This window comes from Equus quagga, chromosome 13 (assembly GCF_021613505.1).
Source record: "Equus quagga isolate Etosha38 chromosome 13, UCLA_HA_Equagga_1.0, whole genome shotgun sequence".
NCBI classification, from domain to species: domain Eukaryota; kingdom Metazoa; phylum Chordata; class Mammalia; order Perissodactyla; family Equidae; genus Equus; species Equus quagga.
Window position 1 is genome coordinate 16,826,652 of NC_060279.1, and position 144,179 is coordinate 16,970,830.

General features: G+C 43.0%; 4 protein-coding genes across 5 annotated transcripts; 2 read left to right on the forward strand and 2 right to left on the reverse strand.

The window, feature by feature from the left end:
• The first annotated feature begins 2,544 nt into the window (after positions 1 to 2,544).
• Positions 2,545 to 3,318, forward strand: LOC124251418 (transmembrane epididymal protein 1-like). Its single transcript, XM_046684188.1, has one exon. The coding sequence runs from the start codon at positions 2,545 to 2,547 to the stop codon at positions 3,316 to 3,318; it is 774 nt and encodes a 257-aa protein (XP_046540144.1).
• Positions 3,319 to 13,618: 10,300 nt separating this feature from the next.
• RGSL1 (regulator of G protein signaling like 1) lies at positions 13,619 to 76,573 on the forward strand. The gene is made up of 21 exons (XM_046684187.1): positions 13,619 to 13,631; positions 16,713 to 16,795; positions 20,018 to 20,092; positions 21,327 to 21,456; positions 24,035 to 24,196; positions 25,526 to 26,493; positions 40,166 to 40,228; positions 40,648 to 40,870; positions 43,642 to 43,749; positions 54,041 to 54,146; positions 58,695 to 58,888; positions 60,279 to 60,396; positions 60,818 to 60,932; positions 62,800 to 62,929; positions 66,307 to 66,481; positions 69,483 to 69,621; positions 69,866 to 69,990; positions 72,220 to 72,329; positions 74,376 to 74,468; positions 75,540 to 75,606; positions 76,537 to 76,573. Exons 1-21 carry the CDS (start codon positions 13,619 to 13,621, stop codon positions 76,571 to 76,573), a joined length of 3,234 nt encoding a protein of 1,077 aa, XP_046540143.1.
• A 20,477-nt stretch (positions 76,574 to 97,050) lies between these two features.
• RNASEL (ribonuclease L) lies at positions 97,051 to 113,737 on the reverse strand. 2 transcript variants are annotated; one of them, XM_046680303.1, is made up of 7 exons: positions 113,659 to 113,737; positions 109,991 to 111,628; positions 105,657 to 105,742; positions 104,265 to 104,470; positions 103,367 to 103,499; positions 100,029 to 100,162; positions 97,051 to 99,086 (listed from the first exon to the last, which is right to left on the reverse strand). In XM_046680303.1, the coding sequence occupies exons 2-7, from the start codon at positions 111,471 to 111,473 to the stop codon at positions 98,957 to 98,959; spliced, it is 2,172 nt and encodes a 723-aa protein (XP_046536259.1). In that variant the 5' UTR covers positions 111,474 to 111,628; positions 113,659 to 113,737; the 3' UTR covers positions 97,051 to 98,956. The 2 variants fall into 2 exon arrangements, with proteins under 2 accessions (XP_046536259.1, XP_046536258.1); XM_046680302.1 differs by lacking the exon at positions 113,659 to 113,737 and adding an exon at positions 113,258 to 113,344.
• An 11,029-nt stretch (positions 113,738 to 124,766) lies between these two features.
• RGS16 (regulator of G protein signaling 16) lies at positions 124,767 to 130,549 on the reverse strand. The gene is made up of 5 exons (XM_046680225.1): positions 130,358 to 130,549; positions 129,343 to 129,453; positions 128,522 to 128,586; positions 128,071 to 128,237; positions 124,767 to 126,620 (listed from the first exon to the last, which is right to left on the reverse strand). The coding sequence occupies exons 1-5, from the start codon at positions 130,399 to 130,401 to the stop codon at positions 126,399 to 126,401; spliced, it is 609 nt and encodes a 202-aa protein (XP_046536181.1). The 5' UTR covers positions 130,402 to 130,549; the 3' UTR covers positions 124,767 to 126,398.
• Positions 130,550 to 144,179: the final 13,630 nt, after the last annotated feature.

Here is a 144,179-nt window from a genome sequence, read left to right on the forward strand (position 1 = left end):
TGCTAAATCCTCTGATTCAAATGCTAATCTCACAGTTGAGCCCAGAAATAATGTTTAATCTGGGTCCCGTGTGGCCCAGTCAAGTTGACACATAAAATTAACCATCACGATGTTGTTGAATGTAGCTGTAATTTTCATTTTTGCTTCTCTATAGTATTTCATTTTATGAGAATTTTACGAATTTATCTATACATTTAATAATTTAATTAATTTAAAAATTTAAAAATAATTTAAAAATTTAATTAATGAAGGACATTTTGAACATTCCTCTTTCTCTCTACCAAAACAGTGTTGCTACAGACATTCCTGAGAGTTACTATACAGTGCATACAAGGAAGGATGTGTATCTCCAACTTTACTATATAACGCCATATAATGACAAATTCTTTTCCAGATGGTTGTATCAATTTACATTCCCTCAGCAATGTATTAATTATTCTGTTTCTTTCCCATTGTCAGTCTATTGTCAGGCTCATTTTTATCAATCTGGTAGGAGTGAAGTGATATCTAGTAAGCAAATGGGGATCTCAGTCCTGTACCCACAAGGAAACAAATTCTGCCACAACCATGTCAGCTTGAAAGAGGACCATGAGCTCCAGAATGAAACGCAGCCTGCCTAACACCATGACTGTACCTTGTGAGACTCTGAGCAGAGGACCCAGGAAAGCCATGCCTGCATCCTGACCCCCCAGAAATGGAGATAATAAATGTATATTGTTTTAAGCCACTAAATTTGTGTTAATTAGTTGTGTAGCAACAGATAACTAATACAATATTGGATCCATGGAGAAGGAAATATAATCCCAAAACACTTCTTGGTTCTGCAATGAGCAGTATTTATATACCCTATGAAAGGGCTGAGAGCTGTTTTCTTTGGTTAAAAAAAATTCTGGAGAGGGGCTGGCCCCTTGGCCGAGTGGTTAAGTTCGCGCACTCCGCTGCAGGTGGCCCAGTGTTTCGTTGGTTCGAAGCCTGGGTGCGGACATGGCACTGCTCATCAGACCACGCTGAGGTGGCGTCCCACATGCCACAACTAGAAGGACCCACAACGAAGAATATACAGTGATGTACCGGGGGGCTTTGGGGAGAAAAAGGAAAAAAATAAAATCTTTAAAAAAAACCCAAAAAATTCTGGAGAAGGGCTTAGATTGGCCTAGCTGGCTCAGGTACCCAGCCCTTGACTGTTCTGTGACTAGGAAAGTAGGATTTATTAGAAGATGACAGCTCCCATTTAACCCGAGTGGTTTGGGGGGGCACTTCCCAGAAGAGGGGAGCTTTCATAGTCGAAACAACAGTAAATTTCTACCATGCCAATGTAATTAGAAAGTCAGAAGTATATCTAAAAGGAGATCATTTTTTCATTATTTGCAAATGATTATATAAAATCATTTGAAAATTAGTAAGAACAGTATGTAAATGCAACAAGATGATTAATATGAAGATAAATATACAATTACAGTTTCTTATATCAGTAAAAATTATAAAATGAAGTGGAAGGTCCATTCATAGTAGCAACAAAAGACAATTTACCAAGAAATAAATCAAAATGGAAAATCTGTTGGCTCAAAATGAACAAATTTAATTTGAGACATTTCCTATACTTGATTGACTGTCAAGAAGGATAATATGAGGGAATTACATTCTAAATAAATGCTTATTTCATGAGGGAAAATATTTGATGGCTAATTCTCACTAAGGTTACTAGTTTAAGAGGATCTTCTTTCTTCCAGGTACCTACATTTTACTTAGTGATTCTCAAAACTTAGTGTGCGTAAGAATTGCCTGGGAATGTTTATTGAAATGCTTATTGTAAGACACCACCCCAGGAAATTCAAAATCAGTACCTCTGAGTAGAACGTATTCACCTGCATTTTAAGTTGAAAAAACACTGCTTCGACCCAAAGGAAGGAATCTTAGATGGTGGCATCTCAGTTCCATCTGGAGATCAACAGGAGAGAGATTCCCGGGAGTAAACATTTTTCTGGCAATCCTCAAACAACATCAGAGTAATTGGGCACTGTGTATGTTTATTTGTGGCTCATAAGACTATGTACGCCAGGGGAATGCATTTGTGCCTAGTGTTTCTCTGACGTTGTATGTGAGGACTCTTAAGGGATGTGCCCTACATTGTCTGTTTCTCTATGCTTTCTCTGAGTTCCCCCTCGTGTTCTGTGAATTTGAGAGGGAAGTAAGAAGATAGCAATGGCATCAAGGACACTTGGGAGGAGAGCCAAGTGGGGGCCTAAAGCACAGTCTCTGAGAATGGCAGATGCCCAGGCATTGTGCTGGAGAATGTGCTCATTCCATTGTTTGGCAATGGTTGGTTAGGCGTCAACGAACCAGAGCTGAAGAACGGAAACCATGACACCCACCCCACCATAAGTTTGGCTTGCCTCCAGAGCCATTTCCCTTCTGTATGTGGATGCAGTGAGCTGGCTAGAGGATAAAAGTGGGCTTCAGGAAGCTCCATCCACACTCTAGAGCCTGAAGTGGCCATTCCTGAGCCTCTGGCTTCTGCCTCTGGTCAGACCTACCTTCAGTTCCATGGGGGGCTTCGAGGGTCATCTGTTCCCAGGGCTGTCTCTCTTCTTCTATGGACTTTATCACACACGACTCGTCTCCAAGGCTTTGATATGCAACTACCCTATCCAGTATCCGCCAAGCCGTCCCTGGAGCAAAGGAAGATGGGCGAGGCTGCGGCAAATATACTATGTTGGGTTGGTGAAGATATTGAGCGCCGGCATTTTAGTAGCCCAAGAGCTGCATAGCGTTCATGGACAGTTTGTACTTATCAGCAAGATATATCATCAGAGAAACTTTTTGTACCGCAAACAGTGGCAGCACCTCACTCTATATATGACCTTCTTCCTGAGTGGCTGTGTAGATGTGGTGAGCCAGAACCTGCTGCCCCAGAGGTGTGCTGCTCTGGAGCAAGCCGCCCAAGCCCTGGGCATATTTCTATTTGTGCCCCTGATGGTGTCTCATGTGCAGGACTCAGAAGGAGTGGAGCTACAGTCTCACATCCTGCTCACGCAGGCCATGTTCCTGCTGTCACTGGTGGTGATCGCAGAGCTGTGGGCTCCCAATATGCCGCAGCTGTGGGTGATGAAGGCCTTTTTTTATTTGATGACAGGCTCTTGGCTGATGCAGATAGGGTTTATGCTGTTCAAACCAATCTCTGGCTATAAATGGATGGACGATGACAAAAACGACATTATGTTTGTCACCACCTTCTTCTGCTGGCATGTGGCTTTCACTGCTATTTTGATGATCTGGATCTACGGCTTCTCCTTTTGGTGGTATTGTTACATTTGTTGATGTCTGGACCTGCTGAGCCCAGACTGGATCCTGTCACCTGTGCATTCTGGGACACCTGGATGAGACGTTGTGGGAAGTGGCGTTGTCAGAGAGGAGGACCAGGTGTCCTTCCTTCAGAGGTCCCGCCAGAGGCAGCAGACTCTGCTGAGGTGGGCATCCTCCTTTCTCCCCTTCCGGCTTTGCTCCGTCTCATGTGCTGAGCGGTGTACAGAGGAAAGGCAAATGAAACATGAGGGGCGTGTGACTGTGACCTTCCCTCTCCACTCCGCAAGTTTTTCCCTGCCTCCTCTGAGTCGCCTCAGCTCCAGCCAAGCCCATCTTCTCACCCTTCTCCTCTCTACTCCTCACTCCCCTCCCAGGAGAATGTGAAATAAATGTACTGTATCCTGCCTTTGGGTCTTTATAAATGTCCCTCACCCACCACGTGGAATAGCGACACTAGCCGCATTTCGTACAGCATAATAATTTACATTCTTTAGGACATCGTAATAACTTACCCATCATAAGAACCACCTCCTCATTCTTTCTCTTTCTGGATTGCTTCAGTACTCATAGTAAACCCAAACTGTTATTTTATTTATTTATTTATTTTAAAGATTGGCACTTGAGCTAACATCTGTTGCCAATCTTCTTTTCTTCTCCTTCTTCTTCTTCTTCTTCTCCCCAAAGCCCCCTAGTGCTTAGTTGTATATTCTAGTTGCAGGTCCTCCTGGTTGTGCTATGTGGGATGCCACCTCAGCATGGCTTGATGAGTGGTGCCGTGTCCGTGCCCAGGATCTGAACCGGTGAAACCCCAGGCTGTCGAAGCGGAGTGTAGGAACTTAACCACTTGGCCACAGGGCCAGCCCCTGAACTGTTATTTTGACTATATAGAACTCACAGAAGTGTTATTGAGTTCTTTCTTTTGATTACTCTAGGATTTATGGAAGAGAAAGTCAGATCCTTTTTTTTCAGCTTTATTGAGGTATACATTAAGTATATTATTGAGGTACACATTAAGTATATCAAATACAAAAAATTGCACATATTTAATATATACATTTTGATGAGTTCGGACATACGTATACCGTGATCCTATCACCACAGTCCTTAAAGTCAATTTCTCTCCAGGCTCTAGTAGGACAGAGCAACACCCTAATGTAGGACTCAAAAGGGGTCGTCTGCTTCCAGAATTTCTCCGTTTCTGTCTCTCCAAGCGTAGAGTCTGTCGGATTCTTCTACCTGGATAGAGCAGCCCATCGCTCTCTATAGACCGCAATCCATTTCCAAGTGGTAGACTCACCTGGACCCACTTCTTTCTGGTTCTCACATATAATAAAGTCCAAAGGCTTGTTTATTCTGTGTACTTTTCTTTTTAATCCTCACAACTATCTTAACGGGAAGGTTTAGAGATGATCATCTAAAACTCTAAAGGGTTGGGAAACTGGCGTAAGGTAGTTAGAGACAACTATGTCACAGAAGGCTATAGCTGGGTGTCAAGGGGCGGGGAGGAATTCTGAGGATAGAGTTAACTTATTGGGGACTTGCCAAAGAATGTCTTTCTGCCACCCATTCTGCTCCTCTCCCTGCTGCCCCCAGGATGTGGAGAACCCGTCACACTTCGCTTACTCCTGGTCATGCTTAAAATACTGAGGCTTAGGGTAGAGTGAGGCTGGCAGGGATTCTAGAGGGTCATCAGCCTTCTAGTTTCCCTTTGGCTTCTAGTTCCCAGGAGAACTGGACGCATCCCTCTTCCTTCAGTTCTGGCCTCACTCTTCCTTGTTAATTTTCTTGTTCAAAAGTTAAGGTGTAGCACGCATGAATTGTTGTCTGGTTGTGGAGGGCCTCTACCCTCTGGTTTTGGGGGCTTGTGAGCATTCTTGTTAGCGAACCTGAAGTGAGTTTGCTCACCCGTGGCGCAGCAAGCCAATCTCTGACACCGGGTGTGGTGGAAGAAAGCAGGAATTTTATTTTTGCACAGTGCTGAGCAAGGAGAGAGGGCAGCTAATGCTGAAATCCCAAACTCCCCGAAAAGCTAAAAGGAAGGGTTTTTATTTGGAGTTTTAGATAGGGGAGGGGGAGCATATGGCCTTGCTGGTCGGAGCTTTCCCACCAGCCTGTCTTTGGCCTTGAGAGACTTGCAGAGAGGAGGAAGCCTGTGACCTTGCTGGTCAGCAGCTTTCCCACCAGCCCGTATCTCTTTGCGGGAGGAGATAGTCCAGGTGCTTGTCCTTGACAGTGTCTCTCTCCATGGAGGATAGCGGATTCTGGAGCCAGGAAGCCAGAGAGTAAGCAGGGAATGAGTGTTTTGGTTTTAACCCCATATATGCTGGGTTTAATGTGGGGAAACTGATATCAGGGTCGATATCCTTCTGAATTATTGCAAAGCAGGGAGGTGCTTCCCAGCATCATTTAGGTGGGGCTCAGCAATGTCTCAGAATGCAGGATGGCATGCGTGTGCAGGACATCCAGTGTGTGACCAGCAGACAGCTCTTAGGGAAAGCTTACACTTACCCCAGTGGGACGATCAGGTGACAATGCTGCTCTCCACTAGAGATGAGCAGTGGTCCCTGGTGTGGAGATAAAATATTCCTCAGGCATTAATTCAGATTCTGTGCTTCTCCGTGGTCCTGGTGACCAACGGGGCTCCACAGCTTCCCCGGTAGGTTCTGCCCCGTTCCTGGTTGTCACCCCTAGGTCCCAACCCCTTGTTCCTCCCCCACAACCTTGGGGGTCTTTTCAGGCCTTGCCCAGCCTGCCAGTTCCCTCTCTCCAAGCCTGGCTGAACCCCCTCTAGTGTCCTGAGGTTGGGGTGGTGTGGACTCTATTGTTCCTGTAGATTCTTTTCTAATGACATGGCAAAACTCTATCTTCTACTTCACTCAGGCTTCCCCTCTTTGATATTAAGAGCATATTTGGGATTTTTTTAACCTAAAAATTTACCCTTTTTTGCTATTAAAACCTGACCTCATCTTGAGGCAATATCTTTCACTAAATCAGGGAAAAGCATATAGGGTGGAAGAACAGAGCCAAGGTATTAGCATTTCAAGATATTACTTGTCTACAAAGGTAAAAGTTGAAGAGCTACCAAAGACACTTGTTGACAAGTCTGTCCCGTTTCTGAGTACTTCTGAGGTCCTGTTAGATACCGATGGACTCATCTCTAGTTGTGAATTAATGCCTCCAGATATTATTATGTCTCATAACAGGTATCCTCGAAGTAAAATAATAAATACTAGCAGGGACCTACTAAGCCACAAAGAATTATTACTGAGCCTGATTTAATGGTGGCATGGATGAGCCTACCGTTTGGATAGGGCCTTCTCATATTCCTCACACCACGGTGGGTACGAGCACTCTGACGGTAATCCTGATCACTTTGGATTGTAAAACCAATTGAAGCTAAATTTGAGGAAAAACAGAAACCACCTGAATAGTTTTGGAAAGAAAGGTGTAATCTTTACCACCATCCACCAGAGGGCACCATCTTCACATGAGCAGGAAAAGGGCACTTGCTCTCCTTGTGCTATCAATTTAAAAGTGAAGGAGAGATGAGGAGGAGGGCAGAAAAATACGTAAGCAAGTGTTGTCCAGGCATCCAGGAAACATGATGAAGATCCGTCTGTTTCCTGTCAAACTAGATGTGCAGGCATGAATAAGCACAGAATTCAATTGATAGATATAGATTATATAGATTATTTGGATCTCCATCCATACACAGATAGATATAGATATCTATATATCAATATGTGTGTGTATCTCCAGAACACATTCGTGTCAAAACGTCCTTCGAGCTAAAATGACTGATTTTTAGCAACTCTATAAAAATCATCAAAATGCCCTTGTTTAGCCCATCACATAATAAGCATGCAACAAATAATTGGTGAATGAGTAAATGAAGTGTGTATCTAGTACAAGTGTAGCACAGATGAATGTCGGTTTAATTCTGATGTGGGTTTTGAGGCATAAGTAGGAGTCTGTTAGACGAAGGAATTCAGGACAGGCATCCTGAGGTCTTAGCTGTTCCTGCACTCAGACACTGAAGCTTGGCAACCACATGCCCTGGCAGTGCAGTCCTAGTGATGGAATTTCATGGCCCAGTTGTAAAAGAGAAAACTGTTGAGTTCCTGCCCCCTACGAAGGGTGGCTAAGGAAAAGCCACACAAAATTGTTTTATGGAAAGATTGATAATTTGCTTTTCAATTTGAAAGCAGAAAATTATTAATGGGCTCTTACTAATTGAGGGGGAATGTTGTGCCAGCAAAAGCAAGGCTTGCAATTGCCTGTATTGTAACAAATATTCAATTTATTATGGTACATATTTAATAAACTAATTGTTAAGCTTTTACACTTGACATATAGAATTATTTATAAATTTAGTAATTTTATTTAAAAATTGTTTTTACTTTTTCATTTTTCAATAAAACCCTACATGTTGTAAATCAAATTCTCCTAAACAGATACCACTTCCATATTTAATTAATAATAGTTTCTTAGATGTTTCAATTCATGAATTTAAAAGATCTGATTCTTTGAAATAGCTAACAAGGCAGATTTATAAATCTAACAAAGAAAATCCTCCAAAGAACTTAAGAGGTTCTTATAAATTTAGTAAGTGAAATTTTCAAATAAAAGTAAAACAAATTTTAAGCATGCTATTTTATAAAAAACAGCATACACAAAATAGCATCCAGTTTTAAAAGTACACTTCCAGGAATAAAACTTAAACCAAAGGAAACATTTTTTCTACATTAAAGGGTTTAAATATACCCACTCAACCCAAAGAAAATTAGCATCTTGAATCACTTGAGGCTTCTCTGTCCAAAACTCAGAATTCTAACACATATTTTTGGTCAAAGAATATCTGGCCAACAGGAACCTCCCAAGATGAAACCTATAGCTATTGAGTCGACTCCTTTGTATGGTCATATCCATGATGAGTTTTTGGTTTTGTTTTTGTTTTTTTGAGGGTTTTTTTGGTGTGGAAGATTCATGCTGCACTAACATCCATTGCCAATCATCCTCTTTTTTTTTTTTTTTTTGCTTGAGGAAGATTGGCCCTGAGCTAACATCTGTGCCAGTCCTCCTCTACTTTGTATGTGGCTTCATGAGTGGAGTAGGTCTGTGCCAGGGATCTGAACTCAAGAAGCCCAGGCCAGCCCCCGTTTAATTTTTTTTAAATCTTTGGCCAAGACTTAATCAATTGCCAATCACAAAAGATTCTACTACTTTTAACTCAGTATCTTTCCCTGAAATGAACCGTTAATTGGATAGGCTATTTTAGTGGAAGACTTTCTGGTTTTCCTTCTCTTTCTGTACTACTATAGTAGTATAATTGCACCAAGATGTAATATGTACCAAAAGCATTTTGAACTCTTTATTCGGGCTGAAATTGTACCTTCCTTGACTTTTAGAAATAGTATGTATTGCATTGACCATCGTTATGAAGTCTTTGTTTTTTGTTTTTGTTTTTTATTTTGGTGAGGAAGATTGGCCCTGAGCTAACATCTATTGCCACTCTTCCTCTATCTTTTGTATGTGGGATGCCGCTGCAACATGGCTTGATGAGCCATAAGTAGGTCTGTGCCCGGTATCTGAACCTGCAAACCCCAGGCCGCTGAAATGGAGCACGGAAACTAACCACTATGCTACTGGGCCGGCCCTGTATTCTGAAGTCTTTGTATTGAAATCTATTATATTGGCAAAGGTGACAGCAATTAGCAGCAAGGTAGAAATTCTATCTGCCGTGTCTTTCCTTACGTAACTCACCACAGGTGAGAGCAAACATGAAGTTCTGAATCAGGAGACACAGTTCTGCCCCGGAGGAGTCTGTGGACTGTCAATGTTATATTTAGAGCTTTTGTAAGTTAACGCTGGGACAGTCATTCTGTTATTTGCTCTGTGTCCCTCACCCTCTTTCAATGTCCCAAGCCCTCCATCAGACAATTTTTAGACCTGTATATTTGTGCAGGACTTAAAGCTTTCCCTATCGCCTTCACCTCCTTTCTCGGCTGAATTAACAAGCATTCTTGCATACGGACTTTGTGCCAGGCACTAGAGGCACAAAGATGAGTTAGACATGCACTCCCACCGCCTTCCTGCCGTTTCCTTTCAGCTGAGCTCATTCAGTTACTGATTATTGTGGTTCATGTTTCTACTGTTAAAATAGGACACCAGTTTGAGGGAACAGATCGGGGAAGTAGCAGCGACTTTAGTTTTTTGCCATCCAACCTTCTATTTGTTTAATAACCTCTGAGTCCCTCTCCGTACTGCTCCATCCTCTCCAACCCTGGGTGACTTTCGCGTTGCTAAACTCATTGCTAACTCCCAAGGGTTTTATAAACTATTACATTTGTTGTTAATTTAACAAGCGATAACTCCCAGATGTCCTGTCCACTTAAAACACCAACTTCTAAGAGGCTGGAGTTTCCTTTCTCTGAAGGGCTGTCAGGCCCTTGGTTTTCTCATTAAACAATGCTTCCATTTCTATTGTCCTCTTCTCACAGGAAGCGACTATTAAGAGCAAGACCATCAGCCCTTAAACCTTAAGACTTTAGGGCCAGCCGTGTGTGTGGTTAAGTGCACTCGTTCTGCTTCAGTGGCCCGGGTTTCGCTGGTTCATATCCCGGGTGCGGACATGGCACCTCTTGGCAAGCCATGCTGTGGCAGGCATCCCACATATAAAGTAGAGGAAGATGGTCATGGATGTTAGCTCAGGGCCAGTCTTCCTCGACGAAAAAGAAGAGGATTGGCAGCAGTTAGCTCAGGGCTAATCTTCCTCAAAAAAAAAAAAAAAAAAAAACCGAGAAAAAACCTTAATACTTTAGCCAAAAATTACTGAGAAGAGAGTTGTTCCTTGTCACACCTAAGAGAGGGTTAAAAGGGTTTAAAAGCCCTAGGATTGTTGGGAAGCTTTCTTATACCGAAAAAACCTTGTCCCATGAAAGAATGTTAGAAGCTGGAAGGAATGTGGTTAGTAGTGAATTGCCAATAAAATATCACTTACATTTGAAAAAGTGTTATACTTTCTTTAGTATGTGTAAAGACCAAATGCTGTTTTTTAAAGCGATTTTGATGAGAAGAGATTCTTTACTTCTTGATGTTTTGTTTGTGCCAAGATGAGTTTGTAGCCTAAAATATTTCTTCAATCAATTATCAGTTCCCTCATTCATTAGTCGGTGTAACACACACACACACACACACACACACCTCTTAAGAGAGTTCAGGGTAAAGCTCTGGATAGTTTAATAATCTCATTTTATTCCTTGGATTATCACCTTCTTTGGAAAGAACGATCACAACCTGGGCAAAAGAAATTCTTCCAGGTCTCTTCCTAAAAGAATGGCATAGAGAGCACTGACGTAGAGCCACATTCCTCACGATAGTGTGCCTTCAGACCTATCTGCGTGACAATCTGTGTGAAGCCCCTCGCTGCTCCTAATCACTGCCCCGCCATCTCCCCTACAGCTGGAGAGCCTGACTATGGGAGCCAACAACAACCAAATGGAGTGTTGTCACTCCATTGATGACAAGAACTAAAAGCCAGTACCCCTGGCTAGAGGCTTGAATTGCATGATGGTTGGATCCCTGACCCTTTCCAGACCTTTTAGTTTCCAAGGAAAGGGAAGCAGGTGTCTCACAAACTCCTGTGATAATAAGAATCACCGGTGGTACTTGTTAAACGCATGTTACCGGATCCTTCTTCTGACAATTCTGGCTTAGAAGGACTGTGGGGGGGCTCAGGAATCCGTATATCTTGCAAGTGCCCCAGATGATTAGCATCATCAGGCACATAGAGGAAATACTGGTTTTTGTAGTTAGATAGACCTGAGTTCACATGTCAACTCTGATACTTAACCAGCTGTGTGTTGGGTCAGATCCAGCGTGCAAAGCTCTGGGTGTCTCCTTTACCCCGGTGCACAGTTACCCTGGAAATGGCAGCTTTGGCAAAGGATTAGGAAAACAGATTCACAGTAAGTTCTTGCAAAAATATTGCAAGGTTCTAAAGGGCAAAATGCTTTCTTTTTATTTAAGAGCTTCTAGTTCTGGCTCAGGACTGAAAATTGGATGAGGGACCTGATATTCTGCCAGGTTGGCTCATTTTAGGCTCCTATTTATATTAATTCATTGACTCAACAAATATTTACTGAGCACTTCATGTGACAGAAACTGCTCTAGATATTTGGGATGCGTCATTGCATGAGACAGTCAAAATCTCGGCCATCATGGAGCTCATATTCTCAAGTAGAATCTTAGTGGCTGCCCACACATTTTTTTCAAGGGACTCTCTGAGTAACACCAACTATGTGCCACTACAAAGAATTTGTGGGTTGGATCATTCTGATAGCAACACTGGCATAGCTGCTATTATGATATCCACAGACGCTTTGTCTTCGGTGGTCAGCATCACCTCCCCTTGAAATCAAAGCTCATTTTCAACTCTGGCATCTTCTTTCAGCATTTGTGGTTCTCCCCACTGTGACACTATTGTTGGTGCCACCACCATCGAGTATTTGTGGTCATAGGCACCACCATGCCTAATCTCTCCTTGCCCCTGAATTTGGAGCCACCTCTTCAAGGTGAAAAGTTCTGAGCGGCAGGTCTGACTCTGAGCCTAGGCCGGGTGTCCATGTCCTCGCTGCCGGGGCAGGGAGAGCGACTGTCTGGCCCCCTCTGGCATCCAAAGTGGCAGACAGTCCCTCCAAGACTCACACAATGATTTTAATCAAACCCAAAGCCTGGACTACCCAAAAATCATTTACCTATCCTTGAAGTGAGCAAGAGCCTAGTCTTCAAACCCATTTAAGGCAATAAAAAATGAGTAACAAAAGTTAATTTCCATATTAAAGTATTCTGAATGTTTGTCTTACCACTGGTTGTTCCCTGTGAGTAAACTGACGCTGAGTCCCAAACTTCCAACTTGGAACAAACATCTTAGACCTTGGTAAGTTGGAAATATTCTAGAAAGTTCTTCTGTTTCCTTCATTGTCACTTATGATTGTTCTTCATTTCTAGGATTGCCTCCATGAGGATTAAAAGTTTTCTGCTCTTTTCTTTGAGATGGGCTTGATTGTCCATAAGTGGACCTGGCCCAGTTTACAGCTGAGAAAAACATTATACCATCTTGAGAAAAATTAAAACGAAAGACAATTATAACTTATTTCCCATATTGTCTCTTGCTTGCTTCTACCTTTTCCGGAGTGATGGGTCCAGATGAATGGGAAGTGATCAGGATTAGAGAATTTTTGTTCAAAATTGGTTAGAGAAAATCTCCAATTCTTATGTACACCACAATTTGATGAAAATATTAAATGGCTTTGTTTCAATCTTCTGGTAAAATTCTTCGATATATGGGATACCTTTTTCCAAGTAGCTTCTTTCCATATAGATATTGTTTACTTCTTCTTTTATAACATCTGTGGGAAAGAAAGTGTAATTAAACACAGAATAATACACACGAGAAGTGGGAGGAATTATACAGAAAAATAGATCATTGTGAGGAATTCCAAGAGGCTTACTTTTAAGTCCATTAAAATGCATTTTTCATGTAAAAAGGAGGTTTGATTTACTGGCATATTTAAGATAACATTGGCTCTTGAATGAAATAGGCAGAGTTAAATCTCAGTGTTGTACTTACTATCTTTCAATGAAAAGGGGGTGATAATAATCTCTGTTTTGCAAAGCTGAGAACTGAATGAGAATAAAGTATAAATACTTAGTCTAGCTTCTTCTTCATGGAAGGCATTCAGCTAATATTTATTCTATTCCTTTTCAAACCCAATGGATAATGAAGTAACCCACAGCCAACCAGAGGAAATTATCTGAGAAGGAGGAGAAGGGGTAGAAAACAAAACATAGATATTAGGTTGAATTTTCCACCTTATCGGAGGGACAAGTCAAGTCCTTAAACATTCATTGAGTGCCTATTAAATTTCTGGAAGAATATTAGATCCAAAAGATGCATTAGAAATAAATGATCTCCGATCCCTGCTCCCCTGAAGCATAAAGTCAAGTTAAAGAGACAGAACTTAAACTCAGGATCTTTAATTGGTCGATTATGAAGAATCTGTCAGTGCACAGAAAACAGTATAGCCTAAAGGCCTTAAGTATTGGAAGAGTCTGGTAATTCAAGGGGATCCAGGAGATCAGATGATAAAGACTTATCCTCAGGTTGAGGTCTACACTACAGATTTAGGCCGCTTCCCGATGGAATCTGGAACCCCTTAGAGGAGGTATCACTGTGTGTTCACAGGGGGCAGAGTTCTGTTGACTGCGAGCTGATCCTCCTAATCAATCACGGTGGCAAGAAGAGCATGGCAACATGAGCAACGCTGGTGAGTCTCTGAGAGGGGTGCGTCTGAGGCTCTAAGCCCCTCAAATAAGGCAGACCACTCACCTTCCCAATCCATGGCAGATCTGAGACATTCAGGGACAACACACGCAGCTTTTATGTTGTTCATGCCCTTTGATTTCCTTGTCACTTCTTTTTCTCCCCCACCCTCCACCTTATGCCACAGATCTTTCAGGAAATGACAGGGCCTCACTCATAAGACAACTAAGGGAACTAAGAGGAAGGAAGTAAAATGCAGATGGGGCCGTCACGTGCCATACCTCCTCCAGGGAGAAGACTAGCATGAAGTTTGGGATTATCCAATGATTTCTTTTGTTCCAAAGTCAATTTTATTATTGTGTTGAATTAGTGTTGAAAGCCTTCCCAGATTATTATGAAGTTTGAAGGCAGAACAGGTGAGAATGGAAAAACAAGAATGAAGAAATAGGATGGGAAGGGGAGGATGTGGGGAGCCTTGCTCCTATACCCCATAAAGACTGTGTTGTTAATGCCAAGCCCTGTCATAGTCAAGCACCCTGTCACCAGCAGTGTGTGCACCCATGGAAAACAACCGAGTGGGAAACTTCTGCCAAAGTCCACTTTCCTACAGTCGGATCATCTCAATAATCTTATTCAACAAATCCATGCCAGGCTCTGTGAATGACAAGCAAGGAAACGAACAAAAGCCCAAAAGATGGAAGATCGTCTCTCGAAAGAACAACCCATTCAACGTTTTTAGAACTTAAACACGGTGCAAACACTTTTAGTGCCTAGAGGAAGAAAGGCGAAAAGACATAGAGCTCAGTCTGGTGAGGAAGACAGAGCGATCAAGGGATGAAAACAGTGACTTGTTAAACGTAATGACGGAAGATATACACGACGTGCAGGGGCTAGTGATCAATTTTACCACTGTAGTAGATTCTACCATTCTTGGTTCACCAAGAAGATGATATGTAAATCAGTTTTTGATGGATGACTAGTAATTTGTGAAGCAGACTGGGATTGAGAGGACATTTCAGGTGATGGGAATATGGGAACACAGACATGGAGATTGGGAGTGAGAGTGCATAGCATGTGCAGGAAAGAGCAACGTCTTGGCTGGCAAACAGGAGGCAGCCTGATGGAGAGTGGCAGGAGATAAGGCTGGGAGGGAACCCAAAAGCCAGATCGAGTGAAGCCTCAGACACTGAGTTTGGACTTTACCTGGTAGGACACTGAGGAGTCTTTGAAGGGTTTTAACAACAATGGCATCAGAAGATTATGGTGGCTGTGTGTTGAGAGTGTTTGGAATGGAAAGAGACTGGAGCTAGACCATTTTAAGAAACCGATGCAGGAGTCTAGGGAGAGATGATAGGGGCCTGAAAGAAAAGAGTGACTTTATGGATGGAGAGGAGAGGACAGATTCCACAGATATGTAGACGAGGAAAAGACATAGCATGGTCCTCCACTGCATATGGGAGTAGCGAGAGAGAGACAGAGAAACAGAGAGCGAGAGGGGAATCAAAGATGATTTTCAAGTTTCTGCTTTAGACAATTGGCTAAGTGGCGTTCCCAGTAACTGACCTGGGAATACAGGGAAAGTAGCAGGTTGGGAAGCAAAAGGATCAGCTCAGCTTTGAAAATGTTGAGATGAAAATGCTGGTGGATGTCCACGTAGAGATGTCCCAAAACTCAATGCACATTTAGAACTGGAGCCAAGGAAAGAAGTCTGGACTGAAAACATAGACTTTGGAATAATCCATGTGGAATAGATTAAATAAATCAGGGAATGCTCATAAAAAGAAGAGCAGAGGGCTGAGGAGGGAGACAGAAAGAAAACATAAAAATTTACAACACTAGATAGCAAAAACAAAGATATCTGTAGAAGAGAGGGCAAGAATGACGTCAGCTCTGTTACGATAGTGTTTGATTATCTGGGATTCTATTTCTATTTCTGTTACATGAAAACAATAACCACCAAGTATCATCAGAAAAAGTGATGGAGGGCATTGTTTAGTTTTCTTCTATGATCATAACTGCACTCTAGCGATTGCGAGTAGCATGTACTATTCTCACCAGACCTTTAAGTAGACTGAGAGAATGGACTAGTGTATGATATTTAGGTTGCTCATTTTACGTCTTTCATTGTAAGCTTTGGGTAGGATGGAAAAATGTTGGGCCATTGATAAAACAATTAGCTTATTATTAACTGGTTGAACATTGTCCTCTAAAGAGCATCGACAATGAATTAGAGTAAACTTAGAGGGGCCACCTAGTCCACCTGTGGTCTCTGTGTTCGGCTTTGTGACATTCAACATTTATCTCCTCAGATTAACTTGGGAAGCACAATGTTCAAGCCTGAGAGGGATAATAAGTACGTTGCATGACCAAATCAATAATTTTAAAACTGTTGGGTGCAAACCAATAGGGTGAAATTTGACTGAGGTAAATGTAAATTCCTGCCCTTGGTTTCTGAAAAGTGGCTGCATAAATAAAGGATGGTGGAGTTAAAAGTGTCCCATGAAAGCCCCCGAAGCTAACCCCATTTCCAGCCACACTAATATAACATAGGATATGGGCAATAGTTGTCACATGCCCTTCCCTAGGAAGCATGTGGAGTGTTTGAGTTGTGGGTACCAGTCCACCAATGGGAAAGGACCAGATGGAAAGGAGGCCGTGCGAAGAATGTTTGAAAAATTGCTTATTGACTAGTCAGAGGGGTTGGAGGTAAGCAGAAGGTTGTGATGTCTTCATAAAAATTGGGAGCATTGTCCCAGTTAAGAGGACTTAGGTGAATTCCATCAGATTTCAGAGGGCAGAAATTTCTACAATTGGGAGGAAATAAAAGAAGACAGTCCACAGTAGGAAAAGTCTTTCTAACCATTTCATGGCAGCCCTGTTAGTTAGTGAGCTCCCCATAGCTAGGAGTGTTTAAGCGGAGAGATCCTGCAGAGGAGAGTCCTGGAGAAGGGGAGAAATTGAATTAAACAACCTTAAAGGCTGTCATCATTTGAGATTTGGCCATGTGAAACGATTCACTCAATTGCTTTTTTTTCTCATCCTGAATGCAATCCTGGTTCATGAGGGTTTTTTCCTCCCCATACAGAGATAATTGGTTCTACGAATCTTATAATTCTGCTAGAGGATGAAATCTTTGCTGATTTTTTCAACACATTTCTTTCTCTCCCGGTAAGTATTCTCAGACTTGAACCCAAATGTTTCATCAACAGCTGAATAGTGAATGTAACTGAGCTGAGTACCATTTTTTTTCTTTCAACTTCTTACCAAATCAAAACTATCTCAAGTTGAGCAAATAAATATGAACCAGAACTTTCTCTAAAATCTCCAGGAGCTTCCTATTATTGATATAATAAATCCCCAACCCCCAGCTACTGGAAGGCCTTTGCCTATCTACGGTTATTTCCCATCACAGCCTCTGCCCTCACTGAGTACACCTGGCGTTCTCCCACCGTGGCGCCTCTCCTTGGCTGTGTTCTTAGTTTCCATAGTTTCACCAACCAAAGTCTCAACCATTTTTCAAATCTCTGCCTAAATCCTGCTCTCCTTAAGGAATTCCTAGGTCCTTCCAATCAAAACTTATTTCTCCCTGCCTCTGTGCTCCTGAGCATGTTGCAAATCTTTTGGTTTATTTGTGTGTGTCTCCCCCACTGGATTGTGAGATTGTGAATTCCTGCAGGACAAGGACCACTGATTATCCATTCTGCTCTACTCCCCTCACCAAGTGTTTAGCACATAACAATTGTTGAGTTGTTAACCAGAACCAAACCTATATATTTTTTTCAATCTATGCAACTAAAACAAACCTCAAACATCAAAATATTCTTAAATCCAAACCTACACTACTCCCACATCTGTTTTGGTTTAAATCTTTGGTTACATCTGACACGGGTGCCTTATTAATGGTGGCTCATCTCAGTGAACCTTTTTCCATGGAATGCCACCTGTTGAAAGGCGAAATTTCATACAACTGGGAAAACACTCTGTATTACCCCATCAACACTTACATGGGGGTGGTCACTTTGTGCCGGCCACTGGGATTAATCTGGGGCCTTGGATATCAATGATATCATCCCTCTCCTCAAGGAATTCCCAGTCTAATGTGAGAGACTGACATTTAAGGTGAGTGCAAAGAGGGTTGTGGGTGACATGACAGAAGTGTCTCGGAGGCAGCGGGGTTCAAGTGCCTTGGAGGAAGAGGCCACTCCTATGCTCCTACCTGGAAGAGTTGGGAAATGCTTCAGTGAAGAGGTGACATAAGCCTTGAAAGAGGGGACACAAGTCTTGAAAAAAGACTAGGTATTTGACATTTGGTTGGGGAAGAAGATGGGGAGGCAAGGAGAAAATCCCGGGGGTTGAGTAGCAATAAAGCAAGGGCCTTACAGAGAGACAGAACAGAGTAAGTAAATGTACCAAGGAGTACAATCCTATGGCATTTTGGGGGAAACTCTAAGTAATCCAGTAAGGTTGAAGAAAAAGTTGTGAGAGGCAGACATAGCAAGAGATAAGGCTGCACAGCCAGGCTAAGCCAGGTTGCTGAGAGCAGGCAGGCCGTGCTTGGGAGTTTGGACGTCATTCTGAAGGTGACAGAGAACCGTTGAAGGGTTTTAGGTAAAGGAGTAACATGACCAGACTTTCATTTGAGGAAATGATTTCTGCAGAAGTCCGGCCATAGGTTGCGCTGTCAGGGGACCTGGTGGAGGCAGGAGACCAGTTAGGTGATTGTTTCAATAGTCTAGGTGGGAGGTGATGAGAGTCTAAAGGCAAAAGGATGAAGAGGATGGGAGAAACGGGAGAGCGTTTTTACAAAGCAAAACGCAGGACCTTGTCACTGAACATCTGGGATATGTGGTAACAAGAAGGGAGGAGTGCCTTGGGTGCTTGGGCGGATGGTGGCGCCAGGGACGTGGTCAAAGGAAGGACGAGGAGGCCTCTGACAGACGGTCTTTTGCGTGGTCCTCACTCATGCTATTGCCTCTGCCACTGCCTTAATGAAAGGTTTCAGAAGTAATTGTAAGGCATGTTAGTTAGTCAGTTCATCAACAGCCCACAATAATTTTCTAGAAATGGAGAGAGTGATGTGGAATCCCAGCCAAGCATTTAAGAAAGTCCTGGCCATTAAGAAAGTCCTACCAGTCCTAGGTAGCTGTGGTCTCTGTAGAGAGACAGTGGTAGTTCATGTTGAATACTGCTGTCAATTTACAAATTTCTACCATTTAATTTCCACGATCACCCTGTGAGGTTGACATCGTTCCCTTCTTACAGATGGATCTCAGAAGTTAAATGACTTGCCTGAGATCACGTGGCAAATCTGGGACAGTTCTGGGAGCTGACCCGGTCTCCCAGCTCCAGGCCTTGCGTGTTTTCCACATCAGCCTCGTGCCCTCTATGGGGCAAATGTCAGTGGTGAAACTGCTTCCACGCCCTCCTCCCACATAATCTCATGACTTCACAGTCCCACTGCACACGCCATAAAGGTATTTCCACACCCCAGGCAGGGTGTGTCATGTCAAACATTGAGTGCAGAGCAGGGAGGGGTCACTAAGGACTGAGTGTCCTTTCTAGACTGGCATTTGTAAAGTGCAGGCAGCACCATCCCCTTCCTTTGATCCCTCACAGTCAAGGCCAAAGGGGAGAGAGAGAAGGAGGGAGCCACAGACTGACAAAAGTTTGGGGTTGCTAGTCTCGGGAGATGGTCAGACTGACGTGCTGTGCTGACAGCTCAGCCAGGAGTTGGGGTTTCAGCCCCTCTAGTTTGTCGCAAACACTTTGGGGACACTTTGAGACATTTGGTGCCTCTAGTGAGACTGCCAAGCTTAGAAACCTATAAACATAGAAACCCTTTCCCATCAGTCTCGAAGCTGGTTGCCTAGGTAACAGTCCCTTCTCCATGACAAAAGAGAACAGGAGCCGAGAATTATCTATCCATTTTGGACACTTTTACTGCCCCCATGAGGAATTTGTACCCCTAATGCTCACATCCTCAGTCCTCTCTACTTTCTCCAGTTCAAGAGTTTAGGCAAATCCAGAGCTGTTTCTCTTGATGAAAAGGCTTGAAGCCTTTGCTTGCTCTCTAAGTCCATGGAGAAATGAACAATGCAATACACAAAGTACATACCTTTGCATATCGTGGGCTCTGGCTTCAGTACACAGGCAAGATAACTCCCAGGTTGGGGCAGGGTGGAGCCAAAATATAAACAAATCTTGCAATTTAGTCTATTTTGGATGTTTTTGTGCAAGGCAAGTTGACCGAGTGGAATAAATTTAAGAATTAATGTCCCTTAAAATAGGAAAGCAGTAGAAGCTCTCTTCCCTTGTGGCTGCAGATGGCCCATGACGTGTTCACGAAGAGAAGCTCTGCTCCTTTGGCTGTTTCCTAGCTTTCTTTTGCAGGTCTTTGGTCAGACACCATTTTATACTGTTGAAAATTCGCAGTGGAGTTTGTGGCCTGAAATACCTTATGACTTGGTGAGTAAGGTTCTTGAAGGGCAGAGCGTCTGGGGTGAGGGAAGGGGGAGCTAAATTTGAAGTGTAGATTGGAGAGGGAGAGGAAGAGGAGGCCCAAAAGCTGACTATGGAAAAAACTACAAAGCAGGTGAGTAGAGAGCCAACATCAAGCGAGGGAGACATTTCTCCTTTTTGCATTTTTTCCACTTGGGCAAGCAATTGCTGCTGAATTCTTTCCCTTATCTAGTCCATGGGTAGCAAATGGGATTCATCTCTCATATCTTCTGTGATTCTTGGGTAGTAGACGCTTGGAGCACTGTGTTAAGAACTCTGAGGCCACACCTGAGCAAGAAAGAGTCTGGAATTGATTGGCAATGGCTGCCACGGGTGTGGGATAGGAAGTGTCAGCGCCTGGGCCACACAGTGATTATTTGATTACAAGCTGTAGCGCAAAAGAAGTTGCCACTTTCTCGTTCCTAATGACTACCCCACCCTTCTCCTCCAGAGGCTTGTCTTTCTCTATCTTTTTTCCTTATTGATTGTCTTTCTCTTCTTTTCCCACTCCCTGTCCTCCTTTTCCACTATGTAGACCTTAGACTTACCAGTGGCTTCCACATGCCCTACCAGTGGTGAGTGGGATCAGAAAGATCACCGTAAGCCCTGCTAACAAGAGTTTGTTTTTCTCTGGTTCTGCAGAGCTGAGCAAGCCACTCCACTCTGATTCTTATATTTGGTTTTCCTAGGAGAACACTGAAACTTAACATTTTTATTTTTTTCTTCCTTCTCTGTTGGCTCAGTCTCTCGGGGAATCCATCCCGTACTCTAAATGATGTTATGTCTGAGTCTGTGTGTGTTTTTGTACATGTTGTACAGTTAATATGAGTTGGGAGCTTGTGAGAAATTATATGTGCTTACAAAGAAGTAAGTTGAATAGAGTTATGACTCAACACCACAGACCAAAATCTCTTCTGCTTACCTTCTATCAAGCAAGGCTAGATCTTTTCTTAGACAACTTCACCCAGGAATAAAGAAGATTTTTTGGTGGAAGACCAAGCCTTTTCTTTCCTACCAATCCATTTACTCCTCTGGCAGCCTTAGCCTGAGTCCTCCCTCCCCCTAGATACTGTTTTTAATCGACACATCTCTCCTCTGAGCCAGATACTGTAGGTGTGAGATTATTGCCCCTTGCTAAGCTGCATTTCTTAGCAGTTCAGTTCCATTTCTCTTTTCTGTTCCTATTTTGTTTGGACTCTAGATTGCAAAGTACAAAGGATTATTGACCTGGTTGGAAAAATATCGGTTACCTTTCTTCTGTAAAACCAACTTGTGTTTCCATTACATTCTCTGTCAGGAGCTCATCAGTTTTATTAACTCCCCAGAAGGAGGTAAGCATGGGGAGTGGGCTGTGTGGAGAAATATGGGAAGCCGGGCTACATAACGATCCTGTGCCTATCAGTCCTACAGTAAGGTACAAATACTGGTTGTCTTTGTCTCAGCCCATGTTGCATCAGTAGGTGAAATCTTAGGCTGAAAAATTGGTACCCAGAGCAATAAGGAGGAGTCAGATAGGCTGGGCTATTTGTCTCACTGCAGCCGGAAACAAGAGAGTTAATGGTGGTCACCCAACATGGCCAAATTACCTAAAATATATCCAGAAGCAAACATATCTCATCACCTTTCATTGCTACCACCTGTCTAAGCCACCATCATTTCTCACCTGGCTGCTGAAATCATCTCTTAATTAGTCTCCTTGTTTCTGCTTTTGTTTTCCTGCTTATAGCAGCCAAAGTGAGACTTTTAAAACTTAATTCAGATTATGTCATTCCTTTGCTCACCACCTGTGCCCTCCCCACCACCAGGAATGGTTCCTGTCTCAGTGTGAAACCCAACGCCCCTACAATGGCTTTCAATGTCCTAGAGATCTGGCTCCATTTCCTTTCTGACATCGTCTCCTCCTACCCATCCCTCCCCCCCGACACCATTCCAGACACATTGGCATCCTTGCAGTTCTTCAAACATGCTGGACTCATTCCTACTTCAGGGCTTTGCACTGGCTGTTCACTCGGCCTGGAATGCTCTTCCTTCAGATATCCACATGGCTCCTTCTCTCACTTCCTCAAATCTCCGTGCAAATCTCACCTCCTCAATGAAGGCTACCTTGATGACCATAATGCCCACTCATCCAGCCCACCCCCAGCACTCCCAACACCCTTTATCTTGCTCAACTTTTTTCATTTTTTCCTGCAGTGCTTATAGCCTTTAACCTTCCTAGATAATGTACTTATTGTGCTCATTGCTGATTTTCTATGTCCTTCACTAGAATATAAGCTCCTTGAGGGCAGGGATTTTTCTTCTGTTTGCTGATGTATCCCAAACACCTAAACCAGTACTTGGCACTTAGTAGGCACGTAATAATTATTTGCTGAAAGGATGATTGAATAAAATTTCCATTTAGAGTTTAATTGGTAACTTGACTCTTTGTTCAACTGGCCAAAGGAAACTATTTTCCACCCCAGGGAAAGTTAAGATTCAGGAGTAAAATGTTGTAAGAAATCACCCACTATACTCATCTCCCTCCTTCAATATACGTACTGGGAAAATTGGACTGGCAAAATCACTGTCAGTTGGGGACCGTATAAGGTGAGGGGCCTTGGTTGAGGGGTGTTTTTGATCTGTGCACTGTAGGTGTGCTTGTGGGTCCCTTGCATGTCACTAGAGGTTCTGGTGCCTTGCTTCAAAAGCACCACATAATCAGGACCCAACTCATTTCACTGGCCACCATTTTTCTTCACTCATACTGAGCGCATGGGGTCTGGTTCTGTGCAAGGCTGAGAGAGGGGCTGGGGAAGAGCTCATTCTCTCTCTCTCACCATGAACTTTTCCTGGCAGCGAAAATGATGAGATGGCAAAAGGCAGACCAATGGCTACTCCAGAAATGCATTGGCGGGGTCAGAGGGATGTGGCGCTTCTATACCTACCTCAAGGGCAGTGCCGGTGGGTCCTTACAGTTGTTTCTGGGGCCTTTGCAAGTTCTTAACAGCTTGAGAGTTACATGTGTCTACGGTGACTGTAAAAAATGTTCTATAATGTATAGGGTAAAAGTCTTTGAAAACTGGGGTCCATAGTGCAGGTTAGGGAAAAAGCAATCAGAGTTCCTTTCATTCATTCATTCATTCATTTAAAAATGTTTATGGAGCACCACTGTACGGCAGCCACTGTGCTAGTAGGTGGGGATACGAAGATGAACAAGAGCCATAAGTCCCCGCTTCTTAAGGCTGCCATGACAGTGGGGAGACAGACAAGCAACAAGTAAACAAATAAATCCCTGTGGCAGAAGGGTTGGCATGCACCGCTTCCTGTTCTATCGGGTCCAGTAGTTGATAGTGATGAGAGGCTGGCAGCCAGCACTGGCTGACACACCAATTCAGCAATGTTAAGTTTCACCTGGGGACAAACCCTAGTTTAAGGGTGAAATCCTGCATCTCCAGGGAGCAGGCAGGGAAGAACTAGACAGACTATCCTTTGGTTTGTCACCCAGACTTCAGCTCTGGCGAAGTTATAAAACAAGGAATGTAGTCTTTGGCACCCTTTGGCTCCACGTCCTTCTGTAGGCTCTTCTAGATCCATGATCTAGAAAATGTTCTTTTTGCTCTGCTCTTTATTTTTTGGATAAAACTCAAATGTCTCACGACCTATCCTCAGAGTCTTGCAGTTTCACCTAAAGCGACAGTTTTTCTAACAATAAAAAAGTCACAAAAGATCCCTATCCATTAAGTCCCTTCTCCCTGTGCCTCCCATCCACCCCCACATTAGGAGATGATGCCTTAACCCAGAGGGGTGACTAATGGTGGTGTTTGAGGCAGTAAAGAAGGCTGGTGGGGGGGAGGTATGAGCTGCTACACCCAGATGCAACCACTGAAGGGGCGAGATTGGGGTGCAGCTCTGTGCCTGTCTGATCTGTAGGTGAAGAGCTGGTGGATTTCTGGATCCTTGCTGAGAAGATCCTGAGCATAGATGAGATGGACCTGGAAGTGAGAGACCACTACTTGTCCCTCCTCCATGTGCTGAAGGCCACCCATCTGCAGGAGGGCTCAAGGGTGCTGACTCTCTGCAACATGAACATCAGTAAGAATCATAAAGCATGTCTGAAGTGAAATCCCTGGGTGATGTAACGAAAAAAATCAAGCCAGTGTCTGATGATCCTCAGACTGCCACCCTCTCCATCTTCTCTGTATCAGGGATGCCAGAGGGAACCCTAACCCTTTACAGGGAAGGGTTGAGAGAGACCAGTTGTCTTTAGGCTGGTATGCTCCTCTTCCTTACTTGCCGATTAAGGTTGGCTGGAAGGAGTAAAGAGGAATTGGGACAGGGTAATTGAACACCTCTTGCATCTTCTGAGACTTCATTACTTGTCATTTTTTAAATTGGAATTCTCTAGAACAAATGACAGCCTGCAGGCCAAATGCAATACAGGTCGCCTATGAGCTAAGAATGTTGTTATGTTTTTAAAGAGTTAAAGAAGAAGAAGGAGCCAGCTCAGTGGTATAGTGGTTAAGTTTGCATGCTCCACTTTGGTGGCCCAGGGTTTACAGGTTTGGATCCCAGGTCCGGACCTAGCACCACTCGTTAAGCCACACTGTGGTGGTGTCCCACATAAAATAGAGGAAGATTGGCACAGATGTTAGCTCAGTGACAGTCTTCCTCAAGGAAAAAAGGAGGAAGACTGGCCACAGATGTTACCTCAGAGTCAATCTTCCTCACAAAAAAAAAAAAAGAGGACTGTGTAACAGAGACTGTGTATGACTCACAAAGCCTAAAATATTTACTTTCTGACCCTTTACAGAAAAAAATTTGTCAATACCTCCTCTAGAACATCAGATTCATCCAAATTTATTTGTTTATTTGTTTGTTTGTTTGTTTGTTTATAAGTGAGGAGGCATTCCTAACCCAAATAAAATGTGGTTCCAAAAATTTGCTGTTTGGGATTAATCACATTCCTCTCTATTCATATAGATAATTGAGAATTTACAACATTAAAGTCAGGGCTGGTAAAGACTCCTTCAAATTATTTAGTCCAAATGCCTTCCTCCAGTCAGATCTGGCCCTAAGAAATTCCATTCAGAGGTACATGTCTCCTGTACTTAAGCATGTTTTCTTGTGCCTTTTGCTTTTCTTTACAATAACATTCAACAGTCTAGAAAATAGCTCAAAGAATCCCATAAAAATGTTTATTTCTATTGGGAAGAAGGAAGGTAATCAGAGAAAGGGGCCACTGTGCACTGAGCAAACTCTAAAAATGTGGGCTCCCTGTTCGACCTGTCCACACCCCAGGATTGTATGAGAAACAAATGAAATGCTTTACACAACATTTGGAAAAATTCAGATCTCTCCAACATCAGCATCAGCACCATTACCACATCATTTTTATCCTTCATCTCTCTGTATTCTTTCCAGAGTCCCTCCTGAACCTCTCCATCTGGCATCCCAACCAGTCAACCACCAGAAGGGAGATCCTGAGCCACATGCAGAAAGTGGCTCTGTTTAAACTCCAGAGCTATTGGCTCCCCAACTTTTACACCCACGCCAAGACGATCATGGCCAAGGAAGAATCATGCCAAGGTCTGATGCAGGAATATGAGACTCGCCAGTGCAGTATTTGCTATACCCACGGAGGAGGGCTCCCTCTGAACATGAGCATCAAGAAGCACCATCAGCCCCAGAAGCGGTACTCAAGCAGGAAAACCAAGAGGAAGATGTGGCAGTTGATAGACCATGGCTGTTGGTCTCTGGAAATGGATACCAAGCCCGACACTAACACTATGTTCCCCCAAGAGATGTGTCCCCAGGAGAAGGTGGTTATACAAATGCCTTCCCTGGAAGTGACCTCTTCAAAGGAGAGAATAATCAGTTCCCTGGAAAAGGATATTTTCTGTGCCAGGAAGTCCAACGCGAAGAATAAAGCCAAGAGCCAACTCCACATGGAGGGCCTCTTTGAAACGAAGTTCTCTGCCCACCTGAGGACTGTCACCCCCATCATCAGTCACTCTCCCCAGATGATAATCAAGAAGGCCATCAAGCAAAGCCTCCCCTTGGGGTATACCCACTGGGCCTTGCGAGCTGATGCCTGTGCAGGGAGTCCCTTCCGGGACCACCTGAAGAAGTTGAATTTGAAAGTGGAGACCCAACTCCTGGACCTCTGGCAGGACCTGCACCATTTCCTCAATGTCCTGATGAGTAACAGGAAGACTGGGAATGCTGTCTTTCGGCACACGCTGGGCAACCGAATCTGTGAGCTCCACCTGAATAAGCAGATTAGCCCATGCCTACCACTCAAATCCAAAATCATTGACGGCCTGAAGGAGCTCCTCCCTTCTGGAGATGTGAGCCCCTGGATTCCCATAGCCCAGAAGGAGATCTGCAAGGTAGGTCTCGCCTCATAGAAATGGGTTAGTATCTGTAAGATTAGGTCAAGACTGACCAAAAATCTTATCTGGTCGTCTATACTGGCTAAGTTAATGACATGATTATCCACATAACCTTTCACATACTGAAGAGTTGGTTGATCTCATAGGAGAAACCATACAAATTCCCAAGAACCAGCCAATACTCCAAAGCAAAATGGAGCTGAGGCAGTGGTCAATATCCATCTTTTATTTCTTCTTCAATTCCCCCTTATATGGAGTCTCCCAAAACCATGAACCTTGGAGTGTTCCATTGAGGGAAGTTTTAAGAACTCCGTTCAAAACACTGTGTATTGAAATGCAAGGTCTCTCCTTCCTAGACTGGCCAGAAAGGAAATGGGGAATTGGGAGGGGCTTACTCTTACCCTAAAATATTAGATAGAAGCATGGGCCTATCCTGAAAACTCACAGGAAGTAAGGCCCATAGCTTGACTATTGTATCATCGAGATCTTGGCAGAAAACAAATGGCAGAGTTAAGTTGGGTAACAGATGAGATCCCAGTAAAAGGGACTACTTACAAAGGAATGGGCATAAGGGTAGGGAAACCATAGAGGATAGTGCAATACCCCAGAGCAAGTAAGGGGGAATCACTTTTATGACTCCTAGGCCTAGAGATTTGAGGAAAGGGAGCAGTTATCAGAACCAGGAGAGAAACAGCTGTATGAAGTGAAACATTGGCAGGAGCTGTAATGGTCAGTAGAGAGGTATAACCAGTCCACAGTGATCTGGCCAAGAGGGATCGGGGAATAGATACACCAAGCTCACTCACCTCCTGTTTTCCCATCTCCTGCCTGGACTCCTGACTGGAGAAACCCAACCAGAGCTCAAGGGAGCTGGTTGATATGGTCCATACAGCTTAAATTCCCAAGGTACAGACAGGGTAAAGAAGGGTAGAGAGTAGATCTGGAAGGGTAAGTGGATATAAACAGCAAAATTATTTAGTGCCTTATAATGTATCTACCTTATAAAGTATATTCATGCATATTACCTCCTTCAGGCTTCTTAGCACCTCCTAGAGGCAGACAGGGTGCTATTGTTACCACTGTTGTATAATTGTGGCAAATGGACTCAGAGAGGGTAAGTGGATTAACCCAAAGGCACACAGCAGGCTGGTGGAGGAACCAGGGTCAGAACCCAGGAGTTTTTGGTTCTAAGTCCAACACAATTTCCAATACACCATAATTTTCCAGGCTTGCACATCTGGGTAGTGTAGGACCAGATCAGTCTGGTAGATCCACAGGCAGAGCTCTCCTTTGCACAATTCTTGAGTAGTGGAAGCCCAGAGGCCCCCTTGCCCTTTGTGGAGGCATTTGGGGCTAGAGGCTTAGGCTAGGGCTGTGCTTCCTGGATCAGCAGATATCCACAGAGCAAAGCCCCCTGCCTGGGCCTTGGTCTTCAGTTTCTCAGATTAAAAATCTTGATATCCTCCATGACTCACTTCTTTGTCTCACACTCATGTCTAGTCTGTTGGTGAATCCTGTTGGTTCTACCTTAAAAATATATCCAGAATCCAAAAGTTCCATGCACCCCTATGTTCATCACAGCATTGTTCACGATAGCCAAGTCATGGAACCAACCTAAGTGCCCAGCAACTGAGGATTGGATAAAGATGATGTGGTATATATATACAATGGAATACTACTCAGCCATAAAAAAGGACAAAGTCGTCCCATTCACAACAACATGGATAGACCTTGAGGGTATTGTGCTGAGTGAAATAAGCCAGACAGAGAAAGACGAACTCTGTATGACTCCACCCATAGGTAGTAGTTAGCATATGGACAAAGAGAACTGATCAGTGGTTGCCAGGGGAAAGAGGGGTGGGGGGAGGGCACTAGGGGTGAAGTGGTGCACCTACAACATGACTAATAATGATGTACAACTGTAATTTCACAAGGATGTTAATTTTCATAACCTTAATTAAAAAAAATTTCAGAAAAAAAAAATATATATATATCCAGAATTGGCATTTCTCCCCTCCTCTGTCACAGTCATTCTCATCCAGTCTTGCCTGGGTTACTACAATGGCCTGCTGGCTGATGCCTCTGCATCTACCCTAGGCCCTCAGTAGGCTCATTTCCACACTTGCCACAGTGATTCCACCAAAACATAAGTTGTGTAATTGAACTGAAAATAAGCAAAAGGAAGTCAGTGAGGACTTTGAAAACAGATGGCTTTCTGTCTCCAGTAAAATCCAAAGCCCTTGCTAAAACTAACAAGGCAGACATGATCTGTCCTCCACCTCCCCTCTCTGGCTCCATCTTCCTCCGCCCCTGTGCTCATCACTCTGGCCATGCCAGGTACACTGCCAGCTCATCCGTGCTGCTCCTGCTGTGTGTAACATGCAGGTCCTGCATGGCTGAGTCCCCACTCCCTCAGGTCTTTACTCAAGTCATCTCAGTGAGGCCTTCTTTGCCCATTCATATCAAATTTCAACTCTATCCCCATTTTACTTTTCTCCTTAGCTCCTATCATTATCTAGATCCATCCATCTATCTTTCCATATATAAGTACCTACCTATACTATGTGTGTGGGGGGGTATACAAAATACAGGTATAATCCTTACAGTGTACATGTATACATACGTATATACAACATACATCTATTATGTACACATACAATATACTTGTATTATATTTTAAATAGATACCTAATATGTATATATGTTATATATTTTAAACTTATTTTGTTTATTTTCTTTCTCCCTATGAGGGCAGGGATGTTCATCTGTTTTGTCACTACTGTCTCCTCAGCATCTAGAACATTACCTGACAGTGTAGTGTTCAGTGTTCAATAGGGCTGATAGACATCCATACTCAAGAGACACTTGTTGAACCAATCAATCCCAGTTGGAAATGACCACTCTTTTGACCTTGCCCAGGACTATCGTTTCTAGTTTGAGACAAGTGACTCTGTAGGAACTCTGATTTTCATCCATCTGCTCAACCATCCTCCAATTATCCAACTAACTTCTGTTGAATGCTGAAAGCATGCCGGCCAATTTCTCTATTTCCTGACTTCTCGCTCACTGACGTGGAAACATGGAGTAGAGGAAACAGTTACTTTAAGTCCTGGCTCTGTCACCGTTTGGCTATGTGGTTTTAGACAAACTCGAAGTCTAAATTTTTAAATTTCCCTAGGTCTCTTTGTCCTCATACAGAAAATGAGAATTGGGACAAAATCCTATTGTATAATTATATTTGTGAATTTAATAAGTTTATAGATATATTGAGGATACTATACTATAAAGGGCAAACAGGTAGAGAGAAGAGGGTGTGAACCTGGAAGACAGAGCATTGGCCTAAAAATCTGATCTTGGTTCTAACCAACGAGGGAAGGACTGAGAGAAAGTGGTAGCAGTAAAGAGACCCACAGACACTGGCAAGAGACCAACTAGAATGACAAGAAATTAAACTAAAATTCTTTAATTGAATAAAGAGAAGATCTAATAGAAAGTAGATTCAAGGTTACCAGGGGCTCAGGGAAGTAAAATGGGAGTTATTGCCTAATGGGTACAGAGTTTCCATTTGAGGTGATGAAAAAATTTTGGAATAAACAGTAGTGATAGTTGTGTACCATTATGCGTATGATTAATGTCGCTGAACTACATACTTAAACATGGTTGAAATGGCAAATTTCCTGTTATATGTATTTGACCACATTAAAAAGTTTTTTTTTTTAAGAGAGAAAAACTTTTAGAGAGAAAGACACAAAGGATATTGAGTTTTAGTGAGGAGAGTAGACAGCAGGGAATTTGAATTCCAGTTTCCCCACTTTCAAATCATTTGATCTTAGGTAGAAGGTTGCTGGGTCCTTCTAACCCTTATCTCCACATTGGTACAATGGGGATCATAATAGCTCCTTCAGAAAAAGACACTGTGTGTATGATATCTGGCAAGTAGTAAGTACACAAATGTCATCCTCTTCCAACCCTTTATCAGACCCATGGAATCTTAGAATAGGACGAGGACTTTGAGGTTCCCTCAGCCTCTCCTCTTGTTGTACAGATGATCAGCCAAGGTCTAAGCTCTCACTACTGTGAGCTCAGAGCCTACGTCGGATTTCTGCTCAGTCTATTGCCGGGTCAGCAAACTACAGTCCAGGAGCCAAATCTGGCTTACCACCTGTATTTGCATGGCCAGAAAACTAAGAATGGTTTTACGTTTTTTTTTTTTATTAGGATTATGATATTTAACAACCTTGTGAAATTTCAGTCGTACATTATTGTTAGTCATGTTGTAGGTACACCACTTCACACTTTGTGCCCTCCCCCTACCCCCCTTTCCCCTGGTAACCACCTATCAGTTCTCTTTGTCTATATGTTAACTTCCACCTATGAGTGGAGTCATACAGAGTTCGTCTTTCTCTGTCTGGCTTATTTCACTCAACATAATACCCTCAAGGTCCATCCACATTGTTATGAATGGGGCGACTTTGTCCTTTTTTATGGCTGAGTAGTATTCCATTGTATATATATACCATATCTTCTTTATCCAATCATCAGTTGCTGGGCACTTAGGTTGGTTCCACGTCTTGGCTATTGTGAATAATGCTACGATGAACATAGGGGTGCATGGGACTTTTGGAATTGCTGATTTCAGGTTCTTTGGATAGATACCCAGTAGTGGGATGGCTGGGTTGTAAGGTATTTCTATTTTTAACTTTTTGAGAAATCTCCATACTGTTCTCCATAGTGGCTGCACCAGTTTGCATTCCCACCAACAGTGTACGAGGGTTCCTTTTTCTCCACAGCCTCTCCAACATTTGTCACTATTGGTTTTGGATATTTTTGCCATTCTAACAGGTGTAAGGCGATATCTTAGTGTAGTTTTGATTTGCATTTCCCTGATGATTAGTGATGATGAGCATCTTTTCATGTGTCTATTGGCCATCCGTATATCTTCTTTGGAGAAATGTCTGTGGTTTTACATTTTTTTAATGGTAAGAAAAATATCAGAAGAAGAATGTATCATGACACATGGATATTATATGAAATTCAAATTTCAGTGTCCATAAGTAAAGTTTTATTGCAACATAGCTATGCCCATTTGTTTATGTGTTGTCATGTGCTAACTGCACAGTGGAATAGTTCCAACAGAGACCATAAGGCCCACACAACCTCAAATATTTATTATCTGACCCTTTACCCAATACTCTGAGGAGTGGCCAGGAGGGTTTACTGAGTGATGAACAAACTCAATTCTGAAGAAAACCCTAATACATTCTAACAAAAAACAATTATAGGAAAAAAGAGACAATATAAAAAATAAAAATAGTATGTCAAGTTAAAAAAAGCAATTATAGGGTTTTTAGATATTGTTTTATTATATTTATTTATTACTATTATTTTGATGCATATCTGATTATTTCTTTGAATGGAAAATGCTCTATTAAACATTATTTCTTAAGAGCCCAGTTTGGAGGGAGTGACATCAGCATCATGGTGGAGTGAGTTGTTCCTTTTGTCTCTCTCCTCTAAGTTACAACCAGTAGGACATCCATAGACCAACAGAGGACTCTCTGCACAGCACATCAGAACGCCTGAATGATACATACATCTATACATCTGAAGGTGGGTGGACTGGACATCCTGGAGGCAGTAGAGCTAGGGGTGCAGTGGCGGCAGCTCCCAAGACTGGACGTCCCAAGGACTGCAGCTGTGCCTGTCACCAGAAACCCCAGGAACTGAGGTAACACTCATGAATGGAGGCCCCAGGAATCCAGGCAACCCATGTTCCCAGAGGCACCAGGAATCACTACAAGCTCACGACCAGAGGCTCCTGAAACCACGACAATATGTGTGACCCAGCTACCCTTCTCTCCCAGCTGCACCTCTGAAACTGGCCCTTCCAGCAGTGGGGGCTGCATCTAAGACCCTGATACCCCTGGCAGCAGCACTGGTGCCAACATGAGGTTCTAAGAAGCTCACCAGCACCAGAGACCAGGGGCTGCAAGAGTCACAGCAGCACTTGCAGCTCAGCCCCTACACCACTCCCAGCAGTGGCAGGTGGCACCCAGGATCTGAGACTTCAGGAAAAGTAGTGGTGCCTGCAACCCAAGCCTTAGTAGCAGCACTCCCAACACTCCCTGCCAGCAGTGGGGGCTGCATACAAGACCCTAGGCACCCAGCAGAAGCAGCAATACCCATGACCTGAGGTTCCAGGAACCACGCAGATGCTGGAGGCCAGATGCTTTGGGAACCCCAGCAGGACTCATGACTGAGGTACACCTCCCCTCATGGTGCTGGCAGTGTCACCCACAACCCCAGCCCACCCAGCAGCTGGGTGACACCTGTGAACCCAGAGCTCTGACAGCAGCATTGCCAATACCCTCAGATAACCTGGGAATGGTAGCACAGTCTCCTGTGCCTGAGCCTGAGGAGAGGCTGTGGAGAGATGGCTAACAGCAACAGTGGAGCCCACAACCCCAGTCCTCCCCAGCTGCAGAGATGCCTGCAGCTTTGGCCCCCCACCCATAGCAGCAGCACCTGCAGACCCAAAACCTGGATGTGGCAGAGGCACCCATAACTCTGACTCATCCCTACCGTCCTCCTTCCCCCACTGCAGTGGGGGAACACATGACCCAGGCAACCCTGGAAGCAACAGAAGTGCTTGCAGCCTGGAGACCCTGGTGGTGACATCCATGGCTGTAACTTTGTAAGCAGTGAGGCACCAGCAACCTCAGAGGCACAAGCAGCACAGAAAGGCACTGACAACACCTCTGGCAAAAGCAGTGGAGGCTGGAAAGCACAGTTCTCAAATACAACCAGAAACAGCTCAGAATCAAAGTAAATAAAGCCCTGCCTAAATAAGAACGATGTTTGCTACCACAGATGCGCCAGCAGAGGAACAACTTATTAAGCATCGTGAAGAACTACAGTAACATGGTAGAACAGAAACAAAATGAGAGCTCTCCAGAAACCAAACTTGAAGTCATGGAAGATTGTGATCTAACTGAGAGAAAATTCAAAATAACTGTCACAAAGAAACTCAATGAGTTATAAGAAAATTCAGATGGACAGTTCAATGGGCTTAGGAATAAAATTAATGGACAAGCACAGTACTTCATGAAAGAGAGTCAAACTCCAAAAAAAAAAAAAAAAAACCCCAAATCAGAAGTTCTGGAACTGAAGAAAACAATAAATGAGATGAAGAATATAAAGTAGAAAGCCCCAGAAATAGAGCAGACCATATGGAAGAGAGCATCAGCAAGCTTGAAGACAGAAATCTAGAAGTGTTCAGGTGGAAGAGGAGACAGAACTAAGATTTTTTTTAAATAGAGAAAATCTATGAAAAATATCTGACTCAATTAGGAAAAGCAACGTAAGGATAATGGGTATCCCAGAAAGAGAAGAGAAGGAGAAAGGAGGAGAGATCTTATTTAATGAAATAATAGCTGAGAACTTCCCAAACTTGGGGAATAAACCAGATATGCAAGTACATGAAGCTGATAGAAAACCTAATTATCTCAACACAAAAAGACCTTCTCCAATGCATATGATATTGAAACTGTCAAAAGTTAATGACAAAGAATATTAAGGGCAGCCAGAGAGAAGAAAATAACTAACAAAGGAATGCCCATTAGGCTATCAGCAGATTTCTCAGCAGAAGCTCTTCAGGCTAGGAAAGAGAGGAATGATATATTCAAAATATTGAAAGATAAAAATTGTCAGCCAAGAACACTCTATCCAGCAAAGTTATCCTTCAGATGTGAAGGAAAAAGAAAGACTTTCCCAGACTAACAAAATCTAAGGGAGTTCATTGCCACTAGATCTGACTTACAAGAAATGTTGAAAGGAACACTCCTACCTGAAACAAAAAGGCAAAGATTTGTAAAACTTTGAGCAAGATAAATAGATAAATAGACAGAATCAGAAAATTGCAACTCTATATCAGAATAGATAAGTAAACATTTAATTATAACATAAAAGCTAAAGGGAAAGAAAGCATTAAAAATAACTATAACAACTCCACCTTGATAACAAACTCATGATAAAGGGATAATTTGTGACAATAGAAACAGAAGGGAGAGAGGAAAGGACAGAACATGCATGGGCAAATGAACATAAGATGCCACCAGAAGAAAATGACTATCTCATTCGTGAGATCTTTTATACAAACTTCACAGTAACCACAAAAAAAAAAAAAAAAATTCAGAGCAGAGTCACAAAACATAAAAAACAGAGGAAACTGAGAAACACATCATAGAAAACTGCCAAATTGAAATGGCAGACAGAAACACAAGGAAAAAGAAACAATGGAAATATAGTACAACCAGAACAAAAGATAAAATGGCAATATTAAGCCCTCATATATCAATAATCACCTTAAATGTAAATGGATTGAATTCAGCAATCAAAAGACACATAGTGGCTGGATGGATTAAGAAATAAGACCCAACAATATTCTGCCTCCAGAAGACCCATCTCAGCCCTAAAGACAAACACAGAATCAGAATAAAGAGATGGAAGATGATACTCCAAGCAAATGGCAACAAAAAGAAAGTGGGTGTAGCCATACTTATATCATACAAAGTAGACTTCCAGCCAAAAAAGATAACAAGAGATAAACATTATATAATGATAAAGGGGACATTTCACCAAGAAGATGTAACATTAATATATATGCGCCTAATATAAGAGCACCAAAACATATAAAGCAACTACTAACAGACCTAAAGAGAGAAATTGCCAGCAATACAATAATAGCAGGGGACTTTAACATCCCACTAACCTCAATGGATAAGTCAGCCAGACAGAGTCAACCAGGAAACATTGGCCTTAAATAAAACACTAGACCAGATATATAGAGATTTGGAGAACAATCCATCCAAAGGCAGCAGAATACACATCCTTCTCAAGTGCACGTGGAACATTCTCAAAGATAGACCATGTATTGAGAAACAAAACAAGTCTCAATACATTTAAGAAGACTGAAATTATATCAAGCACCTTTTCCAACCACAATGGTATGAAACTAGAATTCAACTACGAGAAAAAAGCTAGAAAAGTCACAAATATGTGGAGACTAAATAACATGCTACTGAGCAACTATTGGATCAATGAAGAAATAAAAAGCACCTGGAGACAGATGAAAATGAAAACCCAACATACCCAAACCTATGGGATGCAGCAAAAGTGGTACTAAGAGCGAAGTATATAGCAATACAGGCCTACCTCAAGAAACAAGATAAATCTCAAGTAAGCAATCTAACATTACATCTAAAAGAACTAGAAAAAGAACAAACAAAACCCGAAGTCAGTAGAAGGAAGTAAATAGTAAAAATCAGAGCAGAAATTAATGAAATAGAGACTAAAAAGACAATAGAAAAGATCAATGAAACAATGCTGGTTTTTTGAGAAGAAACAAAATTGGCAAACCTTCAGCTAGACTTACTAAGAAATAAAGAGAGAAAGCTCAAATAAGTAAAATCAGAAACGAAAGAGGAGAAATTACAACAGATACCACAGAATAAAAAGGATTATAAGAGAATGCTATGCAAAACTATACACCTACAAATTTGAAAATCTAGAAGAAATGCATAAATTCTTACAATCATACAACCTCCCAGAACTGAATCAAGAAGAGATAGAGAATTTGAACAGACCAATCACAAGTTAGAGATTGAAACAGTAATAAAAAACCTCCTAAAAAACAGAAGTCCAGGACCAGACAGCTTCTCTGCTGAATTCTACCAAACATTCAACAAAGATTTAATACCTATCCTTCTCAAACAATTCCAAAACATTGAAGAAGACAGGAAGCTTTCTAATTCATTTTACAAGCCAACATTACCCTGACAGTAAAACCAGACAAGGACAACACAAAAAATGAAAATTACAGGCCAATATGACTGATGAACATAGGTGCAAAAATCCTCAACAAATTATTAGCAAATCTAATATAACAATACATTAAAAGGATTATACACCACAATCAACTAGGATTTATTCCATGGACACAGGAATGATTCAAAATCCACAAATCAATCAATGTGATACACCACATTAACAAAATGAAGAATAAAAACCATATGATCATCTCAATTAATGCAGAGAAGGCATTTGACAGGATTCAACATCCCTTTATGATAAAAACTCTCAATAAAATGGGTATAGAAGGAAAGTACCTCAACATAATAAAGATGTATGACAAATCCACAGTCAACATCATACCCAATGGTGAAAAACTGAAAGCAATTCCTCTAAGAACTGGAGCAAAACAAAGATGCCCACTCTTGCCACTCTCACTCAACTTAGTGTTGGAAGTCCTAGCCAGAGAAATTAGACAAGGAAAAGAAATTAAAGTGATCCAAATTGGAAAGGAAGAAGTCAAACTGTCACTATTTGCAGACGACATGATTCTATACATAGAAAATCCTAAAGAATTCAGCAAAAACCTATTCGAAATAATAAACAAATACAATAAAGTTGTAGGGTACAAAATCAACACACAAAATTCCGTTGTATTTCCATAAACTAGCAGAAAGAGAAATCAAGAATGCAATCCCATTTAAAGTCACAACTAAAAGAATAAAATTCCTAGGACAAAATATACCATGGAGGTCAAAGACCTGTACACTGAAAACCAGAAGGCATTGTTGAAAGAAATTGAAGAAGACAAAAAGAAATGGAAAGATATTTCATGCATATGGATTGGAAGAACAAACATAGTTAAAATGTCCATATTACCTAAAGCAATCTACAGATTCAACATGATCTCAATCAGAATCCCAATGGCATTTTTCATGGAAATAGAACAAAGAATCCTAAAATGTCTATGGAACAACAAAAGACCCTGAATAACCAAAGCAATACTGAGAAAAAAGAACAAAGCTGGAGGTGTCACACTCTCTGATTTCAAAATATACTACAAAGCTATAGTAATCAAAACAGCATGGTACTCACACAAAAACAGACACACAGATCAATGGAACAGAATTGAGAGCCCAGAAATAAACCCACACATCTATGGACAGCTAATTTTCAACAAAGGAACCAAGAACGTACAATGGAGAAAGCAAAGTACTTCAACAAATGGTGTTGGGAAAACTTGACAGTCACATGCAAAAGAATGAAAATAGACCATTATCTTACGTATACACAAAAATCAGCTCAAAATGGATTAAAGACTTGAATGTAAGACCTGAAACCATAAAACTCATAGAAGAAAACATAGACAGTACACTGTTTGACATCAGTCTTAGCACTATCTTTTTGAATATCATGCCTCCTCAGACAAGGGAAACAAAAGAAAAAATAAACAAATGGAACTACACGAAACTAAAAAGCTTCTGCATGGCGAAACAAACTGTTAACAAAATGAAAAGACAACCTACCAATTGGGAGAAGACATTTGCAAATTGTATACCAAATAAGGGGTTAATATCCAAAATATATAAATAACTTGTACAACTCAACAACAAAAAAACAATCAACCCTATCAAAAAATGGGCAGAGGATGTGAACAGACATTTTTCAAAAGAACATTTACAGATGGCCAACAGGCACATGAAAATATGTTTAACATCACTAATTATTAGGGAAATGCAAATCAAAACTACAATGATGTATTACCTGACACTGGTCAATGGCTATTATTAAAAAACAAGAAATAACAAGCGTTGGAGAGGATGTGGGGAAAAAGGAATCCTTGTACACTGCTAGTGGGTATGTAAATTGGTGCAGCTATTATGGAAAACAGTATGGAGATTCCTCAAAACCTAAAAATAGAACTACCATATGATCCAGCTATTCCAAATCTTGTTATTTATCCAGAGAACATGAAAAGACTAATCTGAAAAGATATATGCACCCCTATGTTCACTGTACCATTATTCACAACAGCCAAGACTTAGAAGCAACCTAAGTGCCCATCAAAGGATGACTGGATAAAGAAGATGTGATATTGTGGTATATAGATATATATATACAGTGGGCTACTACTCAGCCATAAAAGGGATGAAATCTTGCCATTTGCAATGACATAGATGGACTTTGAGGGTGTTATGCTAAGTGAAATAAGTCAGACAAAGACAATTACTGTGTGACTTCATTCATATGTGGAAGATAAACAAACAAACACATAGATACAGAGACCAGATTGGTAGTTACCAGAGTGGGAGGGTGTGGTGACAGATGGAAACTAGACTTTTGGTGGTAAACATGATGTAGTCTACACAGAAGTCAGAATATAACGATGTACACCTGAAATTGATATAATGTTATAAATCAATGTGACCTCAGCAAAAAAAAAAGAAACCAATTTGATCATTTATTCATTAGTTATTAGATGGAATCATAAATCGTTTAAACTAGAGGGGCCGTTAGTAGGGTACTCATTTCATTTCACACATTTTATTTGTTATTCATGCTTAATACATATTTAGAGCTCACTCATTACTCAATAACATTATATTACATTGTATATTGCTAGTATTTAATTGCTGAGCTGAATTCTCTTAGGAATATACTTCACTCACTTCCCAGGAGCCCAGGAGATCTGATCAAGTTACTAAAACTCATACTCTTAAACTCACCTTTTGGGAACATGACGGGGGCGGTTTATGGAGACAATCTTACATTCTTTAAAAATTATTTTAGTGACTCATTGCCTGCAAAATAATGCCCAGACTCCTTAGCAAAGCATTCCAGTCCCTCATGTATAGTCCCAACCAACCCTCCTTGCCACTGCCCCATCTCTGTGCTCTTAGCAAGAATGTTACCGCTCAGCTGTGCTAGAATATTCATCTTTCTCAAACATGTCCTTTCTCATCTCTGTGCCTTTGCTTAAGCTCTTGCACTGCCTGGAATGCTCTTTACTCAACTTTCATATGGTGAGCTCCTACTTATCCTGCGAGGTGCAAACTCTGGTTTAAATCTCTCTGCCTTTATGAATTCTTGCTGGATTTCTTAGATCAAAACAGAAGTAATTGCTCCCTCCTCTCTGCTCCCAGAGAACTTGGTTCATACCTCTATTGCAGCATGTGTCATTCATCATGCTGGAAGGTGAGCGAGCTCCTCAAGAATAAGACTTGTATCATATTGATCTGTATATTTCCAGCCATTTGAACAGTGCCTGGCATGTGGGAGGCACTCAGAATATTTGTCAAAGAACGAATGAAAGCGAGATTATGGGTAAACAAACCTAGCTAAGCACTAACTCATAGTTTTTTGCATGCTGTTTTTTGTTTGTTCGCTTTCATGTAATGAAATATTCTTCACAGATGGGTAAGGTCTTCAAGTGGGGGATGTGAAGAGTAGACACATCAAAAGGAGATGCTTGGTTTTCATGACCACTTTGAGAATCAAAGAGATAGTACTTTGAAAAGAAACAAAGAAGTATGCATATGTCAAGTAATTGTCCTTCAGGAAATTATTTGTCATATGTCTTCTTAAGTAAATATTGATTACTATTCTCCGAGATTCAGAGGGAGGCTGTGTGAGCTGCCATATTCAGAGAGGCAAAGGAATGCCTCCTGATTGGTCATGGCTAGCGTTTGCTGTCCTGTCATATCTCCAAGTTAGAGAATCCAGGATCTGCAGCCTGCTCTTCTCTCAAGAGAACACCAGCAGGAGAGACGCAGTCAGCTGAGCAGCCCCTCGTAACGCTTATGTCGTGTTTGGATTTCAGATGCTCAGCCACTGTTATCATGAATTCCTGGAGGAAGAGGACTACTGGTTTCTCAATTTCACAGTAGGAGGGACTTCGAGGTGGGGAGGAATCATGAGGTTGGGGCAAGAAAAGAAAATAATTGCTCTTTTAGAAGCCTTTTTTGTTAAAGTAAATGAGATTTTGATTTTTTTCCTAGAGGCAACTGGGGATTGACATGGTCCCTGACGTTCTAAAGATAAACCTCTCAAGGAAAAAGGCTCAAGTGCATAAGCTGACTTGGAAGAAGTCATTCATATAGACTTTCTCCTTTGTAGAAAATGAGTTTGATTAGAAGAGGGAAGGGTTTGGTGTGTAACGGAGCAATGGGTCTTAGCAAATTAAAAACCATCTGCATAAGTCTGCATGACGGGGAAGCACTGAGGACTGGGCTGTTTCAAAAATCTTGTTTCTGATCTAGTTCATGTAGCAAACGCTGTCTGCCTCCCACCTCCTTCTCTTAGACTCAGACTAGGTTCATCAGCACCAGGTGGAATAGAAGAGAATCTATAAACAAAGAAGAGAATATTCTTCTTTATAAGAGGTTTGAGGAATCTCTGGAGTTAAGCCAGGGTTTGGCTAACATGGAGGAAATGGATTCTATGCAGTGGCAAAAGATAGCTACTGAGGACCTGAAACAAGGCGGGTCTCTCCAGGTACAACTGAAGTCTCCAGTGTTTCTGACAGGTAAGGGCAGTCACCGTAATTTTTTTGACCCTTACGTGTAGGCAACTGGGAAATATTAATACTTAAAATTTAATGATTATTTACTCTGTGTGAGCACTGTGCAATGCAAAGCCTTCCTCATTTGATCTTCACAATAACCTATGAGGTAAGTACTGAGTAGCTGACACACAGAGAGGATAAGCGACATTCCCAAGGTCACACAATCAGTGGCAGAGCCAGGATCTGAATCCAGACTGACTGACTGCAGAGGCCCCTACTGGCACTCAAGTTTGGCCAGACTCATGCCCATCAAAGCATCACCACAGTTACACTGAATACTTCATTTCGTGAGTTTGAGAAGCATGTTCCGCCTCACCATACCTCCACCAGACTCAGGCCTAAGGCACTTCTGTGAATATATTTTACCAGTCACCCCCCGCCCCCAACATCACATACCAGCCCATCCAGGCAGTGGAGAGAAGTGGATCTGAGCACAAGGCAATGCTGTCCCAGAGGTCTAGCTCTACCAGTGACTGTGTGAACTTGAGCAATGTACTGAACCTCTCTTTAAGCCCTAGTTTTCTCAACTGTAAAATGGGAATAACAACAGGCTTGTTGTGAAGATGACCCGAGATCATCTTTGAAGGCTATTAGCGTAATGCTTGGCAATAGTAAAAGTCCAATAAATGTTAGCCATTATTATTCAAATTGAACACACCGCTTTAATTGTCTACACTGAGGCAGTCAGAGTAATGCAGGATTTCTCAAACTTCAATCCACAGTAAATACATTTGACTTCAGGGGTCATAAACCTGTATGTATGCATGTGCCTATACATGGAAAAACATTTTCACAAAGCAAGACTTACCCTTATTACATAAGATGGTGTACTCCAATATTCTCTATTCTATTCTATTCTATTTCATTTTCTAAAAGCTAGTGATAACTCAGCTTATTTTTTGACATACTATTGAATCATGACCTTCACTTTGAAAAACACGGATAGAGAAGGAGTAAGCGAAAGCTTTGAAAATTCGCTTCCACCACTTCTTTGCTGTGTGAGCCTAGATAAGTTACTTCATCTTTCTGAGCCTCATTTCCTCATCTACAGAACGAGGATAACGGCCTCTACTGGGCAGGATATTTCAGAGGATTGGAGGTAATGCACTCACAGAGCAGGCAGGTGCTCAATAAGTTGTACATGTTAGATTACACTAAAAAATGTAACATTCAACTCTTTTAAAACTTTGATGTGCACTCCATATACAAAACACGATGCCTTGGATCCTTGCCTCTCGGAGCCATGCATGGGCACGAGTTATTTAACTCTAACATGAACAAGCCCTCCATTTTACCTCAGGGTAGATTTTCCTCAGGGTATCCGGAACATTCCAGAACCTCTTCCAGAAATCAAGAGAAAAGTCGAAGAAAGGATGGCTGATAAATTTCACCACACATATGCTGGGCAACAGGCATGTCTTTGGTGGCTGTGTAGGACAGGGGATGGCCAGGAAGAGCGCAACCACCCTCCATGGAGATGCCACCTCCCTCTCCCCAGCACACGTTATTACTTCCTCCACCACTGCTTTTTTGAAAGGCAAGTCTGATTTATAAATGGCCTCCTGTGCAACCCAACCCAGGGCCCTGACTCCCGGTAGGCTGATACCTCCACTCAGGCTACACCATAAACTTACAGAACACCAGAGCTAGAATACTCTCAGCTTTCATATGGAGAAAATGAGTCCCAGAGAGGTGAAAAGACTTGCCTGAGGTTGCTCAGCAAGAAAGAGGTTGATCCAAGACCAGAAAGCTGGGTCCACTGCAGAACCACTGCTCTTACAATTTATAGCCAGATTCCCCTAGCTGAGAGTTGATAATGATGACAATGACAATGCTGACATAGGCTGACATTTGTGGGTCCACCCCCAGTATTCCTTCTAGACTCTACCAGCATAACCTCAGAAAGCACTGGACTGCCCTGGAGAGTTCCAGGAGAACCGTGTGCAGTTAGACTTACTCTAAACCCCAAAACTCACAACAGAAATGAGTGTTTTCACCTTGGTAGCTGGCAAGGTGCTGCTAATTTGCTTTTATTGCCCAGAACTCAGTTAAAACTTCCCTTGCTGTCTCAGTCATGCTGTCCCACCTCATTTTGGATACAAAAAGGTATTCCCTTTCAATTCATTATGCATGACTAGAAATGATGTATGGCTATTTCTAGAAAAAGTAATTCACTCTCAGAGGACAATGATTTGCAACCATTAATGATATTCAGTGATATGAGCTGTCAGTTCTGAAAGTAATTCCCAAAGACAGAGCCAAGAAAAAGTTCCTAGCATGTTCTTTGCCATATACTATCCCTAAGTGCATCAAATTCTTTGAAGCAACAGCAGAAGGTTTGAAATGCATTTGCAACTCCTCCCCACAACAGACGGCTGCTTGGAAGGGGTCAATATTCATTTGAATGAATTACTTTTTATATATATGTTAACAATTAGTGCTTCTTTCAAAGTCATAGCTCAGTTACCCTCGTGTCCCTCGGGCAGAAAATCTCCATGAGTCCGGTGGCCCCAAGAGGGCGGAATCCTCCCATTCTGGAGGGGAGGGCAGGCTGTATTTCCCTGCTTCTAATTTGGCCTAGGGAACTTGTATTCCTTGTGTAAACATTCCATTAAAACACTATTGTCCTACTTAAATAACATTTTAAAGGTAATACCTTCAACAAAAGTTTATAAATCTTTGAACCCAAAGTGGGCAACTAGACTCTACTTCTGTTTTTCCCTACTTGATAGACATAGAGAAAATGTCCTTTGAAGAACTCTGCTGTAAGTATCCAAAGGTGGCTATAGAGAAGATCAGTGATGACTACAAAACATATTGTGAAAAAGCACCTAAAGTAGGTAAGTGTTTAAACTCAGGGATAGATTTGAGACAACTAGGTAAGAGAATCTCTAAACTCAAGAGGCATAAGCCAGAAGAGGAATCGTCCTCCATTAGAAATGAGGGATGGTCAAGGGAGAATGACCATGGTTTTTTTTTTCTCCTACAAAGCCATAGAAGGACATCATGAAAATGATATGCAATTTATAAATGAATGAGGGTGATGATGAAAATTGTTAATTCTTACCTTCTTACCTGGTTATTACTCTGGGGTTTTAAATAATACAGATTTGCATTTATGCAAATTTCTTCTGCCAAGTTTCCTGGAGTCAGAGATGTGTGGAAGGAGGTTTGTTGGTGCATGTTCTTAGAAGTAATAGATATAAGGGAATAAGGAAAGCAGGCCTGGGTAGATGTAGATGCTGAACTGCAAGGCAAGTACGATATGTTTCAGAAGATCCTATAGGAAGCTCTAAAGCTAGGATGGCCCTCAGAGTTGTCTCTCATTGAGAAAAGGGACTTCTTTGCCTCCACAGTGACTCGGAGGTGGATCCCCTGGGAACGATATAACCTTGGGTCAGGCAGTGCCCTTTGGCTGCAGCAGCACCCCAAAGAGGTCTCAGCTATGAGTTGTCTGCAGCCAACACTCTGGGCAGCTAAGGGAATCAGTGCTTTGGTCCTAAAGGGAAGATCTGAGCTGTGCACCACAGCACCCACTACTGTCCACTTGCTTTTTATGGAAATTTCACCACCTTGGAACAGCTCCTCCAGGAGTCTGGTTGGTTTCTTTTCCTAGGGGACTTTTACTAGAAAGGCTGACCCACACTACTACAACTCTCTGGAGACCACAAGGATCACTTCCCTTCTCCCTCCTCTGTTACCCATCATAGATTCCCTTCATGCTCAGCTAATGTCTCTGCTGGTCTTGAGGGGCTTTCCTGGAAGGATGACCTAGACTCTCTCTCCTGAGGGACTTCTCAGACTGTGGCTGTGCACTTGTCAATTTATCACCAAAATTGGACAGGAGAATACCAAGAGTGAAAATGAATTCTCCCCTGTCCCTGCTGTGTAACTGATGACACTAATGATCACAGTCAATTACCCTGCCAGTACAGTGACTCCTTTATTTGTCTTCTGGCCTCTTGGCATAAAGAGCTTGAAGTGACTGAGTGCCAACTGAGTTCCTAGTAGAAGCATTCCCGCTCTGGGCACCAGGATCTCTAGATTGGCACTATCCAATACAGGAGCCATTAGCCCCATGTGGCCACTGAACCCTTGCAATGTGGCTGGTACAAACAGGTTACATAAAATATATTATTAAAATTAATTTCACCCTTTTCCTTTCAGTTTTTTTAATGTGACTACTAGAAAATTTAAAATTATATATGTGGCTAACATTATATTTCTATTGGGTAGTGCTGGTATAGACCCACAGAACCTAAAGATGTAAGGGTTGGAAATTTCCCTAAGTCAGTCGCTGATACTGATGGTAAATGAATCGCTCCTACTTTCATCTCTTGGTTCCCATACCTATGTATTCTACTTATTAAGGACACAACGTCTTATAATGGTCTTCAATTTATTAGGGAGGATGATACCCCATTGTCCTAGGGTACCATCTCCAAGCTAGTTTCACAGCTCCACCTTCAAAAAACGGCTCTGTTTCTCTACTGGGCAACAGCTCTCATAAGTGATAGAACTAGTGGATCTCATTGTCACATGCCCGTTGTTGCCAACTTCCTGTGCTGTAAGTATCACTTGGTCAGAGGCAGTGCTATGTGGGAATCAAACACTTGTAAGGCCCCAGAGAGCAATGCTGACTGAGACCTCGCAGGTAGGAATACATGTCAGTTCCAGTCAAGATAAATTGCTACCCCTTCCACAGTAGAAGGACTCCAATGTCATCAATTTGCTCAGCCATTTCTCCAAAGAGTGTGCTTTCTTTTCTTAGAGAATGGTATTTAGAAGCCAATGGTATTTAGGAACAAATAAAAAATAGGAAGGTAGAATTTAAAACCTAATATATAAGAAGTTACAGTAAATGTAATCGGACTAAACATTCTAATTAAAAGGCAATTGTCAAATTGGATTTAACAAAAACAAACAAAAATACAAAAAAAAATTTCTGCTTAAGAGGCTCACCTTAGGTATAAAACAAGAAGATATTAAAAAATAAAAGGATGGACAAGAATATAACAAGCAAACACAGCCACAAAGAAAGGTGATGACTATAATAATATCAGACAAAGTAGAACATAAAGCAGGAAGCATTGATAGAGATAAAAAGTTACTCAACCAGGAAGCTATAACAATTCCAAATTTGCTTGCATCTAGCACAGATAGAATAAAGGAAGGACTGAAAGTCTTAAAAAGATAAATAGAAAAAATCAATAGAGTGAGAGATTTAAAAATATCTCTTTTGATAAATGATAGAAATGTAAACCAAAACTCTCAGCAAAGATACAGAAAATCTGACCATGCTTAGCCAAATACACCTAAATGATAAGACAGAGTACTTCACCCAACATTGCATGTCTTATAGATACCTAAATGTAATAAGAGGATGTCATAAACAACCTAATGTCAACATAACTGAAATTTCAAATGAAACAGACAAATTTGTGGAAAATACAACAAACTAAAATGACATGAAAAGAATAGAAAATCTGAAAATTCCTATATATTTTAAATAAATTAAATTTGCAATTAAATCTCTCTCTGAGATTGAGACACAGGTGCTTGCCAACACCATTTCCATCTAAAAGGGTAATGGAGGACCTAGTAAGAGCAATGAATTAATGAAAGGAAATCAAAGGTATAAATATCCTAAAACAATAAATAAAACTCTATTGGCAGAGGACAGGATTGTGTGTGTATAAAATTCAAAAGAATTTGCAGACGAACTTTTTGAATGAATAACTTAATTTAGGGAGGTTGTGGAACACACGGCCAATATATGAAAATCAATTATATTTCTATATGCCAGACACAATTAAAAAATGAAACTTTAAAATCATGCCATTTACAAGTATACCAGAAAATATCAAAAGACTGGAAACAAATATAACGGAATATATACAATAATGTTACATGATAGCTATAAAACATTATTGAAAGAAATTAAAGACATAAACAAATAGAGGAATATACCGAGTTCATGGATTAAAATGTACAATGGAGAATGACATCACAGAAAATGGTGAGTAGGGAGCTTCAGGGCTCCATCCCTCCACAAAACAACTAAAGATTTGGCAAAAATTGTCAGAATCAGAGTTTTACAGAACTTTGGAATCTAGTCAAGAGCTTACAACAACCAGGAGAAGTCTTGGAGAAGAGAGAAGGGGCTGCATTGTGATAAGCAAGTGCTGTGGCAATTGTCCATCTACCATCCCCTAATTCCCTCCCCGCCACTAGTGATGGCATGATGACAGCAGCGCAAATTCTTGATGCAGGTTGCTAGTGCCAGAGAAAGCAATATGGATCTTATTTTCAAAGAATTGTGGTGCTCTGTTTCAACCTGAAGTTGCTTCTTGGCTCCCTGAAGGACTGGCACAAGGACTTGCCTTTGTTTTGCCCTACTTGGAGTGTTTTTAGGGCTGAGAGGCTTCTCAAGTGACATTTGCCAAAAGCATTTAAAGGCACAAGTATTGGCCACAGCAGCCTGGGCCTGGGGACAACATTAGACAGACCAAAAAGCTGGAGAGAGATGAGGTTGTAAAAGTAGATACACGGGGTAATAAGAACGTTTTTTTCCTGCTTTGTTTTTTTTCTCCCCAAATTCCCCCAGCACATAGTTGTGTATTTTTAGTTGTAGATCCTTCTAGTTACGGCACGTGGGACACCACCTCAACATGGCCTGACGAGTGGTACCATGTCCGCATCCAGGATTGAACCAGCGAAACCCTGGGCCGTGGGAAGCAGAACGTGCAAACTTAACCACTCAGCCACAGGGCTGGCTCCATGGGTAATAGGAACTTTTAAAACTCCCACATATACTTGAAAATCAAGAGAGTCATGCACATGGCCAGAATTGGATGTGTGCTCAGAAAAGGCATGAGAAAACCCAAAACTTTCACCTCTGGCTGAACTTCAGGGTCCAGGGAAGCAGGAAGTTAAGGCTAAGAAGAGCTGTAAATGGCCTGGCTGAGCATTTGCAAAGATGCTCACAGAGCCAACTTACACAGCCTAGTAGAGTAATTTTTTGGGTTTTTTTGAGGAAGGTTAGCCCTGAGCTAACTGCTGCCAATCCTCCTCTTTTTGCTGAGGAAGACTGGCCCTGAGCTAACATCCGTACCCATCTTCCTCTACTTTATATGCGGGACGCCTACCACAGCATGGCTTTTGCCAAGCGGTGTCATGTCCACACCCAGGATCTGAACCGGTGAACCCAGGGCCACCGAGAAGCGCAACGTGCGAACTTAACCACTGTGCTACCAGGCTGGCCCCTCTTCTTTTTTTGACATCTAAGGAAACCATCAAAACACTACTTGGCCACAAATTAACAGAACACAGACTTCAGTGGCCAACATGACAAAGAATACAGACTTTGCAAAAATAATTGAGAAAAGTCACCAAACAAGCAAATGACAACCACCACAAAAGCAGAAACAACAAATCCCAGGCAGAGGGGAGAATCTGATTTTCAGAGTTGCCACATTATAATGCTCAAAACCTCCAGTCGTCAACAAAAAACAATGAGGCATACAAAAAAAACCAAGTAAGGCCCATTTGCAGGAAACAAAAAATCAACAGAAACTGTCCATGGGTAGCCCAGCCATTTTGTTTGCTAGGCAAAGACTTTAAAACAACTGTCTTAAATATGCTCAAAGAGTCAAAGGAAACCATGAACAAGGAACTAAAGGAAGTCAGGAGAGTGGTACTCACCAAATAAAGAATATCAATGAAACAATAGAAATGATGAAAAGAAATTCTGGAACTGAAAAGTACAGTAACTTTGAGCAAAATGAAAATTAAAATATCACATACCAAAACCTAGGGGATGTAGCAAAAGCATTGCCCAAAGGGAAATTTATAGTTGTAAATGCAGATATTGAAAAAGATACCAAATCAATAACCTAACCTTATACCTTTAGGAACTAGATAAAGAACAAGCTAAACCCAAAGTTAGCAGAAGAAGGGGAATAATAAAGATTATAGTAGAGGTAAACAAAATAGAGGATAGAAAACTAATAGAGAAAATCAATTTTTTCTTTGCAAAGATCAGCAAAATTGACAAACATTTAATTAGACTGACCAAGATAAAAAGAGAGAAGACTCAAAATTGCTAAAATCAGAAATGAAAGTGGAGACGTTACTACCAACCTTAGAGAAATATAAAGGACTATAAGAGAACATTATAAGCAATTGTATGCCAACAAAATAAATAATTAAGATAAATGGACAAATGTCAAAAAATGTGCAAACTATCAAAACTGACTCAAGAAGAAATAAAAAATTTGAAAAGACTATAAGAAGAAATTGAATCAGTAATTGCAAATCTCCCAACAAAGAAAAACCAAGGACCACATGGCTTCATTGGTGAATTCTACATAACATTTAAAGAATTAACACCAATCCTTCTCGAACTCTTCCAAAAAATGGAAAAGGAGAAGGCACTTTAACTCATTCTATGAGGCCAGCATTATCCTGATATCCAACCAAAGATATCACAGTTAAAGAAAACTATAGACCAACATCCCCTAAGGACATAGATGCAAAATACTAGCAAACCAAATCCAGAAGAATATTAAGAAGATTGTGTACCATAACCAAATGAGATTTATCCCAGGAATGCAAGGGTGGTTTGACATATGAAAATCAATCAATGTCATACACCACTCTGTTAGACTGAATGAAAAATCCTCTCAACTGATGCAAGAAAACACTTGACAAAAATCCAAAACTCTTTCATAATGAAAACATCCAACAAACTAAAAATAGAAGAGAACTTTCTCAATATAATAAAGGACAAATCCACAAGTAACATTAAACTCAATGGTAAAGGACTGAAAGCTTTCTCCCTAAGATCAGGAACAAGAAAGGAGGCCTTCTTCCACCACTTCCAGTCAACAGTGTACTGGGAAAAATAGCCAGAGCACTTAGGCAAGAAAAAGATAGAAATGGCATCCAAATTGGAAAGGAAGGAGTAAATCTATTTCTATTCACAGATGACATGATCTTATAGATAGAAAATCCTAAAGAATCCACACCAAAAAAATCTAGTAGAGCTAATAAATGAATTCAGCAAAGTTGGCAGGGTGCAAGTTAACGTGCAATAAGAAGTTGTATTTCTATACACTAGCATGAACAATGTGAAATGAAATGAAAACAATTCCATCTGTAATAGCATCAAAAAGAATAAAATACTTAAATTTCACTAAAGATATGCAAGACTTATAAGCAGAGAACTACAGAATTCACTGAAAGAAATTAAAGACCTATGGGGCCGGCCCTGTGGCTGAGTGGTTAAGTTCACGCACTCTGCTTTGGCAGCCCAGGGTTTTGCCAGTTTGAATCCTGGGCACAGACATGGCACCACTCATCAAGCCATGCCAAGGCGGCATCCCACATGCCACAACTAGAAGGACCCACAACTAAAAATACACAACTATATACCAGGGGGGCTTTGAGAGAAAAAGGAAAAATAAAATCTTTAAAAAAAAAAAAAAAGAAATTAAAGACATACATAAATGAAACTATATCCTGTGCTCTTGGCTTAGAAAACTTATGTGACAATACTGCCCAAAGTGATCTACAAATTCAGTGTAATCCCTATCAAAATCCCAGTGATTTTTGTGAAGAAATGGAAAAGCTCATCCAAAAACTCACATAGAATTGCAAGGAACCCCAAATAGCCAAAACTATCTTGAAAAAATAAAACAAAATGGAAGGACTCAGACTTCTTGATTTCAAAACTCACTACAAAGCTATAGTAATCAAAACAGTGTGGTACTGACATAAGGGTAGACATATAGATCTATGAAACATAATTCTGAGTCCAAAAATAAATCTATATATCTATGGTTTAGATTAAGAAATTTTTGGTTAATAATTCTGTATGTCCTCTCTGTTAGTGTGTTATTTTTACACATTTTCTTCCTCTTTTGGTGGTTACTGTATAGATTTCAAAATGCATCTTTGACATGTTAAAGTTTAATGTAAATTAGTACTTTTACTGCATATATATTATTGTTTTATGTCAATATTTACTTAGGCTTACTCATATATTTACTTTTCCTTTCTTTTTTATTGTTTCCTGCTCGTCAGAGCGGCCATCTAGGATTATTTTCCTTCTGCTATAGGGCACTCTTTGGTATTTCCTGTAGTGTAGATCTAAAAAATGTCTTTATTTTGCTTTTATTTTTGAAGAACGTCATCTCTGGATATAGAATTCTTGTTGGAGTTATCTTCTTTCAGCACTTTGAAGATGTTATTTCACTGTCTCTTGGCTTCCTTGGTTCATTTTGAGGAATCAGCCTTCAATCTTCACTGACATTGCTTAGTAGAAGAAAATATTTCTTCCTCCACCCTATATCTTCTCATTGTCTTTGCTTTTATGCAGTTTTACTATGATGTGCCTAAGTATTTATGCAACTTGTGGTTGCAGGACTCCTTGCATTTCTGGCTTGATGTCCTTTGTCAGTGTTAGGAAAATTCCAGTTATTATCTTTTCAAATATTTGTTCTTCTCCATTAGATCTCTTTCCTTCTTCTGATAATCTTACTACACTTATTTTCAACATTTCATCATGTGCCATATGTCTCATATGCTTTTTTTCTGTATTTTTCCATGTTTTTTTCTCTATTCGTTTCAGTCAAGATATTTTCCTTTGATGCAACTCCTAGTTCAACAATTCTCACTTCAGCTGTGTATAATTTGTCAATAAAAGCATTTATTAATTCTTAATTTTCTAAATTGCAGTCATTAAATCTTTTATTTTTAGAATTTCCATTTTCTTTTTACTGTGTTCAGTCTATATTGATATTTTTCTTCTTCTCTTTAATTCATTGAACTATATTAATAATAGTAATTATAAAGTCCATGTTTGGATTCCCTGTGTTTATTTAAAATGTCATATTTTTCCCCCTTGGTTTTGGTCAAGTCTTTTTAGATATCTTATTATTTCTGCTTTGTTTGTGAACATTGTTGGTACAAATTTGTAAAGATAATTTGAGGCTCTGGGTGATGTTATTTTCTTCCAGAGAGGATTTTATTTTACCTCTGATATACACTGAACTAGTAGCATTCAGATATCCTTAATCCTTTTAGGATTGAGTTGGCTCAAAGCTAGCTTTTATTCTCTCTGATGAAAGAGCTATTTCTGGTTTCCCTGATTCCTAGAGGTTCCGATCGAAAGCCTGGGATGTTTATCAGGGCCTCTTCACCTTTGTGGTCTGCAATTTTTTTCTCCTTCTGCTCTGAGAGTCTGTCCAAAGCTTTGCTAAATTTCTCAGTAGCAATTGTCATAATTGTCAAATGCCTTGAGAGTAAAAGCAGTGCCAAAAGTTTTTTTGCCTATTTTTCTAAAGGCCTATAGTTTGTTTTCTGTCCTATTGTGGCTTTATCACTGCAAATGCCTCAAGGGCAGTTAAAGTATTGGTGTGGCTTACCTTTCTGGTTTTTAACATTCTCTTTGTTTCTCATTTCTATGTTTTTATTTTGTTTTGTCTCAATTTCTTACAAGCTTACTTATGAGGATAAAAGTGGTTTTTTTAATCCAAAATTTCTAAGTATTTTTTTATTGGGAGGTTTTTTGGGATTCCTTTGAGGGTTTTTGATATCTAGTCTTCTATAATTTGGATTTTATTTTTTAACATATTTAATTACACTATTTAGATCCAGTACATATATCTATTGTTTTCAATCCTTTTTGTATGCTATCTGTCACCGAAAGTGTTACCAAACCATGCAAAAAATTCCTGTGGGGGTACATTCCTACTTAATAAATATTTTAAAGCATTGCCTATATTACTGGGCCATGTTCCAATTTCTGGGGATGAGATGAGTAATATACCATCCCTACCTTTAATGAGTTGATAATCTATATTTTCTTCTACAATATTAACCTCGAAGGGCTCCTCAATACTGAGACCCTTGGAATCTATTATTCTTTAACAGTAATGCTTTAATACATTTTTTGAAATAATGGTTTCTAAATGGCAATAATGAGATAGATACCCACTCTAAATTGTGTGTGGTGTGATAGAATACCAGTTGGGAAGCTTGTAGCGGAAGCAGTGTCCTCAGGAAAGAAAATGGTTTCAGTTAAAGCAAGATGGTATAGGGAACTCTTACTAAAGAGGTCAAGAATCTGTGAGAGCTTGCTGATTACAAAGCAGTAGTTCCAGAGGGCAAGTGGAAGGGTTTAGGATGGGATAGCAGAGGTGTCAAGGAAGACCAAATGTCATGTGGAGTACGGTCTAGTAAAAATGGTTGATTGGGGAAGGCATGAAATTTGGTGTTGGAATGAGAAGCATGATGGACTCGGCCTCAGCAGTTTTCTGAGGAAGGTGGGTTCTAGGCCTTGTAGGGAAGGAAGAAATTTTCCTTTACCCTTCTATGTTCTTCTGAGTGGTCTAAAAATTAAATTGACATGAGACAGAATTACAGGAGAAAATGAAACAAAGTTTAATAATATGTATACATGGGAGAAACCCAGGAAAACTGAGTAACTCGCCAAAATGACCAAAGCCACCACCCTAAATATCATCTTCAGCTACAGAAAAAAAGAGGGTGTTGGGAATAGTGGTTTGGGACTGCAAAGGGGAGGAAGGCAATTCAGATGGTGATGCAAAAGCAAATGTTTCGTAGACAAGTTTGCCATGCCTTGCAGAGACAATGAGACATGGAGAAGACTTTGATCAAATGGGCCTTGCTAGGTTCCTCCCTGTCTACCTCACCTGGTTTATATTATATTATAGTTATCTATGGTGATAGCTCCTTTCTGGAACAGGCCTTCTATCTTAAATTTTTTCAGGCAGTTAAGGGGAAGGTCAAAGTTTCTTCCTGAGTCTTCTGTTCTTAAAAATAATCAAGCCAAAGAGACATTTTGGGGTAGCAAATTATGCTCCCTTACAGCCTAATGGCCAACAGACTTAGATAACAGAGCTTGGACTGATATTAACATCAGGAGTGAAAACCATCCCTAAGTCACCTCTCAGTACTAATGGCCTCAGATGGCAGCAGTTGTGGGACTGTGGTTTTTCCACATGCACTCAATGTATGATAAATGGCCTTGCTACTTTGTCCTTTCTTATTCTCTGCAGTGTCCTTTATAACATGGTATTCCCCAATTTTGTGATTTATCATTAGATTTTACAGTGGAAATTGTCAGAGAACCAAAGATACTTCCATCTTCATATAGGAAGATGTCTTTGTTTAAAAGAGTTGGTGCAAGGAAGCCTTCAGTAAGACCCAGGTAAGACATAGGATCTGGCTACAGTAACATCTCAAGGCACAAGTTCTCTTTAATCTCAACATCTCTAATCCTGAACTTACCTTTCTGTGGGAAGGTTTCCAGACTTTTTTCCACATATCATACATACATGCACAGGCACACTTTGTATTTTAAATCATTATTCATTTTCTAAAGTCGGTACCTTGCAATAGATATTATACAATAACTTTTTTAACTTAACAAACTATTATGGATATCCCTTCATGGCAATGCATATAGGTTTACCTCCTTCCACAGTATGGATGTAGCATGATTTATTTAACTATATATTTTTATGGACATTTACACTATCTTTAAAATTTCATTGCTATAAATAGTACCACAATAGACATCTTTGTATATGTATCCTTGCCTATTTGTGTTTTTCTGGATTGTGTACTACTATGGTAGCTTCCTAACTGGTTCCTTACTTCATCTCTCTCTCCCTTATAATCAATCCTAGAGTCAGCCTCTGGTAAGTTCCCACTGATGGGCAAAGATTCTGTGGTCCTTTCTTTTAGGAGTATCCCCTCACCTTTCGTTCCACTTACCTTAGCACAAGTGCGACCTCACAAAAAATTCTCCACATATATGTCTTCTATGACTTTCCTCTCCTCTGACACTAAATCTCTAAAACATAACACCAAGCACTTACCATGTACTATTTTTTACTGCTCTTTATTTTTTAGGTATGTTTTCCACTTTCTTGACTATAATTTTCTTGTAAGCCATATCATTCATCCAGTCATTAATTTTTTTATTCAGTAATTATCTACTAATGACTAGCTATATGGAAAATCCTCTTAAAATGATAGAGATATATTAGCACATAGAAATTTGGTAGTCAAAGTCACTGGCAGAATACTTTGCATAGAGAAAGTTCTCAGAAGTATGTTTTCAGTTACTGATAACATCTATTGGGGGTGGTAAGTCCTCTGTCTTTCCTGAAGACTCTATATAGTTATTACTCCTCTTTAAGGAACTGAAATTATTCCTGGAGATTCAATCATTTATACCTTTGCTGTTCCTATTTGTACTACTCACCACTCTTCACTACATCTACAAAAATACCTATTTTCCAATTTAGTTGAGTATGAGTATCACAGAAGTCTTTTCTAAATCATGTATTCACAAGGTCATTAAATTCTAGAGGGAATATGCAGGGCCATATAGTCTAGCTTCAGTGAAAACCACAACAGAATGGCCCAGGGATGCCAGAATTGCAACTCTCTTAAACCTTGTCCCTAGCCTTTTTTCAAGGTAATAAACAGCTATTTATCATATAATGTGTCCCAGACCTTCTGTGAGTGCTAATGATATAAAACATAAGGCATAGTTCTTGCCTTTAATCTAATACATAACTAAATAAAATGTAAAGCTGACCTTAAAATCTTATGATAAAATGTTGGCTAATTACTGTGAGAGTGTGGTGGAAGGTGAAGGAAATTTTGAGTGAGGATTAGGAAATGGAGTACTAGAGGCAGCCCTGAACTGCATGTAGGAATTCAACTGCAAAGAAATGGTAGTATTTTGTGGGTAGGGCTAAAACTTCCAAGCTGAAGAAATGACAAAAAGATATAAACTCATGAATATGAAAGCAGTAGTCAAAGACTTGAAAAGAGTCCAATGGTGTTAAGCAGAATGCAGAGGGTGAAGGGACATAAAACACAAGATCAGAAAGCTGGATTGAGATCAAATAACTGAAAGAAGGTCTTGAGTGAATTATTAAGGAATTTGTATTGATTAAATGGCAATGAGGATTCATTGGTATTTGTTGGAGCAAGGATAGCAGAAATGCTTGTTATATGGATTTTAAAAATATTACTTTGGCAGAAACAGCAATGATAGTATAAGGAGTAAGAGACTCAGAAACTGAAGACAGAAATAATAGTTGGAAGATTGTTACACTTGTTTAGGCAAGTGATATCAAAGGCCTGAAGTAAAAAGTGGGAATAGAAATGGAAGGGAAGATACAGATTTAAAATACAATGAAGAGGAAGAATCAGACTTCTGGAATGGTGGAGTAAGAACCACACAAATTTTCTCCTCATGAAAACAATGATAACACTGGACATACCTGTCAAAAAATTCAGAACTCTATAAATTACGTTATCCAAAAATGTCAATTAAAAATAATTATTAGACATCCCCCTCAGCCCCCCACCCCCCCCAAAAAAAACCCACAGGAAAGTATGTCTTGTACACAGAGGGAAAAGAGCTATCAATAGAAACTATCTCTGAGTTGATTCAGATATTGGACTCAGCAAAGACTTCCAGGCAATGTGTCCAATGTACTAAAGGAAACCATGTTTAAAGAATTAAAGGAAAGTATGATGACAATGATTCATCAAATATAAAATATCAATAATAAGATAAAAATTGTAAAATAGAACCAAATAAAAATCTGCAGTTGAAAAGTACAATAACTGAAATGAAAAATTCACTAGAGAGAATCAACAGCAGATTTGGGTTGGCAGAATAATCAATGAACTTGAAAATAGCTCAATAGACATTATCCTATCTGAAGAAAAAAAGAGTAAAAAAACATAAACAGAACCTCAGAGACCTGAGAGATTTCACCAAGCACACCAACATACAAATAATGGGAGTCCCAGAAGGAGAGGAAAGACAGAGAAAGGGGCATAAAAATTTTTGAATATATAATTGTTGAATACTTTCCAAATTTGATTAAAACCCTTAATCAAGACATACAAGATGCTTAGTGAACTCCAAGTAGGATAAACTCAAAGAGCTCCACACCTAGACACATCATAGTTAAACCACTGAAAAACAAAGTGAAAATCTTAAATGCTGCAAGAGAAAAATTGCTTATCATATTCAAGAGGACTACAACAAAATTAAAGTTTACTTCATATCAGAAAAAACATTGACCAAAGGTAGTGGGATGATATATTCAAATTAAACCCAAGGGAAGTAGAATGAAGTAAATAATAAATATTAGAGTAGAAACCAATAAAAGAGAAAGAAAAAATAGAGGAAATCCGGGCACAAGTAGGGTTTTTGTAAAGAGCAACAAAATTGATAACAGTTAGCTATACTGACCAAGGGGAACAAGTGAGATGACACAGATCACCAAAATCTGGATGGAAAGAGAGGACATAACCACTGACTCCACAGAAATTAATCAAATTGTATGGAAATTCAAGCAAGAAATTAGACAACTTAGATGAAATAGGTAAATTTCTAGAAATACCCAAATTTGTGAAGTTGACTCATGAATTAGAAAATGTGAATAAATCTGTAACAAGAAGAGAAACTGAGTTAGTAATTTAAAATCTTCTCACAGAGAAAAGTCTAGACACAGATGCCTTCACTGGAGAAATCTATGAAATATTCAAAAGATAAATAACACCAATAGTCTGTGAACCCTTTGAGGAAATTGAGGGAAAAGGAACCCTTGCTAACTTATTCTGTGAAGCCAGCCAGTATTATCCTGATCCCAAAGCCAAACAAATGTGTCATAAGAAAACTACAGACCTATATCCCTCTCCAATCTACATATAAAAATCTTCAAAAAAATATTAGCAAACCAAATCCAGCAACATATAAAAAGGATTATACAGCATGACCAAGTGGGATTTATCCCAGGAATGAAAAGCTGATTTAACACCCCAAAATCAATTAATACAATATGTCATATTAATAAAATAAGGGAGAAAACTTCACCTGATTAACTCAATTGATGCATTAAAAGCATTTCACAAAATTCAACATCCATTTATGGTAAAAATTCTCAACAAAATTAGAATATAATGGAACCATCCTCTCCTGATAAAGGGCATATATAAAAACCTATAGCTAATGTCATACTTAATGAAATAAGTATATAAAGGAGGAAGAACAAGTTGGACAACTTGCAGGTGTGTGTGGAGAGGTTTAAATAATACCTATGAGATAAAGATGAGGTTAAAAATGGCAGTTGACATTTTAAAGTGGAGCTTATGGGAACTAAAGATATAGTTTCACTATATCAATGAGAATTGAAACCACTTCCTCATATCAATGAAAATTGAAACCACAGGGAGGCAGAGATGACCTAGCGGAAAAAAAGTCATAAGGAAAAAGTAAAGAAGATTCAAGATGAAACATTAGAGGCACCTGAGTTAAAGGAATAGTGAAAGAAGAAATCAACAAAGGAAATTTAGAAATATTGATCAATAACTGCTGATCATTCATGCTCTGCCTCACTGAAATGACTACCAATTAGGGGTTGCTTTGAATCTATAATGTAAAAAGAGGGTTTCCTTGAAAAAAAAAAAATCCCCTTCAAGATATCTCTTCTCCTCTTCCATTGTGGTTGTCAAATGATTGGACCAAGCTCAGGACGGATACATAAAAGTTTAAATTTATCTCCAAGGAAATAAGAAGAGTAACCAATTCATTCACCCTGCTCTTCACACATGGCTAAAGGCCCACAGCCTGGGAGATGCCCTTCCCCATTCCCTAACTGGAGAAGAATCCAGGGTGACCATGCCCTTCTCTCCACCAATGATGCTTTCTTTTTTCCAGAAACTTGACAGAAGTCCTTCTAAATACACAACACTTGGAGTTCTTCAGGGATTTCCTCAAAGAACGGAAGGCTGAAAGCCCATTGCAGTTCCTGGTAGCCATACAGAAGATCAGTATTGAGACAAATGAAAAGGTTTACAAGTCTCTCCTTGAAAATATAATCAAGACTTTCTTCCGTGGCAGAGTCTCTGCTGGTATGCATGCCCTCCTCCTGATACTGTTTCCTCCTCCATTTAGCATCTTATAAGAATAGTTTGGGAAAGAGCTTGTCTTATGTGACCCCCCCTGAGAGAGCAGAACAGAGCAGCAGCCACGTGGGGTAGAGCTGACATAGTGAAAGCAGAGAAAAACAATAATGAATCCAAAGCATGATAGTAGGAAAAGAAACCAAGTGCAAGACTCTTGCACTTATATGTGAAATACATCCTCTTGTTTAACTTTATTCAACCCTGAAAATAAGATTTTATTTAATCCCTATAAGGTAGGGATAAATAGCTCCATTTTACTAATGAGGAAGGTGAAACACAGAGAAGTTAACAAATGTTCAGTTGGTAGAATTTGAATTCAAACTGAAGTCATTTGACCCTCCAATCTATTAGACTGGAGGTGGACACAAAAGAAAGAGCTGTATGCAAGGTTGCAGCGTCCATCACCCATGGGTTGTAAAGAGAGTTGTGCTAGGAAGGAAAACTCTCTCCCCAAAAATCTTTGTTTCGTAAGTTTTGTCTTGCTTTCTTGCAAGGGGCAAGAGGCTTAAGGCAGGAGGGTAAGTCTGACCCATATAAATTCATCTTGGCTGGAAGCAGAAGGTGCAAGTAAAGCATTGACCTATAATTCTAGAGGAAAACCAAGTGGGTGAGCATGGTTCCACCCTGGGGGGTAAACAAATCTACAACAAAGCAATAAAGATAAAGCCTCCTGTTTTGACACAGATGAACAGACAGGGCTTTTCTGTGTGTTTGTTTTTTGTTTGTGGTAAACCAAGATAAAGTTATTCATTTTTGAAAGTAGAAAAAGAGGTAAAATTGGCAAATCTTTACTTGGAAGAAATATTTATTTGTTGAGTCTCAGGGTATCAAGTTCTATACATCATTTTGAATGATGTAGAAGAGAAATGAGAGTATGCTGATCCTGTCCTTTATAAGTTTTCCTGTCTTGTTAATGAGCACAATAGTCTCTGAACACCCCGAGAATCATATTGCCCTTATGATGCTTATTTGTAATCTTGAACTCTATGCCTACCCCAGCAATTTAACTTTAATTCTTTACTCTTCTACTTTCTTCCTAAACCACAAACTTCAAACTAGCTGCAGAAATGAGTCCTTTATACATTTCTTTCCCCTTAAGCACTTATCTTTAAAATTTGCATGGAACTAAACCAGGAAAGTACTTGATCTACAAATACACTTGCACATAATGTTCGAAATACGCTTTTGAGGTTTTTCAAACAAATTGTGGAGAACTCCATCTAACTAAATTGAGAATAAGAGACTATAAGACTCTAAGATGAAGACAAAACCAGCTGCCTCAGAAACGGTAGACAAGAAGATGATGGCTTTTTCTCCCTCTCTTGCATTTTTTTAGAAGAAATGCTGCAGTGCAATGCCCCTATTATCAAAGAAATCTCTCACATGAATACTGTCAGCACAACCACATTGTTAACGCTCCAAAGCTATGTCATGAAATCTCTGGAAGAAAAGTGGTGAGTATTGCTGGGTGAATGCAGTGATCCTTTCTGAAGCTGCTCATTGGTTTCTGAAAGTTACGTTACTCAAGGAGTCTCACAATCTATTCTTGAAGTTCACTGTCAGAGCCCGCCTACAAAAGAAAAGCCAAACTTATCTTGAACCCCCTACCTACATACACACACACACACACACACACACTCACACACACACACACACACACACACATCCTGTTCATTTGACTTAACAAGGAACAATACAGCAGAGGTCAAGAAGGACAGACGGATTGAAACGGTAAGATGTGCATTTCTGAGTATCTCACCCTTCTCCAATTCCCACTTCACCTGCCTCCAAAAGCTAAGATAGGTTTGCCTTGACTATTACCTTTTATGTGTCAGGCTTTTGACTTCTTTGATATTCTTGGTCTCCTTCTGGCAGGTTTAAAGATTACCAAGAGCTTTTCCCACCTTGCCATCCGGAGGGGGAACCTCACGTTCCAGTTTTGCCTAGGAAACCCTCAAAGGCAGTAGCAGTTTACCTACAGGAATCCCAGGTCAGTGAGGAAGACAGTGAGGATGAGACATTAGGAGCAAGAAAACCACTGCCTAGGCGTTGCTGGCCATACAAAAGAGTTTCACTGTTAGCCTATTTAATCACCAAGAACAACTGCTCTTTGAGGTAGGTTTTTAAACCCCCATTTTGCGAAGGAGGAATCTGAGACTCAACGAAATTGTTACAGTGGGAATTTAAAAAGAAATCTCTTTCTTCGTTATCTGTGATTAGAACCAATTGAGTGATTGGCACAGGGCTCAGATGCATGGAGATCAAAATGTCAATTTTTTTCCTGCTGAAAGCTAGCTTGGAGGACGTGGATTGGCCATAAAGACAAATGGTTTGATAATCTTCTCTGCACCCAAATTCAACTTGCTTACTCGTCCAATCATTGGCATCACAGAACAACTCAGGCCTCCACTTCCCCGGGTGAGCCCCTTACTGTATGACAAGGGGCAGGCCTGAACACAGGTGTCATGCAGACAAGCGTCTCCCAGAGAGAGAATGCAAAGAGTTGAGAGAAAAGCATGCCCATTTCCTTTTCCAAACTTGTCAATTATCTAATTCATTCTTTATCCCATGGGAGGAGAGAAAAAGAGAAGAGGAGACAGAAATGTTATTCAGGAAAGTCTCTCCATATGATGTGAGAAAAAAATACATTATTTAAAAATCCTTTTAAATAACCCCTTGCTCAATGTGTCTTAGATTTCAACTAGTATCAGAAGGATTGGGGCCCAACTCTGACTCCAAAGGTCAGGCTAAGATATCTCTGAAAATAGTGTCTATGGCCATTGATCCAGTACTCCTGATATGAAAGTGTGCTGCTTTGTCTTTTCTCGTTTTTATTTCCTCCATACATGAATCAATTCCATGTCCAGGTACCAAGAATGATCATGAAGCACTTTAAAAAGAATCTGCACCCAGAACCAGGACAGTTTGTTTTAATTTCAGGTCTTCCTTGTTCTTAGATAAAAGAAGAAACCAACCGAATGTACTTAATCCCTCCTTTGCGCCAAGCGCTGCATTGGGGTTTACGTATATAATCACTGACCCTCATCACTACCCGTCAGCTGTTGTTTCTATTTTCCCTGTGGAGCCATCAAGACACAGGTCAAGTAGGTTGACCCAAATTACACGACGAGGGGAAAACTAGGCTCCAGGCTCAAAGTTTCTGATCCTAAATCCAGTGGGGTTTTTAACTTCACCACTGTTTACGTTGAGATTCCTCTCTGTAGAATGAGACAACTGAACTAGTTGATCAACAAGATTTTTTCTGGCTCTAAACATCAATTTCTCAGAGGGCAAATGAACTGGAGAATGGTCACTGGGTATCTATTAAGAAACGGATGAAGACACTTAAAAAAGGCATTTGTGTGCGTGGGTGTGTGCTGTGTAAGAATGTGCATATAATTATATTTTTCTTTTTTCAATGCTTAGAAATGGTTCTACTCATTTCCTTATTTCTTCAACACGGCAGAATCTGCCTGAGCCATTATTCCCTTCTTCTGAGTCACACTCCTCTCTGTCCTCTGTTGCTTCCTGTTTTTAGCTCTCACACTGCCTCTCCCAATCTCAGCACCTCAAATCTTCACTGTTGAAAGACAATGGTAGAAGGAGCATTGCCAATGCCCGCAGCCACACCTGGTTGGAGCGGAATCTTCCGTCCACCAGCCACTTAGTCTGGAAAAGTTTACACCAGTTCTCTGACCTGAGTTTCCTCCCCTTTAAATTGGAGTTAAAAATTATTCCTTATAAAGGAGGTGTTATGAGGATTAAATGTAATGAATGTCAAGTTTCTGGCACATACAGACTCTCAGTGGACAGCAGCTATACTAATGAATAAGTCATATCCCCCTCTCTTTCCCCAGATGAGAGGCTGGCTGAGAATGATCAGCTTTATCAAGAGCTTTTGCAACTACCGCAGATTTATGTCTAATCCCAGCAAACGCCAGGAATTTGAAGACTATCTTCACTTAGAAGTACACAATAGCAAGGAAAGTAAGTCACATGTCTAATTTACCCCCTTTCCCTGTTGATGTTCCAGCCACAAGGGTTAGCCCAGATTAGAAGCTGCAAGCTTATTGCTTTGTGTCAAGCCTGTGTTAGCTGCAGTCTAGCAAGAACCCCAGGTCCTGGTGCAAAGCCAAGCCCAGGACTGCCTAGAGAGGACATGTGCCCAGTGGCTTCTGCTCAGGGAGCCAGAAAGGGTGAAGAATGACTAGTCTAAAGCACTGCGAGATCTTACATTCTGCAAACCTGTCTTTGTATCCTTTGTCCGTAGTATGGATTTATTCAACTACTGCATTCATTCGTTCATTCATTCATTGAACACACTTTGTGAGAATCCTCTATGTGGCAAGCGCTTTGCCAGGAGCTGGGGATAGAGTAATGAACATGCAGCATAGGATCTTCCCTCATGGCACCTACAGTTTTGAGGGCAAGACAGAAGCTAAGAGCCACAGATGGTGGAGCCAGATTGCCTGGGTTTGAATCCGCCACTTTCTAACTGAAAGACCTTTCGAAAGTGACTTTGTGCCTTTTCCTCATCTGTAGAATGGAAGTAATAATTGTGCCTATTCCCTAGGGTTGTTGTGAGGATTAAGTGCGTTAATACATGTAAAGCACCTTGGAACATTCTGGGCAATAGTAAGGGCTATAAAAGGGTTAGCTAGTATTATTGCTAATATTATATAGTGGTGACAAGTGACCCCAATGATAATCACAGGGAGATCCTAATTAGTCAAGGGGGAGGATCCAGGAAGACTTCTCCCAGAAAATGACATAAAGTTGAGTTTTCAGGAACGAGCAACAAGATTTATTTTATTTATCCTAAAATAAGAAAGAAGACGGTGCCATTCAAGAACTGAAATCAGGCTAGTTGGACTAAAGATGAATGAGATGGGGAAAGCGCCTGAAATGAGACAGTAGGGATGGATAGCGACAGAGCTCATCTCTCTGATGACTTTTGAGCAGTTCTAACTCTCAGTTAAGGCTGTAAAACACAAATTTTGCAATTGTATGTTTCTATGAAATAAATTCCTCAGATGGAAGTAATGGGTAAATGGTTAAAAATAGTTAAATTTTGGCCCTCTAAAAACCTGTGTCAATTAAACTCTCACCAACAGTATAAATGAGTGCGGATTCCTCACATTGTCACCAACGTGGGATATTATACATTTTTTTAAAACTGCCAATCTGGTAGATAAAAACTAATGTAGCACTCCTATGTATTTTTAGTAATTGAACTCTTTATTGGTCATCTGCTGCCTTTTTTGAACTGTTTATGTCCTTTGTCTATTTTTCTATTGGAATTTTATTGTTATTATTATGTTTTCTAATGTGCAAAACGTTTTTGAACGTATGTTTTATCAACTGCTTCACAGACAAACATTTAGAGTTTAGGAATATTTCTAGCTCTTTTGTTTCTTCTTTTAAATAAAATCAGCTCAAACCATTATGCTGCAGAATGTAGGAAGTCCAGTTTCACCCTCCTTCCACTTCCCACATCCCCTGCGTTGCCTGAGAGCCCAAGAACAGGCGTGCTTCTGCAGCTCAGGCGGAGATCTACCCGACCAGCGGTCTGCTTTCCATCGCTATAGTTTAGCTTTTTCTAGGATCATTATATCCTCCAATTAACTGACCCATTTATTATTATGAAAGGATCTTCTTTATCCTTGGTAATATTCTTTTCTCTGAAATCTACTTTTTCTGATGTTAGTCACTCCAGTTTTCCTTGTACTACTGCGTTAGCATATGTATCTTTTTCTATTCCTTACTTACGGCCCATTTATGGCTTACATTTAAAGTGCTTTTCTTACAGCCAGCATATAGCCAGATCTTGCTTTAAAAAAAACAAAATCAATCTGACAACTTTAGCCTAATTGAGAGCCGACTGTTAGATATTCAGGAATTTTGTGAGCAAGTTGACAAACCAACGATAGCTTCAGAAATCAATCATGGTGGGAGTGTTTACTATAGAAATCGACAAATGATACAAATCAGACTCTCCCTCCCCTACCACAGAGAGTCTACAAGCATCCACTGCTCCAAGATTTCTTGGGTGGGTTTAGCACCCTCTTTTCCTAAAATCCCTGACTATCATATCAACTTCAGCTGTTATCCAGACCTTTTTTTTCCTTTAAACTCAAATCTAAGTGATAAAAAAAGAAAGATTGTAAGATAGTAAGGAGGGACCTTATGTCTTGTTCAGTGCTATAACCCTAGCACCTAACACAGTGTCTGGGACATAAAAGGTGCTAGGTGTTTATTGAACGTTGAGGTGACCCTCCCATCCTATAGGTAACACTGCACTGAAAGGAATCCCATTTACACCATAGGGGGCACCACGTCCACATCAGTTATTCCTGAACAAATATCCAGAATAAATGATTTATGGGAGGAATAGTAAATTCTAGAGCTGATTGACAATTTCCTTAAATCCAGCCAGGCAATTAACTAGGATCTACTTGTCAGATCTAACCCCGAACTGTTCTCTTCTCAGCCCTGAACCCTATGAATGGATTTCTTCGGATATCCCAGTCAAGAAACTTTCTAAAATAAGTATCTTATTTTTCTGAGACACAATCCGAACCTTCTGTACTCTCCTTTTTATTCCTGTCTCTTTTCTACTCCAGCTTCCTACCCTCTTTCCTTTCTTTAACGAACTTTTTTTTTCTTTTTTTTTAAGATTTTATTTTTCCTTTTTCTCCCCAAAGCTCCCTGGTACATAGTTGTATATTTTTAGTTGTGGGTCCTTCTAGTTGTTGCATGTGGGACACCGCTTCAGCATGGCTTGATGAGTGGTGCCATGTCCAAGCCCAGGATCCGAACCAGTGAAACCCTGGGCCACCGAAACTGAGCACATGAACTTAACCACTCGGCCACAGGGCCAGCCCCCTGACGAACTTTCTCTTTGCTCTTCGTGTTTTGGCTTTTTCTTTGTGTTGCTTTCCCAGTTTACTTCTAAATTACTTCTCTGATAAACCTTGAATAATCAACATCAGGACCACACATTCCATTTTGAAGTCACATTTGCATATTTAGTCTTTGTAGAAATGTTAGGGATTAGCATAATTATAGTGTGATTATATTTCTATTAGACAAGCACCAGGAAAACGCCTTTCAATACTCAGTTGATTTTTTTTTTTTTTTTTGGTATCTATGTTGTCATGCTATCTGATCAAATGGTTTTTTCAGCAATCCTTCAAGTTGAAGTAAAAGATTGAGACTAATGGTAGGGAATCACTATGTCAATCAGACCAAAGGTGGGTCCACAGTTTTCTTTCTTCATTTTAGTTTTATGCCCAGGTCAGAGGCTTCAGGCTTAAGAGTGAGCTGCTCAAACTAGATGTGAATTGCCTCCTCTTCTCTTTCAGATCTCTCCCCATCACCAAACGTATCAGGACGCCCAGTCTCAAACCCCACAAATGTCCGGAGTGTGGACCCTGAAAATGGAGATATAGTGCTTTCGAAGCGACGTATATTTGGCCACAGGATTATCACTGTCAATTTTGCAGTCAATGATTTATATTTCTTTTCTGAAATAGAGAAGTAAGTTTTTCATCTCTCTTTCCCCCCATGGCTTTCCATTCTTAGTACCTCCCTGCAGACTGGAGTAGCCTATAAGTGGCACAGTGATTTCAGCCCTGCCAGGCTGAAAATCTCCATCTGAAAATCTCACTGAATGCTGTCACTCTATCCATTTCCGCCATTCTTTCCTTTGGGTCTGAAAAGCTCTTCAGTATTCTGGGGTTCCCAATATTGAAATGCACTTACTTATACCCAAGAAGGGGAGCACTTTTTTTCCTATTATTTATTAATATGATAGGGGTCCTCTTCTGTCGCACCATTGGACCAATAGTTCTTTAGTTAAGGCAAGGAATTATAATAATAAAAATTATGTGTGTGCGTGACATTAAACAGATGTTTTTAATTTAAAATATGTTAATGTACATTCACTCACCTGTCAAACTTTTGATATAAAGCCAAAGCCATTCCACTATTTGGAAGTCCACATATTTTTCTTATGTAAGCTATACCCTAAACGTTATCTACTAATTCCAATTTTTCTCTTCTTAAAGTGGAGTGAGAATTTAAAGGTTACTGCAAAGCAATTTAATCCTTCTGGATTTTTATACTCGTTTTTTTCAATGTTTTGAATTGACTTGCCACACCTAACTCAATAGCAATTTTCAAAAAGCAACTTGCCTTTATTGGAACATTCCAAAGCATTCCGATTTATTTTCACAGAAACAACAAATACCTTTTCTTTTCATGTTCAAATTTTGTCAATTTTCATAAATTGTGAATTATAGTAACAAGCACAACAGGCAAAAATATTGGGGAAGAAACATGACTAACTCAGTAAATATCTGCCTCAACTAGTTGGAGAAATGTGAGTGTACTGGAGAAGGGACCACCAGCGTGTACCGTCACCGGGCCACAGGCATCAGTCAGTGTGCTTCCGGAAGTGCAGAGCACCTGGTGACTCAACACATCACTAGGGGCATTTGCTTAAGATCTTCCACTGCCCCAGTGAGGGATTCAGCTCAGTTCCACAAACACTTGTTGCTTGCTTTCTCTTTCTTGGCACTGAATTTGGCACTGGAGATACAAAAAACAACTAAGACATTGCTCTCTACTCTCCAAGATCCCATAGACGAATGGGGATGGCAGAAAAGACACACAAAAAAGTGAGGAAGTGGGTTGATAGGTGCTATGGACAAGTCAGGCCCAGGAAGTGCATTTAGACAGACAAGTGAGTCCTCAGGTATGATTTCTTGGGAGACTGGGAGCTGAATTTTGAAGGATGAGTAGGGGCTAGTGAGATTAAAAAAAAGTGTGAAAGGAGGAGGCAAGTGAGGAGCAGAAGAAATACCAGAATGAACAGCCTCTGCAGCTCCAAGTCCCGTCGCCGTTGTCTCTGCTTTCTCCCTTGCCCTCTACAACCTGTTCTCTGCCCAGCGGCCGGAGCAGCCTTTTAACAGTGTAAACCAGATTATATCACTCTCCTGCCTAAAATGTTCCGGTGGCTTCCGATTACCACTGGAATAAAGTCCAAAGGTCCTCCCATTGCCTAAAGGGCTCTGCAGGAGCAGGACCTACCTACAGCTGGGAGCTCACCTCTTGCTCCTCGCTGCTTGCCCCTGCTCCGGCTCTGAGGCTCCACTCTGCGCCGCCCGCGCCCCTGCTCAGCTGCTGCCTGCTTCAGAGCCCCTGCACCTGCTGCTCCCGCTGTGGGAAGAAGCCCCAGCCCTCAAGTCTTCAAGTGACTGTCTCTTTCTTTCTCTTTGTTCCAGTCTCAGTGCCCATCCCCTTCCCAACCCCCCTTCTGTTGTCTTCATAGCACTCTACTGGGTATTTAAGGATTCGTTTGTTTACTTATAAACTCCTTCCCCTCATTGATTTGTGAGCTCCTGGAAACCAGGACTCTGTTTACAATGTTCACTGCCGACCCCCTGCTCCCGGAACTGTGCCTGGCACAGAGTAAACCCTTAATAAGTGTCCACTGATTGAATAAAGGCATGGATATGCAAAACAGGCTTATAATGGGGGCTGGCCCCGTGGCCGAGTGGTTAAGTTCGCGCGCTCCGCTGCAGGCGGCCCAGTGTTTCGTTGGTTCGAATCCTGGGCGCGGACATGGCACTGCTCATCAGACCACACTGAGGCAGCGTCCCACATGCCACAACTAGAAGGACCCACAACGAAGAATATACAACTATGTACTGGGGGGCTTTGGGGAGAAAAAGGAAAAAATAAAATCTTTAAAAAAAAAAAAAAAAGGCTTATAATGGGAAAACCGTGGTTACCAGGTATGTAAAATAGTTAGGATTTAAAATGGCCTGAGGGAAGTAAGCTGTGTACTTAAATCGAGAGAAGGTATAACTGAGAGATACTTGATAGTTAATAAAAGAATACGTTGCTGGGAGACAGAGTACAAGAGGGGTTACCAGGGGCCGGGGGAGATGAGGAATGGGAGTTAGTGTTTAATGGGTATGGAGTTTTAGTTTGGAAAGATGGAAAAATTTCTGGAGATGGATGGTGGTGGTGATTATATAACAATGTGCATGTACTTAATGCCACTGAACCAGTTAACAATGGTTACACTGGTAAATTTTATGTTATATATATTTTACTACAACAAAAAGAATTTTTAAGAAAAGGAATATGTTGCTTCCAAGAGTAGTGGTAATTGTGAGAGGGTCAGCACAGGAGGGGAAAGAAAGAGCAAGACAGCCCTTGGCCCTTGCAGTAGTCAGAGGCGAAACTGGGGCAGGGGCTGGGATGGGTAAAGAGGAGGGGATGGGCTAAATAAGGGAGTTAGTGGTACAGAAATACACTTGAAGAAGCACTTAGCATATTATCTGACATGTGGTTGTCGCCCAATTGGTATTTGATGATGGATGAATTATGATTGACTGAATGAAGTCACAACCTGGCCCAGGATTGGCCCTGTCTCTTTTAGGCCAGAAAGAGGTCTGGGCTAGCCACCCTATTTAGTCACTGCTTTCATATTCTCCTTGCTAATTTCCTACTTCCTGCCTCTTTTTAGATTTAACAATTTGGTGAGTTCATCTCAGGTGCTACTGTTCAACCGGGCATACAACGAGAATGATGTGATCCTCCTGAGGTCCAAAATTAACATCATCCTAAAGCTATTCTTGCATTCTGAGATCCCTCCAAGGCTGAGGGTAAGAGGGACTCCCGCTCCTCTCTGGCCTTTTGCCAAGAAGCATTTCCCCCACAAGAATCCTGAAAGCTAGTTGTCAGGTACTTCCTAAGTCGTGGGTCAGCCAGATGTCCTTTACCTAGCAGCCCCATGAAAAGCTTCTGCCTTCTGGGGAGGGGGTGGTCTTGAAGGTCCTGGGGGGCCAAGAGAGGTTTTCTGCCTTCCTTGGAGCCTCTGCCAGTGACAGGCTCCCATTCTTTGGATAGGTGAATATCTCTGACTCCCAGAGGGATGCCATCCTTGCTACCATTGCAGAGGGCCACCTAGATCGGAACACCTTCCACGGGGCTGTCATGTCTCTCTTCCCCGTCATTATGTACTTCTGGAAAAGGTAACTATCTCCCCTCAGCCGAGGACCACGAGATCAGGAAAACACGTTTGACTTTCTAGAGAGTTTTCTGTCTTCCTCTAGCCCTCTGTTTCACAGTCTCTAGTTTCGTGGGAACTGAGAGGGCGCATTCTTATTCTCCTCGCCGCCCTCCATCCCTCACACTCTCACACTGAACACTGAATCAGAGGATGGAAGGCCAAGTAAGACTGGGGATCAGAATGCCTGCTTCCCGTCTCTTCCCTGTACTTGCTTGGAACAAGGGCGTTAGGTTTTCTTAGGTGTAGATTCCTCGCGTAAGGGTGAGGGTGGACCCCAGCTACTTGGGAAGAGGTTCTGTCGAGGCTAACACAACTATGCTAGTGCTTAACAAGCCTCATGGAAGCAGCAAAGCCAGAAAAGTTTTGCTCTGTTAAGGCCAGATCCCATACTTACTGCTAAAGGCACAGTTGCTAGATATTTCAGTTTTCAAGAGGAGCTAGAAATTCAGATTTTTGGTGTCATATTTCCCAAGGTTAAAGTGGCAAATGTGGCAATTAACTCGAAACAAAAACATGGTGAGGAAGCTGGGAAGGCCAAAAAAATAAAACGAAAACCAACAAAATCTCTGCATGACAAATGCAAGCCGTGTGGTCCGCCCGTTCCTGATCTTCCTGTCCAGGTGTGGGCTGAGAGTCTGGCCTAGGTTCTCTCAGCTGGTTCCTTACTCCTGTGGTCCACAGTGGCGCCAGCTCACATCTTCCACATAGTGAATGGCAGTGCCCTGTGTGATGGTGACCAGAGGACAAGTGGCTGCAGTGTCCCCAGACCAGGCTAATTGGGATATTTAGATTATTATGTGAGTCCAGCTCTTTGGGGCTCCCCTCTCCCAAACACACACAAAAAGTTACTTTATGAAAATGGAAGTGTAAAGATTACTTACCAATCACCAACCTTTACTTTAAAATCTCTAAGATAATTATTTAATACAGGATCCAAGGAAATACAAAAATCTAAGTTTGAGATAACCAGATCAGCCTTTTGAACACCAGCTGCTATCTAGCACTTAATTCGAGACTGGATTCTAGTTCTCCACACCAGAACTTAGTGGGAATTCATCCTGAAACTTTCTGGAGGACCAGGAATCTCTGGGAAATATATTCTGCTCCTGGTTTGAGTCAGCACTCAGCTCTCTCTCATGCCTCCTTAGAAAGTATAGGGATGCTTCAGACAGGCTTTGAATCCCTAATCCTCGTGCAGCTGGCTCTTTATCTGCTTTCCTATATACTACAAAGAGTTTTATGTTGTGCACTGTGCCCATGTATATTATCTCAGATGAACCTCTCGACAACACTGTGAGGTGGGTAGGGCAAAGCATTATTGTCCCTATGAGGAAACTGAGGTTCAGAGTGGTTAAGGGACTTGCCAAGGATCACTTGGTAAACGGTAAAACCGGGATTAGAAACCAGGTCTCTTGGCCTCTTAAGCACCATAGAGAATGCATCCGTAGCATGTTGGGAGGTCTATGATGGGAGGGAGACCCAGTTTAGCTAGTGGAATGGGAGAAACCAACTGTGATCAAATAGAGTCCCTCTTGGGGAGGGGGAAGGAGGGCAGCAGTCAAGACCACCAGAGTCAAGTCAGGAAAAAAAATAAATGCAGTCTCAGCCAAGACCAACGTCCAAGGGGTCCAATCCAAGGGGTGAGGGATAGCAAGGGTTTAGGGACCAGGGAGGAAGAGACGGAGAGTGTTGCGAGGGCTTCTCAGGTTGCAGTGAGTATGTGAGTCTGAGTTCATGTGAGGAACCAGGGTCTACTCCAGGGAAGAGGCTGTTGGGAGTAAGGTGAGGGGGTCACAGCTCTCAGTAAGGAATAGGATGGAACTCGGGGATCAGGAACTGAGAGGAGGCCAGTCAGATGGTCTGGCTGCAGCATCTCACAGTCTGATGATGAAGCGAGCACCCCAGAGGTTAACCCCACCCCAGGTTTGGGTACAGCAGGCTTTTTACAGACTCTGTTCACTGGTGATTCCAGAAGGAAGTCCCAAGATATTGCCCATGCCAAGCCCTCACTGGAGCTGGGCCTGGACAAAGAGGAGGCCTCAGAAGAAGGGCCACTCTGAGGCCAAGCACTCTCCTCTCCTCTGTTGGACACCCCACTCTCTGAGAGGACTAGTCCTAACCTGGTTCCCTTGTGTTCTAGCCCCTGGGCTGGTGATTTTCTCCCTGTGACCAGAAGCCATTCTTCTCACAGGTTTTGTTCCTGGAAGGCAAACCGCTCTTACTTCCAGTACAGGGGGAAGAAGTTAAAGGACATAAGAATTCCTCCTAAACCTGTGTACAAGTACCCTCCTTGGAGTGGAGGTAAGTTCCACCATGACCCACAGCCCCATTCTCTAGCACACAAGACTCATGAAGGCAAAGTGAGGGCCAAGAAGGACCAGCTGAAGACTTCACAGAGGGTGTTTGCTGGAGGGATAGGCATCTTGTTAACTTGGCCCTCAGAGAAGCATTAAAGTATATTTACCTGTGGCTATCAGTGCTAGCAAAAGGGTACCCACCCATGCACTGCTCCCCAGCAGGACCTCCCAGGATGCCTCTGGGTGTGTGGGTCACAGTGTCCACAGTGCGTATATGGAGCTGGTGACCTGCTTTATGGCTGTTGACGAGCCCCGGCTCCAACTGTCTCCATTCACCCTACCATTTGAAAAGCATCTATTTTCAAGTGTTAAATGAGAAAATAGAAAAGTGGATGCAGATATATAAGTGGATATATAGAGTTTTTATGAAAGCATGGGAAAGAACTTAGAAGTAAACATCAAGTGTTAATAGAATTATCTCTGGGCGGGGTGATTATGAGAGGCTTATATATTTATTATTAACATATTATTAATTATACTTTATTAATGTATATTATTTATATATTGTGTATTAGTAGTATATTTATAAATAAATAGTAAGTATATATATATGTGTGTGTTTTCTCAGCACAGAGCAGTTAAACTCAGTCCCTTTCCCGGCACCTGCGCTGGGATCGGTACCCGAGCAACAGGGAGCTTTACCGAGAGGGAGGAGGGTGCACAGGGCACTGCCTGGCGATGGCAAGGCTGGATGTCTCTGCAGTGGAAAGTTCTGGGAACCAAAGAGAACAGATCTATGAATCTGGGAACAGTACTAGCGTCAGAACAAAATATAGAGATAGAGCAGAAGTCTTAAAAAGAGCAGCCCAGAGGCCGGCCCGGTGGCGCAGCGATTAAGTTCACACGTTCTGCTTCGGCGACCTGGGGTTCACTGGTTTGGATCCCGGGTGTGGACATGGCACCGCTTGGCAAGCCATGCTGTGGTAGGCGTCTCATGTATAAAGTGGAGGAAGATGGGAATGGATGTTAGCTCAGGGCCAGTCTTCCTCAGCAAAAAGACGAGGATTGGCAGCACATGTTAGCTCAGGGCTAATCTTCCTCAAAAAAAATAAATAAATAAAAGAGCAGCTCACAGTCCCATGATGGGGCTGAGCATTCTGTTGTTTCAGCTCAAACCTGCTCAATTCTCATGCCTATTTTCCCAGATACTTACCCCCGCCCCCACTCCAGCCCCCAAAACAAGCATCCTACTGCCTACTTGGAGTTCAAACAAGGGCCCTTGAGACCTGAATCCATCTCTGGTTTGCCTGAATGGTCGAAGAAGCAACTCAGGCCGGCTGTTGGGCCCAGCTCCTGCCCCTCTGAGAGGGTCCTCACCTTAGTAAGCAACAAACCACTGACCTCCCCGGCTGCAGCCGCCCGGATGGGCAGTGAACGTTGTTCATTGTCATCATCTCTGCCTTGTGAAATGTTGCATCAGCAGACAGAAATCAGCAATCTTTTCAGTACACGGGGCAAAATGTCCCTGTGGGTGCAAGGGCTTATTTAGGAGGGGGGTTGGAGGTAGGGAAGAGGAGGGGTAAGAGGAAAAGGAGCAGAGGAGTGGCAGGTGGCAGGTGGTGGTGGGGGGGGAGGGGGAACCATGCTCCCTCAGAGCACCAATAAAATGCCCTTTGTGGTAGCTAAAGAGCCTCAGCCTTCGGCTCGTTTCCTGTTGCTGAGCTCCAGGGAAGTAAATCCCCAAATCTTTTCTGGTGTCAGAAGTTGGAAAAGGGCAGCAGGATGCCCTGAATTAAGAGGTCAGGCCATTGGGGTTGCAGGCCTGGAGAGTCATCATGTAGGAGCTGAGGGCTCTGGAGCATCTTGCTTTCCCTCTCTCAGCCTCGGACCCTGAATCTCAATACAGAGGTTTGAGTTTAGGTCAGGTCTAGCATTTACATCCTGTAATCCAAGGAAATGTGAAACCGGAGCTTTCTTACTTACATAGCAAGATTTATTTTGTGGGGTGTCCCTGTAAGGGTTTTTAATGCTCCCCTTCCTTCTTCCCCAGGAGACCACGCCATCTTAAGATTCACCTTGCTCAGAGGTGTTGAGTGGCTGTGGCCTCAGCCGCGGGAAGCAGTAGCAAGTTCAATCCAAAACTGTGAGTTGGAGTTGGAACCCCACTGATCTTAACAGTCCACAACTCAATTAGAGGACAACTCTAAGGCCAGCTTGGCCAATTCCTTATTGACCGCAAGGAGACTGAGACCTCCCCCCAAAATGTGAAGTGACTTGCTCAAGATCACACAGCTCCTGAGTGACAGAGATGGCATGAGAAGCAGGTCTCCTGATTGTCCTTCCAGGGCTCTGAGCACAGCTCTCATTTGAATAATCGTGTCTTCTTGATTCTTTTATATCCTCTTGCAGGGGTGCCTAAATCTTCTCTATATCCCCACTGGCTCCTCTGCCCGTTTCCAGGCACAGTGTGTGATCTTTATTAAGAGACAATCATCACACCCCACTCTTCCTTTCCCCTCCCACCGAGAGCACCTGCTGGCTGGAACAGGACCTCCTGCTTCTTGGCAGCTCCTGCTAGTGGTCTTCTCATCCCTGTGAATAACACTCTGGTCCCTGCCCCCATACTGAGGCCATGTTATATCCTTTTTCTTCCCCATCTTCATCTTCAAGGGGTCAACCCCATTCCCAAGCACTAACCCTGCCGTCATTTCCACGTGGTTTCTCCCAACAAGCCTTTCCTTTCTATCCCAGTTGTCAGCTTCTATTGCCAGGTTGGGGATGCTGCGTCCCTGCTTCTTGCAGGCGTGAAATGCCAGCTTGCCTGGCCTGCCCATTTGCATATGTTCCTTTGTTGTTTAATGGGGAGGCCACAAGGAAACATTGCCCATGATCCATGGAGTCCAAACAGCCCTAGAGTCTTGATTCTAGGGTTCATCCGGCCTAATCTCCCAATTTTGCATCCCTGAGTCTATGGGGTTGGCATCATGAACTTTGCATCCAGATGAAATGTCTCCCGGGACAAAAAATATGGCAGCATCCAGACCAGGTCTCCTGAATGTCCCTGGAGCATCATTTCTTCACCCTCACTTCCCAACTCCATCCCTGGAAGTGTTCCCTGGACACTGTCCTGGGACGGTCCTCCCCAGGCTGGGGGCCTCCAGGGAGTGTCTGTGCCTTGAGTTCTGACGCAGTTTTTCTCTGTATTTGTCTTTAGCTTCATCTACCAACCTCACCCAGTCAAGACACGTGCTGTCCTCCGTGCAGCTGTATCCTGTCCCAGGGTAGGCATGAGCCGAAGTCTTCTTCATCAGTTCAGAGCTGCTGTGCCCAAGTGTACACTGAGAGATGGGGAAGAAACTCCCCAGAGACCCAGCTCCACATCCTGACACTCCTCAGCACATAGAACCAAGAAGTTGAGCTTGCTGCTTCTGGAGAGGCCTGTAGTCTGGGAAGTTAGGGAAAGGTTTCTCTGTGGGTGTCCTTGCCCACCTTGAACCAGAATGGGCAATTTTAGGAAGTCAGAGCCCCTGACCCATCTTCCAGTAGAACACTATTGCTGGGGGAAGTGTCCCAGATGATCTTTTATTGCCAGCTTCCCTCATACTCCAGTCCTTCAGATGGACTCCAGCATAAGATGGGAAAGAAAGAAAAGCTGGTCTTCTCCTTGGCAGGATATTGGCAATAAGAACAGAAAGGATCTGAGCCTGTCAAAATCTGACTCAGCCTAACTCACTCTGTACAAGCATCAAAGTGAGGCTGATGCTAAGTTAGGGTTCTAGGAGTATTCCCAGGGGTCATGGAAACCACAGCTGTGCAGTGCCAAAGTGCTGCTTGAAGGTCAGGGTTATAGACAGCAGCCTCTGTAAGTGGCAGGCTTGGCTTCCACACCAACCATGCCGCCTTCTCAGACTGCTGCAAGTCCAACCGGGGCCTGGAGCTGCCCAGGTATAATTTGCCAGTGCTGGTGCCTGGAAGACAACTCAGGGACTCTGATGCTCTTTGCACAGAAAGGCAATGCGTGGCTTCAGAGGTTACAAGCTCTTGGGAAGTGAGGTGAGCGTAAGAATGCAAGGGGCCCAATCTTGAAGGCAAAGGGTTTTGGTTTGGGCCATTACCATTCCTAAAGGGAATGACAGCAACAAACCAGCAGAGGACACGATGCCAGCTACCTCATCACCATTGTGTAACTGGCCACTCCTCTCTTCCTTCAGACGAAAATTACCCGGTTCCAAAAAGGAAAAGAAATAAGCAAGTCAGGCCCCCAACAGAGGCACATCATCTCTCAGAAGCATCCTAACACCGACAGAACTTTTCTGGTCAGAAGTGAAATGCCCTGGCACCATCTGCCTTGGAAAGATCAATGGGGTGACAGCCCAGACGTGGCAGAACCGGACTGCAGTGGGTAAGATGTGGGCAGAGAGCATGAGCAGAAGTACCTCTGCCTTCCCTGAGCCTGGCAGTCCTTCAGAGATGACTTTTCCACAGTGGGCATGTAACAGAACACAGTACTCTTGGGGTCAGGAGACCTGGGTTCTCCTCTCACTCTGCAGCTGCATGGCCTTGAGCAAATTCCTGGCTCAGAGTTGTTGAATAATCCCATGACAAATGTAGGTAGATGGTATGGAACACTCTGGGAAGCAAGGTGCTGTTTTTATCAGCAGTGACAGATGGGGTCTTTTAGTGCTAGGATCTCCCATATGGACAATGATTCACACCCACTGTCTCAGCAAACCCTCAGCACCCTGTGAGTAACCATGTCGGAAATAATTTATTTTTAAACAGATAAAGAAACTGACACACACAGAGGGTAAGTGACTTTCCCAAGATCACTAGGTAGCGAATGGCAGAGTCTGGACTAGAACACACCACTTGTGATTCCTTGGCTCGTTCTCATTCCATGGTGACCATCTACACAAGCTTTCATGCACTAAAGGAATAGTTCTTCCCTGGAGTTCTGTTCATTTGCCAATTAATAGACAAAGAGACTCTTAGGAAAATTTTTGACCTAAAGGCCTAAATTATTGTCATAGTTTTAGAGAAACTAGGCCCATTTTCAGTCCTTTGATGAAAATCAGAAGTAAAATGACGGAATGTCCTAAAGGAGTCCTCACTCCTTTGATATAATTGAGGAGAGGTTGGCTCCATAGGTTGCAGAACAAGGAAAGATTAGAAAGCTTATTGGAGAATCCTTTCGAATCTCCAGCCAAAGGTTCCTGCCATGCTGATGTTCTTTATTTCCTAGACTTTTCTCAAGGATGAAAATGTTGTGGTGTCAGACCAGGGCTCACGAACACCCACGATTGTGAATCATCTGGGTAGGGCTGTGATGTAGCAGGTCCAGGAAGGCTACAGGCAGATGTGGCAGAGGAGGTCTGGATGCAGGCGAGGTGTGGAGGCCCCCAAGCCACTGGGAAAAGGTCCAGTGAGGCAAGCATTCTGCAAAAGAAAGGACTAGAAGAAGGGAATGAGGCTTCCCTCCCCTAACAGGGCTTCAATTAACAGAAGGAGGAGAAAGCGTGAGACAGAATTCCAGTTCCTAAAAACCAAGCAAGAAACTAAGGCAAGAAGCCAGGAAAGGAATGGAGAAGAGCTGAATTGCTGGAATTGAGGTGCCAGGAAAGGGCTTGGTCAAAAAAGAATAAGTCAAGAGCCCGTGCATGGAATCAGAGGATGTTAGGCCAGCAACAAGGTGATTGATAAATATCCAGTAAAATATTGACTCAGGGTCACGTGCCTACATACCCTCACATTGGACTGAGGCAAGGCTGAACCTACAGATGGACAGTAGGTGGGTCCCCCTGAAGGAAAAGAAAGATCATTCAATGGACTTATTTGAAACCGTGATCTTTGCCCATTTCTTTATTCTCTCTCTCTACACACTCACCCATAGGTACACCCACATGCAGGTACACAAGCACACACAAACATGTTACTTACAAGGCCTCACGACACTTTGTAGAATCAACCTGAATAGGAAAAAAAAAGTCTACTCTTTTGTGGAGTCTTGCTGATTGCTTCCTTTGGTTTCTTATGCTCTCCATTCAGAGATCCCAGATCTAGCATTTTCTAACACCAGATTTAGGCTAATGTCACAAAGTCAATCACCAAGAATGCAAGCAGGTAATATAAATGAGTAAGGCAACCCATGAGAGATAAAAGGGAGTGGGAGAGACTGTGATGAACTGGAGAACACATCTCAAAGGGGACAGTGACAGCTCCAGCCTGCCAACCCAGTGTTGCTAGAGCTTCTTAACTTAGGAAAAAAATAAGAAAGGAAAGAAAAGAAGGGAGGGAGAGGGAGGAGGGAAAAAGGGAAAAGGAGAAAAGAAAAAAGAATGTGAAATTTAAAATGTTTGTAATACCAGGCAAGTCAAACAAAATTTGGCTATAGACAGGATTGGGCCACAGCCCAACAAATTGCAATCTTTGCTTTAAGCTTTTTCTTTCCCCTTGAAATTATATTTGGGTCCTAGGTCTACCTTAGACAGAAAATATGGGAGGGGAGGAAGAAGCATCCCAACAATAGACCCATAGGGACCACTGACATCCAAGGAAAAGGCCGAGGAAGTAGGGTCAGTAAGGAAGCTGGTTTATTCTAGTCCCTGTGTTAGTTCTCTATTGCTGCTGTAACAAATTACCGGAAACTTCAGGGCTTAACACAAACTTACCATCTTACAGCTCTGTAGGTGAGAAGTCTGGCCTGAGACTCATCAGGCTAATGTCAAGGTAAAGGACTGCATTCCTTTCTGGAAGTTCTAGGAGTGGATCCATTTCCTGCCCCTTTAGGGTGTTGGCAGAATTTATTCCTCACAGCTGTAGCACTGAGGTCTTGTTTCCTTGCTGACTGTCAGCCTTTCTTTGCCTGATTGAAAAAGCTTCAACTCCTTAGTGGCATATGCAAGACCATGGACAAGCTGACCCCAGTCGAGGTTTCCAGGTTTATCTCTTGCCTCTTCCCCTTGTGCATTCCACCCTCCAGCAACAATTGTCTAAAACGTCCTCCCTTTCTTCTCCACCTGGTGATAAAAGACACCACAATGGTGACAGCTGGCTTTCTCCTCTCTCCTCTCTTCTTTGTTTCTGTGGCGCACTTTTCTTCCTCTTTGGAGATACTTGTTCATGTATGTGCCTCACCTACTAGGATATACTTTTGTAGGCAGAGACCATGTCTCCTTTTGCTTTGTGCCTCCCACACCTACCACAGTGACATGCAGATAATAGTTGCCCCATAAATAGGCATTGAATGCCTGAGTAAACGAACCATGCCGGGTGCTGGGAATGTAGTGAAGAAAACAGAACGTGCAGTTTTCTCGGGCACTGACCTTACAGTCGATTAGAGCAGACAGTGCTATTTACCAGAAAATCAAATCAGAAATCAATTACAGTTGTGACGAGCACAGTCAAGAAGAAACATCAAGTGCTGCTTTCTTTACAAAATTTTTTATGTTCCAACAGACCCTGACGCTTTAAGAACTTTTTGTTTTTTTAGGAAGCTCACACAACCCATTCAGACTAAAGAGCAACAGAAAGAGGCAGAGAAGAGAGACCTGCCTTCCACTTCCAGGAGCCCTTTCAGCTACGTGTGTCAGGGAGCGACACGAAATCTCTCCTCTTTCTACAGAAGTATGAAAAGACGTCTGTGCCTCTTCTTAAGTGCCTCCAACTGACCCAAGTGTCGCCACGGAGGAGGGGGAGGCTCATGTTTGCAGCACCTTGGGGTGCCAGCCCTCACCCCTGTGCCTCAACCAGGGCTGTAGGTCATTAGCCAGAATAAAGGATGTCCATATTCACAATCCGTGGGCCTCCCAGCCTCTTCTTAAAGGAAGGGGCACAGGGAAACAATATGTTGCTCCCCAGAGGGCTCCCAAGGTCATTTCCAATTCAAGAGATTAGCAGAAATACTACTTCCCATTCTGAATCAAGACCATGGGCCAGGGGCCGGCTCTGTAGCCGAGCGGTTAAGTTTGCGCGCTACGCTGCGGCGGCCCAGGGTTTGGATCCTGGGCGCAGACATGGCGCCACTCGTCAGGCCACGTTGAGGCAGCGTCCCATGAGCCACAACTAGAAGGACCTGCAACTAAGATACACAACTATGTATGGGGGCAGCGGGGAGGGGAGTTGGGGAGATAAAGCAGAAAAAAAGAAAGATTGGCAACAGTTGTTAGCTCAGGTGCCAATCTTTAAAAAAAAAAAGACCATGGGCCAGCGGGTCTCCTCCAGTGGCTCTGACACATGGGCCCTCCCCTGACCAACAGAGCCCAGGCCTAAAGGCCCTGCTGCCATTCCTTCAGAGCTCAAGTTCTTCCATGAGCAGGCTGGTTTTAAATCCCATCTCTCCTCTTTAGTAATTTCGTGATCATCATCAAATTACTTAACCTAGTGTGTCCCAACACCTTTGCATGTGAAATGGAGATGATAATGTCTGCCTCAGAGAGTTGTTTGGGGTCTAACTTGAGATCTTGTGGGCCAAGTGCACAGCATGTGGCCAGTCACAGAGTTGGGGGCAGGGACATTAGTTGCTGCCCCTCTTTCCACCTTTTCTCTCAACTTCCCAGAACATGAAGGAAGTGATTGACCAGGAGTGGCATAGTTGAAGAGTTAACTCCTGAGGAAATTTTGAATGCATTTCCTTCAACAAGATACATAATCCATGGGGGTTGAGTGGCCAGGACATTATAAGACTGTTTAATTCCTAACGTGTATGTAGGCATTTGGAGGATTTCCGTATGTTATACATTAACTATTAATGGGAGGTAAAAAGATTCCTTCCTGTGCCCTCTACATGCACATCCTGAGCCCCTAAAAGATAATTTAAAATATTCACGACCTTTTATTGAGCACCTACTATGTGACAGCAGGGATAGAAATCATAAGACTTACTTCACAGGCAAGCTAATGGAGGTATAGAGAGGAGAGGTCTCTTCTTGCTTCTTGCTGCATGGTTTCTCATGAGAAGTCAGATGTAGTTCTTATCTTTGCTCTTCTATAAGTAAGGTGTTTGATTACTCTGGCTTCTTTCAAGATTTTTTCTTTATCTTTGATAGTCTGCAGTTTGAAGATGATGCTCCTGAGCGTAGTTGTCTGGCAGTTACTCTTCCTGGTCTTCTCTAAGCTTCCTGCATCTGTGGTCTGGTGTCTACCTTTAATTTCAGGAAATTCTCAGTCAATATTGCTTCAAATATTTATTTTGTTCCTTTCTTCTCCTTCTGGTTTTCCCATTACATGTACGTTACACCTTTTGTAATTACCTCACAGTTCTTGGATATTCTTTTCTCTCTTTTCCAGTCTTTTTTCTCTTTAACTTTCAATTTTAGAGGTTCCTATTGACACATTCTCAAGCTCATGGCTCTTTCCTCAGCCATGTGCAGTCTACTAATATGTCCATCAAAGCATTCTTCATTTCTGTTATAGTTATTTTTATCTCTAACATTTCTTTTTGATTCTTTCTTAGATTTCCCATCTCTCTGCTTACTTTACCCATCTGTTCTTGCGTGCTGTCTACTTTTTCCATTACACTCCTTACATCATAGTGGTTTTAAATTCAAGGTCCAATGATTCCAACATCCTTGACATAGCTGGTTCTGGTGCTTGTTCTTTCTCTTCAAACTGTGTTTTTTGCCTTTTAGTATGCCTTGTAATTTTTTCTTCAAAGCCAGAGGTGATACACTTGGTAAAAGGAACTGGGGGAAATACATTGGCCTTTTGTAATGTAGTGCTGAGGTGTGAGAGGAGCAGAGCAGTCTATGGTGTTATGATTAGGTCCTAGGCTTTCAGTGAGTCTGTGCTGCCAACTTCACAAGTGCTTCTCGGTTGTTCCTTTTTTTCAGCCCTTTAGGTGGTACAGGATGGCCAGAGGCGGCTGGAGTTGGGTATCTGCCTTCTTCCACTTGGAAGGCTAGAGGGAACCATGGTTGAGTATTTCCTTTCCCCCATTTGGAAAGCTAGAGAGGCTGGAGTTCATTATTTCCCTTCCCCTAGCTTGGTTAGACTCTGATGAGACCCCAGTATGTTAGGTCTGTTAAAATAGTTCTCTCCTGGGCAGGCCTTTTTCAGAATGCTCTGGTATATTTCAAAATGGTTACTTTCCCCCTTCCCCTGCTGGAAGCCCAAAGGGATTTTTCTCTGATCTTTACTGTGAGAACCTGGTAGAGTTCCTGTAGATAAAACTCACATGAGTGTGAGGGCCCTGCTGTGACTAGGTCTCCCTGGGTTTTTTATCTTTCAGACTTGTTCACACTGAGCCTCTAGCAATTTGCCAGGTACAGTTTAGGTTTTCCTACCCCAGTACAGGTTCTCACTGAGGCGCGTTTCTGCTTTGGTAAGCTGTGATTCTCTGTATTCGCCTGTCTGCCCCTCTCGTTTGGGGAGCATCAGTTTGCCCTGTGACTTCACTTCTCTGACAGATCTAAGAAGAGTTGTTGATTTTTCAGTTTGTTTACCTTTGTACTTATCGTTAGGACAGAGTGATGACTTCCAAGCTCCTTACATGCTGGATCAGAAACCCAAAGTCTCAAGGAGATTTTTTAAAAGCTTGAGCCTGGGGCCAGCCCCATGGCGTAGTGGTTAAGTTCAGCATGCTCTGCTTCAGCGTCCCGGGTTCACAGGTTCAGATCCTGGGCACAGACCTACACCACTCGTCAGCCATGCTGTGGCAATGACCCACATACAAAATAGAGGAGGATTGGCACAGATGTTAGCTCAGGGACAATCTTTCTCAAGCAAAAAAAGAGGAAGATTGGCAACAGATGTTAGCTCAGGGCAAATCTTCCTCAGCATAAAAAAGAAAAAGGCTTGAGCCTTGACCCTACCAGGGTTCTGACTTAATTGGTCAAGGAGGAGCCAAGTGTTTCTTACATACAGTCAGGGTAGAGAACTACTGATAGGTGCCACACACACTTTACTGCTGAACAAGGAGAGAGGTAGACAATGAGAATGAGCACAGAGGACTTTGTCCTCTTGGTCACTCTCGTCATCCTTCTCTGGGCTAGATCCGGTTCTTTGAGTATTATTAAAGGGGATGTTCATGTGAGATTCATAGAACTTTATGTTCTTTTAGTATATTCATAGTGTTGGGCAGTCAGCAATACAAATTACTTTTGGAACACTTTTACTAATCTATGATTCATCTTGGGGAGTAATGCCATCTTAATATTACTAGGTCTCCCGATCCATGAATGCAAAATGTCTTTCCATTTAGCACTGTAACACTGAAACTTATACAATCTTAAAATTGAGGTCAGCATTATAGGTATGTTTTGCTTTGTATAACAGCTGAATTGTTAATAGTTGAATAAAAATTCACTTTTTCTATAAAATTATTTTCTTAACTAAGAATATATTCTTAGAGCAGTTTTAGAGTCACAGCAAAATTGAGAGGAAGGTACAGAGGTTGCCTGTGTACTCCCTGCCCCTACACACGGATAGCCTTCTCCCTTATCAATATCCCCTACCAGAGCGGTACATTTGTTACAATTGATGAACCTACATTGACACATAATAATCTCCCAAAGTCATAGTTTACATTAGAGTTCACTCTTGGTGTTGTACATTCTCCGGGTTCAGACAAATGTATAATGATATGTATCCATCAATATGGTATCACACAGAGTATTTTCACTGCCCTAAAAAGCCTCCACGCTCTGCCTGTTCATCCCTCCTTCCCCCACAACCCCTAGTAACCATTGATCTTTTCACTGTTTCCATAGTATTGCCTTTTCCAGAATGTCATATAATTGGAATCAAATCGTATGTAGCCTTTTCAGGTTGGCTTCTTTCACTTAGTAATATGCATTTAAGTTTCCTCCATGTCTTTTCATGGCTTGACAGCTCATTTCATTTTACTGCTGAATAATAGTTCATTGTCTGGATGTGTACAGTTTGTTTATTCATTCACCTACTGAGGGACATCTTGGTTGTTTCCAAGTTTTGGTGATTATGAATAAAGGTGATATAAATATCTGTGTGCAGGTTTGCGTATGGTCATAAGTTTTCAGCTCCTTTGAGTAAGTACCAAAGAACAGGAATGCTGGATCATATGGTAAGGGTGTGTTTAGTTTTATCAGAAACCACCAAACTGTCTTCCAAAGTGGCTGTGCCATTTTTCATTCCCACTAGCAGTGAATGAGAGTTCCTGTTGCTCCACATCCTCACCAGCATTTGGTGTTGTCAGTGATCAGGATTTTGGCCATTCTAATAGGTGTCTAATGATATCTCATTCTTATTTTAATTTGAACTTCCCTGAGGACGTGTAATATGGAACATCTTTTCATATGCTTTTTGCCATCTGTATATCTTCTTTGGTGAGTTGACTGTTAATGTCTTTGGCCCATTTTTTAACTGAGTTATTTGTTTTCTTATTATTAAGAGTTCTTTGTATATTTTAGATAACAGTCCTTTATCAAATATGTTTTTGCAAATATATTCTCCTAGTTTGTGGTTTATCTTCCCATTCTCATGACATCGTCTTTCACAAAGCAGAAATGTTTAATTTAAATGAGGTCCAGCTTATCAAATTTTCTTTCATGTATCATGCCTTTGTGGTTGTATCTAAAGTTATTTTCATACCCAAGATCATCTATGTTATCTTTTAGGAGCTTTATAGTTTTGCATTTTACATTTAGGTCTGTAGACCATTCTGAGCTAATTTTTGTGAATGGTGTAAGGTCTGTGTCCACATCCATTTTTCTTGCTTGTGGATGTCCAATTGTTCTAATACCATTTGTTGAAAAGACTATCTTTGCTCTATTGTATTGCCATTGCTCCTTTGTCAAATATCAGTTGACTATATTTATGTGGGTCTATTTCTGGGCTCTCTATTCTTAGAATTAATCTATTTGTGTACTGTTCTATTGATCAGTTTGCCTGTTCCATTGATCTATTTATCTGTTCTTTCACCAATATCACATTGTCTTGATTTCTTTTGCTTTATAATAATTCTTCTGTTTTTGGGGGGGAAGATTAGCCCTGAGCTAACATCTGCTACCAATCCTCCTCTTTTTGCTGAGGAAGACTGGCCCTGAGCTAACATCGGTGCCCATCTTCCTCTACTTTATATGTGGGATGCCTACCACAACATGGCTTTCGCCAAGCAGTGCCATGTCCACACCTGGGATCCAAACCAGCGAACCCCGGGCCGCTGGGAAGCGGGATGTGCAAACTTAACTGCTGTGCCACCGGGCCGGCCCCAATATAATAATTCTTGAAGTTGGGTAGTGTCAGTTCTCTAACTTTGTTCTCCTTCAATATTGTTTTGCCTATTCTGGGTTTTTTGCCTCTCCATATAAACTTTAGAATAAGTTTGTTGATATCCACAAAATAACTTGCTGGGATCTTAATTGAGATTGTGTTTAATCTAAAGATCAAGTTGGGAATAACTGACATCTTGATAATATTGAGTTTTCCTATCCATGAACACAGACTATCTCTCCATTTACTTTTTTCTCTGATTTCATTCAACAGAGCTTTTTAGCTTTCCTCATATTGATGTTCTACATTTTTTTTTTTTATTTATACTTAAGCAGTTCATTTAGGGGGGTGCTAATGTAAATGGTACTGTGTTTTTAATTTCAAATTCCACTTGTTCATTGCTGGTATTTGGAAAAACGATTGATGTTTGTATATTTGTATATTAACCTTGTATCCTGAAACCTTGCTATAATTGCTTATTAGTTCCAGGAGGTTTTTTTGTTGATTCTTTCAGATTTTCTACATAGACAATCATGTCATCTGTGAACAAAGACAGTTTTATTTGTTCCTTCCCAATCTGTATACCTTTTCTTTTCTTATTGGATTAGCTAGAACTTTCAGTATGACATTGAAAAGGAGCAGTGAGAGGGAATATTCTTATCTTGTACTTGATCTTAGTGGGAAAGCTTAAGTTTCTTACTACCAAGTGTGATGTTAGCAGTAGATTTTTTGTAGATACAGTCATGCACTGCATAGCAACATTTTGGTCAATGATGAGCCGCATATATGACAGTGGTCCTGTAAGATTAGTACTATATAGCCTAGGTATGTGGTAGGCTGTACCAACTAGGTTTGTGTAAATACACTCTATGATGGTCACACAACAACAAAATCACCCAACGATGCATTTCTCAGAACTTATCTCCATCACTAAGCAATGCATGACTGTATCCTATCCTTTATGAAGCTGAGAAAGTTCTCTTCTATTCCTAGTTTACTGAGAATTTTTATTATGAATGGGTATTGGATTTTGCAAACTCTTTTTCTGCATCTATTGATATAATCATGTGGTTTTTCTTTTTTAGTCAGTTGATGAGATTGATTACATTAATTCTTTTTCAAATGTTGAACCAACCTTGTACACCTGGGATAAATTCCACTTGGTTGTGGTACATAATACTTTTTATATACTGTTTAATTAGATTTGCTAATACAGGAATACCTCATTTTATTGTGCTTTGCTTTATTGCACTTCACTGATATTGCATTTTTTACAAGATCTTCCACCAGCAAAAAGATTACAACTTGCTGATGGCTCAGGCTTAGTAATAAAGTATTTTTTAATTGATTAAAGTGTGTACTTTTTTTAGATATAATGCTATTGCACATTTAATAGACTACAGAATAGTGTAAACGTAACTTTTATATGCACTGGGAAACCAAAAAATTTTCGTTTGGTTGACTTGTTTTATTATGTTATTCACTTTATTGCAATGGTCTGGAACCAAACCCACAATATCTCCAAGGCATGTCTGTATGTTTTTGAAGATTTTTGCATCTGTGTTCATGAGAGATATTCGAATATGGTTTTCTTCTGTTGTAGTACCTTTGTCCAGTGTTGGTATTAGGGTAATGCTAGCCTCACAGAATTAAGATGTATTCTGTCTGCTTCTATCCTCTGAAAGAGATTGTAGTCAACTAGCATGATTTCTTCTCTAAATATTTAGTAGAATTCAAAGTCAATCCATCTGGGCTTGCTGCTTTTTGTTTTGGAAAGTTATTAATTATTGATACAATTTCTTTTGTGGATATAGGCCTATTTAGATTGTCCATTTCCTCTTATGTGAGTATTGGCAAATTGTGTCTTTCAAGGAATTGGTCCATTTCAGCTAGATTATTAAATTTGTGGCATAGAGATGTTCTTTAGTATTCTTTTATTATCCTTTTAATGTCCATAGGATCTGTGGGGATGTCCTTTTTTTCATTTCTGATATTAATAATTTGTGTCCTTTCTCCATTTTTCTTAGTAGCCTGACTAGAGGCTAATCAATATTATTGATCTTTTCAAAGAACTAGCTTTTGGTTTCATTGGTTTTTCTCTATTGATTTCCTGTTCAACTTCATTGATTTCTGCTCTGACTTTGATTATTTCTTTTTTTCTGCTTACTTTGGATTTAATTTGCTCTTCTTTTTCTAGTTTCCTAAGGTGGAAACTTAGGTTATTGATTTTAGGTCTTTCTTCTTTTCTAATATATGCTTTCAATGGTAAGTGCTGCTTTCACTCTATCTCACAAATTTTGATAAGCTGTGTTTTCATTTTTACTTAGTTCAAATATTTTTAAGTATTTTTGAGATTTCTTCTTTGACCCATGTGTTGTTAGAAGTGTGTTGTTTAATCTCCAAATATTTTGGGATTTTCCAATTATCTTTCTATTATTGATTTCTGGTTTAATTGCATTGTGGTCTGAGAGTGGACACTGCATGATTTCTATTCTTTTAAATTTGTTAAGGTGTGTTTTATGATCCAGAGTGTGGTCTGTCTTGCCAAATGTTCTATGTGAGCTTGAGCAGAATGCATTTTAGTCTATAGAATGTGAAGTAGTCTATAGATTTCCATTATACCCAGTTGATTGACGGTGTAGTTGAGTTCAGCTAGATGCTTACTGATTTTCTGCCTGCTGGATCTGACCATTTCTGATGGAGGGGTGTTGAAGTCTCCAACCATGAGAGTGGATTCATCTATTTCTTCTTGCAGTTCTATGAGTTTTTCAGTTTCCACTCATATAGTCTGACTCTCTGTTGTTAGGTGCATGCATGTTAAGGATTGTTATATCCTCTAGGGAAATTATCTCTTTTATCATTATGTAATTCCCTTCTTTATCCCTGATAACTTTCCTTTCTTTGAAGTCTGTTCTGTCTGGAATTAATGTAGTTACTCCTGCTTTCTTTTGATTAGTGTTACTATAGTATATTTTTCTCCATTCATATAATCTATATGCGTTTTTATATTTAAAGTGTCTTTCATATAGACAACATATAGTTAGTGGGGTCTTGGTTTTTGACCCATTCTGACAATCTCTGTCTTCTAATTGATGCATTAGATCATTGATGTTCAAAGTGATTATTGATATAGTTGGATTAATTTCTACCATATTTGTTTCTGTTTTCTATTTGTTGCCCTTGTTCTTTATTCCTATTTTTGTCTTCCACTCTTTTTCTGCCTTTTGTGATTTTAATTGAGCATTTTATATGATTTTATTTTCTCTCCTTTCTTAGCGTATCAGTTATACTTCTTTTTAAATCTTTTTTTTTAGTGGTTGCCCTAGAGTTTGCAATATACATTTACACCTAATCCAAGTTTACTTTCACATAACACTGTATTACTTCATGGGTATTGTGAGTACTTTATAATAATAAAATAATTCTAATTCTTCCCTCCTGTCCCTTTGTATCATTTCTGTCATTCATTTCATTTATATATAAGCATGCATAAGCATATATATACATATATATTTAAAATATATACATAGGCATATATAATCACATACATTTTGGTGAAATCATTTTTTTACAACGGACATTAACAAATTTCCATGGAAACTCTTAGCCACCTTCAACCCACACATACAATTTAAAATGAAGCATGGCCACGTACTGAAAGTATTTCAGTTAAATTAAGGAAATGAATGTTTTTAAAAAATAGAATAAAGAAATTCAAGATGAAGACGTAATTTTGGAAAGGGGGAAGACTTTCTAAGCATAACACAAAGATGAATAAAATTGAAGAAAAATACTAATATAATACCTAAATATCTAAAGTTTCTATTCAACAATATTTTCCATAAATAAAATTAAAAGTATAATTTAAAAAGAAAGAATACATGGAACATATTTGATAAGGGAATTAATATTAGTCTGTAAAGAGCTTTTAAAAATTACAAAAAGCGAACACCTCTATATTTTTTTAAATGGAGAAAGAATATGAACATTCACACAAAAATACTATTCACCAATAGAGGATGTAAATATTTGGCATCAGAAGTAGTCATAGAAATCTAAAATTAAACAAGAGAGTCACATTTTTTACTTATCAAACTGATAGAGTCTTTTTTTAGGCTTTTCTTCTTTTTTTTCTTTTTAAGTAAAGAGACAGGCTCTTTTTAAGCATGAAGGAAAACAGGCACTTTCATACAGAGAAAGAAGTTTAAATGACACAACCCTTCTGGAAAGCAATATAGCAATATATATCACACTCAAAAATATGAAAATGCTTAAATCAGTTCCAGAAATTTAACTCTAAGGAACTAATCAGAGGTAGGTGCAAAGACTGATTTCAAATTAATTATAGTGCTGTTAACTGTAGTGAATAGAAAACACTAAATGTCTGACAAGGGGGATGCAATTAAATAAATCATGATGCATGTTACAAACAAATATTTAATGACATAAGAAAATATTCATGAATGGAGGTGGATGCAGAAGCAGTATTATGCTATGACCCAAGCTATTATTAATAGTGTATATATATATATATATATATATGAGTCCCAATTATTATTAAGATAATTATATAATGAATATGCATCTTTAAAATACCAGAGGTTTAACAGTAATTATTCTAGGTATCGGAATTACAAGGTGGTATTTATTTTCTTTCTTCTCTTCTGAAATTAACTTTCATGCAACAAACTAGAGTTAAACACACACACACACACATACACACGTAACTCACATCTTTCAAATTACAACTATAATTTTTTATTTTTAAAAGTTATATGAAGCTATATGCTTTAAGTAGCTCGTTGGAGTGTCATTCATATTAATAAGAGGAAGAAAACTAAGAACAAGCCAAAAGGAAATGTTCAAACAATCTTTAATACTCTAACTTGATAAAGAATTATGCGGTCATTTAAAATAATAATTATAAATCAATATGACATTATGTTTGTAACATATTAAGTAAAAAATGGCTTCAGAATGGAATAATACACTAGGGTGTCAATTACACAAAACCGTCCCATGCGTGTAAGCAAAGTCTGAGAAGGAACACAGAAAATTAAAATAGTTTGTTATTGTAACGGGAGTGTGGGTATTTTTTTATTTCTGATACTCTCATGGTATTACTTATCAAATAATACGAATTACAATACAAATTAAATTTCTCACAAGACACTACTATTAATCTTCTTATAATAAATTTGATTACTCTTATTTAAAAATTGGTTTACGTCTTTTTTTTTTTTTTAGATTGGTACCTGAGCTAACATCTGTTGCCAATGCTCTTTTTTTCTTTTTAATTCTTCTCCTCAAAAGCCCCCAGTACATAGATGTGTATTCTAGTTGTAGGTCTGGTTTATGCCTTAAAGTTCAAGTTTATTTTGATTCTGGTTATTTTTGCGCCACCTCATTTATAAATAAATATTTTTAAAAACATGTCACCCAATGTGTCTTGTTTTGATTTTGATTCACTTCCCCTCTAAGAACAGACAAGAATCTAGGCTGAGGAGTGGAAAGCCTCTGGCCTTGACCTGCCTTGCTGCTGGCTGTGTGGCATTGGGCAAAGTACTGAACACGTCTGAGTCTGCGTTGCATCTGTTGGATGAGCATTACAGCACCTCACTTGGGGGCAAGGGCAGGATGGGTGCTCTTCTCACCTTGGGGCTAGGAGAGCTTCACCTGGGAGACCACCATTTGTTTAACCTTCTTGGAAGGAAGATTAACATTTTGATGAGATCCTGAGTCTGACAAAAGTCATTTCCCTCAGACGATCTGATGCCATGTCATGCTCAATCTTAGCCAAGATTTCGACAAAAGGAATCTTTCCTTTTGTGGCCACATGAAAGACAAGCCTTGCAAGCGCCATAACAAATGAGATTGTCCTTACATCACTTCCAGACTCATCACTGTCTACACCATGCATCTACATTTCTACATCACTTTCTACATCTGGTCTAAAAGGCAGGTGAACATGCTGCCAACAAAGAGCCAACAGCTCAGAGGCAGAGAAACAAAGGTGAGGTATTGGGCCCAAGACACTCCTGCCCGTGACATGGACAGGACACTGGGGCAGTCCTAACCAGTACCCTCCAAAACCCAAGATACTCAGGGCCCTGTTGCTGATCAATAATGAACATTTGGCCTGGCTTGTGCCCAACAGGCCTGTCGATCTCAGGCTCAGGCTTTGAAGCAAAGATAAAATCCCCACTCTGCCCTTTCCTTAGTTACACAGGTGTGCATTTCACCTCTTTGAGCCTCAGTTTCCCCATATGCAAAACTAGAATGATGGTATCTGTCTCACAGAGAGCCAAGAATAAAACAAAATATGTGTTTTAAATGTCCAGAACAATGCCTGCCACATAATGATGGCTCAAAAAATACTAGTTGTTATATCATAAATGTAGCTAAAAAATCTGTGTGCACTTAGGTCAGACCTCTTCCCCACAGTTAATTATAGGACAGCGAGTATGCAAGTCCCTCCATGATTGGTTGCAGATATTGTGGATCAGATAGATTATGACACATTCTCCAATTCCTCAGGAAAACAGGCATTTATCATCCTCTTTCAGGCCCTCCTCATTGCCCTAAGTGGGGATTCCACATTAAAAAGGCTACCAGATAGAAGACAACACATTGACCCTGGGTTCTCTGGCTGGCCCCAGGGGACCAGCAGGACCTCTTCATGGGAGTACAGGGCCAGTGGCTCAATTTCTTTCCTTGAGGAGGACTGCTTCCACCGAGGTATTGCCACAATCTTCTAACCTGAAAAGATCCCCTCTCCATAGGCCCCTGTTTCTGAAGGCAGACCCAGCCCCTAGGCCTCTGGGAGAGCAAGGAGGCACTGTGCCATATGCCGGGGTTGCAAAGACTGCTCCTGGTTGGGCAGGTGAGTGGTGATGGAGGGGAGAGCAGGTAAGTGAAGGATCTGGGGGTTCCTTGGGGGCCCATGAGATCAGAAAGAGAAGAGGGAACTGAGGGACACCTGGATATGGTGATGGAAATGGATATCCTGCTCAGAAGACCCAGGACTCTGAGTCTGCCAAACCAGGGGAAGCCTGGTTCAAGAATGTCACTGGCTTGGGGGGCAATAAAGAAAAAGCTTCAACCTAAAGCCCAAAAGAAGGGACTTGGGTCTGCTCAGGGCTCCCAGAAACTGAGAAGGAGCCCTCAGCCACGGCCTTGAGGTTGAAAGGAAACCCATAGGAAATGAGGTAACCTCAAGGATCAGGAGAGGGAGGAACTGGCAACTTGAAGGACTAGGGTTTTCACCTCAGTGACAAAACATTCTGGGACAGATAGCAATGCCTTCAGGTCCTCTATGATCAGTGTCCCATTGTCCCCCAACTCACAGTTCTCATCACAGTCAGCCAAGACAACTTTGTTCCTGGGATCTGCCCAAGAGGAAGATATTTATTATAACAGCCAACTGAAGCCCTCTATGTTGTCAGGGAACAGAGGAATGCGGGGCCTATTTGGTCAGGGCACTATGTCCATTTGTGCAAGTGGTGTCCTACTGTGAGCTCTGATTCAGGAACTGCATCTGCTTAATGGAAGGGACATCTCCATCCAACTCACATAGATGTGCCTTACAGATACCATTCCCATCTGCAGATACAGAGTATTATCCTTTTTGGCCTAATTCTTTTGGTTTTTCTTAAAAGAAAAACCTTCAGACCCAAAGCTTCAGGCCACTTTTTCATCACTTTTCTGTGTCCCTTTTGAGTCAGTGCTTGCTTTAGGCACCTAGTAGCCCCTGAACTGCCTTTAGATCCTCACACTTTGTTCCACATCCAAGACAGTCCCATCCTATCCATCCCATCCCACCCCAGATCTTGGGACTCTGGTTCCTCTCAAAGCTATAGTCCTGCCACTAGTCTGGTAAAGGCTTTAAGAACTGAAAACAGACATGCTGGGCTAAGACACAGTCATGGGCTGGAATTTGCAATTGGTGTTGACATTATTTTCTAAATTCTCTTAGTCATTGCAAATACATTTAAACAGCAGGAAATAGGGGAAGATAAATCTATGAGGACGTCACTTGCTGCAGCTCTTGGTGGGCAAATCCAGATGAACGCATCACTTGGAGAGCGCCTGGAGGACCTCCCCCCATCCCCCCACCTCCCACCCCCAGGCTGATCTCCGCCCCTCTGGGCGTGCACTCCAGGTTTCTCTCACAGAGGAGCTAGCAGAACCACAGGGAAACTCTCCTGTTCTCAGAAAGAGAAACTTATTAGCACATTTAGACTCTTAAATAGTTTGGATTTTTTTCTCCCCAGTAGTTTCACAGCCACTTCTCCTTTCTCCCTATACTCCCTCTCAGGGCTTTTAGTATTGTCATCAGCTGACACACAAAGTCATCTGCAGCCAGTATCACCCTGCACTCCTTCCTGATACTTCTATCTAACCAGATATGATGTCTTCCTTTAAATGTGTCAAAACAATCCCGCTTTTTTTTTTTTTAAGATTTTATTTTTTCCTTTTTCTCCCCAAAGCCCCCCAGTACATAGTTGTATATTCTTTGTTGTGGGTCCTTCTAGTTGTGGCATGTGGGACGCTGCCTCAGCGTGGTTTGATGAGCAGTGCCATGTCCGCGCCCAGGATTCGAACCAACCAAACACTGGGCCGCCTGCAGCGGAGCGCGCGAACTTAACCACTCGGCCACGGGGCCAGCCCCAAAACAATCCCACTTTTAGTGTGTCCAAACTACACGTCTGGTTTTCCCTCTAAATCTGCTCTTCTCTGTTAATGGCAGCCTCATTCCTCCAATCACTGAGGCCAAAATGCTCACAATAATCCTGGACCCCTCTCTTTCCCTCACACCCCAACTCACTCGGTCAGCAAGTCCTGTCGCCTCTACCTTCAAAACATGTCCACAGTCCGACTACCTGCAGTCCACCTAATGCTCTTAAACGCAAAGCCACCAGTCTTTCACAAGGTCCTAACTGGTCTCCCCGCCTTTACGCTCCCCTCCCCCGTAGCCTCTTCTCCACAGAGAAGGCAGAATGAGTCTCCTAAAATTTAAGTCACATCATGTCACTCCTCTGCCCACAGTCCACTAGGGGCTTTCCATTTCACTCAGAGTAAAAACCCAAGGCCTCACATTTGCCTTAGGGCCCTCCCAGACTGGTTTCCTGTTTCTTCCTGTCTTCCTTCCTCCTTCCTCTCCCACTCACTCTGTGTATGACATAGCTGCCCTGTTTCTAATTCTCAAACATGCTGCGCATGATCCTGCCTCAGGGCCTTTGAGCCAGCTCTTCCCTCTGCTTGCTTTCCCTCAGATATCCCCAAAGCTTACTCTCTTACTTCCTTCTAGTCTTTGCTTAATCGTCTCCCACTTGATGAGGTCCACCTGACCACCCTATTTAAACTTCACTGACCCTCCCTGACTTCCGATCTCCTTACCCTGCTTCACTTTTCTGCCTCGTTATTGTCACCATTCAGTGCACTATGTCTTTATTGATGCTTATTTCCATCTCCCTCCTCCCTGAATGCCCCATGAGGACAGGGATCTTGAGCTGGTTTGCTCACTGTAGTATTTCTAGTGGTTTGATCGCCCTGGACAGGAAACCGCTGTTCTCTACGTGACTGGTGGGGCGGAACTGCCTCCGTCCTGGACTGCTGGTCTGCGCAAGATTTAACATGAAAGAAACACCAAACTTTTATCTTGCCAAAGTCACTTTCATTCGGTCTTTGTTAAAAGAGCTACTAAGTAAAACTCCACCTGGTTATCTCAATTTTACAGAATCTCAAAAACAAAATCCCACCTAATACTCCAGGTTGAGAGAGTATTTTCAGGAGGAAGAAAGAATAAAAATCTCTGGGTGGGTATTTTTCACTGATTGGGTCTATTCCTTCTGAGGACATGAAATCATTTCAAGATTGTTGTATTCAATTTTCGTAAGCCACTATTAGTGATAAACAAAGTGATGTGCACATACGATTCCTCAAAAACAATAAAAATAAATATTATTAACACCTAATCCTGTTAATGGTTCACTGAGCCTCAAAAAACCCAATCCCATATTGTTTCCCACCCACTTCTCTCCTTTTGTTATTACCCTCTCTTGTTCTTAAGCTAAGCAAACAAGCGATAAAGCAATTAAAGCATGGCACAGTAAAAATCACTATGGGGGACATAAGACTTTGCACCATCCTTTTTTTTCTTTGATATTTGTTTCCTGTAGTAGGAGGAGAGAGAAGGAGCATAAGACATTTGCGGCAAGCCTCATCTGTGCTGGGTGATTAACAGCAGCAACAACTGACACGGTATGCCAGGCACAGTGCTGGGCACTTTGGCAATCCTGAGAGCCCCCCAGAAAGAAAAAGGAAAAGATGGATCCCCCAGGATCTCCTTTGGAGCGAGGTTCTGCTGTGCTTTACCCAAGCTTCTTGAAATCTCACTGTCTCCTAAAGTGGAGCACGGAACAGGAAGAAGCTGCCCTAGGAGTCAGCGCTAAGACTGCATGCTCTCCCACGCTGCAGGTCTAGGAGGAACCCCCCCAAAAATCCAATTTGGAAAGCTCTACTCAATTCGAGTGAATTCAAGAAGCATATCCTGTGCACCTAGAACATGCCAGGCACTGTGTGAGGCTCAGACAGAAACAGGTGTAAACGCCACCCACCACTGAATAGAGTAGAGCTGTTGCCTTAAGTGTGAGCAAGCTGGCACCAAAGAAAGTTTCGTCTGGAAACTGAAACTTCAGAGGGAGCTGGGCTGGTGGGAGGAACCATGGACTGTGAGTCCACGAGCCTGACTATATGACTTCTTGGATGTTCTACAGGCCAGGGGGAGTTAAGGACCTAAGGGCTGCTTCTCTTATGGGCAAACACCTTGAAATAATTTGAGAGACACCAGAAAGCATCCAAGTGTCCTTCCCTACCTCCCACCATGACACCTGCAGTCCCACCTTTTAGTTATATTTTATTAGGGCCTAAAGCCTCTTCATTCATTGAAAGACCCATATTAACACGATAGAGCCCCCTAGGAGGGGGAGGATTAACCAAATGCAACAGATTTTATTGAGCAGCTATTCAATGCCAAGCACAACAAAGAAGAAAAATATCCTGGCCTTCTAGATGCTCATATTTTAAAGAAAGGCTTTTAATTACATAATTATAACTCAGTGAGATATTGCAATCATAGAAGCATTTATTTTCCCACTCAATAAGTATTTATTGGAATCTGCTTTGTTCCAGGCACCATGCTAGATATTGGAGATGGATTATAATGGTGAATAAGACAGACCACATCCTTTCTATCATGGAGCTTATGTTCCCATCATCATGAGGAAGAAAGAGACTTTTTTTAATGTGAACAATAAATCTGATAATTTCAGATAGTGATTGGTGCCTTGACGTTATAAAAAATGATAGCTGTGAAACATTTTGGATAAGGAAGGCCATCAAAGGATGAACACTGTAGCTGAGCCTAAAAGATGAAAAGGAACTGCCATGCAAAGATTGGCAGAATAAAACTCCAGGCAGAGGGGACCACAAGAGCCATGGCCTTGAGAAGGATGCCCTTTCTTAAAACTTACCGAGTAATTACTCATTGAACATTTTCTATAGCAGATATCACTATATCTACTTTTGCTCTCAAAAGCGGAAATATCACTTGGAGAAAATCAGACTTTATAAGATGATTCAAAGTTTTATTGACTATGCTTTACAAATAGGCATTTTGATTGACATATCCAGGTACTCACTACAAATCATAAAACCAAAGCTTAATGTTAAAACCTAAATCAATCCTGCTGCTCCCAAAATCTTAAAGAAAACCCTTAAGCTTGTTTCTTCCAGTACTTCTTAACTTCATTCCGTAACATCCACTTTAGACTACCTCTTCTTCAGGAATGCCTAAGATACAGTTTTTTCCCAGCTCTTCCCATTACAAAGCTCCACCTTAACCACCACAGTGAGGGTAATGGAAAGAACATTAGACTTAAGCCCAAAAAATCTGTTCAAATCAAGAGAGTGACACCTCCTAGTTATGTATTAGAGTCAACCAACATGTCTCTAACCTTAGATTCCTCATCTGCAAAATGAGGATGATGACACACACCTTACGGGATTGTTTTTAAAACTAAAAGAGATACGCAGGTGTAATTTATAAATTATAAATGACCATGAAAATATAAGGTACCATTATTACTCATCTATGAAGATGGTTCATTTATTATTCAATGAATATTTATTGAACATTACCGTGGGGCAGACAATTTACTAGGCAGTAATGACACAAATCAAAAAAATATATATTATTGGCCCTCAGGAGCTTAGATTCCAGTGGGGAAAAAGCACACTCAAGGTGGAGAGAGGTGTGCTCTGATGTGGCTAGGGGTGCTAGGGAGCCAGAAAGAGGACTCACACTGGGGTGTGGAAAGTGAGAGTGGTCAGATCAATTCCTGAGGAGGTGACACTGGAACTGTCTCACTACAGATCCAAAAGCAAGAAAACAAATCTGAGTCACTCCTCCACGAGATGGTCCGCACACTCCAGGGTCCCGGGCCCCAAGCCAGTTCAAAAGAGTCCCAGCCTCTCAAGGCAGAGTTTCTCAACCTCAGTACCACTGATATTTTAGGCTGGATAATTCGGGAGGTGCAGGGTATGTGCTATCCTGGGCATTGTAGAATGTTTGGCAGCATCCCTGACCTCTACCTACTAGATGCCAGTAACAACCCCCTACCTCCCAGCTTTGACAACCAGAGACATCTCCAGACACTACCAAATGGCCCTGAGGGGCAAAACTGCCCACAGTTAAGAACTATTGCCTTAAGGTCATAGAAAACCAGTGCAAGTGGTTCTAGAAGGAATGGAATTCATACAAGTATTACATGCTCAACAAATATTGAATGAATAAATGAATGAGCCACCCAGAGCCCCTTTGGCATTCCTTTTGGGTCTCATCCAGAAGAGCCCTGGGATAGTAACTAAGTTCTAAGGTGCCCAAGTAAGAGGTAACAATACCACCACATCCCTTTACACAGTGCTCTGTACAGGTTGTATGATCTTGGGCAAGTAGTTCAAACTCTCTGAGTCTCAGGTTTGTCAGTTCTTATATGGGGACATCAACCCTATCTTGCACGGTCATTGTGAGAATTACATGAGATAACTGATGTGAAACACATAGCCTTAGAGGTCTAGGCACCCACTCCTTTGGTGCAATTGACAAGAGGAATCGGCAGAATGCGCTTCCAGCTCCCGCCACTAAGTTTTACCCTTAAAAAGAACTAGAGTAATTGCAGCATATACTTTTTTTGTCATAAACATGTGGGAAACGCCAACCATTGTACCAGGAACTGACATATCAGCCATTCAACTCATTCCTTACAAGCAACCAGGTTAGTTAAGAGGCCCAGAGAGTTGTGAATTGCCCAGGATTATACAAGGCTCGGTCAGCACTCAGCCACACTCAGGTGCTGGACACCTCTGCCTCCATCACACCAAGGCTTATTTGGATTGTGTGTTTGGAAAATGCTTTCTGTATTCTGTGTTCTGTAGTTTTGTATAGACATAGATGACCAGATCAGGAAACTTCTTCTGAAAATACTGGGAAGGTATTCCAATTTTCGACTTCATCCTGAAAGGAACATAAATATTTTGGCATGCTTGCCTCAAATTCTTCTCCCCCCACACCCCACAGCACCTGGTTCCAGAGATCTCTTTGCTCCCCTGGTTTCTATGGCAAAACGAATACGGACTTTGGAATCTGAGAGCAAGGTTCATCGCCTGACTCTTCAACTAACGATGCAAACTTTGGCAACTTAATTTTTGTGAACCTTGGTTTTATCACCCATAAAATGGAGATAATACAATTCCACAATCCCTCATCCACAATTCCAAAATCCAAAAGAGCCCTGGAAACTGCAAGTTTTTTGTGAATTTGCACCTAACATTTTTGGCAACAAAAGCTGATTTAACTAACGTGGGGCTGCGTCTACACTTTTATAGCGCTATATTCACTTCACCCAGCTGCCCAGTCCCCTGTGTTTCTTCACACAAGGGAGTCACTAGCATTCTGTTCAAAGCGGCCTCAGGATAAGCTAAAAAGGAAGATGAGGGGCCAGCCCTGTGGGCAAGTGGTTAAGTTTGCACACTCCACTTTGGCGGCCCGGGGTTCACCGGTTCAGATCCTGGGCGCAGACCTAGCACTGCTCATCAAGCCATGCTGAGGTGGCGTCCCACACAGAAGAACTAGAAGGACCTACAACTAGAATATACAACTATGCACTGGGGAGCTTTGGGGAGAAGAAGAAAAAAGAGGAAGATTGGCAACAGATGTTAGCTCAGGGCCAATCTTAAAAAAAAAAGAAAAAAGGAAGATGAGACCCTGCTGAGCGTGTCCATGGTTCATTGTAAGACCCTTGTGATGGTCCTTTTCTGAACAAGGGGGAGGAATTACTTTTCTTTCATCAGAATAAATTTTGTTCTTCCCATCAAATAGCAGATATAAATTTAGAATTGGATTTTTAAAATCATTCTCATCTCATATATAACTTACAGGAACGAAAACAATACTTACTCTTTATTCTTTTCCTCATCAATGTGTTCTCCCAAATTCCGGATGAACTTTAGCAGATCACCCACTGTGTCCTGATAGAAATTGCCATTTTTTTCATAAAATTTATTCATCTGTCGCATAACACAGCTGTCAATCTAAAAAGCAAAACATTACGCAAAAATGTAGGAGCAACACAAAATAAATCCTGATGGAATGTTACTGCAAAAAGGCAAAATACAAATTTGAATATATGCTAAAATTACCACCAATTAATAAAACAAATTAATAGAAAGAAAAGACTGGAAGTGAAGACGATACACCAAACTGCTAACTGTAGTTGTGTATGGATGTGGGATTATAAGTAACTTTAAATTTGTGTATCTGTTTCCCAAGAGAATTGTTTTTATAAGAAATTAAATATATTAAAACATGGTTTAGAAAATCTTTGGCTACTATACTAGGAAATTTGCTTATTGTAATATACAGTATTTTTATCCTCATGGCCACCCTTCCAAACTCGTACTTGATTGATTTCATCCTTTTTTTAAAATTTTCTTTTAAGATTGGCACCTGAGCTAACATCTGTTGCCAATCTTCCTCTTTTTTTTTTGTTTTTTCTTCTTCTTCTCCCTAAAGCCCCCCAGTATATAGTTGTATATTCTAGCTGTAGGTCCTTCTGGCTGTGCTATGTGGGACGCCACCTCAGCATGGCCTGATGAGCCGTGCCATGTCCACGCCCAGGATCCAAACCAGTGAAACCCCTGGCCACAGAGGCAGAGTGTGTGAACTTAACCACTGAGCCACAGGGCCAGCCCCTGCATTTCCTCCTCAAAGATGGTTGTCCAAACTGAAACCAGGCCTGGTAGCCATTGCCAAAGTGAGCTGGTTGTTTTTTGTTTTATTTTGTTTTTAATTATACCTCCAAAGGTTACATGTCTCTTGTTGCCTCCAGGTGTCCCAGGGCAACTTCTCTCATATGAGTGCCTTCCCTCTTTGTGCGTGCACCCTTGTAGATGGCTCTCATAGTTAGTAAGAGTTTGGAGTAAAAGAACAAAATGCTACAACCATGAAGCCAAAGGGTCCCTTAGGAAGAGTAACTGGTGACTAGACCAACACTAGTGAAGACCTGCTGAGCCTGCCTGAGTGTACGCTGTGCAGAGCACGTGTGAGAAATGCCAAGCAACACACACGTGGCAGGACGGGGCAGCTGATGGAGAGAAGGCAGGAGTATATGCTGGAGAACTTGGGCTCTGGACCTGTGCTGCCAAAAGCTGGTAGTGATACCGACCCTGATATCAGTTTCCCCACATTAAACCCAGCATACATGGGGTTAAAACCAAAACACTCATTCCCTGCTTACTCTCTGGCTTCCTGGCTCCAGAATCCACTATTCTCCATGGAGAAAGACACTGTCAAGGACAAGCACCTGGACTATTTCCTCCCGCAAAGAGATATGGGCTGGGGGAAAGCTGCTGACCAGCAAGGTCAGAGGCTTCCTCCTCTCTGCAAGTGTCTCAAGGCCAAAGACAGGCTGGTGGGAAAGCTCCGACCAGCTAAAACCCCAAATAAAAACCCTTCCTTTTAGCTTTTCAAGGAGTTTGGGATTTGAGTGTTAGCTGCCCTCTCTCCTTGCTCAGCGCTGTGCAAAAATAAAGTTCCTACTTTCTTCCACTACACCCGGTGTCAGAGCTTGGCTTGCTGCGCAACGGGTGAGTGAACTCACTCCGGGTTCGGTAACAGTAGTACAGCTGTGAACATGGGCCAGTCACTAAAATCAACAGGAAAACCAAGCCTAAAATGGAAACTAAAACATAAGAATTAAAGTCAATCAAAATTCAAAATAAGTCAATGAAGAATCACTGAATCGGGAAACGAAAGAACAGAATTCTCTTCCCAGCTCTGCCAATCTCTGACTTTCCAGTTCTGACTATTTTGGGTTCCACCTCTGAGCCTCAATTTCCTCAGCAATTAAACGAGATGGTGGACTTGAGGGCATCATAGCTTTTCGCAGTGAGTGGCTTTAGCAGATGGCCTCTTCAGCCAGACTGCCCAGCTTCAAATCCTGCCTCAACCCTTCCTGGTTCTGTGCCTTTCGAAAAATTATTTGCCTGTGCCTCAGTTTGCCCATCTGCAAAATGGAGATAATGGCCTCAGACGTTGTTTCAAGGATTAAGCGTGGTACCTCACCTAAGTCTTGAGAACTATAGCGGCCATATAGTCAGCACTACATAATCATTAGCGATTACTATCATCTGCTCTGGTTTCAAATTTCTCTGATTCTACAAGTTTAAGCTGAAGTTTTGTAGACATTCATTAGCAAAGAGTCATGGCACACCTACTCCATGCCAGGAATACAATAACAAACCAGAGAAGGGACGGTCTCTACCCTCATGGAACTTACAGGGTAGCAAGAAAGACATTAAGCCAACAATTGTGAGTTTGACGTGTAGTCTAGAGACAAGTGAAAGAAGGAAAACAAAATGAGACCCAGAAACAAAAAGGTATGGGAGAAGCACAGTCCTAAATCAGGCCTAAGAGAGGGAAGCTGTTGGTCTCAAAGACCTGAAGATTACAGATTCTCCCATAGTGCTTTGCATGTGTCTCTGGGGCACCCAGCAGGTATCACACAGCCATCATTTCTGTGGGTCTCTGGGCCCCACATGGACCATGCCGTACTCTGCTTTGTATATCCATGGCCTCGCATGGGCCTAGCACATAACTGGTAGTTAATACATGTCTGCCAATTGATAATAACGAAAAGTTGTGATAGTACTGACTAGATCTAGATGGTGGTTCATTTTTTATCTTCCACCATATTTAGTTCAAGTTAAGTGGACCTTTCCTTGAAGAAGAGGAATTTGAAGGATGATCTTTTTGTGTAGTCTGTCTTCTCAGGCAGAATGTAGGAGTGTACGTGGATCCTCGGAGCTGGGCTGCTCACAGGCAGCGGAGACAGCGAGTCTCTGCCCGGACTGAAACACCTCACAGCGGAGTGCCTCCTTTGGGTTAAAAGCTCTATTTAATCAGCTGCTCTTGTCACAATGGTAATAGGATTATTAGCCACGCCGCTCTCAGAAAACAAGGTTTGAGGGAAAGAGCCAGAGAAAAGGAAAAAGCTTATGGGACGGGACAAAGCCACCCTAAAGAGGAGACTAGATGAGAGGCTGTTCGGAGGACCTGGCTTCTGAAAGAGAGAGCAGAGACCCAAAAGTTCAGGGATGGGAAGGAAGCGAAGGAAAACCCCCTCTCTCACCTCTTGGTAGGGCCAGGCCAATAGAATTTGAGAAGTTAGAAAACCTACCACATTACACAGATTCTTATCCCTGGAATAACTCCCAGAGCAGAGGAATTGTTCATACCTTACTAGTCCACTGGACAAAACTTCTGGAATGTTCAGACTTTCCAAGTTTGAGTAGTTGGAGGATGTTACTCTTAGCTTTTCGCGTTTTGATGTCGGATTCATTTCCTATATTCCTAAGAGTCCTATAGCGGCTGAAGATGAGAGAATTAACATGGTCATTCCCACTCTTTCCAGAAAAAGAAAACAGTTAGATTTTGGGTTTTGATAAAAGTAGTAAAACCACTTCTCTAAAAATTCTGCATGATGGGAGGAGCAGGTTTCTCTTCTCTCTTTTTCTATTCTTCAGAAGAGAAAACCAGAATCCAGAGAGGTTAAGTCACCACTCCAAGGACACACAGCCAGGAAATGCCAAGCTGAGAGGAAAGCCTGGGTCTGCTGATCCCCCTGCCCACACCACCTCCCCCTGACGGTTAATGTTGTGTGTTAACTTGACTGGCCGCAGATTAAACATTATTCTGGGTGTGTCTGTGAGCGTGTTACCAGATGTCCTTAGCATTTGAATCAGCTGACTCAGCAAAGCCTGACGCGAGTGGGCGGCAGGCAATCATTGAGGGCCTGAGTAGAACAAAAGGTGGAATTGGCCCCTTCCTGCCTGACGGCTTCAGCTGGGCCATCAGTCTTCTCTGGACCTCAGCTCTCCTGCTTCTCAGGCCTTCAGACCCTCACTAGAATCTACATCATCAGCTCCCCTGGGTCTCAGGCCTTTTGATTTGGACTAAATTACACCATTGCCTTTCCCGGGTCTCCAGCTTGCGCACAGCAGATCGTGGAACTTCTCAGCCTCAATACTGCATGAGCCATTTCCTCATAATAAATATCAATACATAAGAACCCTGACTAATACACTCACTGTCTCCATTCTGGAGGCCCCTAAGGTGCACTCAAGTTTTACTTACCTCTCCCAACTCCAAAAGAAGGGATGACCCAGCAGGCCACTCAGATGGTCCTTCACATTTTTCCCAGGGTCCAACAGTTGACAAATGAGGTCCCGAGCATCCTCATCTGGAGAAAGTTGAATCACCTCTTCATTACTCTTAGTCTTCAGCTTCTCAAAAGGGGTGTCTCCCTTCCTTACCACATATAGGACCAGCAGTCCAAGGGCCTGCACAAAAGCCACAAACGAAGCCAAAGGTGCTTACCCACTCTATCTGGGTGACCTTAGAGGGTGTGGTGCAGGCTACGAGCAAATGGAAAATGGGAGGAATCTCGAGGAGTCCACAGGGGAAGAAAAGACATAGGTTTGTGCATTGAGAACTCTTCAAGGCAATACGTGATCCCCACAGTTTCGGTTTATAAGGAGCAAAAGATAATTCTGGGCCAAACTTGGCAGGAAAGACTGCTTAGAGGAAGAAGTTTTTGAGATGGACCTTAAAGTATAGATAGAATTTAGATAAACTGGGAAAAGGGAAAACGATTTTTGAAACACAAGGGGAATGCCAGGAATCTGGCTGGGAACTGGGACTTTGGGTGGGGGCTATGACAGGTAGCAGATAAAGGAGCCAGTTCAGGTCCAGCGGGACACAGTAACGGCCCCAGGAGGTAGGCCACGGCAGGGAGGAAAGGCTGAGAAGGAGGCCAACATAGGAACTCCTGTACCACGCAAGACACCAGTCAGGGAAGGAGCTGAAATCGGGAGCCGTGGAACCACGAAGCTTGGACAGGGATGCAGAGCTCTTGCTCACTGGGTTGAAAGTTCAACAGCCTGGGGAACTCTCCAGAGAGATCTGCTCCCCCAGGGTCGGAACCGCTCTGGGAGCTTTGGCTGCAGAGGCCAGGCTCTGTCTCTTCCCAGGAGAAACAGTTATTTCAGGGTCTTAACCTTTTGGACCAGGCTTAGTCTCTTTGGAGCTATGGATCGAGCCCATCCCTCCCAGGTGTCTCAGAGGGCTTAGTGTCTGCCCTCTTCAGAGTTTGAATGGAGTGGGCGAAAAAAGTCTCATTTACCTTGTCATTAAGCAGAAAATACCTCCCGCAGGAATTTTGGAGGTATTTTGGAGATACCTCTTGGAGGTGATTCTAGAAGAGGTGCAGCATGCGCAATTTATTTGGAAGGAAGAAATCCAAAGAGACACAGAAAGGAGCCACAGCGACAAGCAACTCCACACCAACCCAGAGAATCACCATTGTCTGCAAGGGAAGGAGGTCCGTGAGCAAGACCAGGGGAAGGCCTTGAGAGGTCTTTCCTTCCTAGATAAAATAGGAGCAGCCTCTCATTGGCCATAGCAAATAAGGTAACGAAAACGTAAGGAAGCAGGAAAACGGAAAAGTCCATTGACTGTAGAAATTACCTCCAGATCTCTCTTGATTTCCTGTGGCTCTCCAGACAGCTTGATACTTTTATCAAAATCTGCCAGGCAAACAGCTTTCTTGGAATCTAAGGGACAGTTTGTAGAGCTGCATTAAAAATCCTCATCCTCCATGTTGTGAGTAATTAATTTAAACAAGTACGTAACGCAATGTGCAATCCATCATCTCTGAAGAAGGCAATAATAAAGTTTCTATCTGCATTGCTGTTTACTCCTCAAAACACTGTCCTTTGCACTGTGTCGTTTGACCTATTAGGTATCTGCCAAGAGCAGGACTTACATTTTACTTTTTCCAGGTCAGCGGGTCGGGACAGATGAGAATAAATTTAACCAGCTCCCCAGTCATGCAATTCCTAGGAGTGAGGAGCACAGATTTATAAAGGAGCTGCAGGTAGGGGTTACGGCTACAGCCTATGGCTAAAGAACAATTAACCAACAAGGCTCCAAATCCCAGAATGCCTAAGCAGAGCGCTCCATCAAATTGAGCCCACTAACCACAGCCCACCATGACATTGTAATCACTTATCATGGGTCAACCACACGCTTGTAATGAGTCACTGCCTCCTTGCCCTCTTCAGAATCTTTCTCTCTTGAAGGAAGCCACTGAGTCCTTAGAAAAAAGGGATGCATGGATGAGAGAGGTCAGGAACAAGATGAAAGGAGGGCAAATCAGTGATTTGTCCTCGAAGAGGTGGCTCCTGCCTTTGGCTTGAAGGAGTCTGAGAAAGAACGCTGGGTATCCCCAGGTAGGATGATGGCCAGCGCAGTTGTGTGCTTCTCAAACCCCTTTTATTCTGAACTGAGACATCAACGTTGTGTGGAAACCCAGAATCTAACAAAAAGTAGCCCATCAAATTATTCAAGAAGAGTTTAATGAGGGGAAAAACGATGGTGAAGGAGAACACAGTCCCAGACCTACAGGGTGTAGTGTCTCTGGACGAGAAGACTGATACTAAACGAATAATTACACAGATGAACATAAAATTAATCGCCATTTTGAAAATGCTAGCCAAAGTGCAGGATCCTCTGAAAGTGTATTATAAGAAGAGCTCCATGGCTGTGTGTGGGGGAGAAGTCTTCTTCAAGGAAGAGACACTTAGATGGAAAAGATCTAGAATTCAGGTAAGTGAGTGAAGCAAATAATGGACGGGAGACAGAATTCCAGGTAGGAATTCCCAAGACAGAAAGGAACCTGGAGAATTCTGCGCTGACAGAAAGAAGGCCCAAGGGCTGGAGAGGAGGGATGAAGTCAGAAGGTGGCCTGCAATGAGGATCAAGCAGCGAAGGGGCACAGATTAAAAATCATGGCTTATCTTCCGTTATTTGAACCAATAAATTCCTTTCACTTGCTTAAGCCACTTTTGAGGTGAGTTTTCTGCTACTTAAATTTGAAAGTGTCTAATGGAACACTTCACATCTCTTCTAAGACTTGATTTTTTTTACAGGCCCCAATTTTTTATTTTTAGATTCAACAGACATTGTTAAAGTGCTATAAAATTTTTTAAATGCTTATGCTTAGTGTCCTGTCTTATGTAATCAGACATTAACAAACAGTTGATGGGCTGAGCTAGAACGAAACCTGCCTGCTCCATCCTGCTCTCAACCACTCAAGAAGCTCAGTCCCCTTTTCCTTCACTCTGCTCTGCATCTTCACTCCCACCACAGAGATATCATCTAGGATTAAGATTTTTTTAATTTTAATTTTTTAAAAAACAACACATGTTTAGCTTACTTAAAAAAATTATTTCTTTGTTCATTTTTGCCCCTGAAAAGTCTGTTTTCTCCCAGACTCTTTCTCTCCTTCCTTACACATATCCTCCAGCAATTCTTTCATATAGGGTCTGTGGGTAGAAAGTTTTCCTGAATCCTTAAATACTTTAAAAAATGTATTTATTTTGAATCACATGTGAACAATAATAATTTGACTGTTATGTTAGTCGGTGCCAGCTGCTATATCAAATTACCATCAACTGGATGAGTCAGAAAACAGAAATTTATTTCTCATAGTTCCGGAAGTTGGAAGTCCAAGATCAGGGTGTTGGCAGGTTCAGGTTCTAGGTGAGGGCTCTCTTCATGGTTTACAAACAGGTGTGCCCTTACGTGGCAGAAAGACAGCTAGCTAGCCCTACGACCTCTTCTTATAAGGGCACTAATCCCACCAAAGCAACTTGAGAAAGAAGAATGAAGCTGCAGTCATCACACTTCCAGATTTCTAACTATGTTACAAAGCTATAGTAATCAAAACAGTACAGTACTGGCATAAAACCTGACATATAGACCATTGGTACGGAATCGAGAGCCCAGAAATAAACCCACATATATACAGTCAACCAATAAGGGAGCCAAGAATACTCAACGGGGAAAAGACAGTCTCTTCAAAACATGATATTAGGAAAACTGGATAGTCACATGCAAAAGAGTGAAACTGAACCCTTATCTTCCACCACTCACAGAAATTAATTCAAAAAGGATTAAAGACTTAAATGTAGGACCTGAACTGTAGAACTCCTAGAAGAAAACACAGGGAAACATTCCTTTGACATTGGTCTTGGCAATGATTTTTTGGCTATGACACCAAAAGTGCAAGCAACAAAGCGAAAATAAAAAAGTGGGGCTACATCAAACTGAAAAATCTTCTGCACAGCAAAAGAAATGACCAACAAAATGAAAAGGCAACCTATGGGATTGGAAAAAAAATTTGCAAATCATATATCTGATATGGGGTTAATATCCAAATATATAAGAAATTCATACAACTCAATAGCAAAAAAACAAATACTTTGATTAAAAAACAGGCAAAGGATCTGAATAGACATTTTTCCCATGCAGACAGAAAAATGGCCAACAGGTACGTGAAAAGGTGCTCAACAGCTCTACTTATCAGGGAAACTCAAATCAAAACTACAGTGTGATATTACCTCACACCTGTTAGAATATTTATTATCAAAAAGACAAGAAATAAGTGTTGGCAAGGATGTGGAGAAAAGGGGACTGTGTACTGTTAATGGGAATATAAATTGGTACAGCCACTATGGAAAACATAATGGAGGTTCCTCAAAATATTAAAAGTTAAACTACCATACAATCCAGCAATCCCACTTCTGGGTATATACCCAAAGGAAATGAACTCACTATCTTGAAGAGATATCTGCACCTGGAGGTTCATTGCAGCATTATTTACAAAAGCCAAGTCATAGAAACAACCTAAGTGTCTTTCAATGGATTAATGGATAAAGAAAATGTGACATATATATATATATATATATATATATACACACACATACAGAAGGGAATATTATTCAGTCATAAAAAAAATCCTGCCATTTATGACAACACGGATGACACTTGAAGGCATTATGCCAAGTTGAATAAGTCAGGCAGAGAAACAAACAGTATATGATCTCACTTCTTATATGTGGAATCTAAAAAAACCGAACTCATAAAAACAGAGAGTAGATGGGTGGTGGCCACTGCAGGGATGGGGGTGGGGGAAACAGCTGAAAGTCAAAGGGTACAAACTTCCTGTTACAAGATGAGTAAGTTCTGGGGACCTAATGAGCAGCACGGTGACTAGAGTTAACAATACTGTCTTGTATACTTGAAAGCTGCTAAGAGAGTAAATCTTCAAAGCTCTCACTACACGCACACACAATGGTAACTATGTGAGGTGACAGATGTGTTCACTAATCATATTGTGGTAATCAATTTGAAATATGTATGTATATAAAACCACATTCTACACCTTAAACTTAGATGATGTCCATTTTATCTCAATAAAGCTGCTAGTTTAAAAAGTAAAAAAAAAACTAAAATAAAGCTGTTAGTTTAAAAAAATAAAAAAAAATTATTTCTGATTGTGGGGAAAAAAGGCACTAATCTCATTCATGAGGGCTCCACCCTAAGTGACCTAATCACTTCCCAAAGGCCCTACCTCCAAATGCTACCACACTGGGATTAGGGTTTCAACATATGAATTTGAGGGGAACACAAATATTTGGTCCGTTGCATTTCTCTTCAGCTCTTTCTTTTTGTTCTACAAATGCAAATTTCTGGAGCTGGCTCCATCCAGGACGTGGCTTCATATTTGTATTTGCCATGGGCAATATAAAACTAGCCTGGCATTCTGTTGGCATCTGTGACTTCCATGTGGAGTAAAGGTTTTAACCGGTAGCACTGCACTGTAATTATGAATTTGTTGCATTAATCCTCAAACTGAATAACTTAGATTTACTCTAGGCCTTTCCTATCTGCAATGAAAATCTTTTCCTTTTGTAAATAAGGACTTTACAATTTCTAAGAGAAGATTGGGGACTCACCTATTAAGATGTTTTGTGGCTGCAGATCCTGGTGAGAGTATCCACACGAATGGTGGAGTTCTTCGACAGCCTTAAATATAGATAAGAGGACTTTTCGGGCAAATTCACCTTTCTCATTTTCCACAGCCTCTTCTCCGTGATGGGCCAAGAGCTCCTCCAGTGTCCACTCACAGAGGGCAAGGCACACGTACAGACAGCCGCCGTGGCTCTCACACCCGTAGAATGTCACCAAGCTACTGCGGACTCGGCTGCTCTGCAGACAGGAGACCTCCCTTTGTCCACGTGCGCTGCCTTCATAGAATCGCTTCACAGCTACCTCTTGCTCCTCATAGAACCCCAGGTAGATGCCCCCTTCAGAAGTGTCAGCAATTTTATATTCTTCATCAATAAAGATCTTGAGTTTGCCAATCATAGGGCGGTACATCCTGTGGAGATGTTTCAGGGCTGTCCCCCAACGTGAGCTCTGAGGCTCCCAGTCATCAGCAGGAGGGTGAAAATCTTCACTGGCTCCATGACGGAGAAGAAAGTCTACAAGGGAACTGTCGTAATTACGCCTCGCTATCATAACAAGATCCCCACAATCTGTGCTGGCTCCTTTGTTGCACAGCAACTGGGCAATTTCCTTCAGTTTGAGTTGGACAGCAAACAGCAGTGCTGTTTTGCCCTCACGGTCTGTGTCATTAATCTCTATACGTTCTTGTTCCAGAAGCATCGACACCAGACCCAAGTGCTTCTTTTCCACTGCCAGGATCAGGGGCGTCTTCCCTTCTTCTCCTCTCACATTGACATCAGCCTCATGGTCCAGCAGAAGGCGAGTAATGACCTCCACATTACTATTATCCGAGTTCCGAAGAGCATGGAACAAAGCATTTCTGCCCATATTGTCACGGACATTGACATCTGCCCCCATCTCATCAAGGAGGATCTTCAAGACCTCTACATGTCCGTTTTCAGCAGCATCCATGAGAGCTGTGGCCCCTCCCTTCCTAAGCTTCTCTTGATCCTTCTTTGCCTTTCGACTCAAATTCACCGTTGCTCCATTCTCATACAAGAATCTTAATGCTTCCACGTGACCCTTCCCAGCAGCTTCCATGAAAGCTGTGAAGCCATTAGAATCACACTCATTGACATCTGCTCCTTTAGAAAGGAAAAGTTGGAGCAGCTTCACATTTCCCATGATCCCAGCCACGATGAAGGGAGTGGCCCCATTCCTCTTCCTCAGGCAAGGGTCAGCGCCATGATGAAGCAGAAGCTCCACAAGGCCCTCCCTGTAATTCTGCACCGCATTATGCAAAGGTGCCCAGCCTCCTTCCTCTTCCTGGAAATTGACATCAGCTCCTCCTTCCAGCAATTGCTGGACCTGCTCCATATCGCCTTTTTTAACAGCTTCAATCAACAAATGATTATTGTCTTTCATGGAAACCCTCCCATTGCTGGAGGGTGTGGGTCTCCCCTGAGGGTTGTTATGGCTCTTGGTCTCCATGATGGTAAATACCACTGGCTACAACTTTTAGCCTTTTCTTTGAGAAAACGAAAACTTATCTCCTTGGCACTTGATCAGAGAGACAGACAGCTCTTAGAAATTCCTGTAGGGCAAACAAGGAAGGACAACACTCTTGGAGTCTTCTGACTTCCCACCTGGGGATGAGAGAAGTACTTTGTAACTTTATAATAGTGAGAAAACATCTGAATTAGTGAAACTAATTTTACTAGCAACTTTTTCAAAATACATCTACTTATTTATTACAGAACTTTTTTATTATAGAGTATTACAAACATACATAAATTAAAAATAAGAAAATTATTAATCTATAGCCCACTGCCCAGAAACAAACATTTCAATATTTTAGTATATTTCCATAGATTTTTTTTTTTTGAAGCAACTGTTTTCTTTTTTTTTTTCAAAGATTGGCACCTGAGCTAACAACTGCTGCCAATCTTCTTTTTTTTTTTTTTTTCTGCTTTGCTTTGTCTTCCCAAACCCCCCGTACACAGTCGTATATCATAGTTGCAGGTCCTTCTAGTTGTGGGATGTGGGACGCCACCTCAACGTGACCTGATGAGCAGTGCCATGTCTGCGCCCAGGATCCGAACCCTGGGCTGCCGCAGTGGAGCGCGTGAACTTAACCACTTGGCCACGGAGCCTGCCCCTTTCTATAGATTTTTAAAGAATAGTTGGGATTATGCTAGGTAAGTAACTTTGTATCCTTCTTCCTCTCATTTAATGCCACAGTATAAATAATTTCATATGTTATTACAAAGTCTTTTAAAACATTTTTAACGGCTGTGTAATATGCCATCATACAGTTGTTTCATCTCCCTACTACTGAGCAGTTCTTAGATAAGATTTTGTAATTAGAGTTTTTTAACCATTCTAAATAACATTGTAGCAAATTTCACTTAGTTTAGCTTATTTTCTTATGATGGAGCTTATGACAGATTTCAAAAACTTGACTGGTCACAGCATATGATCAATTTTAGGATTCTCAAATCTATAATAGTAAAACTCTTTCAATGTCTTTAAATACACTCTGACTAGAAGTAGATGGCCTCTTTAAAAAAAAAAAACAAAACAAAAAATTTAAAAATCCAGAAACTTCATTTAATAGTAAAAAATGTGTTTTTGTCAATGTGCATTCCTTGTACCCCAGGAAGGCTCATAGCTCACGGTGTTCCCTCGCGCTGTGCAGGCTTCTCTGTGCACGGTGTGCTCCTCTTCCAAGCAGGATAAAGTAGTTAAGGAGCTGAGACTCGCACCTTAGCAAGATCTAAGTTTGAGCCCCTGATTGGGTAACTGCAGGCTGTCACTTCCTAATTGTGTAACCTTAGATTATTGTCTCAATTTTCTGTTCCCTGAAATAGAGGCAACAATAAATGCGGTCACGCATATAAAGTGCATTAAAGAGGGCGGAGTGGCAAAAATAAGGCATTCAATAAATGGTAGAGATAATTATGTCCCTTCGTGAAAAACTTTTTTAACAAATCCTATTCTCCCCATCCATGTGCATATACCTACTAGACAAACAGGGAACCTGAGGATGTCCCTTTAGTCCAACTGCCCTCAATCAGATCCGAGCGATTTAGATCCAATTCAAGCATCAGACAACACCAAACTGTTACCTGAATATTTATATAACTGCATCTGCTACGATGCAACATAAGCTGCAAATCACAAAGCAACCATTTTTTAGCAATCTCACCACTCAGTCCGTCTCAAAGGTCCCACCCCCACAGGTCTAATCAATTGTGCTACAAGCACACACTCACCCAGCAATGAAATCTTTGAGCCAAATGTTTGCGCGGACCCTTCCTGTTACAACGGATGTGAGATGGGCCGGTATAAAGAAAGGAGCAGAGAAGGGAAGAAAGTCAAAAGACACCCCACCAAAAGCACTGCAATGGATGAGTCCTGGTTTCAGTTTCGTTTTCTCCAGGTGCCCAGAGTGTCTGATACATGGAGACGACTTGAATGAATGATGTGTAGATTGTGGCAGAACCTGGGAGTTCTCAGGAGGGCTCAGGACCGAAAAGCCCTCTGGGGCTGGCCAGCCGGCTCTGCTCCCCAACCCCTCCTTCCGCTCCCCAGCCCCACACCCCTTTCAGCTGCGTTCCCCTAAAGCCCAACGAATTCCTGAAAGAACCAGCTCTCTTCCTTCTGCCCATCTTACCTTCTAAACTCAGAAGACTCCGCAGGTATGCCTTTGGCAACATCTAGTGTTTAAATACTGTTGCCCGCGGAGAATCACTTCCTTCTGGGGACGTCACCGAGCCAGCGGGGCGGAGCCAAGCGAGGACGGAGAAGGGAGATGAGCGAGGTAAAAGGGTGCACGCCCGCACTCTGGCAGGCGTAAGCCCGCGAGCTGGAGCACCTAACTCTTTTAACCCCTCTAGAGGAAAGTAGTGGCTCCTCTCTGACCGCTGATGACAGACATGCAAGATCGTGCTGCTCATCTTTCAGCCTTTCAGATCGCAGCAGCCAGCTCCATCCTTAACACGTTATTCCAAATCCCCTATCTTCTTAAGGGAAATGAATGGTAAATAAACATTTATTGAGCACGACTGGATGCCCGGCACTATACTCATTGCTTCACAAGCGACATGGTCCCGGTTCACACCTGACAATCCTGCTGATGATGAAACGGAGGCTCAGAGAAGCTAAGTAAGCCCACTCATCTGGGTGCATGCAACTCATCGCCCTGAGGCACTGTGGCTCCTCAAAAGGGCACTGGGATGGCAGCCTGGAGATCTGGTCCTGCAGCCAGAGCTGTGGCTGTTTAGCTGAATGAACTCAGGTGGGTAGTTTAACCATACTCGGCCTCAGTTCTCGCATGTAAGGTGATTTTTAAGGCTCCTTTCTGCTGTGGAAGTTCTGCTCTTGATCCTTTTCCTATCACTGAGTCGCACACTGTATACGGAATGCTACAGTGGAAAGTATTTCTGTCCTCAAAGACTGTCTGTTCTTGCTGAGGAGGCCAGCTCCTGAAAGGGTCATGAATAGTGAGCAGAACGTGGTCACGTGATATTCCCCAGTGTCAGGCCATGCAGACCCTGGGCCTCTGTCGCCCCTTATACTCCAATGACTCCCAAGCCTTTCTCTAGCCCCAGCCTCTTTTTTGAGCTTCAGACCCACAAATCTTGAACGTGTCCCAAACAGAGACCCTCATCTCCCCCTAAATCTGCTCCTCCTGCTCTCTGTCTCCATGAATGGCACCACCACCTCGATGCCACTCCTCATCCTCATTCCAATGCCCAGTCACTTGCTTTCGTTAGCGCTTGTCATTGCTTATTGTACGAAACTGATGACTTGCTTCCTAGCCTCTAATCTAGTGTTCTCCCTGCTTCATTGGCTCACCAGGGTTTTCAGGACAAAGTTCAAAATTCTGAATCCATTGTTCATTCAATTAACATTTATTGAGCGCTGACTATATTGCCAGTGACTATTCTAAATGCTTGGGATACAGTGATTTACCGCACAAGTTCCTCATGGAGTTTTTCGTGGAGCTTGCAGCTTAGTAGGCAGAAATAGATCACAAACAATTGAGAAATGCAACACATAACACGACTTCAGTTTAGGATGTGGTCCCTGACTCTCCCTATTCGTCAGGCATGCCATCACTACTACCATCCAGTTCCCCGTCACACCACACTGCTGTCCACCTCCACGTCTGTGCACACTCTGCTTTTGCTACCTGAACTAATAATAATAGTAATAAGAATGATGATGATAATAGCAAACATTTCTGTAGCTCTGTAGCTCTGTAGCTCCAAGAACTGCTCTGAACCCTTTATATATATGTAAAATCATGTGCTCTAATCCTTATGAGATAGGTACTATTTTTGACCCCATCGTACAGATGGGGAAACTGAGGCACAAAGTGATTAAGTAACATGCCTTGTTCTGGGGATTTGGGCTACATCACTGAAAAAGACAGAGAAAGACACCTGCCCTCATTCTTCTTGGAGAAGAGAGTAAATTGTACATATCATGTTTTATGGTGAAAAATCCTACAGAGAATAATAAAGTAGAATCAGGAGGGTTGAAATTACCAGGATGGGGATTACAAATCAAGAGACATATTTCTAAATAATGGAGACTCAAACCCCATTATCTAGCACCTATCTCCATTATATCCCTTACCCTTGGGATCATTCCTCAGTTATTTAAATTTCTAATCTTTCTTCTCTTCACAAAGCAATTTGAATAGCTGGACCAATTTAAAAGACTTAGTGACAGCAAATTACCTTGAGATCAGCACTTAATATGCCCTGAACACCTTTTTCCCTTTATCTAAGAGCTTCAATATTTTTTCAATTTTTCCAGTTTTATTGAGAAATAATTGGCATCTCTCACTGTATAAATTTAAGGTGTACGACATGATGGTTTGATTTACATATAATGAGAAATAATTGGCACAGTAGGTTCAGTTAACATCCGTCATCTCATAGAGATACAATGAAAAGAAAAGACATTTCTTCTTGTGATAACTCTTGGAATCTACTCTCTCAACAGCTTTCCTGTATACCATACAGCAGTGCTAGCTATAGTCATCATGTCGTACATACATTACATCCCTAGTACTTACGTGTCTTATAACTGGAAGTGTGTAACTTTCGGCCACCTTCCTCCAGTTCCCCCTCCTCCCAACCTCCTGCCTCTGGTCACCACAAATCTGATCTCTTTTTCTATGAGTTTTGTAGGTTTTTTGGTATTTTTTTGTTTTTTATTAGGTACCACATAGAAGTGAGATAGTCCAGTGTTTCATTTTCTGTCTGCCTTATTTCACTTAGCATAATGCCTTCAAGGTTCCACCCATGTTGTCACAAATGGTAGTATTTCCTCGTCTATAATGGCTAAATCATATCCCATTATGTAGATAGAGTGGAGATATATATATCACAACTTTTTAAAAAATTATTTTATTGAGGTCACATTGGTTTATAACGTTGTGTAAATTTCAGGTTTACATTATTATATTTCAGTTTCTGTATAGACTGCATCATGTTCACCACCAGTAGTCTGGTTTTTGTCCGTCACCATACTTATGTACATTTTCACCTCTTTTACACTCCCCCTACCCCCTTCTGCTCTGGTAACCACCAATCTGTTCTCCTTATCTATGTGTTTGTTTATTTGTTTATCTTCCACCTATGAGTGAAATCATACAGTGTTTGTTTTGTTCTGTCTGACTTATTTTTCTTGTCCTAATACCGTCAAGGTCCATCCATGTTGTCACAAATGACAGGATTTTGTCTTTTTATGGCTGAGTAGTATTCCATTGTGTATATATATCACATCTTCTTTATTCATTTATCTGTTGATGGGCACTTGGGTTGCTTCCAAATCTTAGCTATTGTTGATAATGCTGTGATGAACATGGGGGTACATATATCTTTTTGAATTGATGTTTTCATGGTCTAGAGATAAATACTCAGTGGGATAGCCGGATCATATGGTATTTCTATTTTTAATTTTTTGAGAAATCTCCATACTGTTTTTCACGGTGGCTGCACCAGTTTATATTCCCACCAGCAGTATTATGAGTGTTCCCTTTTCTCCACATCCTCTCCCACACTTCTTGTCTTTTTAGTAATAGCCATTCTAATGGCTGTGAGATGATAGCTCATTGTAGTTTCGATTTGCATTTCCCTAATAATTAGTGATGTTGAACATCTTTTCGTATGCCTGTTGGCCATCTGTATATCTTCTTCGGAAAAATGTTCATATCCTCTGTCCATTTTTTGATTGAGTCTTTGGTTTTTTTTGCTGTTGAGTTGTATGAGTGCTTAATGTATTTTTGAAATTAACCCCTTGTCAGATATATGATTTGCAAATATTTTCTTCCAGTTGGTGAGTTGTCTTTTCATTTTGTTGATGGTTTCCTTTGCGGTGAAGAAGGTTATAGTTTCATGTTGCCCCATTTGTTTATTTTTTCTTTTGTTTCCCTTGCCTGAGGAGACATGGTATTCTAAAAGGTATTGCTAAAACCGATGTCAAAGAGCATACTGACTATGTTTTCTTCTAGGAGTTTTATGGTTTCAGGTCTTACAGTCAAGTCTTTAATCCATTTTGACCTGATTTTTGTGTATGGTATAAGATAATGGTCTACTTTCATTCTTTTGTGTGTGACTGTCCAGTTTGCCCAACACCATTATTGAAAAGAGTTTCCTTTCTCCATTATATATTCTTGGCTCCTCTGTCGAAAATTAGCTGTACGTAGATGTGTGGGTTTATTTCTGGGCTCTCAATTCTGTTCCATTGATCTGTGTCTGTTTTTGTGCCAGTACCATGCTGTTTTGATTACTATAGCTTTGTAGTATATTTTGAAATCTGGGAGGGTGATATCTCCAGCTTTGTTCTTTTTTTTCTCAGGATTCCTTTGGTTATTTGGGGTCTTTTGTTCTTCCATAAAAATTTTAGGATTCTATGTTCTATTTCTGTGAAGAATGTTGGGATTCTGATTGAGATTGAATTGAATCTATAGATTGCTTTAGGTAATATGGACATTTTCAGTATGTTAATTCTTCCAATCCTTGAGCACAGAATATCTGAATATCTTTCCATTTCTTTGTGTCTTCTTCAATTGCTTTCAATAATGTCTTATAGTTTTCAGTGTATGGATCTTTCGCTTCCTTGGTTACATTTATTCCTAGGTATTTTATTTTTTTGCTGTAATTGTAAATGGGATTGTATTCTTGATTTCTCTCTTAGTTTGTTGTTAGTGTATAGAAATGTCACTGATTTGTGTGTATGTGAGGAAAATTGGCCCTGAGCTAACATCTGTGCCAGACTTCCTTTATTTTATGTGGGATGCTGCCACAGCATGGCTTGAGAACTGGTGCTAGGTCTGTGCCCGGGATCCGACCCTGTGAACCCCAGGGTGCCAAAGAGGAGTGTGCAAACTCAACTACTATGCCACCAGGCCAGCGCCAAAAACATCACTGATTTTTGTATGTTGATTTTGTACCCTGCAACTTTATTGTGTTCATTAATTATTTCTAGTAGTTTTTCAATGGATTCTTCAGGGTTTTCTGTGTATAGAATTATGTCATCTTCAAATAGCAACAGTTTTACTTCTTCCTTTCCAATTTGGATCCTTTTAATTTCTTTTTCTTGCCTAATTTCTCTAGCTAACATTTCCAATACTGTGTTGAATAAGTGTGGCAAGAGTGGGCATCCGTGTCTGGTTCCTGTTCTCAGAGGAATAGCTTTCAGTTTTTCACTGTTGAATATGATGTTCGCTGTGGGTTTGTCACATATGGCCTTTATTATGTTGAAGTACGTTCCTTCTATACCCATTTTATTGAGAGTTTTTATCATAAATGGATGTTGGATCTTATCAAATGCTTTCTCTGTGTCTATTCAGATGATCATGTGATTTTTATTCTTCATTTTGTTAATGTAATGTATCACATTGATTGATTTGTGGATGTTGAACCATCCCTGCATCCCTGGAATAAATCTCACTTGATCATGGTATTTGATCCTCTTAATGTATTGTTGTATTTGATTTATCAGTGTCTCTTTGAGGATTTTTGCAACTTTGTTCATCAGCAATATTGGCCTGTAATTTTCCTGTTTTTTGTCGTCCGTGTCTGATTTTTATATCAGGGTAATGTTGGCCTTGTAAAGTGAATTAGGAAGTGTCCCGTCCTCTTCAATTTTTTTAAAAGATTTTGAGAAGACAGGTATTAAATCTTCTCTAAATATTTGGGAGAATCACCAGAGAAAATGTCTGATCCTGGACTTTTGTTTTGGGGGAGGTTTTTGATTACTGTTTGAATATCTTTACTGGTGATTGGTCTACTCAGATTCTTTCTCTTGATTCAGTTTTGGGAGATTGTATGATTCTAAGAATTTATCTATTTCTTCTAGGTTATCCAATTTGTTGGCATATAACTTATTATATTCTCTTATAATCCTTTGTATGTCTGTGGTATCTATTGTAATTTCTCCTCTTTCATTTCTGATTTTATTTACTTGATCCCTTCTCTCTTTTTTTCTTGGTGTGTCTGGCTAAAGGTTTGTACATTTTATCTTTTCGAAGAACCAGCTCTTAGTTTCATCAATCCTTTCTATTGTTTGGTTTTCTTTTAGTCGCTATTTCATTTATTTCCATGCTGATTTTAATTATTTCCTTCCTTCTACTGACCTAGGGCTTTGTTTGTTTTTCTTTTCCTAGTTCTTTTAGGTGTAGTGCTAGATTGCTTGTTTGAGATTTTTCTTGTTGCTTACGATGTCGCTGAAGTCTCCGGTGTCACCACCAGGGTCACCAGACTGAGAGCATTTCTGCTGCTTCCAGGGTCGCGTGGGTCCTGTGTTCCCCCACTGGCTCTCTGTGGGCTCTCCAAAGGCTCGGATGCTGCTGCCCCGTGCACCACCTGTGTTGCTGCCCCCAGGTTGTTTGGGGGTGCTCGCTGCCGGGGCACTGAGTTCACAGGTGTTGCTGTCACTGCCGGGGTTCCCAGGACCCCAGGACTGGTATGCAGCCCCCACTGCTGGTAGAGCCAGTGTTGGGAGTGCCACCACTGGGGGCTGGGTCACCAGTGCTGCTGTGCTTCCTGAAGCCTCTGGTCACAGGTTCCACCTGCCACCACTTGAGGAGGACAGGAGCTAAGCAAACAGTGATTGTCATTGCTGTTTGCTTGTGCAGCCCCTGGTCTCTGGTGCGAGCTGGTGTGCTTTGAAAACTCAGTTCAGGGAACCCCACCCCCGCTGAGAAAATCTGAGTTTTGTATACTGTCTCCACTGTTGGAAAGACAGGGCCACTGCTGGGGAAGGGGATGGGGGAAGGGAGTAGATGTCAGCTCCACTCTGTGTCCTAAACCCTCAGGGCATGTGCGCCACCCACCACTGCTGGGGGGGCGGGGTTGGGGTTGGCGGGGAGGCTAAGCCGTGAGTGCCAGCCTTTGTTTGCAGGCACATGCCAGTGTGAAGATCTGCACCTTGGGTCACCACTGCCGGGGAGGCAGGGGGGATTGGGAGGGGCTGCTCCCCCAGTTCCATTTCCTCTTGGAGGTCCAGTCCACCCAGCTTCAGGTATATAGACACATGGATCTCTTAGGGGTCCTGTTGTGCTGTGTAAGGAGTCCTATGCTGGTCAATGGTTATAACTTAGAGGGGAGAGACAAAGGGGATAACTCACTCCACCATGATGCTGACTTCACTCCCACTGTAACTTCTGTATCCATTCATCTATCCATGGACACTTCGGTTGTTTCCATGTCTTAGCTGTTGTAAATAATGCTACTGTGAACATGCGGGTGCAGGCATCTTTTCAAGTAAGTGTTTTCATTTCCTTTGGATATATTCCCAGAAGTGCAATTGCTGAATCATATGGTAGTTCTATTTTTAATTTTTTGAGGAACCTCTATACTGTTTTCTATAATGGCTGTACCAATTTACAATCCCACCAACAGTGAACAAAAGTTTTCTCCACATCCACGCCAAGAGCTTCAATTTTTAAAGTTAACTTCAGCCCTGTTGACTAAAGAAATCTTATTTTAACCCACTGGGCCATCTTAGCAGTTATGCTGATAATTCTCAGTTCTGTTAAAATTCTACATCTTTATTAAAATGTGTTAATAAACAAAACTACAAATTATATCTCTTGGATATAACGCCAAAGGAAGGACCGAATTTAAAATATGGTGAAAGTCAAGCAATGCCAAAGAAAAGGTTTGCATAGCCTGACATGACCACAGGGAGGCAGCAGAGGGTGAGGGGATGGGCCTGGGGGCCTGCCACCGTCACAGGGAAGTGACAGCACTGATTTGGAGACAGCACTAGTCAACCTGGGTTTGAGTGAGTACTGTCTTGTTTAATGGCTCAATCCTCGATTTTCTCCTCTGAAATTCTGGAATGTTCTGAGCATCAGATGAAACACAGTATTCAAACAGCCATACTATACTTGAAAGAATAGTATAGACTTAGAATCCTGGCTTTGAATCCTGATTCTTCTGTTCTATTCAAAAAGTCAACAAGTGGTTATTGACTGATGCCTACTGGGTACAAGGTACTGTGCAAAGTACTTGAATCAGATAATAATAATAGTTAATATTCATGGGACATCAACATTGTGTCAAACACTTTTATTTCCTTCAGTGTTCCCTATGAGGGGTGCACTCTTATTGTCTTCATTTTACTGACGAGGGGACTAAGCCTTGGAGAGGCTTAATAACTTCCCAAGGTCAAATAGCAAATGAGCCAGGATTCCAACCCCAACATTCCAACTCCACAGCCAGGGCTGTGAACTGCTTTGCTGTGACTCGTTCCGCGCCATCTTATCAAGGTAAAAATAATGGCTCCTGACCTTGAAGAGATCAGTTTAGTGGAAGAAAAAGAACTGTGAAGAGCTGTTCCAGTGCCATGCCATAGCAATCAAGGCAGGAACAGTGTGTCCTAGAATCACAGAAGTGGCAGCGATTAACTCTATGTGGTGGACATCTGGGAAGGCTTCACTGAGGAGGTGATGTTTTTGCTGGATTTTGAGGAAGGTGTTTCCCTCCTCACCTCCCACCCCCTATTAAAGAAAAAAAAAAGAGGAAGAGGAAGAAGACATTCCAAGCAGAGAGAATAGCATGTGTGAAAAGGCCATCTGGGCAGGAGATAAGTCAGGAGAGGGACTTGGGTCAGGTCAGAGCGAGCCTTGTAGGCCGTGGTAAGATCTGGACTTTCCCTTGTAGTCAAAGGTGAGCCACTGAAGGGCCTTAAAGTAGCCACGATGCACTCTGCTCTGTGCTTTATGGATGAAGACTACTACAGCACAGACAATGAGTTGGAGGGGGAGGGGCGGGGGGGAGGGAGACCAGGTGGGAAGTGGTTTTATAGCCCAGATTGGAGAGGATGACAGGCTCCTTTAAGGAAATCTTGGTGAGCCTGGGGAGGGAAAGCAGTGTCTCTGCATATCAGGGTTGGGGAAACAGAAGACAGTGGGTATCTCAGGGGGGTGGTGTGGGTATCTGACGGGGAAGGTGATGACCTTAGTTCTGAATGTGTTATGTATGAAAAGCCTGTGGGACATCCAGGGAGAGAAGTCTGGTAGGAAGATGGAAATGATAATCTCAACTTTTCTCCTGCAGGATTTGAAATTAATTGTGAACTCAAGAGCCGTTTGCTAAACCCTTATATGCTAGGCCCTGGGAGTAGAAAATTGGAGAAAAGGATGTGCCTCACCCCAGGAGTTTGCCATCTGGTAAAGAGAGGCAGAGAGCAAGGAACTAAGTGCTCTTACTTGGGTGAGCATCAGCAGCAGCGGAATGTGAAGGAGAGGCATCTATCATCAGACCCACAGGCTCAGGGAAGCCTCCCCAGAAAGACCCTTGAGCCAACTGTGGAAAGATGCATGCCTAGGCTGATTAAGGAGGCAGTGGTACCAATGGTGGGGGTAGAGGACATAGCAGGGAGGTCCAATATGCAAAAGCAAGGAAACTTGAGACAGGTGGATCTGGGAACCATGAGAGATTTGTTTTAAAGGGGCAGATGAGGGAGTTGCTAGAGAACAGACCCGAGAGGCTGTCAGCAGCCTACTCAGGAAGCACTGTGCCTGCAGATCCAAAGCCTGAAGTGCTCTGGGGAAGGCACAGACATAGTGAGTCTAAAGATACTGGAGACCCTTGCTAGCTGTGTGATCTTCAGGAAGTCACTTAAACTCTCTGAGAACCAATATGGTATGGGACTGTTTTGTGCCTGACTCCTGGGAGATGTCTAGGTCAGCGAAGAGCTGTTCTTTATCTCTAATGTGCACCTACCGCCTTCAGGCCACATCACAGGCTCCAAGACCACCCTGTGTGTGCCAGGGACGGCTAGGGGAATGGGAAAACCTTGAGAATGGTCTCACTGAATCACGGAGCCTGCCGGCACCCACCCCAGTCACTGGCTGTCCATCATCCCCGCTCACACCTCCATCGCTTATGGATTACACTCACCTCTTCCTACTGGCCCCCACATTGATTCAGAAAGTGCACATTTGTGTCCTGCCTAAACTTATTTGGAATCCCCATCTACCATTAAATGAGGCTGCTTGCGGTTGATAGTATAGTTACTGCTTCCGGTTTCCTTCCAGGATGCACTCCATAAATGCACGTGAGAAGGAAAAAGATGCAAGGAAAGTAAGGAAGACAATGTTAATTTCCTCCCTATCTGCTCACCTCCCTGGGTACCCAACTTTTCTCTTCCTTCATCAATCATATCCCTCCACCCATCTCTCACAGACCGGACCCCCCCCAACCCCCCCAGTAAAACTAGGTTCAGATCTCATCTCTGCCATTCTCTTGAGGCAGCTGTCCCGGGCAAGCTCCTGCCCCTAGGAGCTTCCGTTCCTCATCTGTATTATAGGGTAATCATACCTACTTCATTCATCAGGACTACATGAGATCAGGGCCTGCCCCTGTATTTCTTCCCATCTTCCTTCCCAGGCCCGTAAACTCAGAATCCCTCCCAGCGTCACCCACAGAACCACCTCTTTGACCTGGGCTTAGAGTGTGTTCCCATGGGGTTTTCTACTCAACATACCCAACTTCTGATCACTTTACTCAGACTAACAACCGGAGAGAACTAAAAGTCAATAATAGGTTCTGATCTGCATATAAACAGATAATTCAACATAGAGAAGAATTTTTTAATAGTGGTGATCAGAAAATGAGATGAGGATTAGTAGGATGAGAGAGGAGGACAAGTAGGTGAAGGGCGCAGGAAGAGCAGATTTGATCCTTGCAAACCTCCCCCCAAATGCTGTCACGCCCAGCTCAACCCTCTTATTCCCCCAGCCTCTGGAATAGAGCAGCCTCACGGACAGAGGGGTTTCCTATAGCTCACCACAGAGACTTCTATGAAATTATAAAAGAATACTAATGCAAATTGAAAATGAGCCAAAGTGAAAATGCCACAGTAGTCACCACCTAACTGATAATGCATGGCTACTTGACCAGGAGGAAGTACCCCTTGCACTGTCACAAGCAGTATTGGGAATGGCTGGTGCCAGGTCGGGTGGACAAAGGACACAGGCTCTGAAATGACAGCAGAGCTGGGTCCAATCAACACAACAGAACAGCCCCACACAAGCTGGGGCTGTCATCAGCTAAAGGAAGTCACCAGCCATGGTGGCCAGCATTAGAAGCAGGCAAACACGGGTCATTCACCTGTGCCTCTGCCTATGACACGAAAGCTCAGCCATCTGTCCTGTGGAATTTCCCGAGGCCAGCTCCTCCACGAGGCTCTCACAGCACTTCCCTTTCCTTCTTCCCCTGACCACAAAGCCCTTGGAGACAGCATCTCGTATTTGGGTTTTATTTTTATTTTACAAGAATATAACATACTGAAACAGGAAAACAGGGATTGAGTACATCATTCATATCTAGGAAACCAGCTCCAGTTGTCAACAATAAATAAATATTTAAACCGTGAGGAGGTCCTGACAGGCGCTAAAAAGATTCCCAGCACATTCGGAGGTAGAGTCTGGTGGAGGGAGGGAGACGTCAGGCTGCCAGCTCCTGTGGAGATTCTCCAGCAGAGGCAAACTGAAGTTACAATAATAAATAACAATAGCAACAACGCAACAGCAACAAGAACAACACGCTATGACAATCATCACAAAACCAACAATATGTTATACTTAAATAATTTTCTCCTGGAGGAGCTCCTAGTGCAGAGAGAACAGTGTTGATTTTCCTGGGGCAAAGGGGGCTGCCTGGTTAATTCACCTCCCCAGCCTGGGCTCGTGCAGAAGTCCCACTACGGAATGTTTGTTCAGTGATGCCCTGAGGCGACAAGCAGGTTCTGATTTTTCCCCCACTCCAGCTCTTCTAAGCAGCCTCTCTCCCCAGCTTCTATGGTCTGTCCAAGGGTCATCGTGGCCCCTGCCCCATTTCTCCTAACACTCCAATAAGTGCACCTCCCATCTACAGGAAAGAAACACGAGGCTCCTCTTCCATCCTAGGGTGTCTCTTTTTCCCTGTTCTCAAACCTACAAAAAATATTGGCTTGATTTAAACAGGGCTTTGGGGAACTGCCAAGAGATTCGTCTCTTATGATCCTTATCTCCCTTGTTCCACACTGCCGGGCGTAAGAGCTGGACTAGCCCTTCACCGAGAGCCTCACACCTTTCTCCCCCCAGGCCCCACATGCAAGGGCAGCACAGAGCTAAGAGAGGGCACATCCCAGCAAGGGTCAGGGGCCACCTGCAAGAGGTCACCAAGAGCACCAAGATTAATTTCACATGAGCAAGAAGGCCTCTTTCAGGGCTACTGACTTGGAAGGGGGTTCAAAGGCCAGTTTTTGAGGTATAAAAATCTCATTTTGGGCAAGCATCACATTGGTACCCCGGCGTTGACAAGACAGTGGGGCTGGACATGGGGGTGTTGAGAAGTGCAGGTTGAGGGCCCCTGGGGCAGCCCAGAGGCAGGTGAGGAGGATGGAATGAGAAGGCTCCACATCCACAGCTCCCTTCTGTGCCCAGGACAGTCTGGGAATTTGGAAAACAGGATGCGATCAGTCAACTGTTCCACAGGCAAAAACAGATGATCTGGTTGTCTTCCCTTTTCTCATTTTCCAGTTTCCCTTTATGCACATGTTTCCCTAACTACCCTGGAATATATCCTGCCCCGTTGAGAATGACGAGGGCCAAAGATAGAACTTACACCACCATTCTTTTCCCCGGAGAGCCCCACACGACCCTCATCTTCAGCCCTTATCCACAGGTCCTAGAAGTGGGGGAGCCCTCTCATGCATGGCGTCCAGTCCCACAGTATCTGGAGGAAAGGGTTTTGCTTTGAAGACAGGCTGCCAGAATGGCCGTATCCTTCACTGTCCACTCATGCTCGCTTTCCAGAACCTGTCTCCCACACAGGGGCGGCCGCCTCAGGGATGAGTGACTCCACCTCCTCCCGGCTGGCTTCCTCACTGCCATGAGGCTCAGGTGTGTAAAGGTTCAGCCGGGCCGCAGTTGGACGGAGAGGCAGAGGTGGCTGAGGTTTGGGCAGCCAGGTCCCGGTAAGCAGGTGACTTCAGGAAGCGTGGATAGGAGTCCTTCTCCATCAGGGTGCGTGTCTTCCCCTGAGCCACGTCAAAGCACGTGGCCGTGGCAGCCTGCAGATTCGTCCTGGTCAGCTCCCTGGTCTCGTGGTCTATGTTCACCTATAGGAAGGAAGGCAAGCACATGGGTGAGGGGGGCTGGGGAGGAGGGTGGGAAAGGCGAGGGGTCCAACAGGCCAAGGGAGGACTGACTGGCAGGTGGGGCTAGGGGGAGGCACACTGGATTCTGAACCAGGAACCTGGGGTCTCCTGAATCAACCATTAATTGGCTTTTCCAAGCTGGACCTGTCCCCACATTGATCCAGAGTCTGCCCTCCAATCTCTCAAAATTATCGAGGATATATTAAGAGTACATCCAAACCCAACCCCTTGTCACCCCTTCCTCTGTAACAAGCCTGGTTCAGGTCACCATCGCCTCTCCTATATTAGCACCAGAGCCTGCGACCAGGTCTCTCTCTGCTACCCACACCCCGTGGTCTGTTCTCCACCCAGCAGCCAGAGTGAGCTTTTCAAAACCGAAGTCACTTTGCTAGCAGCTCTGTTGTCTTCGCATGTCACTCAGAGGGAAAGCCAGAGGGCGTGCTGGGCCCACATCTGACCATGTGCCGCCTGTCTGACCTCATCCCCTACTCTCTCCCTCACTTACCCTGCTCCACAGGCCCACTTGCTGACCCGTGTCTACGACAGGCACTCTCTGGCCTTGGCACTTGCCATTTCCTGTCTTAGAATGTTCTGCCTTAATTCTATCACGTCTGTTCACGTCACAGCCCATCCCTAACTTCCCTTTATAAATCGGAAAGGCCTCCCCTCCCACCCCATGCCCCGGCACTCCCTCTCTCTCAGGTCCTGCTTTGTTTTGATCAGAGGACATAGTGTCACCTGGCACACATTGTTCATTTATTGGTTATAGTCATCCTCTCCCAAGAGGGTGGAGACTTTATTTCAGTCACTGCTATAACCCAATGACTATAACAGTGCCTCACACGTAATGGGTGTTCAATAAATCTTTATGGAATAACGTGGAATAAATAAAAGTGCTCGGAAAATAAAATACAAAATAGGACACAAAAGCAAGGCATTACCATTCTCTCTCCACAAGGTGGCCCCATGTTCTTTATCGAGTGCGGACACCATGCAGGAAAGGCCGGAAGGGAAGGCTCACTGACCACAGACCTGCCAGCCTGAGGCAGGTCAGCCAGGTGACTGAGCCAGGTTACACAAGGTCCCTAGGGTGACCTGTCTCCCCAGGTGTGTAAGAGTTTTGAGCCTCTAAAAAGGGTTTAGTCTACAAAAGTGGGTATGGACAGAAGCCAAAACACCTGCCAACCCCTCTGACCCCATTAGTGAATCTGAGGGTAACAGCACCCAGAAGTGGCATGGAACCTGATTTTCCTAGTCTCCAGCTACAGACACCCACTCACCCCTGTGCCAAATAAGGCCACTCTACTTCTAAACTCAACCCTCCACCTGCTGGCCCCCATCATCCCCAGTGCTCAGTGGGGAAGGAGCAGGCAGGGTCTGGAGGGTCCACGGAACATGTCAGGGCTCTGACCTCTTTAGGGGCTTCGCTGCAGATGAACTCCTCAAAGATCCGGTGAGCCTGGGAGGCCAGCTTGGTAGCCGAGCGGATCTTCTTGTACTCCTCACAGGCCAGCCAGAACTCCAGGTTCTCCTCACTGAACTCTGTCTTCAGGAAAGCGTGGAAGGCAGCCACTCCATCTGGGGTTGGGATGAGAGAGGAAGAGACAGGTCAGACCGTGGGACAGCCAGGAATAAAAGAAGAAAGACAGCTATTGTAGTTAATGGCTCTATTTTTAGGGTGCAATTTTCTTGATCAAGGACCTGCCTTTGTATTCTGAATAGAGGCTGGCACACCAGGGGATCATTATTATTATTCCTACTATGATTATTTTGCCCACGCTTTCAGCATCCCTCAGGGCTGGCTCCCAAGCACATGAGTCCACATGTGCCTTCTACAGACAGACATAATGGGGCAGACTCACGTTTACTGCTCAGCAGCAAGTCAAATGACTCTTTCCACCCCAGCACATCTTCTGAGAAGTTTCTGCTAAAAAAAAAAAAGGCAAGATTTTAATTTCAAACAAACAAATGCATAGCACAAATCCTAGCAGAACTCCAATGGGAGTTGCATAATTCACACAAAGCTTTGCTTGATGATTATTGGAGCTGACTCCTCAAATTCTTGGTTGGGGCTGGGGGAAACAGCAGAGTTTTCTAGAAGACTACTCGGTAACCAGAAACCAAAGCCAGGGACCTTTAGGCCCTCAGTAAATATCTCTAAGACTGTCTCTTTGCTGTCCAAAGCTGTTTCTATTCCCGTGACTCTCACAGCTTTGTTTTGCACACATCTTCAAGGAAATCAGGGCCTCGTGAATAGGGATTATGTCAACCATAACCCCAGAGCTTAGCACAGCACCTGGCACAGTCAGTGCTCAAACTGAAGGGGCTTCTAGGCAAGGTGCATGCTAATGGAAGTGGGGACATTGATTTAAAAAGCTCAGGAGGTCTTGGAACCTGTCCTAGCCTTGGTTGTATGTACAATGACAGCTCCAGGTGGGAGAGTCTGGTAACTAGACATCCAGACCCCGTGTACACTGCTGTTGTGGACCTGGAACCCTGGAGCCACCCACCCATGAGCCAAGCAGCCATAGCAGACCAGCAAGAAGCCCTACTAAAATCTCCAGGGGTGGGGCACCAAGGTCCACCCTAGCGTGTCCTCACTTCTCCTTGTATTTTCTCATGACTCCTTTCCTAAATCTGGCTCCCTCCCTCTAGGGGCCCTCAGCTGGTCAGCAGGACTTACCTCTCTTTGCTGTGTTTACTGCCCCATTCAAACTTGCCAACACTCCCAGTATCGGAGCCCAGCTCTGATTTGTGAAGAAAGATCCCCAGCCGGGTCTTGAACTCTTTGGCTCTGGAAGACAAAGCACGAGCGTGTAGGGCTTGTCTATTTGCTCAGCCAGGGCAGAGAGGTTTATGGGGTCTCAGGCTGGTGCCACCCAAATTCCAGCCTCAAGGGGTCCTGGGAACCCTTGGCTGTTCCCAGGGCCTAAACTTTGCTTCTTTCATTAGTGTCATGAACCCAGCAACAATGAAAGGAATTTTTGAGCTGTGCCTCGGTAGGTCTTATGCTTTCTGGGTTTCCAGCAGTGCATACATGGGCTTTTTCCTACCTAAGTCACACCAATCTAACTTTGAGCCTGTTAATTAGCAGAAGGCAGTTCAGCACCCTCTAGGCTTCTCACGAATTTTTCGGAAACTGTGTGGAAAGTGACTCCTGCCTTCCTTTTTACGTTTTCCTTCCCAGCCACCAGCTGCAGTAAGGACTGGAGGCAGTTGAGTAGCTCCGTGGGAAGTGGGTACATCCCTCACCCGTGGACCCAAAAACACCTCCCCGTTTCCCAGGGCCAGAGGAGGCCATGTCCCTAGATCTGGGCTGTAGAATGAAAATCAAGTGCTTAAGAAACTAAGGAAGACTCAGTTCTGCCTGGTGATGCCAACATGGTCTTCTTGCAGCCAAGTCTTCAGCAGGTCACCTGAGAAGGACTGCCATTTGTCAGAGGATGGGGAATGACAGTAAGCAGTGGTCCCTCTGCTTCCCTTTGCCTTTCCTTCTCCCTTGTCTTGGCCCATGACTTCTCTAAGACTCTAAGGGAACCATCTGAGATCGTGGATCCAAGCTGACCTCTGCCTCTCCACTCAAGCCACTAGCGTCCCATTCTTCCGCCCACCCAGGCCCCCAAGCCTGCCGCTCCACTCCCTAACGGTTGGCGGGACTTGAACAACTTCCTCGGGGCAGCAGGACAAGCTCCTCTTACCTCTCCAGGCAGGTGGTGGGGAAGGCGGCCAGGGTCCGGCACATGGCTGAGGGTGCAGGGCAGCACGTCGTGGGGAGGATGGTGGCGGGCTTCAGTGGGCACCAAAAGCGCAAGAAGGCAGAGGAGCGGTACCCAGCAGCGGAGGACGTGTTTATGAGCGGCACTCGCAGAGTTGGCGCTACCGCGGCTTTTATTCCCTCGGAGAGGAACAGCGGGGCGCCGCCGACCAATCGGAGAGTGGGGCTGAGCGCGGCGAGGGCGGAGGCGGGACCCGGGAGCCCGACTGGGCAGGGCGCCAGGCCCGGGGCTGCGCTTCCGCTGCCCGCGCGCAGCCTTCACACCTGGGTGCACACGGGGCTGCCCCCTCCTCCTCCGCGCAGACGCGGGCGTGGGGACGGAGAAGCGACAGAGAAGTCACACAGAGATGAGATGCGCACACTCAGTTTAGTAGGAAAAAACCCTCCGGCCTCCAGTAAAAGCAGGAAACCAACTCAGCGGTAACAGGAGGATTTGCGTAGGGGGTGGCGCGTCTGAGAGGCACATCAGGTGTCGACCACAGCCTGATCCTGAGCCTGTTCGGTCCTGAAGGACAGAAGCACAGGGTGCAAGCCGGGCAACACAGCATCGTGACTATACTGATAGCTACCATTTACTGTGCTCCTACCAGGATGGCCATGGGATTAAGTAAGCCCTTTATTATCATCTCATCATTACTTCCATTTTATAGATTAAAAAACTGAGTCAGAAAGTTAGAGACTTGCCCAGATCAGGAGACGCATGGCGGGGGGAGCTTTATCGAGCATGTGCTATGTACCAGACACGTTTGCTAAGACTCAGGTTACACGACTTACTCAAAGTTGCCCAGTAAGTAAGTGTCGCACCAGAATTCAAATGTGAATTTACCATGCTTTTTCCACTCCCCCCGCAAAATTAGAACCCTGCCACCTCTGTAACTAATGAGTGATCCTGGGTTTAAGCAGTTGCTAGTTCAGTGTCCTCCTCTCATCTCTGAGATAAAGGTAATACATACCCTGCCACTCTCCTCATCTTCCCATAAAGGCGTTACAGCCTCCCCCATTGCCCCTCAGTTCCCTTTGAGATTGCTACTAAGGGGCTGCATGTGAGGTTAAGAGTGTAGGGTCTAGGGCTCGATTTCTGGGTTTCAAATCATGTCTCCAGCATTTACTGATGGGAGACCTTGGGCAAGCTTCTTCACCTTTCCACGCCTCAGTTTCCACACCTCTAAGATGAGAACATGATGCACTTATTTCATAAGGTTGTTGTGAGGTCTAAATAAGCTAATTCTTAAGTCGAGTTCCCCCGGGAAACGGGAAACTCTGTTCCTCTGAGGCAGAGACTTGCTAGGGAGAGTTCTTGGAAGAGAGAGAGAGTGAGGGAAGCAGGGTTGGGCAGAGGGAGGAGCTGAATGCCTTGCTGTTGCAACAGAGATGGAAGCTGTTCCCAGGGGATGCTCTGGAGTGGCACAGCCCTTCGGAGCTGTCCCCCACTGAGGCAAAGGGGCAGGCCTTTCATCGGATGCAGTTGCCCCAAGAAGACGGCCTAATCTTAAGCAACCTCTGTCAAGAGTATCTCCTGGAGCGAGTGCACTGGGAGACTACAGCAGATAACATGCTGGAAGATGGGGATGAGAGCCTCCGTCCAAAACAGGGATCTGGGCTTTGTGCCACAGCACATGCACATAAGGCACTTAGAGTAGCACTCAACATGTTATCGGCAGCCACTAAATGTTAGCTGTCGGATTTACTTAATACAGGGATTGCTAGACAATAAGGAAAAGTGGTGAGTTTTTTTTCGTCTCTTGGAATTTAAGTTTTTATTTCATGAGGGGCATCTAAGAGTTGCTGTTCCTCAGCAAGGCCTAGACGTAAACGGTTAGAAAGGAGAGAAACAAGAGGAGAAGAGGTTCCCCACCTTAGAGAACTCAGTGAGAAGGCTCAGAAAAGCTGGTCAGGGAAGAAAAGAGAAAAGCCACAGAGGAGAAGAGAAGAAGAAAGCCTGTGAGACAGTCGTTGAGGCATTGCTAGAGCAAGAGAGGTCCAAATGGGAATAATGTGTGGGGTCTTTGTCAAAGCAGATTCCGTTGTTAAGCCAGGGCCTGCAGAAGATGACCCAGTTGGTCAAAACATAATGCGCTCTGAAGAGCCAGAGTCCACCCTTTGCCAACCTCCCAGTTGCTTAGTGGCTTGGTCAGTGGAGCACAGGGGCAGGTCCAGCAGCAGCTCACACGCCGGCAGCGCCATCTCAGACGCCAGCATCCCACCCTCACCCCCGTCTCGCTGACCTAGGCTCTTGTTCTTCCCCTCTCACGAGTCCAGGGTTGGATTGGTGGGGACAGGAGATGGGCAAGGGTTGGGAGGGGGACGATGGTGTGCAACCAGGCAAAGGAAGGATGCCCTTTTGAACGTCTGTGTTTCTCACCCCAGTCCTTCATCCACAGGATACCGCAGCCCACCCGGCCCCATCAGCAGGACGTTCTGCTGGAGGAGTCTGTCAGCTGAGGTGAGGGTTGTCGTTCTACATTTATTATGCAGCTGCCAGGTGGGGATGTGGGTGGTGTCTGGGACAGCTTTTCTTCAAGAGACAAAAATGAGTTTACGGATGGACTGAACCACCAGTCTCGCCACGTTGGACTCGGCCCAGACATGGCCACATGACAACGATAATAGTGATCACGCAGAGAACCTCTTCAAACCTTCCTGTCCTTTCTGCAACCCTGTGAATAGGCCAGAGGAGCTTTTTAATTCACATTTCGCAGACAACAAAACAGCAGTGCCTAAGGCTCCCTTAATTAAGTGCTCTGGAACTGGAAACAGCTGAAACCGGGGCCCCATCTCCAGATCCCTGAGCTTGCGCTTTCTCCCATTCAACAAAGAAAGCAGAGACAAAGGGATTGATGCGCGGGGCGCACGCGGACGGGCAAATCCAATCCGTGAGCACAGAGCTCCCTGCTCAGGATGAAGAGCCCTCTCTGAGTTCTCACTGCCTCCCGGTTGCCATGGTTACCTCTTCGGTTTCCAGGCAGAAACTTTCTGAAGTTCACAATTTATCCCAAATTCTCTTCCCAGCAGGTAGGTCGGTTCATAACTGCAATTTCGGTAATGACTCAACAGTTGCCGTAAATCGGCAAGTTGAGCTCACCTGTGAATTGCCTTGGCTTTGACAGACCCTGATCTCGGGGTTTTTTTGCCCAGTGCTCTCTTTAATGGAGGGTGTGGGGACACAGCTCTGCGGCCTGGGTCATCTGGGGTCAGCAATCCAGGCAAAGCTGGAGTCAGGATTTAACATCCCACAACATCCCAGCCACCCTGCGTTCCATCTCCTTCAGTCCCTCCGACCCCCAGCACCGCCCTTTCCACCGAGGTAGAATTCTAGATGGGATCTTTGCTGAAAACACTTTCTCAGCTTCTGATTGGGCACAGACAATTCCCACAGTGGTCTGGGCGTTCCAAATTCAATCATCAATCGACCAACAAATATTTATTAAGAATTTACTGTGTCCCCAAGTCGGTGGGGGAAATAACAGCTTTTGTGGCTCTTCTCTGACTCTAATAACCCTATTTTTCCTCTTGGCTGAGGAAACAGAACTAGCATAGGGAGAGGGAGAGGTGAAAGGAAATTATTGCCTGGTGTCACAACAGATGTCCAGGGAAGGGAGAGGTCAGAGAGGGTCGGCAGTGTTAAAGGAGGCGTGAGAGGAGGCTGGTGACAGGGACAATGGCTGGAACGTGTGGGACGTGGAAGAGGGATTGTGCTTCAAGTGGGAGAAACAGGAAAAGCCAGTTGTAGTTTGGGGGTCCAGCAAAGGCACAGAAAGATTTAGGAATACCTTACCGCCTGGCAGAGGCGCTTAGGCCTATGGGATGCACAATTGGATGCCACTTTTAGGTTTAGAAGCATACAAACAGCAGGGACAGAACATATCCCATGGGGGCTGGATGAGGAGGGAGAGATCACCCCTGAAGTTGTGAAATAGTCCCTGGGGCCCATTTCCTTCCTGGGTCCGGACAAAAACTATAGGTACCCTCCCTCCCCGGGCAGGAGAGTTGAGCAAGTTCAGCCTGGATGTAGGAAACCCTGTTCTTCCCTGATTATCCTTCAGGGCACTGGGTACAGTGCACTGTGATGGCTGTGCTATTCCTCTGGTTTCTTCTCCTCTTTCCTCCCTCCCTCCCCTCTGGGCAGAGTTCTGAGGAGATGGGAGTGTGGGAGGCCTGCTTCTCACTATCCAACTGGGAATGGACGCCTAGCCTCCAAGGCTGCCATCTCGGCCACTTGGGGAGGAGGCTGAAACTCTTCAGTGGTACCCATGGCCAGCAGGATCATGTCGAGACTCCTCTGTATGGCATACAAGGCTCTAACCACCTGATCTCACATCCTTCACCTCACACCCTAAGACCCAGCCAAACTCAGCAGTCAGTAGGTTAGCACAGGCGCCAGGCTGCCTGCACCTACAAACCCCTGTGCATGAGGTTCTCTCAGCCTGAAGGCCCTCCCCTCCCTGTACTACTCATTTTGAGAGAGATATTGTTCAATAAACTAATTTTATTTGTAAATATTGAGATACAATTTACATACAATAAAATCCACAGATCTTGTGTGTGTGTGTGTGAGGAAGATTGCCCTGAGCTAACACCCGCCTTCCTCTGCTTTGTATGTGGGATGCTGCCACAGCATGACTTGATGAGCAGGGCGTGGGTCTACGCCGGGGATGCAAACCGGCGAATCCCGGGCTGCCAAAGCAGAGCACACGAACTTAACCACTGCGCCACCTGGCTGGCCCCTAAAATGCACAGATCTTATGTGTACAGTTCAATGAGTTTTGACAAATGTATGCACCCATGTAGCCAATACCCATCTAGCTGCAGAATACTGCCATCATTCCAGAAACCTCCTTCGTGTTCCTTCTAGCCAATCACCCATGCCACCTCCATCAGAGGCAACCACTAGTCTGACTCCTAGAACCATAGGGCTAGTGTTGACTCTTGACTTGTCTACTTATTTTTGATGCCTAGCTCAAGTGCTTTCTCATTTCTGTGCCTTGTTCTTCCCTCTGTTGCCCTGTGCTCATAGAATTGGTGATTTCTAATCTGTTTCCTCCATGAGCTCCTGGAGGGCAAAGACCACTGCCTTGGTCATTTCTTTATCTTCAGCGCCTAGCACCATGCCCGGCTCAGTGTATTTCTATACGTGATGGCTGGCTGGATGGCTTCTGTTTCAACACAAATCATAAAAGCTAACATTTATTGAACACTTACAATGTGCCGGGCTCTGTTCTGTGTGCTTTCCCCGGAATTCTCTTTCAGTTCTCACAGTCACCCCATAAGATACGTACTCTCTTGTCCTCAGTTTACATTTGAGTAAACTGTGGCAGAGATTGGTTAAGTAACTTGCCTGGGGCACACAGCTCATCAGTGGTGGAGCTAGGTTTTGATCTCAGATGGTCCAACTCTAGAGCCTGTGTTCCTAAGCAAACACCGTGTGTGTGGTTTACTCTGTGGTCTTTCCTAGGACTCAGAATTTGCTCCCTATGAGAAGAATGAAGCACAAGCTTGGGAAATAATGGCAGGATGCCACAACCCATCCTCTGTCTCCTGTAATTCTTCTTCCTTGAATCCTCTCTTCTTTGCTCACCCCATTCCTCTCTCGCCATTCACATTTTCCACTTTCTGTGTTTTCCCTTAGCTGTGTGTCGTCACTGGCTCTGGACTTTTCTGCTTCTTCAGTCCCTTGTGAATACAGTTCCCAAGTGTGGCGGGGAGAGTCCCTTTCTCTGTTAAAGTCCCTCAGTTAACATCTGGCCTTTTATTTATCTTGGCAGGAAAACTCGGAGTTGAGCTGCTTTGCCCTGCCACCCTTTCCAGCTGTGCTTCCCCATCCCTCTGCTCGTGGAGGACCCTGATTCCCACCTGCAGGGAACCCAGGGGCAGCATCCAAGGGAGGCAGGTCTCCAGCTCCCAAAGTCTTTCGGGTGTGCTGGGCCCTGGGGGACCTTTGCTCCTCCTCCGCCTCCTGGGAGCCTGACAGCGGGTAGATGGCGCCTGTGGTGTTGATGCTTTCTTGGTTGTCGCATGCTGGCTGTAGCCCTTTGCAGGCCCTACGCTTGGTGATTTGTGGTCTGCACGTGCACAGGAGCTTGCCTGCCTGGCTGCAATGGTCTGCTTTACCCCATACCATAACTGTCGGCCTGCCTCAGACTCTTGAATTCTCCCTGACTGCCAGTGCCCAGGTCACCCCGCAGTGTGCCTGTCCTGGGCCTCTCCCCACACTTGCCACGTGCTGCCCCAGCTCCCATCTGCAAATGCTCCTGCCCTTGAATTGATGCCTCCCCCGAAGTACCAATGAAATCAATGGCAATAAATGCAGCCCATCTCACTCTAGTACTGCCAATCCCCAAATAGGAGAATCACCTCAGAACCCTGGGTTTCTAAATGTCTTCCTCTTTCTCACCCTCCCTCCCCGTCCCCTTCTTCACCTTTGTCACATATGTCATTTTTCTGAGAGCCTCTCACTTCCACTCACTGTGACTTAGATACAAAGTTATTCAAAATCTGGATTTTTCTCATTTAATAATTTTCCAAGGCCCTGAGAAGCCACTTAGAATGAAAGATTAGTGGGAAAAAGTGAGGCCTAGGATTTACAAGTGACTGAAAGGTGACATTGACAATTCCCGCCCCCTGTTCCTTTCCGGGCAGAGGAATGAGCCCTTTTGGATTCCAGAACTGGAAAGTCAGGAGGCGCTGGCCCCTCTCCAGGCAGGAAACAAGGGCGGAGGGGAATCTAACAGATGCTGCCCCTGGATGGGGAGCAGAAGGGGAATTCTGAGCAACTCGCTCCCTCTGCGGGGTATTCTCCTGGTATGTGATGTTGTGGGCAAGGAGAAGGCTACTCTCTGGGAAGTCTCTGCAAACAGTCTAATTGTTGTGTCAATCGGGGAGCCGGGATAGAGAATAGGTGGAGAGGAGGCATTGTTTTACTCTCAAAGTGTGTGTGTGTGTCTGCGCGTGTGTGAAGGGGACTGAAAGACACTCACAGAGGGGAACCTCTACGAGCTGCAGTTTGTGTGCAGCCCACCCACTCTCATTTCTTGGGAAACCCCAGCACGTCAGACAACCCCTGCTTCCACAGACACTCAGTGGGCTCTCCTCGGTTGGAAAGCTGCCTTGGAGACGCAGCCGCTTACTTGGGCAGGTCTAAAATGACCTCAGGGAGGCCTGGAACCCCAAATCTTGGTGCCTGGCACAGAGGCTGGCACAGTCCAGGTACTCATGAAATACTAAATGAGGAATGAAGGAATGCATCCCACTCCAGACATGGTGAATATCTCTGGAGAGTCATTGTCAGCCCAGCCTTCCCAGGATCCTTGAGATTGCAGACATTCTTGGCTGAACTTCAACAGAAGACTTCCTGGAAATGGGTCACAGACACACTGGATTATTCAGTGAAACTTACTATCACGCGCCCCACCACCAGACATACCCCTCCCTCTGTGGCTCGTGGAGTCCCCTGGTGCAGGCAAGCTGGGCGCAGTCAGGGAAGGCTCTGGCAGACATCAGTGGTTCCAGAGCCCGGCTCCAGTTGGAAACAGGGCACCCCACACACAGGGAACCTGTGTCACCTCATCCTATCTCTCTGAAGGTCTTCAGTAACGAAGGCCTCCAGCACACCTCACCTTCTCCCTACCTATCCCCTCCGTATTCCAGAGAGATATGTGCTCGGGAGAAGCTGTGACCACACCAAGCCCTGTGTTTGGCAGGAAAAACAGAGTTCAGCCGACTGCAGCCCCCTGACACCTGACCCTGCTTGAGACCCTGTCTTGGGGGAAGGGAAGCTGCCATTTGCAGGGCCCACCATGATCCCACACTGAGCTCAGTGCCTTACAGATGAGAAACCGGACAGCAGGGATACATAAACTACCCACAGTGACACGCCCAGTAAACAGAGGGGCCAGGTTGGAACCCAGTTGTCTAGCAGATCCAAACCCAGGGCTACTCATTGCCCAGTCCTCTTGCCTCTGAGCAGCTCTCACTCTGGACCCTGACTGCCTCTTCAGGCCATTTCTCCACTCTGCCTTAGTTAGAGGTTTCTAGCTGCTTCCATAGGCCGCACATGAGACACAAGGGCTGCATGGACAGCAAGCCCCAACATGTGACCATCACGCACACGTGCAGAGACATTAGGTCAGAGCTACAGGAGGGGCTTTTGCCATGTCCTGGGAGTTAGGGACCTGCCCTCTACACAGCCCTGTCTCCCTCCTTTGCGTCATCTTCAATAACCCCCATTTTAACGGGGAGGATGGGGTGTGGGGCTGAGTAGGGCTGATTCAGGAGCATGCGGGAAAAGCAGTTTTGTAGGAAAACAGGAGGCTCAACAAGGCACCACACTAGCTGTTAGTGTGACAGTAACAGGTTGTGAGGAAACGTGCCTCTCACAATGTGCCCGCAACACCTGAGCAGAGGGAGGAACGTGGACCGGACGTGTGAGCAGCCGGGGGCTGGGGCTGGCAGAGTTGAGGGGAGGGAGGAGGCCAGGGGGGAGCGACAGAAACAGGTGGTCCTTTCACAAGCTCCCCGGCCATCAGCCCCTGACACAGCAGCTGTCCTAGAAACAGGCCCAGGTGGACAGAGGGACGAGCACAGCAGGGGGTGTGGTGTTTTGTAGAGAAAGAAATGAGCTCTCCCTAATGGGCCCCACACGTCTGAGCACGGGGACACACGCCATGAGCTGTGTGACCGAGCCCAGGCGAGCCACTCCCTCTCCACCAGCAGTCTGGCTGTGCTGCTCCAAGTATGGCCACAGGGGAAACTTCTGGATCCAAATCCCCAGGCTTCCCGTACCCTCGGCTGCAGTAATAGCAATGATAATCGCTAGCATTTAGTGAGCATTTTCTGCACTCTAAATTTATGGTTGTTACAGGTCTCATCTCCTTTAATCCTCACACGAACCTCTGGAGAAGGTATTCTTACTGTTGTTTTATGGATGGGGAAGCAGGCATGGAGAGGTTAACTGAGGAAGGGATGGAGGGGAGCCATGATTCCATACTGGGTCGTCTGACTCCAGCATCCATGCAGTTAGCCACCCACTCTGCAGACTGCCCCCCGCCCCCTCCAGAGCTGCAGAAAGCTCAGTCCTGCCCTGGGTTCCACAAACGCTCACATCCCCAGCTCCACAAGGATTCCAGAGATGAAGGTTTACCTTCTCTTATAGTTCAATCTGATCTTCACTTCTTGGGACGGGGCAGAGGGAGCACAGAAAAAGGACTTTCAGCTGCCAAGGCACAGTTTATAGAGGGCCAGCCCTGTCACTCCCAGCAGCTTTTGACCCTGGGGCCACACTCTTCATCTAGAACGTCCCTCCACTCTAACGCAGGTACTTTCACTTATCCAGCAGCTACCAAGTCATAGCATGGAGTTTGGAATTTCACACGTATGAGCTCATTTAATGCTCACTGCAAACCTGCCAGGTGGGCTCCTCTCCCACCTCCATGGCTACTCCTCTTTTCTTCTAACTGTGCCTTCAGTATAGGTGCTGCCCAGGGTTGTGGCCCTGACTGCCCCCCTCTCTTCTCATGCTCTAGCCTCTTCCGGAGTAAGATGTTATTGCTTCAACCGCTGTCTGTTTGCTGATGACCCCCCAAACCTATCTCCCTGGCCCCTAGTAGAGTTCAAGACCCATATTTCACCTGCATGTTTATTTGGTGTCTTCATACTTGTCCAAAACAGATCCAGTATCGTGTACACACCACCACATGTGACTAGATTAATGGCATTAATTAATGGCAGTAAAGCATCCATTCAGTTGATTTGGAAAGAAATCTCACTCACCATCAAGGACCCCTCGCTTCCATCTCTCCCATTTCCAATCAGCCTCCAAGTCCTGTCTACTCTAATCTGATCTCTGGACTCTTCCCCTCCATCCTCACAACCATTGTCCTCACTCTCTCCCTTCCTAACCCACCTTCTCCACCTACCCATCCCACCTACTCTGCTGCCAGATAAAGATACATCAGAGCGTCTCCCTCTTTCAGAGCCTCCAGTGTCTCCGAGCTCTCCCAGGGTCACACTGAAACTCCTCATGAGGACATTGCGGTTCCTCCACAGTCTGCTTCCAGTCGGTTGCTCCAACCTCCTCTTCTACCTGCTCCCCAACCCCGTCAGCTCTGGTCACGCTCGATAACCTTTCCCCCAAATAGTCCATGTTGTTCACCCATTTGCTTTTGCATGCATTGTCATTGCCATTACCTGGGATGGCATCCCTCTTTTGTCTGACAAATTCCTATTCATCTGACAAGACCCAACTTAAAATTCACCTCTTCGAATGTCCTTATTCTTAGAAGATGCATGCTGAAATGTTTAGGAATGAATGTCATGACAGCTCTTCTTACTTTCAAGTGATTCAGTTATATGCCTACATAAATGTGTATCTATCTGTGTGTCTATATCCACCTATCTATATATCAAGAGAGAGAAAAATAATACGGCAAATGCTAACAATGGTTGAATCTAGGTGGTGGTTGTAATCATCTTTCAACTCTTCTACATACTTGAAAATTTTCATGATTAAAACTTGAGGGGGGGATGGAAATCACCTCGTCTGTGAGAGTTTCCTCATTGCCCTGACAAAGTTAATTAGCCCGTTCTCTGTGTTCCTATAACATTCTGTATTTGCCAAGAACGCAGTGCTTTACTAGTGTAATTAGCGTAATTTTGTGTTTAACAACTTTCTCTTCTGTAAATCATGAACCTGCAAAAGCACAGAAGCTGCACACAGTAGGCCCTTGATAACTGTTTATTTGCATGAATGAATGTCTTCTCCTGTGAGGCTGGACTTGAGGAGGAATAAGCCGTGGGAACAGCAGTCACGAGAGTTACCGTACACCAGCCCCAAGGCTTCATTCTCCATGACACAGATGCTCATGAGCACAGGAAGGGCACCATGGAATAAGGAAAGATGAGAAATGGCTATTTACTGAATGACAGACATAGTTTAAAACTCAGGAGATCTAGCCTCTGTGATGTGTTCTATGACTCACCAACCTCTCTGTGCCTCAGTTTTCTCATTTGCAAATAGAGAGTAATAATGTCTGTCATACCCAACAAATTGGGGGAAAGTATGTGAATGTCCTCTGAGAAGTCTAAGATTTATACAAATAATATGGTACTATCCTCATTTTTGTCATTAAAATGAGCAAGAGTTTGCCCTGACCATGACAAGTGATGAAGTCTGAGTCACTCGGTTTGGGCCTGGGGGCGGTGCTTCGATTCGATGAAGGGTGGGAATTTCCACTCAGCTGGAAGCAATGAGCGCCTGTGGCTTGGGCCTCATTTTCTCCCACCCCCGATTTCCCTTTCCTCTGACCAAGTGACAACTGCTGGGAAATAGACAGAACGGAGAATCTTAAAATAGAGCAGCCAATGTCTGCCTGACTCCCAGCTCCAGGCTCAGGTGCACCTATGCAGCGCACACATGGAAATGACTGGCTCGCATGGCACCCAGCCCCAGTGCCCGAAGAGCCGAGGCCGTGGAAAAAGGAACACTGATTCCAGAGAAACGCGGTCATCCAGGAATGCGTGTTTGGGTTGGCTGCCTGGCCCCCGGCCCATCCGGGTGAGATGCAGTGCCTTGCTATCTCCAAGGTCTGGCGCTCCCCGAAGGAGCAGCTCTTCCCGGAAGCAGTGGCTGTCCCGCGGGCCCCAACAGGGACAGCGAAAGTCCTGGGGGACGGGGATCTCCACGACTCAGCGGTTTCAAAGCTTGACTTCCCAGGCTCTGAGTGCCTAGGTTTGGGATGCTCGTCTAACTAAACGTGGGCAGCATAAAGTGCTCTGAAGTGAAGAGTCACCTTGAAGACCGGACCCTTAGTTCTGAGACCGAGCAGACCCCAAATTCCATTCTGGTCAGCTTTCAGCCTGACTCTAGAGAAAGGGTCCTCCCGGAGCATGAAGGTTGAGGTGATGGGACAAAGATGATAAAATCCTGAAAAGCAACTGTTACTCTCATTTGAAGTTCTCCTAAGTTCCTTCATTCATAGATAGTATGTGCTAGGTGCTCTTCACATATATGCACCCATTTAATTCTCACAATAACTGTATAAAGGAACTATTATTATCTCTGCTTTACCCATGAGGAAGCCGAGACACGGGGGCCTCCAGGAGGAAGGCAGATGAGGTCCCTCAGGCAGCTGACATTCAGGGAAGGAAGATAATGAACAAGTATCAAATCGGTAAAATAATTGCCAACAGTGATTAAGGCAATAAAGGAAATAGCACAAGGGGGAAATACTTTAAGTAAGACGGTGTGGGAACGTGTACTAGTCAAGTTCCTGTTGCTAAGGACAGAAATGGACTTTCTCTGACTTAAAGAGAAAAAGAAATTATTGCAGGGTGTTTGGGGTAGCCCGCAGAAGTTTCAGGAAGTCTCAGAACACAGACAAGACCAAAGGGAGGCTGGGCAGCCAAAAATCCCTTCACAAAACCACCCTGATAAGAACCCGACAGGTGTCGGGGCTGACGGCTAGACGCCCCAGCTTGCTGGAACTCCCCAGACACCCTGGCTGGCTCTGCTGCCCTGGAAACCGGATGCTGCTGCCACCACGAACCACAAAGTGAATTCTCCACCGCCCCACTTCTTTGCATCACCAGCTCCTGACTCAAAGTCCCAGATGGGTGTACCTAATTGGCACCCTGCTGCTTCTGATGCAAAGTTCCAAGCTGTGACGGGCAGCTTCTGGCATTGGTCCCGGTGCTGGTGAATATGCAGACCCGAGCTTGGGGCAGGTGAGGGGGGACTGACTTGTCCCTTCACTCTTTATTGAAGTCCCCCACAACCCAATTTAGCTGATGCAGCCTCTTTTCCCCTGATGGGGTTTCAGCCTTTCTTCCAATAAAAATAATAGCTACTAATTTTGAGTACCTATTATATGCAAATCCTTCACAGACTTCATCTCTAAGGCTTACTACCTTCTTGCAAGGTAGTTAATTACTCTCTTCATTTTCAGATGCAGAATCTAACTCTTTTAGGGATGACAGATCTCGTCCAGACTCTCTGAACTTGGAAGTGGCTGAGCTCAAATTTGAACACAGGTCTATTCTGTTCTCAGGAGCACACACTGTCTCCCAAGATGCCTGAAATTCAGGCAAATTTTCCGCACAGAAGTGACCCCCGCTCCCAAATCCTGGCCATGGTACAAACATGGTGGGGGTCAGGGGGACAGTAGATGTCATTTGAATTTAGGACCAGAGGCTCTACAGCCCTTTACCTGCCAGGCACCTACGGCCCCTGTTGATAGCCCAGGACTGCAGCAGTCCCAGCCTCCCGGGTAGCCCAGCTCTATGAGGCCATTTGGCAGGGTTCTCTGGTTCCTTCTTCATCAAGGCAGACCCCTCCACCCCACTGAGACTTAGCCCATCAGCCCCCATAAAGCCCCTCTGGGGCTCTATACTGCTGGGTTTGCACTGCTACTGGCAGGGCTCATTTTTCACAAAACGCATATGGCTCCTGAAGCTGCGTGTGAGTTGCATTTTTGTGAATCAGTTCTGTATACTCATTGGCTCACACCATCATTTCAGAAACCATTGCTAATCTCCAGCTGCTCTTCTGTGCTCGCTGACAACAGGGTACTTTAGCTGAAAGTTTCACCTACCCTCCTCCTTCTCTACTTCTTTCCGCAAGCAAGCAGAGATCCATATGCCAATATTTAAATGTAGCAGGAAAGCGCACCATTAATAGACACCCAAGAGGAATCATCTTTGATAAGAAAGATCATCCCCAAAGACATTCGTATTGTGAACTGGATTTTTTTTCT

Excerpts from the sequence above, each read along its gene's own strand:
- RGSL1 (XM_046684187.1), top strand. Across the intron at positions 20,093-21,326 it reads CTGAAATACCTTATGACTTG|ATTGCAAAGTACAAAGGATT; the intron begins GTGAGTAAGGTT and ends TTTGGACTCTAG. Across the intron at positions 74,469-75,539 it reads AGCAAGTTCAATCCAAAACT|CTTCATCTACCAACCTCACC; the intron begins GTGAGTTGGAGT and ends ATTTGTCTTTAG.
- RGS16 (XM_046680225.1), bottom strand. The coding sequence starts at position 130,401 with ATGTGCCGGACCCTGGCCGCCTTCCCCACCACCTGCCTGGAGAG. Across the intron at positions 129,454-130,357 it reads CCCACCACCTGCCTGGAGAG|AGCCAAAGAGTTCAAGACCC; the intron begins GTAAGAGGAGCT and ends TTTGTCTTCCAG. Across the intron at positions 128,238-128,521 it reads CTTGCTGCTGAGCAGTAAAC|ATGGAGTGGCTGCCTTCCAC; the intron begins GTGAGTCTGCCC and ends TCCCAACCCCAG.
- RNASEL (XM_046680303.1), bottom strand. The coding sequence starts at position 111,473 with ATGGAGACCAAGAGCCATAACAACCCTCAGGGGAGACCCACACCCTCC. Across the intron at positions 104,471-105,656 it reads AAATCAAGAGAGATCTGGAG|GCCCTTGGACTGCTGGTCCT; the intron begins GTAATTTCTACA and ends GCTTTTGTGCAG. Across the intron at positions 103,500-104,264 it reads TTCTTTTGGAGTTGGGAGAG|CCGCTATAGGACTCTTAGGA; the intron begins GTAAGTAAAACT and ends TCTCATCTTCAG.
- LOC124251418 (XM_046684188.1), top strand. The coding sequence starts at position 2,545 with ATGGGGGGCTTCGAGGGTCATCTGTTCCCAGGGCTGTCTCTCTTCTTC.